Source organism: Lampris incognitus, chromosome 16 (genome assembly GCF_029633865.1).
Source record: "Lampris incognitus isolate fLamInc1 chromosome 16, fLamInc1.hap2, whole genome shotgun sequence".
In the NCBI taxonomy this organism is placed as follows: domain Eukaryota; kingdom Metazoa; phylum Chordata; class Actinopteri; order Lampriformes; family Lampridae; genus Lampris; species Lampris incognitus.
The window spans coordinates 14,198,685-14,335,576 of NC_079226.1; the positions used below are offsets into that span (position 1 = coordinate 14,198,685).

Sequence of the window (136,892 nt, forward strand, 5' to 3'; positions counted from 1 at the left end):
CAAATAATTCTTCTGTTGGCTAAGTTCCCTGTTGTAATAAATTCATTTCACTTCATATTTTTCATTTTCCATCGGTAAGAATAACAGTTGCAACTTCTATGTTTCAGATAACGTTGTTCACATGCACAGTCATTCACAATTGTTCTCAATAGAGAATGAAAATGAAACCAACAGAATGAACACTGTTATGAGCAAGCCTGTAACATATTCAGTTAAAGGTGGTCTCAAACAAAATAAGTTGGCCTAATAGGCCTATTATAGCTCCATGCTGGCCTATTAACAAGGGAAAATACAATTGGCAAGCCTAATAAAAATAATTTAGGCTAATGGCTGAACAAGAAAGATAGAAACTTAGGCCCTGCCTACACAAATACAAAGGCTGAATAATTTAATTAAAAATTAAATCCTTGGCCTACAAGTAGGCCTATGGCTGGTTTGTAGCCTAATAGGAAAAAGCAATTAAATGGCACATCATTTGGTTTGGCACATCTAATGCGGACCTCAATCATGTCGGTCCTTTGTCAAGAAGAAAGCATGTTTACTTAGTCTGGCTTCAGTTGAGAGTGTTGTGGGGTCAACCGTGGTCCCTGCTGTGCCGCATATTCCCTCAGATGCTGCACTTGAAGCTCATATACAGAGGTATTTGCGGGGCCCCCTGAACAACAACGGCAAGCGCATTTCATTTAATGTCCACCACTAAAGCGGGTTTGCCTCCATATGGATGGCGTCCTCCTGCATATACGCAACCAGCTCTGTATACCCTGGTATACCGTAACACCTTGATAATGCCCCAGCCTACAGTGGAACCATTGCTAATCATACTTTCACAATAGTAGTTGCAATTGCTAATACGTGTTGGTTTTGCAGAAGTATTTCAGACATCCAGTTATGGAGGTGCTGCATACATACGTAGCAGTACCATTAGTAACTAGGAGGGATCCTAATGCAACCAGTATGGTAGCATTATTTGTAGCTTTAGGCACTAACTAATCCAAAACCCATTGGAAAAGTAGAACAATACGAAACTGATTCTATTTTAAGTGGTTGAATAAACAGCAGCAGACAGTAGCCACGCTTGTTTCAAATTTCACTCATTCACTGTGGTTGGAATGCGGTGAGGATGAATTGCCATGACAGGTTTTTAATAGCGATCCAAACGATCTGGTGACATCTGTTTCAGTTGGCCTAAGTGCTTGTACACGATGGGCCTTATGCAACTGTTGTTTGTACACAGATCTGTGCTTAAAGCGAGTATAAGAACTATTAAAGGAATCTTGTGGCATTCACCACTGTCTTCACATTTTGCAATTGCTCACATTTTTTTCTTGCGCGTAGCACTGGAGTATCAGGTGCCCGAGGAGGAAACACCGCGGGCGATCTGACAGGATGAGGAAGCGGGGCAGGCTAAGCTAACTGCTAGCCCACGCAGACCGGCAGTTCCAACAGTCATCCTGTGTTTGTTCTCTTGGACAGTGATTTTTTTTGTTGGTAGTTTGATATACATGTTCTTGTAATTTTTGGATATGTGTTTTTGTCTTCATGTTGCACTGCTGTGGGCTGGGGAAAACGATATTTCATTTAAAAGTATCCCTGATTCCAGATTCTTATGTGATCTTTTTGAGGCATTAGCTATTCTCTTGTTAAGTTCGCCGGCAAGCACAATAAGTAACAAAACAAGTGGCATTCACCATTCAGGGTTCATGTATAAGAGCAAATTTGGGCAGTTCAGATTGTTTTGTGAATTGGACAAAAACAAATTAAGGGCAATACAAAGGAGACTTAAGAGAATGTTTTCTCAGTAGTCAACTTGGACCAAATCCCACTAGGTTGAAAAATGAAATTCCTGGGCGTCCGGGTAACACAGCGGTCTATTCCGTTGCCTTCCAACACGGGGATTGCTGGTTCGAATCCCCGTGTTACCTCCGGCTTGGTCAGGCATCCCTACAGACACAAATGGCCAAGTCTGCGGGTGGGAAGCTGGATGTGGGTATGTGTCCTGGTCACTGCACTAGCGCCTCCTCTGGTTGGTCGGGGCAGCTGCTCAGGGGGACTGGGGGGAATAGTGTGATCCTCCCACGTGCTACGTCCCCCTGGCAAAACTCCTCACTGTCAGGTGAAAAGAAGCAGCTGGCGGCTCCACATGCATCAGAGGAGGCATGTGGTAGTCTGCAGCCCTCCCCGGATTGGCAGAGGGGGTGGAGCAGTGAACGGGACAGCTCAGAGAGTGGGGTGATTGGCCGATTACAATCGGGGAGAAGAAGGGAGAAAAAATCCCAAAAAATTAAAAATTAAAATCCTTGCACCATTTACGAAATACATTTACTCTTATACCCCATCTGAATACATCAACACAACAGAGTATAACGACAATCTGCATTAACCCCCTGTTTGAGTCTGCCTTGCTGCTGTACAATACATAGCACAGCCATACATAATACGTCCATACAGGGATAAATAATGTTCATCTTATCTTATTTTATCTTATCCCCAATGCTGCTACGTCTGCCAAACGTGCATATGTACTACTGTGTAAATGTTGGATGCATTTCAATACACAAAAGTAGCATTAATTTCACAACCGAGCTGTAAAAATGTCCTTGGTAAAATGTGAGTAGATAGCGGTGGTTTCAGCTTCCTGTGGATGTAGTGGTGGGAGCACAACATGACAGCCAGACGTGGCATTTTGTAACCCTGGCTGCCATAATCACCAGAAATACCTGTCCTCAGAAGCCAACAGCAACTACTATCGTGTGTAAACCCTTGTTCGTTTGTACTTTAAGTATTTTCATGACTCCGGCATGTTTAATCTGCCTTTAAATCTCAACAGGTTTTGTGTGGATAGGTAAAGACAAGTCAAGTCAAGTCAGTTTTATTTGCATAGCCCAATATCACAAATTACAAATTTGTCTCAGTGGGCTTTACAGCAACACAACATCCTGTCCTTAGACCCTCTCATCAGATAAGGAACAACTTCCAAAAAAAAAATACCCTTTAACAGGAAGAAAAAAAAGGAAGGACCCTCAGTCCTACACTGGGTCACATTCTACTACACCGCCCAAAAGTGTTTTATTTTCACTTCCCACATGAAAAATCTAAAAAGAAGTATCATTTCCTTTTTGTATGGCGTCGCCGTAGTCATTGAGTATTTCATCTCTAAATATGTTTCTGAAAGGTCTTCATGCCCATTTGGTGTCTATCGCACACCTATCCATCCTGGAGCAGGGGTCTCTTCTCCTCCAGTGCTCTTCCTGAGGTTTCTCCTCCATGTTTTCCCAACATGTTTTTCCTGTGGAGTGTTGCATCATCTGTATCTACTTATTTGTCCGTGTGTGACTATAAAGCCAGCTGAGAATGCAAATAAACTTTTTTTTCTTCTTCTTCTTTTTTTTGTGTGGTGGAGTCTTCTCCTTTTCTCCCAGTTTGGCATGCGCACTTCCCAGTTCCTATATGTCCTCTGATGTGTTTGGAGTCGCTGACCACTTTTTTCACCTGCCATCTGGTGGCGATGAAACATATCGTGCAGAAGCGCACGCTATTTCCCCCAGATGCATCCGCAGCTGTCTAGTTGCCCCACCACCTATAGGACTTGTTAACAGCAATGTCAAGACACATTACCCCCGCCGGCTCCCAAGCCCTGGACCTGTGCCAGCAGTGTTGCCTGGGATGCTCTGCTGAGCCAGAGGCAAATCTGTGTACAGATTAACTTGACTTGACTTGACATATGCAGTATCTTGTCCTGTCGTTTGAAAAAGCAATGCTCATAGTATGCAGCTTAGGAATGCTTCTGTCACACACAAAAAAGGGACTCTGTTAAAGACACGAGCAAACATTTTGAACAAAATATGTTGCTTTAACTGGTTAAACTCAGTTTGTTTCTTTCAAAATTTGCCTTGGCCCAATTAGGAAAATGAATATATTTCTGCTTTCTGTGGCTCACGTTCATCATCAGAATCAGAATCATGTTTATTGGCCATGTAGGTTTGCACATACATGGAATTTCCATGTAGGTTTGCACATACATGGGTTTCGTGGCTCTCTCAGTGTACTTAACATAAAATAACAACACTACAGCACAACAATCTTCAGATATACACAAGGATCATCTAACTTTACCTAACTATGAAGACTAAATTTACAGATGGGTGACAAATTACCAGAAAGGCCTGAATGCTTGAACTTACAGTGAGGGGGTCCGGGGACTCTGTTATGCTATGGGGGACATTTTCCTGGCATGGTTTGGGTTCATTTGTCCCCTTAAAGGGAAGGGTCACTAGAAATCAATACAAAGTTATTCTGAGTGATCACCTTCATCCTATGATGAAACATTTCTTCTTTTTTTGAAGGGGGGGGGTTTCCCCCCTTTTTTCTCCCCAACTGTATCCGGCCAATTACCCCACTCCTCCAACCCGTCCCGGTCATTGCTCCACCTCCTCTGCTGAGCCACGGAGGGCAGCAGACTACCACATGCCTCCTCCAATACATGTGGAGTCGCCAGCCGCTTCTTTTCACCTGACAGTGAGGAGTTTCACCAGGGGGACGTAGCACGTGGGAGGATTACCCTATTCCCCCCCAGTTCCCCATCCTCTCTGAACTGGCGTCTCGACCGACCAGAGGAGGCACTAGTGCAGCAACCCGGACACATACCCACATCTGGCTTCCCACCCGCAGTCATGGCCAATTGTGTCTGTAGGGATGCCCGACCAAGGTGGAGGTAACACAGGGATTTGAACTGGCAAGCCCCGTGTTGGTAGGCATGGAATAGACTGCTACGCCACCCGGATACCCCTATGATAAACCTTTCTATCGTGATGGAAGTGGTCTCTTCCAGGATGACAATGCCTCCATCCACAGGGCACAAGAGGTCACTGAATGGTTTGATGAGGATGAAAATGATGGCCTTCACAGTCACCAGATCTCAACCCAACTGAACACCATGGGAGATTTTGGACCGACGTGTTAAACAGCGCTCTCCACCACCATCATCCAAACGCCAAATGAGGGAATATCTTTTGGAACAATGGTGTTCCTCCCTCCAATAGAGTTCAGAGACTATGATAAGGAGCACTGAAGCTGTTCTGGAGGCTCGTGGTGGCCCAACTAGAAACTAGGTTTGGGCTAATGGCAATTGTAAACAAATCTGTGTATTCATACAAGTTGGTAGAGTCCTAACTAGTCCATAGGTTTGTTGGAATGATAATGAAATTATATTCTTGAGCAGGGATAAGAATGTAAGGCAAGTATTAAAATATTATAGCTTTGGTGGGCCATGTAACATTGGTAACATTCAAATCGATCTGCAAATCAGTGACACTTTAGTGAATCACTTTGAATAAACGAGTCTGCTAACACGAGTAAACGTAAAATGTAAATGTGGAGTAAATGTTTCAAAATTGACATTAAACTACAACAGAATATAATTCACACTACACAATTCACATATGCACACTTCGTCTTTGAATTGTACGTAATGTATTGGGATCAAACTTGGACAATGACGATGATGATGATGATTGTCGTATCATGATACACAGTCTTGTTGTCTAAATTAATGAACCAGAATCCATTACACCTATAATTTCTCCCAAAATGAGGTCTGAAATGCTTGATACATATATATATGAAAACTTCCCCGTGATTGTCGTGATAATAAGATTTTCCACATCACCCAACATTAGAAGGGATGAGTACATAACAAGTTCTCAAGTCAGCCTCGATGGTTATTTACAACCCAGAGCAACACGCCTTCTATGGGAGTTCATTGGAAACAGGTTTTTTTTTCTTCCCAAGACTTCTTATAGTGTGAATTTGCTTTAGGCCAACTGTGTCACAACCTGAGTACCCCCCACCCTTGTATCTCCAGGGCCAACTTGTATAGGTATAGGAACTATAGATAAGATAGATAGACAGATGGATAGACAGATAGATAGACTGACTGCTACTCACAGGTGCACTTTCATCTTTTACTTTATCTGCCTTTACATCTTTCATCAATGCACTTGAATTGCACTCTGTTTTGTGCCTGCAAAACAGACCCACATCAATTTTTCTTCAATTTCATTCCAAAGCACCATGTCCAATTTAAGGACTGAGAGACAGTGTTTGTCAAGGGAGCCTGTAAGTTACAGTTCATGTCAGTGACCCCGGCCGGCTTTGTTGAACATGGACTGAAGAGTAAATGCGCCTTATCTTCTGATCTGTATGAAGACAGCTAAAGCTCACCGGTTTGCTGGCTAAGTGCATACCTTAAGAATGACTCTCGATCGGTAGGAGAATGGGATCAACTGGGGCACAAGTGACGCTCTCTCTGAGAAAGGAGATCTGTTGAGACCTGAACAGTGGTGAATTACTGAAATAATTTCACTCACTTAAGATTCAGTGTGTGTCTGTACACATGTGTGTGGGTTTGCCGGTATATCTTCACAAATGATGGCTAGGAATGGCGGTGGCAGAGTCTCCTTGTATACAGGCCATGTGTCTTCTATGTGGGTAGATAAGATAGATAGATAGCTGGCTAGATAGATAGATAGATAGATAGATAGATAGATAGATGGATGGATGGATGGATGGATGGATGGATGTGGCGGGTGGACATATACACACACATGCGCATGCACGCACACACACACACACACACACACACAGCAGACATCAAAGACAGGCTGAGCCTATAAATCCCGCTGTCTGTCTGGAGGATTTAGTTATCACTACTGTGATCTTTACACCTCTGCGTTCCCCGGCAAATTCATCACCAGTCCAGCAATGGATCCTCTGTCATTTCCAACTAGCCGCTGTCATAATAAGAAGCTATGATGTGTGAAATGTATGTATGTAGCTTCCTCATCATCATTATCATCATCATCAGCAGCAGCAGCAGCAGCAGCACAATACAACACCCAACAACAACGTCATGGAGTTGGTACGGAGGCTTTATAACTCGTTTGAGGCCATCACCGGCACAATTTTACATGAAGATGGCAGTGCTGAGATGACATCGATATCTGTGGAAAAATCAAAACGCAATATACTTTTATCAACATCATTCCATTATTCCTCTTGATCCCTTTAATGCGGAGGACAACAAATCCCTCTGCCACAGAATTCATCTGCCAAGTTGATATATTGGTCTGTGTCAACTCGGAGGACAAACAACCCCAGCACTGAATTGACAGGAATCCACTACGGTAACCATACGGGAAAGTATGCAATACAGAGAAGCAAATTACATCACAAACACCACGCAATTGGGCAGGTGTTGTAGGTGAGTCATGGTCAGTATACTCATAAATAAGGGCAAACTTGATAAGAACGTGAGCTATGACTTTAAGGATGCCTTAACTCCCTGCAGCACTAAGGGAAAACCACTATTGTTGTGCAAAGATACGTGACCCACACATTTCTTGGCCTCCACACTCCACACCCTCACATACCTTGGGGATAATCGGAATACTATAAGACCGGTTGTCTTCAGCTTCTGCTTAAGGGTGTGACAGGCTTATCTGACTGTTGAGTTAGGTCATGATGTGGCACAAAACAAGGCATCTAACTTGTAACTTGTATGTGACGAAATGTGAATTATGGATTTCTCAATAAACTGTATGTAGTCATGAGAGCACCGACAGGCCTAAGCGTGTGTCCCCCCCCCCGCCCCTGAACACAAACTGTCAAAGAAGTGTGATACAAAAAACCTTAAGGTTTCTCAGAAGATGCTTTTTCTTGTTATTGCTAACTGTGAATAGGCTGTTCTGGTTTCCCTGCTGCCTCGGTACAAGCCTTTAAGCACCACAGTTGGTAGAATTCCAGCAAGTTGCAGGCCTGGAAATACAAGGGCATTATGTCATAACTCAAACCAGTTAACTTGAGAAAAAAAGTTTTAAGAAAACAACCATGCTAAAATCTATCTATCTATCTATCTATCTATCTATCTATCTATCTATCTATCTATCTATCTATCTATCTATCTATCTATCTATCTATCTATCTATCTATCTATCTATCTATCTATCTATCTATCTATCTATCTATCTATAGCTATCTATATCTATATCTATATATCTATATCTATATATACTATATGTGTGTGTGTGTGTGTGTGTGTGTGTGTGTGTGTGTGTGTGTGTGTGTGTGTGTACACGTCCGTTTTGTCATCTGCACACACAGCATTTCTCCAAGGGCTCTTCCCGGTGTGGATGTTTGTTGCTCTTGTGCAAACTATTTGTAAATCCATGTAGCCCAGACAAAGAGGTTCGCTGTTTCAATGCAGATTTGTACAAGTTTCTGTTCACTTTCTTGCACTGCACTGATAAAGAAGCTGCACGCAACAAAATATAAACACTTTACTCCCAGTCAAAGTTTGGCCATCTATCCCACAAAAAGATCACTTACCACATGCGTACAAAAAAAGTTCAAGGATAACTCGCTTTGGATCATTCACATTGTTTTCTAAAAAAAAAAAAAAAACGACAACACAATGGCAAATTGCAAAGCCCTGCAACAGAAGACTTGCCAAGAGATCTGACCATTTTTGAATCACTGATACAGTAATGGTCACCACAATAGTTTACTGACAATGGTAAAAAAACAAGGAAATCAAACTGGCTTGGACACGTTTGCCAAACAGGAAGGACACTTGCAAAGGACATCCTGCAAGGCCTGTTAGAAGGGACTAGGAAGAGAGGAAGACCGAGAAAAACCTGGATAAACAACATCGGAGAATGGCTACAGATGAGCGTAGTGGAGGCAGGGAGAGCTGCGATGGATAGGGAACGGTGGAAGCGACTTGTTGAGGTATCAGCTGTGCTCCTACGAACTCCATAGGTTACGGAACTGATGATGATGATGATACAGTAAAAGCAAATCTGTTAAACATTATTGTGTAGTTGTTCACCGCTAATTATTCATTTCACTTCAAAATGTCAAGGATATTTAGCTTTCAAAATCCGTTGCATGTGATTCACGCCATACATGAATATGAAACTAAGGTTAACTCAGTAAACGCAAAATCCATCAGTAACTCTTATTAAGAAATCTTAGATTAGATTACATTAAACTATAGATTTGATTAGTAGATTATATTAGATTAGATTAGATGAGATTTGATTTGATTAAATCATATCAGGTTAGTTCAGATCAGACTATATCAGATTACAGTGAATTTAAATGATTTTTTTCAGAGGTATGGGAAAAATTATATATGCAATTAGCTGGGGAAGAGGAACAAAAAACTGAGTAAAGGAATCTTCTCTCAGTAAACACCATACGTGACTACTCTGTCAGATGGATTAGCTCTGTTTACCCCGGTCTTAGTCAGCTATCAGCAGGTGAGTTGGGCTTGGTTTTATTGGGCAGGCGGGCAAAATGTGTCAAACTGGCACAGCAGGTTTCTGAGCTCCGTATTCAAATATGTAGGCCTTGCACACGCCATGTCATTCAGTTAGATCTAGATTAACTTTGTTTATTTATTTAGATCCCCATTAGCTGTTACTCAAGGCAACGGCTACTCTTCCTGTGCAACACATACGCTCATCAACACAAATAAGACTAGCTAAGTCATACTACAAAGACCATTTTCCCAAGTCATTTTATAGAAGGACAGAAACAGAATATTATGAATCTAAATCTGTATGCATGTCCTATCATGGTAGTAATGACCTAGCTAGTACCATCAGTTCAGATGTAAGAACTGGGAAAAATTCCGGTATAACTTTCCTCACTACAAGTTGGACCAGCCATCCACTTATTTTGGCTAACCTTTAATTATTTAGTGGAGGCTGACTGAGCGTGCATGCTGTTTTTCGGGGAAATGACTGCTTCATTTTTACATGGCATTTGCCTGCTGGCAACAACAACAGAGCATTTAGTGGTCAGGTTCACCGCCACATCTACCATATGGCCAATCTGGGCACGTGCTCAAGGACCCCTAAGCGCCAAAGGGCCCTCTGTGATTGGAAGGAAAAAAAGTATACTTTTTTTTTTCAATGTCGGGCTCCACAGAAATATGACACAAAGCTTGACTCATTCTCTTGATCTTGATAATTACCCAATCAGAATTAAATAAAAGCTGTTTCCAGGAAAATTAAGTCTCATGATTGACTGTTTTATTGCTGAGATGGTTGAGCAGGTGGTGACTGGTGAGCAAACGGCAATGCACTGTATAGATTGGCTAATGGTCAAGGTGGGTGAGCATAGGGGTCAGGTGGCTTACATTGCACAGATTCAAGATCGGTTTTTCTTAAGCCAAGTCAAGGTTAGAAACAGTGGAATTAATTTCTACCTGATCCCACTATGTTAGGCTGTGTCACTGAGAAGTGTGCAGGAAAATTTGCCAGGCAGCAGAAAATGGACAGCGTTAACCAAAAGCCCAGCGAGGCCACCAAAAGAAAGGAAAAGGAAGTGAAAGAAGCGACCACAATAAAAAATGTCCCACTAATAGGTAGCTGTTTTCAAAAAAGCTAACAAAGTGAAGAAGAGGGCATTCCGACAGAGGATGCCGAGCTAGTGAGTGGTAACGATAGGCTGGAAGCGTCTACCGTCGGCTGCAGTAATCCACGGTTGGATTTTGAGGGCTGGGTCGGAGTTTGCAAAGAAAAAGTCAAGAAATAACTTCTATTTGATTATGCTGTCTGCGCATTGAGCAGTATTTTTTTTAAAATTTTGTTATACTATATTAATCCCCACGGGTGAATTTCTCTCTACATTTAACCCATCCTAGCTGTGTAGCTAAGAGCAGTGGGCAGTCTTGCCATGCCTCAGTCGGGGGCACAGACAAGAGTACTAACCCTAACATGCATGTCTTTTTAATGGTGGGGGACACAGGAGCACCCGGAGAAACCCCAGCGCAGACACGGGGGAGAACATGCAAACTCCACACAGAGGACAACCTGGGATGACCCCCGACGTTGGACAACCCTGGGGTTTGAACCCAGGACCTTCTTGCTGTGCAGTGACAGTGCTAACCACTGGGCCACCGTGCCGGCCAATATTCTTATTATTGGCGTATTAGTATTATCTGTCGTGTTTGTGTGTTGCTGCATATTTTGTGGATGAGTTTATTTGATGTGCTGTTTGCGTAACATGTGTATTGTATCATTGTGGTGTGATGCTGCTATACTGTGTTGGAGTCAGTTTGTCAAATTCATTATATGCTGGCTTTTGCAGTTCTGTGCGACGTTGCCAAGCTCATTTAGTTAGCCTTATTTTGAAACCTATATTCAGCTGTGGTGTATGATTACCTTGTAAGCCTATTCCTAGTCAGTCACATTATTATGTATCAGTAATAACTGGCGTGCTGTCTGCTTGGGTGGTTTTCAGTGAGCACAGTTGTTCCCATAGTCTAGAGTCATACACTGCCTTGGGATGATTTAACCCACTGTTTCCTTGTTTTGTGATTTGTGAGTGAAATTGCAGTACATGGTCTATTAACCTGTACAGGCATACCTGCTCAGCTGAACTGGTTATTCAGCCTTTGATCAATAGGTGTGTGATTTGACATACTAGCTTGACTGGAAGCTCAAAATAATTAAGGTTGGATTTAATGGCTGGGGTGGGTGGGCATGGTGTGGGTGGGAGGCCGGAGGGTATGAGCTTCAGTGCGCAGGGGCTCCTGGAGGTACTATTCCAACTTTGGTCAGGTGCCTTGTTGGAGAGCATCTAAAAAGCACTTTCCTCTCGCCTACACTCTCATGTTGCTTGTTTGCATGAACATGTTTGAAACTGGGGTAAATAAGTCAGTGAGTCAACCACAATCTAATATTTAAACGGGTATAGAGTAAATATGATGACTCACCTATTTGAAAGTCAAATTAGATGACTTATTTGTGAGCAATGCAACTTCAACCTGCCTCCTTTCTTAAAAATAAAAAAAAGCTCTCAGACTGCATTTCATACTTCATCACCTCTTTCAATCTACTTCAAAACATTCTGTCACTTTATCCGTCTCTTTCATCACCTTCACCTTTCAACTTTGGAATAACAAAACCATAGCATGACTGTACTAGCTCAGCAGGAACTCAACACAGCACTTGTTGGTCATCAGAAACTGCTGGGGGGGAAACAGTCACTCTACCAGGTGTTATACCACAGTGCAACCCTGCATCTCTTGCAGCAGACTGGGAAGCACTAGCAGCACAAGGACCAACACTGGTACTACTGGTGCAAGTATGGTACACCCAGTGGGCTACTCTACGGCTGAGGTGGCATCTTATATGTGAATGTGGCGTGCAATAAGTACGTCAGATATGTCGAACATGTCTTCAAATGTATAGTCATTAGGCTGAAATAGCCAGCATAATTTTGTTACACCTCACTGGGAAAAAAGCAACATATCAACCAAATGTTAACAGAAAATAAATGAGCTTAACACCGAGTTTCAAAAGAAAATCACTGTTTATGAACATGATGCATAATAAGGCTACAAGCCTATAACTCGCATTTAGAGCAACTTGGTGCGCTTTGGCCCAAATCTGGGGGGGGGGCACTTGAGAATAACATGAGTTTATTGAGACTTACGTTTGGTTGTTGAAGCTGTCCAGCTCATCGGTGTCTTGGAAGAAGAAATCACCCCCGTCTTTGTGCTTGGATTTCTTCTTGTGCTTCAGCTTGAAGGAGAGCAGCCGTCTTTTTTTCTTGTCTTTCGGGGTGGCGGGTAAAATGTGAGCCGGGGTGGTGGCAGCGTCCTGCGGGCTGAGGGCTCCGGGGCTCGCCGGGGAAGCCAGGGACCTGTCCCGGGGGCTGGTCGACGGCTCGTCTCGTAGAGAACCAGCGCGCGTCAACTTGTTCCCCGATGCAAACTCTTTGTTTTCTTTGTCCACCGATTTTGATTTAAACAGCCCCTTCACTCGCAGCGTGCTGGACTTACTCATGGTGTCTCGCTCGGCGCGGGACAACAGCCGCCCCGATGTTCCTGAGCGGCGGGGAAACGGACACTGGAGTCAGACGGAGACACGCGTCGGATTGGGAACCGTCGTAGCGCTCGATAAGCCGCAGCGGGCGCACGGCACCGGTGTAACCAGCGGAGCGGCTGGGATGACGATGTCGTGCCCGCGCACCGGTGACGCGCGTCAGGTGAGTTAAAAAAGAAAAAAAAAGTATCAGCCCTCCACTTCCGGGTCCCACAGAGCTCGGCGTGGTTTGAAATCCTGGTGTTCTGTAAATGTTACACGTTTTGTTTTTTTAGGCTTAATAATGCATAATAACAAACTTTGCAAACTTTTTTTTAGTAAAGTTAACTTGCGTATGAAAAGCGCTAGTATATATATATATATTGTAACATGCATGGATAAGAAGACACGCTGGCTCGCGGGTCTGACCCTTTAGTCTAGCGATGTCTCCTGCGGTGCGGGCGATACGGGTTCGCTTCCCGGCTGCGGCAGCTCCTGTGGTTGCGTTGTCCCCCGAATTCGCTACAATATAGTTCAAAGTGCTTTTTTTGAAAGAAGCGGACGAATTTAAACAAACACAAGCGAAGATCAGCAAACAAAAGGCCATTTAAAAGTGCAACAACAGGAAATGAAAGGAGGGGGGGGAAATCGAGAGCGTGCATCATGATAAATATGAAATATTAAAACAGAGATAGAGGTTAAAAGTGAAGGAAAGTTAAAAAGGTCGTTTGTTTGTGTCTGTTGGAGCAACTGCATGTGCAGTTTGCCCAAGACAGGCAGCCTGATATGTGGGATTCTGCAGGTGATGGTTATTCAAATAACGGTGTTTTCCCAGATTTTTTTATATATTGTAGCGAATTCGGGGGGGCAACCACAGGAGTTGCCGCGGCCGGGACGCGAACCTGTATCGCCCGCACCGCAGGAGACATCGCTAACCGCTCGACTAAAGGGCTAAACCCGCCAGCCAGCGGCCAGCGTGTCTTCTTATCCATGCCCGTTACAATATGATATAAACTGACCCATCATATGATATTCGGCAGTGGGCTGCACTCATAAGAGAAAGGGAGAAAATAGCAGGGTCGTCCTAGCCTGTGTTTTAGTGGGGGGGGGGGGGTCGCACTAACTACAACGTAATTCAAGTCAACTGGTAATATTACCTTATCAGCAGTGTGACGCCACTTCTCTCAGACTCAGTCCAAAATCAAATTACCACGGGCCCACACAGAAGGAAACATTAACTATGCCTTATAGCTCCATCTACTGGTCATCTGGAGGACAGGCAGGACCTAGAGCCCTATTTACCAACTCCCGTGTCTCAAGAGCCACTGATGGTTAAACCAGCTGGGGAAGCTTCAGAGATACCATGGTCAAGAATCATAATCAGGATTTAAACACAACTCTAATTTTAAGTTATTGTACAGAGGAGGTTTTGATCATTACTGGCCGTTCATTTGAATTATGTTCCATTTTTGTGGGATCTCTTTTTGTGCTAAACAACAGCTGTGATGCCATTTGACACCATTGGAAATAAGTGGTAATTTCTCTCCAGTAATGTGTTGTACTATCACAATTTTCAATAGACAAGTAAGCAACACTTATTTATACAGCACATTTCACAGACAGGGTCACAAAGAGCTTCATGATGAAAGACAAGAAAAAAGATTACTACTACTACTACTACTACTACCACTTTTGGCTGTTCCTGTTAGGGGTCGCCACAGTGGCTCATCCATTTCCATTTCTTCCTGTCCTCTGCATCTTCCCTCTGTCACGCCAGCCACCTGTGTGTCCTCACTTACCACATCCATAAACCTCCTCTTTGGCCTTCCTCTTTTCCTCTTCCCTGGCAGCTCCATATTCAGCATCCTTCTCCCAATATACCCAGCATCTCTCGTCCACACATGTCCAAACCATCTCAATCTTGCCTCTCTTGCTTTGTCTCCAAATCGTCCAACCTGAGCTGTCCCTCTAATATAATCGTTCCTAATCCTGTCCTTCTTCGTCACTCCCAGTGAAAATCTTACCATCTTCAACTCTGCCACCTCCAGCTCCACCTCCTGTCTTTTTGTCAGTGCCACTGTCTCCAAACCATATAACATAGCTGGTCTCACTACCATCTTGTACACCTTCCCTTTGACTCCTGCCGGTACCCTTCTGTCGCAAATCACTCCTGACACTCTTCTCCACCCACTCCAGCCTGCCTGCACTTTCTTCTTCACCTCTCTTCCACACTCCCCGTTACTTTGAACAGTTGACCCCAAGTATTTAAACTCACCCATCTTTGTCACCAATATTCCTTGCATCCTCACCATTCTGCTGTCCTCCCTCTCATTCACACATATGTATCCTGTCTTGCTCCAACTGGCTTTAATTCCTCTTCTCTCCAGTGCATACCTCCACCTCTCCAGGCTCTCCTCAACCTGCTGCCTACTCTCACTACAGATCACCATGTCATCCGCAAACATCATAGTCCACGAAGACTCCTGCCTGACCTCGTCCGTCAACCTGTCCATCACCATTCCAAACGAGAAAGGGCTCCGAGCCGATCCTTGATGTAATCCCACCTCCACCTTGAACCCATTTGTCATTCCTACCATGCACCTCACCACTGTCACACTGCTCTCATACATATCCTGCACCAATACTACACACTTCTCTGCCACACCTGACTTCCTCATACAATACCACACCTCCTCTCTCGGCATCCTGTCATATGTTTTCTCTGAATACACAAAAACACAATGTAACTCCTTCTGGCCTTCTCTATACTTCTCCATCAACATCCCAAAGCAAACATCGCATCTGTGGTGCTCTTTCCTGACATGAAACCATACTGCTGCTCACTAATCATCACCTCTCCTCTTAACCTAGCTTCTATTATTACTCTTTCCCATATCGTCATGCTGTGGCTGATCAACTTTACACCTCTGTAGTTGCTACAGCTCTGCACATCACCCTTATTCTTGAAGATCAGTACCAGTATGCTTCTTCTCCACTCCTCAGGCATCCTCTCACCTTCCAAGATTGTGTTAAACAATCTAGTTAAAAACTCCACTGCCATCTCTAATAAAAACACCTCCATGCCTCCACAGGTATGTCATCTGGACCAACCGCCTTTCCACTCTTCATCCTCTTCATAGCTGCCCTCACTTCCTCCTCTAATCGACTGCACTTCCTGATTCACTATCCCCACATCATCTAACCTTTGCTCTCTCTCATTTTCTTCATTCATCAGCCCCTCATAGTACTCCTCCCACCTTGTCAACACACTCTCCTCGCTTGTCAGCACATTTCAATCTCTATCCTTCATCACCCTAACCTGCTGCACATCCTTCCCAGCTCGGTCCCTCTGTCTAGCCAATCACAAGTTCTTTTCTCCTTCCTCAGTGTCCAACCTCTCATACAACTCACCATGCGCCCTTTCCTTTGCCTTCACCGCTTCTCTCTTTGCTTTACGCCGCATCTCCTTGTACTCCTGTCAACTTTCCTCATCTCTCTGACTATCCCGCTTCTTCTTTTCCCATCTCTCTCTCTTATACTTCCTCATTCCACCACCAAGTCTCCTTGTCTTCCTTCCCCTGTCCAGATGACACCAAGTACCTTCCTAGCTGTCTCTGTCACTATTTCTCCAGCCATCCGGCAACTCTTCACTGCCACCTAGTGTCTGTCTTTTATTCTTCCCCTTTTTCTTCCCTATTTTACTTGGCCAACTAGCCCACTCTCTGCTCCACCCCCTCTGCCGAGCCGGGGAGGGCTGCAGACTACCACATGCCTCCTCCGATACATGTGGAGTCGCCAGCCGCTTCTTTTCCCCTGACAGTGAGGAGTTTCACCAGGGGACGTAACGCATGGGAGGATCACGCTATTCCCCCCAGTTCTCCCTCCCCCCAACCGACCAGAGGAGGTGCTAGTGCAGTGACCAAGGACACATACCCACATCCAGTTTCCCACCCGCAGACACGGCCAATTGTGTCTTTAGGGGCGCCCGACTGAGCCAGAGGCAACACGGGGATTCGAACCGGCGATCCTAGTGTTGGTAGGCAACAGAACAGACCGCTACGCCACCTGGATGCTCCTCCCAGGGCCTGTCTTAACTCCTCCCTGAACTCCACACAACAGTCTTCCTTCTTCAGCTTCCACCATTTGAGCCTTGGCTCTGCCTTCACTCTCTTCCTCTTCCTGGTCTCCAAAGTCATCCTACAGACCACCATCCGATGCTGCCTAGCTACGATCTCCCCTGTCACCACCTTGCAGTCTCCAATCTCTTTCAGGTCGCACCTCCTACATGAGATATAGTCCACCTGTGTGCACTTTCCTCCACTCTTACACGTCACCCTGTGTTCCCCCCTCTTCTTGAAATATGTATGCACCACGGCCATTTCCATCCTTTTCACAAAGTCCACCACCATCTGTCCTTCCACATTCCTCTCCTTGACACCATCACCTCCTCATCACCTCTGTTCCCTTCACCAGCATGCCCACTGAAGCCCACTCCAATCACCACTCTCTCCTCCTTGGCTACCCTCTCCACCACTTCATCCCACTCACTCCAAAATTCTTCTTTCTCTTCCATCTCACACCCGACTTGCGGGGCATATGCGCTGATGTCATTCATCAATACACCCTCGATTTCCAGCTTCGTACCCATCCCTCTGTGCGACACTCTCCTCACCTCCAGCACACTCTTCTTCGGTGCCACCATTATCATCACTGGAAAACGATCAGTACTTGTTTGTACAGTAATTCATCTTCTCGGTATTCTTGCAGAAAGGAAATTATTTTCATAGTGCAAACCTATCAACCGAGTTATGTCCAGTTATGATAGAAGAGATGGTGATATTTCTTACAGCAAACTGCCGTGGTGCGTGGCTGGATTACCTGATCAGCTGCTCTTCGGTTGCGTTTGCGCGAAGGCGAAGGCCTTACACAGCCTCGTAATGCACGCTGTCGCGCTCCCTGAAGCCACAACTGTTGCTACACCGGGGCCCAAAAGTTCAGGGCTCCTCCCCACATAGAGTCTGTCTTTATGACAGGGCCAAAGCTAATGTCTCCATGAATGTGGGTAGCGGATACGAAGTTTAAAACTCTGTTGTTCGTGTTAAGGTGAACAATGACATTTCCATCCCCCATGGTGCCATATGAAATCTTCATTTCCTCCCAGATGTTTGTTTATCCTATCTGGCTGTTTTCCGCATGTGAACTAAACATAAATAATTTTCCTATGCTTAGAAAATAACACTGAGCTGGAAAGTGTTAATTTATCTATCCGTCTGTCTTATTTAACAAATATTTGACCAAGCACGTCACTTAAGAACGATATTCTTACTCGCGAGGACAGCTCGCCAAGAGTATGTCACCCATCCATTCATCCGTCCATTCATCCGTCCATCCATCCATCCATTCATCCGTCCATCCATCCATCCATCCACCCATCCATCCATCCATCCATTATCCAAGCCACTTATCCGAAGTCAGGTCGTGGGATGCTGGAGCCTATCCCAGCAGTCATTGGGCGGCAGGCGGGGAAACACCCTGGACAGGCCGCCGGGCCATCACAGGGCCCACACACACACACACACACACACACACACACACCCACACACACACACACCCACACACACACACACACACACACACACACACACACACACACCTAGGGACAATTTAGTACGGTCGATTCACCGGACCTACATGTCTTTGGACTGTGGGAGGAAACCGGAGCCCCCGGAGGAAACCCACACAGACACGGGGGAGAACATGCAAACTCCACACAGAGGACGACCCGGGATGACCCCCAACGTTGGACGACCCCGGGGGTTTGAACCCAGGACCTTCTTGCTGTGAGGCTATGTAACCCATAAAAGCTCAAATTTGAAATAACTAGCTGAGATTTTTTGTTTTGTTTCACAAATCTGTTGAGTGTGTCAAAAACCACAAATCATTTCAGTGCATTAAAAAAAAAAACGAAAGGAAAGAAAAGGTGAAAAGGGGAAGGATACTTCCTGAGGGCACTGGTTGTGCACAGAAAGGGGCTGCCCGAGTGCAGAATGAAACCTATCGGGTAAGAGTTATTGCTCTAAACAGGTGGCGAGGCGGAAAGCAGGATAATCGTTCAAGTGCACCACGCCGCAGCAGATCCTGTCACAGCATTTGCAAGTGAGTGGTTCATAGTGATTCTGCAGTGTGTGTGTGTGTGTGCGTGTGCGAAACCTGAGCAAAGTCATAACACCTTTTAACGTTTCTTTCCTTTGACTTGTCTGTCAGACTGAGGTGATCGAGAACCGGCCCTTTTCCTTTCGAGGAGGCATGCTCTGAGGATCACAATCTAGGCAGCTCTGAGTTCTCGGCAGGACTTGTTTCTCACCGGTAAGTAAGTGCACACGATATATTTTGGTCACGGCAAATTGTCTGAAAACTTCCTTGTAAAACCCGTAGGAGCACTATTTATCTTCACGAGCCTCCGCACATCGACGCTCCTTTGACAAGACGAGTCTGTGGCAGTTTCTGAAAGCTCTTGAGCGGATCGACATCTTCACAGATAATGTCATCAGGAGCCAGAGAGAACGCTGTGGCGGCACGGCTGTAGAATTCAGAAAATAGCCCTCACTTACATCATCTTTTAAGCATGGACCTGAGGCCAATCAGTTTGTGCTCTGTTCCAAACCCATTTCAGCATCTTCCCCAACTGGTAAACACAATACTTCCCTTAATGAAGAATGTGTGACATTTCCACTTAATAGGCCTTGCCACTATCGAGAAGTGAAACTGCTTTTGACAAACAAAAGAGAGAGAGAGAGAGAGAGATCTTATTCTCGAGCGCTCAGCAACAGGAAAGCTTGGCTTGTTTCTTAAAATCAATCAAAGATGCGCTTGAAAAATGACGGTTGCACATTTTCTTTGCGCGCAACCCTCACCATAAATTGCAAAGTGCAAATTCAAATTCATGAAATCCCTTTTCATGCAATTGTTTTTCCTTTTAATGCACGTTTGATTTTTTTTTTTTTTGTGCCACTGACATTAACTAAACCCGACGAATCTCCTTTTCTCTTCTTTTTTCCTTTTTTGGCATTTTGGTGCAAAAGGATTCCGCTGTTATCACTGGATGTACATCCTCAAGTTGTCTTTTGTTTGTCTTTCTCCAACATCTTGGCTGTAACTCAGCCTGTTACTTCGCTGTCATTTTAATGACCTGGTTAGCATTCCCACCACCACATCTGAGCGTCTATGCGAAAGTTAAATCGTTCAGACGTCGGTTTGAAGCAGCGAATGGAGCACTGTTGTGATGCTGATAAGAATCTCATCAGTTGCAGAGATCAGACCGTGAACGCTCAACCACCTACAATGACCTGATGTGTGCATTGGCTGGTTGTAGAAGTAGAGCTGAAAATAGGGCAGTCACAACCAGAGGAACGGTTGAACTTGCACGTCGAATTTTTTGCTTTCTTCTTCTTCTTGCTGAAAAGACGTTTTAACATTATCATAGCTCTCAGCCATGGCGTTATCTTTTTCTCGAGCTGGGATGATATGTATTTTGTATTTTGCATGAACAGGCGCCCTTCGATTACTATTTTTTTCCAACGTCAATCTGTTTTCCTCACACCGAGTGTACAATAAAGATACCCCGTTTTGTTCTAATGATTTTCTTTTCCTTCTACAGAATTAAAACATGACAACAGAATATCCAGACTATGAGGGAGAGCCAGATGTTGAATTTTGCAACCTTGACCCTGCTCCAATGCAAACCGTTATACAAAGCTACATTCATTCCATCATCTGTGCCGTCGGCCTAATTGGCAACGTGCTTGTTATTGTCACATACGCATTCTACAAGAGAACCAAGACAATGACTGACATCTATCTCTTTAACATGGCTCTGTCAGACCTGCTCTTTGTGGTAGCTCTCCCTCTGATTGTACACAATGAGTCCCACGGGTGGTCGATGGGCTCCATGGCTTGCAAAATGCTACAGGGGGCCTACAGCATCAATCTCTACAGTGGCATGCTGCTGCTAGCCTGTGTCAGCGGCGACCGGTATGTTGCTATAGTCCAGGCTAGACGCTCCTTCGGGGCTCGCTCAAAGGCCTTGATCTACTCCCGCCTTATCTGCTTGGCCATTTGGGTGCTAGCCACAGCTTTATCTCTCCCTACGGTCATCTACAGTGAAGGCTTTGAAGAGCTGGACTTGGGGACCGGGGCTGTGACTGTCAACTGTCAACTGCATTTCAATGGAAACAAAACTGCGAAGCTGATGAAGGTGCTGCTGCCCAGCCTTCAAGTTTCCATTGGGTTCGCCCTGCCTCTTTTGGTCATGATGCTGTGCTACTCAAGCATTGTATACACCCTGCTGGGGACACAGAGTGGCCACAAGCATAAGGCAATCCGTGTTATTTTGGTGGTGGTGGTGGTCTTCATCATCTGCCACCTGCCGTACAACACAGCCCTGCTGACCCACACGCTCTCCCTGTTTAAGGAGAGGGGTTGTAGGGCCGAGAAGATAAAACTCCGAGTCCTGGCCGTCACCAAGAGTGTGGCCTACCTCCATTGCTGTCTCAATCCATTCCTCTATGCTTTCATCGGGGCAAAGTTCAGGAACCACTTCCAGAAAGCACTGAATGATCTGTGGTGTCTCGGAAGGAGGTACATCTACTCTGGTCGCACATCATGCGGGACATCTGATATGTACGTCTCGGCCCACAAGTCCTCGGATGGAGCCAGCAATGACAACGGGTCATCATTCACTGCATGAAGATGCCGAGGGTCACAGCTCACAAGCCAATACATAGCTAGGGGGAGTTCTTCTGTTTAACCAGCCTTTAATCTTAAACATAGCCTCTCATACACACAAACAATACAAAACGGAAAAATGTTTGAGTCAAAAGATGACATATAAATGATAAAGGCGTTAAACTGTCTGCAAGAATGATAAAATACTGCAGTTCACCTGAGGTTTTATGTGCTTACAGCTTGATCTTAATGCTTGAACTGCTCTTTTTAGGTTTCCTGTGATATATGAGCTTATCATAAATTTAATGGGAATAAAATGCAACTATAGGGTTACATATGCACACTAAGGCAAGGTTTATGAAAATATCGTGTTTCCACAAAAAATGTTCAATGGAACATGTTCAAAGCAAGACGCAGTTTTGTTTTTTGTTTTTTTTGTTTTTTTTACATTTTGGGGGGATTTTTTCTTCTTTGAACTGCAAGAGGTTACAGTAGAAATGTAATACTATGAATAAAAATGCTACAAGTTGTGCCTAAATTACAAAAGTGACCTTTGAATTAACCTTTTTCTGTACGATTTAGACGTCACTTAACCCCCATAAACAATACCAAAGAACTGACTGTGGCTTAATTTGCATATATATCTTGTAGCAAAATATCAGCGGGGCAGCCCGGGAGACCGTCGCCGCAGACGGGACGCGAACCCGCGTCTCCCGCTCCGCAGGCGACAACGTTAACCAGTCGACTAAAGGTTCCCATTTGTTAGCTTAGGACCAACGTGTCTACTTATCCATGCACGTTACAATATATATGAAACTTAACGATTTTGTTTTCTAAAACAATGCACTTTATCATAGTCAAGATTTCGGTATACGTGCATTTTTTTCCCTGTTCTTAATATTGCAATGTTGCTGTAATGTTGTTGGGTTTTTTTGTTGGGGGGGGGGTATAGTCTCCTGTCCTTCTGTTAAAACGTTGAGTCTAGTGTTCCTCAACACACAGGGGCCTCGGTAGAGGTGAAGATGGGCGTTATCGTGACGTCAACGTTGATTCTCTCAACAACTGTTTCTGTTAGTTACGTAACCGGTTATTTTCTTGCCCGGTGCGGGATTCGATATGGGGTGTACTGCACCGCAAGGCGACATCACTAACCGCTCGGCTAAAGGGTCAGACCCGTTAACAAGGGGCTAACGTGTCTTATTAGTAGTTTACAGTCGTCACCCTCTCCCGGAAGCGCGCCCTCACGCTTTGTTCTTCCCGCGCTCCGAAGAGACTTCTGAGGATCTGCACACTTCCGGATCCCACCGCTGCCACCGGTTATTTTTTCGCCCGGTGCGGGATTGGATACGGGGTGTACTGCGCCACAAGGCGACATCACTAACCGCTCGGCTAAAGGATCAGACCCGTTAGCTAGGGACTAACGTGTCTTATTAGTAGTTTACAGTTATAAAGATGTTTTTCTTCCCCCCAACAACTAATAAATGTGACTAAATGTTGGTTTGCTTTTCATACCACAATGGACTGGAAACCAATGGCTGCGTGGAAGGTGGGAAAGACGAATTCAACAAGTCTACGGTGGGGTGTGTGCGTGTGTGTGTGTGTGTGTGTGTGTGTGTGTAGGTGGGGGGCGCACTGGCAAATGCAGAGGTATTTTTTTCCCCAACATAAGAAAAGCAACGGTTATACGCAAACCTACCTAGAAGCCTTTATTAGCAGGTAATAACACAACCGATCACTCGTTACTTCCTCACTTGAAGACAATTATGGCTTTACCGAGCAAAAAAACCCCACACAATTCATTTCCCATCCACCAGGGGTCCTCAGCGAGCTTTGTGCTCCGTTGTCCGAGTTTTAATCGCAGGTTCTCTTTATTATTGTTGCCTCGTATTTTGGGTTTTTTTTCAAGTCACCTGGGTTCGGGCTGAGTCTCGTTCTGGCCGTGCTGGCTGCTGCTGTCGGGCTTGTTCCCCGTTTCCCCGGGGACGCCGCGCGCCGTCTCGTTCTGTCCGCGCAATTCAGGTATAAATTCAAGTTTATTCGTCGCATGAATTTATATATATATATATATATATATATATATATATATATATATATATATATATATAAAATAGGTGCATTTCAGTGCAATGTAACGCGCGTGCCCCTGGCTGTTCTACATATCTAACATGCAGTTTATAGGCATGTCCACGATAACCACCTATCAACATAGCAGGCGGCTATACGCTTGAAAACAACTTGAATGCGTAAAGTAAAAACACATATGCACGCCATGGGCAGCTCCCTGGACGGGGACGACCTGCTGGACGACTCACAGCAGGTGCAGCACAAATGATACAGCCTTTGGGTTTAGGGTTGCATTGAAGATGGGCAGTAATAAAAGGAAGTGGGGGGGTTTTAGTGTGCAAAAATCTTTTTTTTTTAACGCATTCCTCTCTTAATTCGTCTATGTGACTTGCAAAAATATGGCATTTTTAACAGATGAACGTAGGCGTCTCTTGTTTCGAAACACGAATCACTTTTGTGTCGTCATCACTGAAGGCATCTCCGCTGTACCACACGGTGTAATGTTGAGCGTCGTAGGCAACGTGGGAGGCAGAGAGAGAGAGAGAGAGGGGGGACAATATGAGACAAAATGGCCAGCACCTTGCCCGCCTCATGGCGAAGACCGTTCCTGTCCTCCTCTGTCTCTCCGGCAACCAACAGGAAAAGATCAGTTTTCACACCACTGACAGCCCCCATGCACCCATAGTTCTTGGGTACCCGTGATTGAGACCCCACAATCCATACTTCAACTGGACCACAGGTAAGATTGACGCATTTTGCCACCGTAACTGTTTGCACTCAGCATCTGCCCCCACTCTCTCCAGTGCGCAGTCCCTTCCTGAGCCCCCAGACCTCTCCACGGTTCCCTCAGTATATCATGGTCTATCCTGTTTTCAGCAAACACCAGGCCTTGTCTCTCCCGCCCCACCGACCGACCCTATGACTGTGCCATAAGACTTGCAACCAAGCACGCCTCAACCTCTCCCGGCCGGGACATGAGGCCATGGAAACGTACAATCGTGACTCCCTGGCTGCAGGTACTATGCGCCCTTCTTCTTCTTCTTCTTCTCAGGTGGGTGCAGGGTTTTTCTTTGTGAGTAAGAAATACAGCTCACTTAGACCAGTGTTTCTCAACCGGGGGTCCGCGGACCCCTAGCGGTCCGTGGTGTAATTGCAAGGGGTCCGTGAAAATAAAATATCTTTAAAAAAAAGATCCTATGACGTTTATAGAAATAGGATTATTTTACTCAAATGTGACTGAGACCTTTATCTACCTAAACTATAAAGGGTAACAGGACTTTTTTCTCTAATTACATCTGTTTCACAAGTGTAATTTATTGTATTTTAATAAGAGATCTCGCTCCCGTTTGCATTGTTAAAAGTTACTGCATAAAAATTCTGTTGTTACATATATCTGAAAGTCACTGAATACATATTCTGTTTTGTTACATATATCTGAAAGTTACTGCATAAGAATTCTGTTTTGTTAACTATATCTAAGTTACAACTGAAAGCTCTTATTTTTGCCCCAAAGAGTGAATAAATGCTATAATGCAATTTAAAATGCAGTTTCTACTGTTTCTATCAAATTGCAACCCCCCCTCCCCCAAGATCAGGTGGAGGGGTCCTCAGGGTAGATCAAAAATACGCAGGGGGTCCAGGACCCCAAAAAGGTTGAGAACCACTGACTTAGACCATGCATTGACTATCGCGGCCTTAATACCGTTAAGAACAAATATCTCTTGTGTGGATAAGTAGACACGTTGGTCCTTGGCTAACGGGTCGGACCCTTTAGTCGACTGGTCAACGTTGTCGCTTGCGGAGCGGGAGACACGGGTTCGCGTCCCGGCTGTGGCGGTTCCCGGGCTGCCCCCCTAATTCATTACAATATCTTGACGATATTGTTGTGTACACAATGTTTTGGAGTATGACAGTATGGTAGCTGTTCCACGCTATCAGGTAGTGTAGGTTGTCATGACCACAACTGCTGGGGCTTGGGGGGTGCGCATGCGTTGTGAGAATGTGTGGCAGAAGTGAGTAAAAAGTACAGAAAAAACTCGCTTCCGTGTCGACTGGATTATTTCTTCTTGTTTAAACATAAATACATACTGGCGACGAGGATGTCCGAGTTCAGTCTACCCACACCCTTTCCTCCTCCGATTCCGTGGGCAACTGGGCTGGATAGCTTCACGGTGTACATGGACGCTTGGCACTATGACGATATTCCTGACATGTGGAACATGGCATAAAAAGGTAAAAATATATATAAAAAAACCATTAAAGAAACATTGCTTACCTGTCAAACTCCCCCACCTGCCGGCTGTTTGACGCCAGAAACGAGGGGAAAAAAAGGACAAGGGCATTTCGCCTCTCTCTAAACGCTTTGTTATTTCCACTTTCGTATCAGTGTGGCCGTTTTCCTTTTCTTCGATGCATCACCATCACTTGCATCAGATTTACGCTTTGAAGCCATGATTCCCCCCCCCTCGCTTCCGGTGTGGGAAGATGGCGGCGCAAATTCACCTTTGCGGCGGCCTCACCCAGTACCGTCCATGCCGCGTCTTTGTCCACGTCTAAGTTTTGTCTTCGTTTGATGGCCGGGAAAGCTTGGTCTGCTGCACTGCGGGCCCAGGGACCACGGCCTTGCCCGGAGTTGCGCCCGAGGAGGTAACACCGAGGGCGGTCTGACAGGACGCCGAAGCGGGGCAGGCTAAGCTAACTGCTAGCCCATGCAGACCGGCAGTTCTGATAACACCGAGGGCGGTCTGGCGGTGGCGTCACCTGGCGTTGACTGTGGTGTTTTTGATGTCGTAGTGTGGAGTGCGGGGTGGTGTGTCGAGGGTTTCTGGCAGGGAGAGTTGGCGCTGGACTGGCTGGCAGAGCTTAGGCTGCTTCATCCGGTGGGCCCAGGGACCACGGCCCCTGCCTGGAGCTGCGCCTGAAGAGGAAACACTGAGGGCGGTCTGATAGGATGCGGAAGCGGGGCAGGCTAAGCTAACTGCTAGCCCATGCAAACCGGCAGTTCCAAGTTGACAGTCATCCTGGCTGGCATTCGTTCCCTTAGACAGTGATTTTTATTTATTTATTTATTTTAGTTGGATATAGTATGTGTTAGTTTGGATATGTGTGGTCTTGTAGTTCTTGTAGTTTTTGGATGTGTTTTTGTCTTTATGTTGCACTGCTGTGGGCTGGTGGAAATAGCATTTTGTTTCATTTCATGTACGCAAGTACTTGAAATGAAATGACAAAGTGTTCCTGATTCCTGATTACAAGGGTAAACACATGAAAAATTTAAGTCAAAACACAACGCACGTAATGTTTACTGGATCTGACTTAAAATGCCGATGACAGCTTGGCGTTGTTCTCCCTCTGACCAACTAACCGCCTAAAACGCGCAGTGTTTTGGGTGTCGCGCAAAGTAGTCCGTCCGTTCGTTAATACGAACCATTGTGTGTAACTCGATTTGTTAAAATAATAGGCTTTACGGAGGTCGGTTCGTAAGTACGGGTGATCGTAAATCGGGCGTTCGTACCCCGGGACCATCTGTAATTCGAGACCAGTTTATTGAGGGAACATTGTGTGAGAAGACTGTACTGATAACAGTGACTGTCGTAAAAAGGTTGGATTGACTGATGATTGACAGCTGTCATAAAGTGGGTTGTAATATGATGAAACTAAGAGTAAAAGCTGCACAGCTGATTGTGAGACTATTATTTACATATTATATAATATTACATGGTACCAGGATTTATAGAACACACAATAAGGACATACTGCTATGAGAGAGGGAATAAAAACCCCCCGGTAAACTGCAACTAGAAGGAAATGTGGATGAAAACTGGCATGCATTCAAGAAGGCTTACGACTGTGTACCCCGGGGCACTCTGTGGGGGTACTGCGGGAGTATGGGGTACCGGGGTAGTTGCTACAAGCCATCTGGTCCTTGTGTAACCAAAGTGAGGGCTGTGTCTGCATTCTCAGCACAAAATCAAACACGTTTTCAGCGGGTGTTGGACTCCGCCAAGGTTGTCCCTTGTCTCCGATTCTGTTTGTGATATTCATGGACATGATCTCAGGGCGCAGCCAAGGTGAGGAGTGTGTCCATTTTGGGAACCTCAGAATTGCATCTCTGCTCTTCACAGATGATGTGGTTTTGTTGGCTTCATCACAACGCGACCTCCGGCGTGCACTGGGGCGGTTTGCAGCTGAGTGTGAAATGGTCGGGATGAGAGTCAGCAAGTCTGAGGCCATGGTTCTCTACCGGAAAATAGTGGATTGCTCCCTCCGGGTTGGGGATGAGTTGTTTCCTGAAGTGAAGGAGTTCAAGTATCTCGGGGTTTTGTTCACGAGTGAGGGTAGGATGGAGCGGGAGATTGACAGGCAGATTGGTGCAGCATCAGCAGTAATGTGGACCGTTGTGGTGAAGAGGGAGCTCAGCCAGAAGGCAAAGCTCTTAATTTACCAGTCAATCTTTGTTCCAACCTTCACCTATGGTCATGAGTTTTGGGTAGTGACCGAAAGGGTGAGATCACGAATACAAGCAGCTGAAATTAGTTTCCTCTGTAGGGTGTCTGGGCTCAGCCTTAGTGATATGGTGGGGAGCTTGGACATCCGGGGGGAGCTCGGAGTAGAGCCGCTGCTCCTTCGCGATGAAAGGAGCCAGTTAAGGTGGTTTGGGCATCTGATTAGGATGCCTCCTGGGCGCCTTCCTTTGGGGATTTTCCAGGCACTTCCAACTGGGAGGAGACCCCGGGGTAGGCCCAGAACTCGCTGGAGGGACCACATGTCTAATCTGGCCTGGGAACGCCTTGGGATTCTCCAGGAGGAGCTGGAGGGTGTTGCTGGGGAGAGGGACGTCTGGAGTGCCCTACTTAGCTTGCTGCCACCGCGACCCGACCCCAGAGAAGGGGCTGATGATGAGATGAGATGAAGATGAGATGAAAGATGTTGTTTGGATGTTCGACTCAGACTGGGTAGATGACTATGTTACCGACTGACTGACTGTTGGACCTTGACCAAGACTGATGTGTTCAAGAGTGACCTCGTCAGGAGTCACTCTTGAACACATCAATCCCCGTTGTTCAGCAACCATTGGGGAGGGGAAGAATAAAGGAGCACACCTGGGGTTTTGCAGTGTATGGGACACAGGAGTCGCCATTCTAACCGAATCCTTGCCTCTTGCATCTCCTTTCCCGTCAGTTCCGTTCGGTTCTGATAGTGTGTTACATTTAAACAGCACTCTCGGGGTCGTGCGGTGTATGGGACACGAGAGTTGGGAGGTACTAGCTGGCCTGACATTTGCTAAAATGATGATTTGCATTGCGATGGAAGCCTCCTCACTCCCTCACCACGAACACTGGATCCTCACATTTTTTGGAAGCTATATATCTAGAGATGTCAACTGCCAGAATTAATGGGGCTAGTGTGACTAGCCTAAAAAACTGGCGCTCTGCAGCAGACTCACTAAAAGATCTTTTAAGGTGAATCCTTCCCCTTAATTAGTGCCTTTCAAAGTGACTTCATAGAACCTCTCTGTTTTCCTGTGTGTGTTGGGGATGTATGGTTTTTCTGATCGCACTGATTGAGTGTTGGTAATCAACAGCAAACACCTTTAGTGTAACGGTGTGTTAATGTGCCTGGGGCATGGGTGAGGGTGGTGCTTTCCCCCCTTTTTTGGTAATTATTGTTAAAAAAAAATGACTGCAGTCCTATCAGTAAACCACACCAGTCACTGGACGTGTGTGTGCTTTTGTAACCCCAATGATGTCCAACTGAAGATGAAAAGGGATCATTTTGGGAATTGTGGCGACATTATCATTCACATGAACTGAGCTTATAGGGAAGACAGTGAGTGTAATAATGACATTTACATGTCCTTCATTCCCATAGCCTCTGCCTGATATAGAATCACACAGAATGTGGTAGTAACATATATTGCATCTGTTAATATACATTGGCTCTAGGTTATAAACAAGATTTGTAAACCATATATTCACAGTATCGACTACAAGTTCAGGATGGAGCAGCTCTACATTGTTCACGATTGCATATTTTAAAGTGTACTGCTGCAAAATTACTGGTTTTTCACCAAATGAACCTCAAAGCAGCAGGTATTGCCTAAAGATATATAGGTATTGCCTAGACAGACAACAACACATGAATGAGGTCTTGCTTAGATGAAAATAAATGTTTCCCAAAAGTAAACAACTTATTTAGTGTTCAGCTTTTTTCATTTGCCGTCTGAATCTGAAGTAAAAGAATACATAACAAAATAGACAATGTCAGTGCCAATAGTACTCATAAACAGGTTGGAACACTTATTTCACCAGAAAGTTATGTGCACCATTGGAACGCTTTAGAATAGTGCGATTTATTTTGCTTGCCCAGACAGTGATCAGAAAACAGTGTGGCTGTATGCAGCTTCCTGCAGGTACTGCCCAGTGTTAACTGTCCTGGACACCTTGAGGACTTTGTCACACTTTCCTCTCCTGAGAAGGTATACAGAATATCTGAGGGAGAGACAAAATAGAGCTTTACAGCACATTTGTTAAAGAGGGAAACAGCATTCTGTTTCAGGTATCTGCAGCATGCAGTGGATACTCAGCGTGCTGAAACAGTCGGGAGGTTTTTCACTTTTCCCTCATTGATGAAACTGCAGAAGCTCATTAACTCAGATTTCGGCAAATGGGGAGAAACTAGCAACTGTAGCAGGGAGGGGTGATATGGATAAAATCGTCAATCAAGGTTTATGTAGTTTTACATTGCGATATATATATTGTGTTACATGGTACTATTTCTGAAAGGGGAAAAAAATGATACAAAAACGGTTTATGGATAGAATAGCCAGATGGGCATGTCTGTTTTTGGCTAATCCAGCAAATTAAATACTTTACAGATTACTTCATCACATTGGTGCAAAAATCCTATTAAAATCAAATACTGCCACAAAGTAGTCCTGTTTATTGGTTTGCAATAGTTCCTACAATTGGCTTATACAACCAGGAAACTGTATTAAAAAGAGAGGTAACCCAGTATAAATGGCATGGGACATTTTCTCACAATTGGGAAAATTTATAGTCAAGTATATATACAATACATTACATACATTTTTGTCCCCCCCGCCCCCTTTTTTTCTCCCCCCCCCCCCCCCAATTGTACTTGGCCAATTACACCACTCTTCCGAGCCGTCCCGGTCCCTGCTGCACCCCCTCTGCCGATCCCGGGAGGGCTGCAGACAACCACATGTCTCCTCCGATACACGTGGAGTCGCCAGCCGCTTCTTTTCACCTGACAGTGAGGAGTTTCGCCAGGGAGACATAGCACGTGGGAGGATCACGCTATTCACCCCAGTTCCCCCTTCCCCCCAAAGGAGGCGCTAGTGCGGCGACCAGGATACACACCCACATCCGGCTTCCCACCTGCAGACACGGCCAGTTGCGTCTGTAGGGATGCCTGGCCAAGCCAGAGGTAACACGGGGATTCGATCCGGCGATCCCCGTGTTGATAGGCAACGGAATAGACCGCGACGCTACCCAGACGCCCTTATTTTTAGTTTTATCCATAATCAGTGAAATGACAGAAGCAAAGTACTTTTCCAAGATGGATGCCTCGCATGTATTCTGACAGCTGAGGATTGATGAAGAGAGTGCTAAGCTGTACTCATATCAGAGTTTACCCTTTCACAATTACAATTACAATTTCATTTAGCAGACACTTCTGTCAAAAGCGATGTACATCTGAGAGTTAATACAACACAAGCAAGGATCTAGTCAGGAGGCGACAACGCAAGCAAGTGCCAGGTACTTTTAGCTCCGCTCCTGAAATCTTCCACCGTGCAAGGGAGTGAATTATTGAGGGGGCTGGATGGTATGCGGGTGTACGTGGATGATCTGGTCGTATGGGGCTCTACTCAGAAGAAGCATGACACCAGACCAGACTGGAGAAAACACGAGGGAGAATACAGAAATATGGACTCAAGCTAAACGGGGAGAAATCTCAGTTCAGTGTCAGCGAGATCAAGTTCCTCGGGGACAAGATCTCCACAGAAGGGGTCCGACCAGACAAAGCAAAAGTAAAAGCCATATACGACATGGAAAACCAAAGGACAGGCAAGGGGGGCAGCAGACCTTTGATATGTTTAACTATTTGGGAAAATCCATACCGAATTTAGCAGTGAAAACTGCTAATCTAAGAAAGCTGTGACATCAAGAGACAAGTTCCAATGGGGACATCAACATGAGTTAGAATGGAAGGGGCTGCTACATGTTCTAACAAGCGAACCCGTACTGAAGTTTTTCTGCCCCAAAAAGAACAAGTGTCTACAGATACCCCGAAGGAAGGTTTAGGGGCAGTCCTTCTCAGGAAGATGAAGGATCATGGTGACCAGTGGCATATGCATCACGTCCATAATGGCTACAGAGCGCAGATATGCACAAATCGAAAAGGAGTGCCTTGGTTTGGCTTTTGGGTGTGGAAAATTTCATACCTATATCTAAGGACTGCTTACAGTTATCCTAGAAACAGACCATAAATCACTGCTCGTGATTGCAAAAAAAAAAGCACTGTGACATGTCACCCCGGATACAGCGCCTATTGAAGAGACTACAGTGTTATGATTATGGACTCACATATGTGCCTGGAACACAGATGTTCATAGTGGATAAACTGTCCAGGGCTGCAGCATGTGTCACACACAACCACGAGTCAGAAGAGGATGTGGCTGTTCATGTGAACATGGTCTATGCAGCGTTGCCTGCCACACAGGAACAGCAATCAAAGATAGCCACAGAGACATCAAAGCACCCTGTTCTGAAGAAAGTGATGAGGAGTTTCCATGAGCGATGAAAGAAGGGGTCATGTAAACAATATTATCACATTTAATCAGAACTCTCTGTGGTGGACGAACTTCTGCTTAAGTGTGACAGGTTTGTGGTGCCCACATCTATGTGTTGAGAAATGCTCCCCAGGATACACACCTGGGTGCAGACAAGTCAAAAAGAAGAGCGCGTGAGGCTCTCTACTGGCCAAATATGAACTCTGATATTGACCAGCTGATCAGTGAGTGTGCTAGATGTCAGGAGTATCACTATAAGCAAACAAAGGAACCCCTCATCACCACAGAGCTCCCATCACAGCCTTGGGAAAAGGTAGGAACTGATACATTTCACTATGAGGGCAAAGGCTATTTGTTAGTTATAGATTACTATTCCAATTATCCGGAAACATATCTCTTGTCCAGTACCACATCAAGAGCAGTGATAACTCAATTGAAGTCAATCTCTTCCAGGCAGAGTGGCAAGTCTCCAGCCGAGCTATTGCTGGGTCGCAAGATCCATACTCAGTTGCCCAGTCATGGCTCACGCATGCCTGGACACAGAGATGAGGTGTGGGCAGATAAAGCCAGAAGACTACAGCAGACAAAAGACGTGTCATGATCGCACAGCCACTGCTCTTGTGTCGCTACAGGAGAAGGATGTAGTTGGCATAGAGGGGCCTGGGTCATGGGCTAAAAGAGCCACCGTTTGGCAACAGGTTACTCCCAGGTCATACAGTGTCATGACAGAGAATGGCAATGTCTTTCACAGAAACAGTAAGCACCTATTGAAAACCACAGTCATTCCAACCACAGGTGGACAGAGAGGGTGACCTGATAATGGAGATGAGACCGAGTGATGATGAGATAAGAGCAGTGACACAAAATGACCAAGGACAAAATAGTGACAATGTGACAGAGGTATTGCCTAAAGATGTAGTTATTGCCTAGACAGACGACACATGAATGAGGTCTTGCTTAGATGATCTGATGCTTAGACAATGTGGTGGTCGACAAGAAACACAAGACAGTAGTAGTGATCGATGTAGCAATCCTGAGTGACAGCAACGAGAAATATCAAGAACTGAGGGAAGAGCTAGATTGGATCGGACGTGGAGGGTGAAATCCACAGTCGTCTCAGTGGTAATCAGTACAGAGTCTACGTACAGCGCACTAGGGGCTGTGACCCCCAAACTGGGAGAGTGGCCCCAGCAGAATCCAGGGACAACATCTGAGGTCTCTGTCCAGAAGAGTGCAGTCCTAAGATACTGCGCAGAACCCTCAAACTCCCAGGCCTCTGGTAGAGGACCCGAGCTTGAGGAAGACATACACCACCCGAAAGAGGGAGATTTATATATATATGTGTATATATATGTGTGTGTGCGTGTGTGCGCGCGCGCCGCATATAGGCTATATTTACATGTGAGTTTGAGGGCCTCTGTTTATTGTGCCGCCTGGCCACAAAGACATGCATGTAACCTACATAATGCGTTCCTTACAAGATGGTGGACAGCAACTGCACAGTCTAATTGTACAACTTGGCCCAACTCCCAGACCATACGCTAAAGAAGAAAACATCCCAGAGCTGTAGAGAACAATGTTTTCAGAGGCAACATTTACACAACACTGCTGCCTGCTTGATTTAAAGCGGTAGTTCCCTTCTCTGGGGTTTTTTACCGTGTCCTGAGTTCAACATAGTATTCATGGATACCTCTTTTATGTCTGTGTGTAGTTTGGAGGTACATTGAACAGCGACTTTAGCCTAGCTTAGCTCAGTTGCTGGATGTCTACCGGGATCATTAGCAGCTCCTGTCAAAAGAAGAGGAATACGCATTTTCTGATGCGTTTCGTTAATACTTTTTAGCCTACAGTTAGCAAAGTGCAAAATCTCAAAAATCAGGTTATAGTTTTGAACCACCTAATACACAACTCCGTCGTCTTCCACTGAACATAGAAGAAAATGGATATGCATCATCTTCAGCCATAGAAGAAGACGGATGTGCATATTACAGAAAAAAAATAGTTCAAAAGTATAAAACAAATTTGAAGGATTTTGCATGTACTTGCGAAAAAGTTGGTTTAGAAAATTGTTAAAGTTGGGCTAACAAGTAAGAATTATTAATAATCTTCTTCAGAGAAGGTGCATTTCCCTTCTTTTGAGGGGAGCTGTTAATGATCCCTGTAGACGTCCAGATATTGATGTAAGATAGGCTAATCTAACAGTACAGTGTAACTTCAAACTACACGCACAGACACCAAAAGGGGTCCCGGAGTTCATCTGCCTCTATGTAAGTAGGACACACAATAAAACTCTGGAAACTGGAGAGGGCATAACACAGAGGCTCCCATGTAGTTTGTTTGGCAGAGATGAATGAATTTGCATGGGAGCAGAGAGGCTTGCCATGAGCAAGTTTCACACAAGTTTGAAAAATAACGTGATAAGCCCCCTTCTCAGAAGACTATTAAGGGAAAATCTGATGCGACGGGAGCTATAGTGTGGTCTGCGAGGTTGGGTGATGTTGGAGAATTAGAGCGCTTAATATTTCACAAAAAAATTTTAATTGGGAGTGGGGCTAAAGAGCAATGACCTGTGAAACCTGGAATTGAGTGTAATTGGTTGAGTGTGTGTGCACATAGGTTTGTGAGCATGTGTATGTGTGTGTGTGTGTGTGTGTCGCTTTTTTAATGTCATACCCTGGAGGTCTGTTCCCCTAGTTGGCACAGTTTGACACTTCAAACTTTTATTCCTAATCCTATCTACTGACACCATCTTCAACCCCTGTTCATTATATGGTGACCCAGAGCTATTGAGATCGCTGAAGGACTTTGTGAAGTTATGAATTCCCTGCATTGATGCCCTGTTAAAGTGTTAAGATTCATGATTCATGGGATACAATCTATGGGTATGCAAAATGCTATCATGATGATTTTCACCAAATAAAGGCCAAAAAAAAAAAAGGTAATCGTTGTGTAAGCACATTGTGGTCCAAATACCTTTACCACAGGAGGCTCATTTAGGCAAAATAGACCAATTTATATAATTTCCACAATATTTAAGTGTCAACAATGGAAGTTGCTCAGGATGCCGCCGTGGTGTGTTACTTAATATAATAAGAAGAAAATGTCCTTGTTTCTTTTTCTCACAAAAATGACAGCATGGCATAAGTACATTTATGCTTTCAGCCGAATAAATATATGAGTTAAAAGTAAGGATAGTGGCGAGGGGAATAAAATAATACTGAGAATAATATCACCTGCATCTGTGTGTCATGCGTGTGCATCAATGCAAATTGCAAAATATGAAGGATAAACTGTCTGATATCTTTTAAGAGGATCATAGGTTGGATGTTCAGCCTCAGCGACAGAGAGAAATCCCACTTCTGAATTATGTAAATGCATTGAGAATTCCCACGTTATTGGATGAAATTATTCACAATAACGCGAGTGTCATGTGCATGTAAATGCACCTAGCAAAAGAGATAAGGATTCTGGGTAGAGAAAGGGAATTGAGGCCTGAACAATATTATTTCTAAGAATCCACAAAAATACAGCATTAAAGATAAACTATATAACAAATCCGCCTTGATCTATCCCACAAGCCTTTCATTAATGCCTGGATATGGTAGAGGGATAAACTTCTCGTCTATTCATTTCCTATTTGATATGCTGTTGTCCCCTGAATTCAGCTCAAAGTATTTTTTTCTGGGTTGCAAAGACGCTCCTCCCCTCTCGCTCGAGTCCATCCCGCTCATTAAAAGTTTTCAGGCTCAGCCGCACATTTTCTAAGGATGGGTGCCAGCATCGCTTCTCTGGGAGCTAGCCAGATATATCTCTCACAGGTCTACACGGAACCTGCAATAAAGCCCTTGCTGCTAGGCGTCAGTGAGTCGGGGAGTGCAGATTCACTCAGAATGACTGGGAATCTAATGGGCTAAAATGATAAAAAAAAAAAAAATTATTACGGAGAACTTAAACATTCCCACGTAATCCAATACTGGTTTATTTGTCAGTGTGACCTATAACAGCCTCATGTGCACAAGCGTGTTAGCGCTAGCTAGCATCACTGCTAGCTGACACTGACTGGTTGTGATGCTCATGAATATCGAAGTATACAGCCAGTCTGCACGGCAATGCATAAAAGGTGAAATGCAAAGTAGTTTCCATCAGCTGTTTAAGCTGATGAAACCTTGAACGTAGTTCTAAGTGTCCTATATTTCCATACTGCAACACCCACAAGAAGGATGGACCAGCTAAGATGGAGAAACTTAACATGATCCCTTTTATAGGCCTTTAAATTCAGCTTCATACTGAGATCAGTCGTCCAGTTTACGGAAAGAATCTTTTTCCCCCCAATTTTTTGTACCTTTTTATCTTACACGTGTTCAGGAGTCAACATTCAAATTTAGTTTGGTGTTTAAGTAGCACCTTGTCTGTGGGAAAAGAATCAAAATCACCTTATAACAGCAAATTCAGCCAATCCAACGCTAGCTCTCCCAGCCAGACACCAGACACCTGCACTCTACACAGTGACACTAAAAACACAGTCAAGGCTAGGCAAGGCCGCTGCTAGACCGCCCTCGGTGTTATCAGAACTGCATGGGCTAGCAGTTAGCTTAGCCTGCCCCGCTTCTGCATCCTGAGCCATGCTGTCCCCAAGTAAGTAAGTAAACAAGTGAAATGAAGAGAGAAAGTTAGGAAATAGTGGCTATCTTTTATCAACGATCCCTCTTAAGTGTCTTAAGTGCACTGGTAGGATAGAGATGTATTAAGAGAGCCCTGAAGGAGAGGGCCAACACAGGGAAGTGCATACGGTGGCCACCTCACTTGTTGATCTTTCATCATTAGGGCTTCCTATCACCGGGAGTCAGAATTCACCAAGTTTTGGTTCAGAGAACGTGAGCTGTTATTAGACTATTGTGAGACAGGTTAGTTCTACCTAACCGACGATTTGTTGTGGCAGCAGTAGTAATCGTAATATGTCTGATATAAACCTCACATTTTGACATGAGTTGGCGCACAGCCGGAAGCTTGGCTTTCTCTTGTGCCGACATATATATTTTCACATTAAGCACACCCCCTTTAATAAACCTGCAGGTCTGTGTTCTGTTCAACTGTGTACTCAAAGTATCCAAATGTGTTTTGGCAAGTTCTCACAAATTCAGGCACTTTCCCACATCTCAGACAAAGTATTCCCAACTTCTTGGAGGAAAACAGCGGTGAAGTTAATCTTTCAGTCCAATGTTATCTCGCATTTTGAAAGATGGTGAACAAATAGGGATCCAGGGGGCTGCAGCAGATTCGTTGCCTCTTACACCAGTCATAGGGGTGGATGTGTGTGAAACGGAGAGATGATAGAGAGAGTTAACGAGAGAAAGGAAAGTAGATTAAAAAGAGAGAAAGCGTACACACACTCCTATAAAAAGTCAGTGTCTGAGTTTTGAACGCTGGAGGAGAGCTGATTAGGGTTTCTGGCAGGGAGGGGATTATCACCGGGTCAGACTGGACCCTGCTGGAGTCTATTGAAGTATTCAGGCGGATCAGCAAAAAGGTCAGTCAGCCAGTCGGCCAGTCAGTCCTTCAGCGACTCCACCCTGTCTGTCAGTTGTACCGCCGTCAGTCAGTAAGACAGCCAGCCCGTCATCTACCGGCCGGTCAACAAGTCCTCATAGGAGATTAGTCTCGCTATCTAATGGCAGACGATTACTTCATGACATTTGCCTGCTTTCTCCTCCAACTGAGTAACTTTCCACGTCTCACGCATGCACACACCCGTTTGCCAAAATCATATCTATGTGAAGACTAAAAACAACTTCCCTCCCGTTGAACCTCTGACCTATCTTCCTTTATTGCAGTGTCAGGACGTATTCTGTCAAGGCAATTACAATCCATTAGGAGAGATAGTCTGCATTTTCATATGGGGGAGAAAACCCCAAGGGGCTAAAGGGGGTCCAGTGTAGCAGTCTATTTGGTGTTATGTTACAGCCATAAATCTAATGAGTGTAACTTAAATGGAGGGAGTGACCGAAAAAGGCTGGGAATCAGATCAGGGACTGAAGTGGAAAGAGAACGGCTCTCTGGACGTCTAGCAAATGTTCTCCTACCACAAGCAGCAGTTTCTTAAGCCCTTGCACAGATCCAGCTGTAGATACAGATGCAGATACAGATACAGTCATTCTTGTTGATATGTGTAGTTATTGACTAAATCTTAAAAGGGATAATTCATGATTTTTTTGGGCTCTATCCCTGTTTTAAACTATCCGCTGATGCAGTAAATAGGTAGATTTCATTTTCACAGTCATCCATTCTTTCCTTCATAGTGGACGTGCAGCTCCAGCTTGCCATCTGCTAGTCAGTGCAACCAATGGAGGAAAAAAATCCACAATCCTTGTTCTGTATAAAAAACCAAACCAAGAACACTCAATGGTTCAGCCAAAGCTAACGTGATGCTAAAGCAGTCCATCAAACCAAATTTGAGCAGTCGTTTTAAAACTTTACAATTGAGTTTATCGCTAATTTCCCTCTTAGTGTCTCTTTGCTGTGCTGCAGCGGAGTGACTGCAGTTGGTAATCCCCTGCAGGTTGACTTGCAGGGAGAAAGACAGCATGAAATGACTGTAACAACCGTAAAAAAACAAAACAAAAACAAAAAAACCTTGAAATATTTACAGTGAGCACTTGAATTTACTATGATAGACTGCTGTGGCATCATGTTAGCTTTGGTTGAACTGTGGAGAGCTTTTTTTTAAGACTGAACGAGGATTGCAGATTTGTCCTCCACGAATTGCATCAAATTCTACATAACAAGCTGAAGCTACATCTCCCATATGAAGAAAAGGATGGATGACTGTGGAAATGCAAACCTGCATATGCACTACAGGAGCGGCGAGTACAAAATGGACTCCAAAAAACTCCAATCTAGTCCTTTAAGTCCATACATCAAATATATCGTCGGTTAAATGGTAGATGTACGCTTTATCTATGCAGACATCTTAATGTGTTCAGTGAATTCAAAATTCAACTTAACCCCAAGCAACTGCTAGTAATCAGGTTACATTCTCCCTCTGGGGATTACATCGCTGATCATCTCTAAGCAGGTAATAGGTAACACATGACATTTTATAAAGTAGCTAACTTTCCCATCTACAGCCTTACCCACACTGTAACCATGCGTGTGTGCACCTGCGCTGTAAACTCAGCAGGCATGCGATTTGGAGCCAACAACACTAGCGGGAAGCCATCTTATGACATTTCCCACCTACTGGGGGTGACAAGGCATCCCTTCAGCCCTTTGTATCTCGGGATGCATAACCTATTTTTCCCCAGCAGGATGCCACTTCTCTCCCTTTCATCCTGCTCTCTCTGGAAATGAGAATGACGTTCCATTAGCGAAGGGAAAGAATTCCCCCAGCTTGGCGAGTGCGAGGTGCGATGCAGAGAGCCAATTGCCTAAATGAAATTCCAGTACGTGATGAGAGGGAAGTGAGGGGCGTGTTGGGTAGCCAGACATATGCAGCTGCAGGCTTGGGTCCTGTCCAAAACCTTATAACCCGCAATCCTCACCTTTTTATATGGTGGTCACCATCTTGATCTGCAGTTTACTGGATTTGTGTAGGCCTCGTGTACTCTCAGTTGCATATATAGTATCAAATCTCATGGGATGAGAGGTAGTTTCTGGGCGTTTGAGTGTGTGTGTGTGTGTGTGTGTGTGTGTGTGTGTGTGTGTGTGTGTGTGTGTGTGTGTGTGTGTGTGTGTGTGTGTGTGTGTGTGTGCGTTTCTCAGTGTCTGGCTATGTCTGGCCCCTACAATTGAACACCTCCAGCATTTCCTCAGTTACATAATCAAGTCATCCACCTCTCTCCAAAGGAAGCAGTGGGGGTTTCATTGAGAAAACAGTCAGCGACTCCGGCCGGGATGAAGCTGGATGCAGGCTACACAAACAGGCAAAAGACGTCTGGAAAAAACTCTTAACAATAAATGTATATATGTGCGGTTGTATTTTGTGTATGGGTGCACATGTGCATGCATGTGTACTCGAGCATTGGTATTTATGCGCCCCTATAGTACTGATGTAATGTCTTTTTTTAATATCAATTATCTGTTATTGCAACACCAACACATTACAGACTGTGCAACAGATTGCCGAATACATTTTGATAGTTTAGCCCAACTACCCTTCCACCCCATCCCCTCAACCAGCCAAAAGGATAACGTTACCTACACAGACAGAGCCTCTGTTTGGTCGTGCATCATTGACTGTTGCTGACGATCGTCCCAGGTAAGATTTGTCCAAGAAGCTCCGAAGCCAGTGAGTACTTGAAATATCATGAGGTTTCCAACGCTGGACTCCTCTCTTCTTAGCTGCAGTCGGGCCAGCCAGCCAGCCAGACTAGACTTTACATGCTTTTCCACAAGGGAAAGGTGGGGCTCATCGAAGATGTACACCAGGGTCCATTGGTAGTTGTAGTACCCCCATTAATTCTGCAAAGGTACTAATAACCTTCCCCCAAAAACCAAAGACCCCCGGACACCCCCACACAACATGTATAAAAGAGCCAACAGGTCTGTGGGAGCAGAATGAACAGTATGGGTCAGGTACCAGTCCCATTTGATGTCTAATTTTCAGTATTAGATCGATCTGATGTCTTTTATCTCCCCGGAATAAACACATTACTTTAAGTTCCCTTCCTGTCAGGGTGATAATGTCTTTTCCTGCCCGGGTAGAGGAAGGCCCTTATCTGTGCAGCCACTGGAAACCTCATTTCCTGGTCCAGAATTTCCATCCAGGCCCTCTGTTCGCTCGCTCCCCCGGCTGCCAAGGGAAGACTACTGGGAGAAGTATGGAAGGGACACAGGTTGAATGGGGAAAGGAAGCAGCAGCGCACAGGAGCGTGGACATGGTGAAGGATGGACGGGGGGGGGGGGGCGGAATGAGAAAAAAAATAGAGGGACCACCCTTTCGGACATTTCGATGAGAAGAGCCAGTAACGCATGCACACCAATGTTTCCTTTCTGCATTCCAAGTTTTCAATGCAAGACGTTTTAATTGATCTATAACCAGGGGCGGCTCCATTACATTAAACGCTCTCCATTTGTTCATGTCTCAGGAATCCCAAAGAGATAACTGACTGACCCGAGTGCGGCTCGCGGGCGTGGACGCATGAGGACACCTCTCGAGGACACACTGGACAGGCAAACCTAATGATGTCTTTTCTTCTTTTTTTTTTATAGTTCATGTTCACGAGGCACCACGACGTTACTAAAACTCTACACAGCTGCTTCCTGTTTGGCTACACTCGGATTTGGATTCCGCGTTGTCTCACGTCTGCGTCACTATCCAGCGCTGCACAACCCTCTGAGAACAATCGACAACCGAGGAACAAACACGAGCAACGGGCCGGAAACACACCCAGCACCACGTGACACCAAGGGCACCGTGACTTCCCGTGGAACCACAGTTAATCTGCCAATACGTGAACGTCAGATTCTAATCAAGCATTGGATGGAGGTGTGGGCAGATTAAAGGCGGCAGGTGATTTTGGGCAATTTAGAAATACTTTCACATCCTTAAACCGAACTCTACACCGCCCTTCCCAATCGGAAAGCGTCGGGATGCCTCAAAAGCCACGCCCCCGAAAACACACGCGCGCGCCGGACACACCAGCTGATCGAAGCGCAAGCGCGTCGCCTGAGACTAGCGTCACTCTGGGCGGAGCCGAATTAGCTGCAACCGAATGGATGTCACACACGTCAGAGAAAACTAACTTTATTATTATAATGAACATAAACAACGAACATGTCTATAGGACTCACAGCTGTCAAGCTAGCGTGTTATTACGGAACATTTTGTCGAAAACTGACTGCTGCAGTAACGACCGATTTATATCTAACGTTAGCTAACAAGCGCGCGTGTCGCTGAGGGTTTGATAGACAGCTCGCTCGTTCCAATCATTTGACTTGGTCGTTCGTTTGATTGGATGTCGGTGTTGTAGCGCCTGCCCCTTACAGAAACGACGGATGTTTTTCATTTCGGTGTCAAACGTCTTATTTTTTTGAGTACTATCGATTACTGTCAAGGTGTAAGAAATTTAAAATTTTGCCAAAAATCGGCGGCTGCCTATAGCTCCTTTAAAAGTTGCCATAAAAAAGGAATTAAAAATGTACAATCCATAATAGCGTGCTATTATGCTAGCTATACCGCAACAAGCACTAACGAAAAGAAACACGATATTTCTTGCCATCGAGTTGTGTATTTGTTTGAGAAATGGAGGCAAATGAAAAGCAATGCAGCGTTGGCTGGTTTTAAATTCACAGGTAGTAAAGCGACCCGTGGTTACGAAGTTTGATTAAAACAAAGGCAGGAGTGGGGCAGACAGCTGCTGTGCGTGTCCATCAATTGGGGCTTGTACCTTCAAGTCTTGATTTATAAGCCCTGCACCACTGCAAGAGGATGCAAGTAAGGATGAAGCAGCATGATTTATGGTAGACTTGATTTCTCGGGCAACACGCAGCCATTCCAGTTGAAAAGCATAAGAACAGGCGTGAGTGATTGATGTTTCAAATGTGGCCTAATTTTTTTTTTATTATCATTATCAAGAGGCATACATTACAGTGCAAACAATTCTTTGGCAAACGTACAATACAACTGTCAGATAGGTACTACATCCACATTGACCACTCATTAAAGGACAGTGTAGTTAAGCATGTCCAGTCTTGCAGAGCAGTGCATTCTATTGGCTGTTGGGAGTGTTACGGGTGGCAATATAAAAACGGGAGGACCACACTGACAAAGAATAAACATGACAACATGTAACACAAAATACAAGAATGTGAATGTGATGACCGGTAATGCAGGTGGGAGGAGAGGTCACAGTGCTTTGGTAGACAATAGTTGGGTCATCTGCCCACATAATACAAGCATTTACAGGCATAGTAGACCTGGAGGACAAACACACAAACACGCACACGCTTATGTAAAGCATTTGCATAAACGTTCAGTAACACTTGCGTGTTTGTACACTTATGGGAATAGCAGTTCCAAATGGTAATGCAAGGAACTGAACTAATGACAAAGAACCAGAGAACAGGAACATGACGGAGATGAGAAAAGCACACACAGAGTAAAACATGGTCCGCCACACTGAAATGAGTGCTGTGATACAAATTAGACAGCATGGCTGCTACCTCCATGATCCAATGGACTCTCTTTTTGACATCCTCAGTGATGCCCTACATGGGAAAAATCAGGGAGCCTACGACTTCATCTTTGCGACAGACAGTCATTCTCGGGACGCTACCACATTGAGTAAACAAAAAGAAAGGGACACTGCAGGCACTATACAACAATTAAAAGCAAAGGAATACAGAAAAAAAACAAAACAACATAACCTACTGCATGTTAGACTTATAGCGAGCCAGTGCATGGGATTGGATGAGTGGAGTTTTTTATTTTCTATGTACAACACACGAATGAAGCCAGTCAGTGGGAGGCAATGTAATATATCTACCCCTTCACTGAAAATAGCAAGGCTGCCGAGACTCATTTGTTTTGACTGACATTGTATACCAATCACACACAGCCCCCCTCCCACCCCCCCTTCCCTTCTCATATGGCTTCCATTATGGTGGAATTAGGGTCAGAGGGCAGGAGAAGCCTGCGCTTCACACACGGCTGGCCGAATGACGTCACCTCGGTCTTGATAGTGAAGGAACAGGAGACGGGTGGGTGAGCATTTTAACTCAAATCAACAATACAGACAAGTCCTCCGCTGGAACTGTCAAAAACGGAACCAGCGGCCAAATACACGAGCAAACGCCGTACAAACAGTTCTGACGGAATAGCACGAGTCTGTGTGAAAGCTTGACAAAGGAATGCATGTTAGCGTGCCATTGTGTAATCTGAAGTTTGGGGGGCTGTGGTTGCAGAGCAGCTGAGAAAAAAAAAATAAAAAAGGAGAATCATGAGATAATGTAGCAGTCCTTCAATTATGTGTAGTCTGTGGACTAAAGGCTATACAAGTTTAAAAAAAAAATCTGTGAGCAGGTACAAGGCCAGAAGGAGAATACTGCCTCGGTAGATTTAGCAGTACCAAATGCTAGATCCTGACCTCCTTACACACATCCATACATATTTCCATGGATAAACGCATGCTATTATGCAATCCTCGAAGATATCAAGTGATACGTTTGGCTTTAGAAGAATGAAAACGAGGAGGCATATTTTTTACAGGGGTTGAAAAGGGTTTTTTTCTCCCCCCATTGCTTTTTGAAAGCAAAATGAAAGTTTGAGAGGAGCACAGCATTGCAAGAGCTGGTTCTGGTGTCTTCCGATACAGAGTCCATGTGGGTCCACCTCGCTCAAGTTCAGCAACAGGCCAGCAAACCCGTCGAGCCCAGATGTCTGTGAATTAACAAGTTGTCCATGTAGAGAGAGAGGCGGTATTCAGTAGACATTATTTTGCATTACAAAAGTTTTCGTAGGGCTTCACATTATCTTCATAAGTAAGCATCCTTATACAAAATGGGGAGGGAAAAAAATAATATTCATAACATGATATAAAGCACCTTGGATTAAAAGATGAAGTAACTCTATTCATAAAATGTCTTTCAGAGTGAATAAAAAACAATTCTCTCGATTGTGATTTTACCATAAAAAGTCATATAATGAGTGTATATAAGTTGCTTTGCATATTGTTACACACACGAAAAAAACAAACAAATAATAATAAAAGACAATACTTTGAAGGTTTGTATTTAGTGACTAAAAGAGGGGAAAATAGCACCAGTTTTTTCGGCATCTCTAACCTGAGAAAGTTTTATGACACAACAAAATGGCTGTGGTCTTTCACTGTTACTTCCCTTTCCTGCTTGGCGGCAGCAAGCAGCCCTGCGTTTCGTCGCCATGTGTTAGTCACAGGGGCGCATACACAGCGGCTGTTGGTCAACACTTCATAAGCCTCAACCAGCCCCCTTATTTGAAGGCCCCGAGCAAGAAGAGGTTTGTCCATCTGCTTTTCCAACCCATCCATCCATCCGTCCGTCCATCCACCCATCAGTTCAGAAATCAATCCATGTTGTGATCTCTGGCTCGCTGCCAGAAGATTTCAAACAAAGCCACAGACCATTGGCCTTGGAGGGGGCAAGAATCAAAAATCATCACTCACCCCACATTGGAAAAAAACAAAAAAAAAAAACAAAAAAACAAAATAAAGAAATGCAAAAAAAAAAAAAAAAAGGCAACAAAATAAAACAAAACAAAAACGAGGCAATTAGGTGCAAGTGGCTGTGACTTAGCACACCTTTTAAGAGTCTCATCCTCTGGATCTCTGCATGTTTGAGTGTGTGTATCAGACACTAGGGCATGATGGTGGTGGTTGGGGGGAGGGGGAGAGGTGGGGGGGGGGTCCTGAGGGTTATGCATGGTGGGCGTCCGCTCGATGCCTGCTCTCCGTGCCTGTTTGTTTGAGGCACACCGGGCAGCAGTTGCCTTTTAGCTTGACGGGTCTCTGGCACTCGGCTGGCGGACACGACTCCACGAAGCATGTCACTTGAGCGTCCTGGGGGAAAAAAACAAAAGGATCATGAGAAACAGGCCAGTTACCCTATTGTTATTATTATAATTATTATTATAATTATTGGTATTGGTATTATCACCTTATTTATTTTGCCATTTTGGTTGGCAGAGAGACAAAAAGGCTGCGTGGCAAGCCTTGGCGAAGCTGCTAGATGACAAGAACAATAAATAATACTATTTTACTGGAATGACAAAGTGGTGTTTTGAGCCAAATCATCCTCTTTCCCAGGCGCTGTATTCACTTACCAAATTTGATTATCACAAAAATGTCCAATTATAGAGAGGAAAAAGAACAGAATAATAGGCCTTGTAGGAGTGGGTGTTGGTTAAAAACACTTTGGGCGGAAAGAAGATACTGAGGACAGGTGACGGTGAGGAAGACGGGACGATCAAAGAGTGCCAGTTTTGGGTCACCATCACCTCTGCCAGCAGCTGGCACAGAGTGTCAGAGAGATAAAGAGTGGAGAGCCAGAAAATCGACAGGCACAAACAAACACACTGGACCCGGACGCTGATGCCAAGAGGTGGGGCACTGCCAAAAAAGCACCAGAGGAGGTGAAACATTGGCAAGTGAGACGGGCAGGGAGAAAAATGGGGCATTTAACTCGGTCAGCCTGCCGGCCTAGACACAGTACATGCAATTCCAGTGACCATCTCATCTACAGTGAGGAAAAAGGTGTGAAGCAGACACTATTAAAGTGAGAGATTGGCATAGTGAGCTTTTAAGAAGGTGGAGAGGTGAGTAAGAGCACTCTGTGGATGTGAGTCTACGCGATTTGGGGAGGTTTTGTAAACTGTGTATCCGTGTGTGTGTGGTCATTTATGGGGAGTCAATTATAGTGTCAGCAAGTGTGGTTCGCATAAAGAGAGTTTTGGCTAAGAAGGTTATATTTAACATACTTTGCATTCGCATGTGGTGCAGGGGTCGTTTTTCCACTTCTCCCCGTCGGTTCGCTCGCGACCCTCGGTATCAGTGCAGTCTGTCTTGCTCAGACGGGCTTCAAGTCTTTTAATCTGCACAGAGAGGGGGGGGGGAGAAAGAAAAGAAACCGTCAAATGGACTCTTGGGACCACATATTATTTTCCTCACAACAGCTATGCTACACAACAGCTATGCTACAATCTCTCCCAAGATGGAAACTTTTTCCATAAAAAAATTGCAGTGTCATACAAAAACAGCATAACACAAAGGAATGACTGGCACTGCAGCTGGAAAACACAGAGCAAACATTAGAGTCAAGACCCCATCTACAGAAATTAACTACACCCCTAATTAGTTAATGAAAAACCAGTGTGTGTACTGCCTCAGTGATCAGACTCACAAAGTCAACGAGTTAGCCGTGACTGTGTTTTCTATGTGCAGAGACAGTATACAAACATGTAGCATGTTGAGAAAGTCCCCTAGAGCAAAGGCCTGTTTAGGAGGAGGAAGCAATGAAAAACAGCAAGCAATTATGCACCAACAGCAAGTGCATTGTGGTTGGTAGATATTTTTAGATGTATTTCATGTTCATAGACACCATCAACAACATGCTAGAAAGACAAGGAACAAATTTCTTTTGCTATCTTTTCATAGTGTACATATGCATGTTATGTGTGCGCACACGGTGACGTATTGAAGACACGAACCTGTTTTCGTAAACTGGTGATTGTCTTCTGCATGTCAGAGACAAAGTCCTGGAAGTCGTTGATTGAGGATTCAGTGCTTGGTTTGGAGGTCACAGTGACATTTGCAAGTTTTTCTCTGGCTTGATCCATTGGGCTACAATGTCACAATTAAACAAGATTTACTATTATTACTCTAACTCATTTATTATTATCCTAGTGGTAATAGTATAATTAGTATTAGTAGCTATTATAATAACAATAGTAAATCATTGTTGTAGCACTTTTCATACATGAAATGCAGCTCAGTGCGTTACATCAGAGAGAAGCAGATACATTAAAACAGGAAACAAAAACACACAAAATGCATTTTAAAAGTCCTTTGGGATAAAAAAAACACGAGCCAAAAAAAAGAGATAAAGCAACTTGGCAGTTTAGTAAAAGTCATATTTGTAGTAGTAGTAGTAGTAGTAGTAGGAGGAGGCGGAGGAATGTTGTTATCATAATTGTATTTAGCATTTGTGTTACAATTAAAGGAAAATAACCTTTAAGGAATTTGTCAAACTATTACAGACTCATAGTCTCCGATAACTCCCCAAGTCTGACGTTTTGTGTTACCTGGTCTCCTGGATGCTATCAGCAGGCTTGTCCTCGGCGTAGCTGTGGTCAGCTGACCTGCGTCCTCTGAAGTGATAGGACAGAGCGTTGAACTGACCTTTGGTTCGGCAGTCTGATGGGGTCAAGCACAACACCACAATACACTGCTGTTAGCTAACAGAGACAACAACAATCACAGCAATATCCCAGAGAGCGACACTTTGGACGTATACAGTACCAGAGATGTCGTGCAAGTTGTATTTTGGTTGGTCTAAGGGATGGCTGATATAAAGCGGTATGAGTTATCAATAGTAGTGATATCAAAGCGTGGACATTACTTTGGTCTCTGACTCCCATGGTCAGAGATTTGGCTGCTGGTCCCAGCAAGCAGGCACAAAAATGAACAACAGCAAACTGGTACATCTAATCAAAACCTTTTCAGCCATAATAAAACCCGCAAAAAAACAAAAACAAAACACCAACTATCTACAAAACACTGCCTGTGGCATCTTTCGCATATTTCCAATGCTCAATTGCCCAACTACACACTGGAGCCTGTTTGCATTTCTCAGGTTATCAGTTGTAGATTCATTCTCTTTGAACAGGCTGATGGGCTGCATGATATGCAAACAGGTCAATAAATCCAAACTATCCCTTTAACATCATGCAATGGTCAAGATGGCCATCCAAGATTAGCGATCATGCTTGTAGCAGGAAATGCGGCTCAGTTTCAATAAATGAACCAGAGAATAACCAACATGTGAATAAACACATGCCAACACCCCTTTGCACAGACACACACACACTGCATGAATTGCTCAATGGGCGGATCACACTGCCGCCTTCCTTTTCTGCCTCTCCAAAGTGTTTACTTGATCCTGGTTCTGCAATAATACTTGATCCTGGTTCTGCAATAATGTGTCTGACAGGGCCGCCACGCATCATACCACGATTAGTGACGGCGAAAGACACGAAACACGCACACACTATACCGTCTCTACCTCCAATGTGGTATGCAGCTTGACAGTGAGAGCGTCAAAAGACTATTTTATTAACCCTCTAAAAGCATTCGTTATATGGGACCAGACCCTGCAGTTAGGTGGGGTGCACCTTTAAGTATAAAAAACCCTTACGTCTGCTGCTTGACCTCTGGAAGCCGTCGATTTAACCAGGCAATTGGCTGCAAATAACAACGAGTGACTAAAAACAACAATGAATCTCAAGCTGATAGACATGCACGAGTTGACAGAACATAGCTAACGGACTGCTATGCTTTCAGGCACACACACACACGCACGCACGCACACACGCACGCATGCACAAACACACACACACACACACCAATTCTCAAAGGTATCCTCACTCTCATTCTTTTTCTTTATTGAGCCAAATAAAACTGTGAATCTGTCTACAGTTTGGCTTGCCTGACAGACACATGTAACCCCCACCCCCACCCCAACCTTCTTCTTCCCCCACCTCTCTCTGGTCTGGCAGGATATTCACTGTTTATTAGCTTAGCTCGTCCCTCGTTCATTTTGCAAGGAAGGAGAACACTGGGGTCAGAATCCAGGATGAAAGGAGAAGCATTAAGAGACACCATGTGCTGGCTGTTACACCACTGCTTGTTTTGTCACACAATACTGTGTGTAGCGCTGAGGCCAGGCGAACGACAACTCCGTGTGCAGGCCCCCAGTCAACAATTTGTGGGTGAATTGTTGGTGGAAAAAAACAAAAACAAAACACCTAGGTGTCAAGAATAAAATCGAGCATTATTTGGGTGAAAATTCAGGAATCAGGAACAATGTATTTGTCATCTCATCTTATGTACTACGTACACAAAAGAAACGGATTTCTGTTTACCCCCAGCCCACACAGCAGTGCAACACAAAAGACAAAAACACAGATCCAAAAACATCCAAAAACAACACCACCAAAAACATACAAAAACAGAGAGACCAAAGCAAAATAAATAAATGAATAAACAATCCGAACAGCCAACAACACAGTTCACCCGGTGCAACACAATCCAAAAACTCCACCGTCCAGAGAACAAATGTCAGCCAGGATGACTGTCACAACTGCCGGTCTGCATGGGCTAGCAGTTAGCCTAGCCTGCCCCGCCTCTGCGTCCCGTCAGACCGCCCTCGGTGTTTCCCTCTCAGTGGCAGTTCCAGGCAGTGCCGTGGTCCCTGGGCCCATCGGATGCAGCAGACCAGGCTCCCTCAGTCGATCCAACGCCAGCTCTCCAGCCAGACACCTTCGACACACCTCCCCCGCATGCCACATGACGACACAAATGCATACAAAAACACTGTACAGTCGACGCTAGGTGAGGCCGCCGCCAGACTGCCTTGGTGTTTCCTCTCGGGCAGGGCTGTGGGCTAGCAGTTAGCTTAGCCTGCCATGCTTCCACGTCCTGTCAGACCGCTCTCTGTGTTTCCTCTTCGGGCCCACAGGACGCAGCAGACCAAGCTCTCTCAGCCGGTCTTGCGCCAGCTCTCTCAGCCAAGCAAAAGCAATGATCAAAATAAAAACTTCACACAACGATACAAACTTATACGCAGACGTGGACAAAGACACTGCATAGTCTGTACTGGGTGAGGCCGCTGCAAACACGAGTCCGCGCTGCCATCTTCCTACACCGGAAGCGGTGAATTGAAAAACAAATTGAATTGCAAGTTTACCAGATGTCTACGGCAGCATGCTTTCTGGTCATGGTGTGTATAACGCTCAGTGTTATATCCCGACTGGTGCACACATATTTAGTAAAATGCATCTGTTTAATGTTAAATATGGTAGCAGGTAGAAGAATCAATATTAAATTCAAGTGCTTGGTGATCAAAAAGACTGGGGATATTCAAGCTCACCCAACGTCTGGATGAGAGGTGTGCACTGGGCCTCTAGTTTTTAAAAATGGAGGTCTGCTACAGTCTTTCATTACCGGCTTAATTGCAAGCCACATTCTGATATGTAACAGAAACAACTGAAAACAGTGAGACCATTCAGCCCGCAACATAGTGTTGCCACATCATGCTGACTGGTTGGACCACCCAAACCGCTATGAAATGTACATGGATTGGCCTGTTTCCTTCGCTTGGTTTATTCTGTCATGCAAAATGAATATGGATTTTCTTTGATGTGGCCAGATATAAGCCCCGTATCAGCAAACAGGACCTGCTATGAATGGAAAAAAAGGAGTGATGGCCTGGCGGTCTGTCCAGGGTGTCTCCCCGCCTGCCGCCCAATGACTGCTGGGATAGTATCCAGCATCCCTGTGACCCTGAGAGCAGGATAAGCGGTTCCCATAATGGATGGATGGCGGGATGATTTTTTTTTTTAAATTCATACCCATGACATTTTGAAGCCACATGATGGCACTCACACAGGATTCGAAGGCCGAAATGGTCATGAAAACCAACTGACACAACAACGTCCGTGTGAGCCTTCAACTCAAAGCGAACGAGGAAACACGGACACCGCAATTGCAAAAGAGCAGCAAAGCATGGATCAAAAAGACCCAAGTACGCCGTGCACCCAAAACGCTACCCCCCCCCAACCAACACCAAATGAATAACTTCAAGTCAACCAATGGAAAACGTCAATAAAGGGCCATATTATGTCTAATGAAAAGGCCTTGTATTTTCTGTTACCCCCTTTCACCCCACCATGAAGAGGGTGGAACAGCAGGAGGGTTCAAAGGCTGGGGGCCGGAGTGGGAGGGGTGAGGTTGCGTAGGTAGCTGTGTGTGAGTGGTGGGGGGCGTTAAGTGGCTGTAAAAACAGAACAAAATGCATAAGCATCCCTTGTTCAAGGTCTGCATTCCAACTCGGGGGTATGCTGTGAGTGCAACCACACAAACCAATTACAAACATAGTAAGCTGAATTTGAATCGCCTCTCAAAAAAAAAAAAGAAGTCATTCCACAACGTACACCTCTGTAGCCGCTAACGACGCGTGGGTCGCCCGACCCGTTATGAGAGCCAATCCGCACATCCCGACCCGCTCAAATATGCGTTAATTAACCACCCGAATCCGATCCGTCCCGCAAACCTCCAAATTTAGCCCAGGCTACAGCAAAGTGAGCAGTGTTGCATTATATTGTTTTTGGGCCGTTTGCCCAGCATAATACACTGATTGCGAAGCATCATAGCCTGTTGTATCTCAGCCTCACAGCATCTGGGTCCAGGCTGCTAAATAAACAGACTAATTGTTCCAAACTGTGTTCTTTATTGTTGAATAGCAGCAAAACACGTAACCTATCATTAAAGACATGAGCTCTGTCTCTCTCTTCCTTTCTCTCTCACACACACACACACACACGCCTCTACTTTCTGACCAAAAAAATAAGTGTTCTAGCGGTATAAACAAAAGCTACGGATACCACTAAGGGAAAAAACTCGTAGGTGAAGCCTCAACACTCGAAAACACATGCGCTGACCAAAACCCCAATTTCAAACTGATAACACTGCTTGCGTGTGTGTGTGTGTGTGTGTGTGTGTGTTTGGGGGGGGGGGGGTTGGAGCAGTAATAAACAGCCTAGCCTATTGCATGCAATGTTTTATTTAAGTTATTTAAAGCTTACTTGGATCACCGTTTTGTCACTTTTTGCCCCGCCTGCCCGAACCCGTGATATTTTCTAGTAAGCTTACTCGAACCCACCCGACCCGCGGGTCAACCTGCTGGACCCTCGGGTTGTGGGTCGACCCACGCATTACTATTAGCTGTGCAGTTCAAGGTAATTCATTATAGTGCAACTTGTGATTAAGGCCATTTGCCTCCCACCCAACATCACATGCACAGTCGGTCATATCTCCAAATCAGCATTTCAATAGAAACAGTCACTGGAGACACTCACGCCAGAACAGTACTGCGGGGGGGATGCTCAAACGTCCAGGCCTTGACTCGAAATACCATCTCTAACCCCCACAATTCCAGGGAGATGTCCCTGACAAGTACAGTACAACACTGATTATATCATAACTGCTTAAAGTCAGATGAAAGAGGTTCCTTGTACTTTAACAGAATAAGGATCCAACAGGAAGTGCCGGCTTTATGAAGCTCTCAGTCCTGCTCGAGATGTAATTTGTTCACAACATCTCAAGATGTGTAGCAGTAACCTGAAACCCACAAATGTGCCATTTGTATTAAGATATTTGACTCTAAACTTTATGCAACGAAAATGATATTCAACAGGGGGGAAATCAGGGAAAAAAGGAAACTAGAGCTTTTGTTCCTCAGCCAGTCAAACCTGCCATTCACCGCGAGGAGCTGAGGGATGGAGAAATGGTTGTTCTGATGTCTTTTCCTATCTAGTAGTCTGTTCTTCCAAGTTTCATACATAGGCAAGTAGCTCTTAGTCTGAGTGATGGCTGGCACAGGCACCGGTGTTAAAATAACCCTGTTCCCTGCAACAGTAGCAACTGTAAATTGTAGATGTTATCAAAGGGAAACAGTTATTGAGGATATTGTTTGGCTCTGAAAAAACAATCTCCATACAACATCTGTGTTAGCCAGCAGATAAGTCATCTAAGTAACCCAGTGTCCCCCAAGCATGCATACCTGCCAGAGTATGCCTTGCCAAGTGTCCAAATATCCAAATATTACAAAGTAGTTTTTCTTTTTTGAGAAAAAAAAGTATATATATATATATATATATAAAACTAAAGATTGGATAAGATGAACACAGAAATGACTAAATAAGAATCATGCATAAACAGTGCACCCATGTCTTTTTGCTCCCTATATCATCACACCAGCATCTGATATGCAATACCCAAATACCTAAACAGTCTGGCAGACTTTCAGTTGACATTACAAATAGATTAAATTGAAAAATATGTATTCATATTAACAAATGACTGTGGCGTACTTCAGCAGAAGATGAAAAACAAAGGCGAGACATTCTGTTTAGGATAGACTTGGAAAAACGTGTTTAAGTAAAACTGGTATTTTTTTTTTTACCTAAACTGAAATAACGTGCTAGAGCTCTTTTTTTGGCACCAACAGGCTCTGAATGTTACGAGAAGAGTCCAATGAGCCATAGCCACAATATCAGTCATGGAATTATATACAATCAATCCACTTCTAACCTGGAGCAGAAGTCTCAAGCAGTTGAGTTATTGCAGGAAGACAACAGTGAAAGCGTGAGAGAGTTGGAGAGAAGTGCAAAAACGAAAATACAAAAAACAGGTTTATCACTGTCCTGTCTGACTGTACTGGGAGTGTCAAAACATTTTGAGCCCGTTAGTGCCAAAAAAGAGCTCTTTTACTGGATGCTATTTGGCAAGCACTATTAACCCAGAGGATTACATTGCAGTTTGGTACGCAAAGGTCAACTGATGCTAACTTGCACAATGCTGAATTGATTTAAAAGATTACGCTTGGTTTACCTCCTTACAATAACAAAACAGGGCTTCGGTTAACAAACAGCGAAGTTTTTCTTTAAATGCTAAAAAAAAAAAAAAAAAAGGGGGTAAATGCTGAATTGCATTTGCGATATTTCTCCATCCCACCCCTACCTTCGCAGCAGTCCTGCCACATGCGCAAGTCAATCTTGGGGACGTCGTCACAGCTGCCATAGCCATGGGGCAGCTCGGCCACAGTAAACACGTCCTGCTGGATGCGCGTGATGTTGTCCCCGTTGTCGCACAGTGCGCGTGTGAGGGAGGCCTGCTTCAGCTGGGTCAGCTGGGCCGGGGTAAACACACCCGGGTTCTCATACCAGAATCTGGAGGTGACGGGAAGGAGGAGGAGATGGAAAGGTTTAATACAGTAATCTCGTCTTCTTTTTTTGGGGGGGGGGGGGGGTTTACTCCCTTTTCTCCCCAATTGTACTTGGCCAATTACTCCACTCTTCAAAGCCATCCTGGTCGCTGCCCCACCCCCTCCGCCAATCCAGGGAGGGCTGCAGACTACCACATGCCTCCGCTGATACATGTGGAGTCGCCAGCCGCTTCTTTTCACCTGACAGTGAGGAGTTTCGCCAGGGGGACGTAGCGCATGGGAGGGTCACGTTATTCCCCCCAGTCCCACCCCCGAGCAGGCGCCCCGACCGACCAGAGGAGGCGCTAGTGCAGCGACCAGGACAGATACTCACATCCGGCTTCCCACCCGCAGACACGGCCGATTGTGTCTGCAGGGACGCCCGACTAAGCTGGAGGTAACACGGGGATTCGAACTGGCGATCCCCGTGTTGGTAGGCAACGGAATAGACCACTACGCTACCTGGACGCATGTCTTCTTAATGGCTGTCGCACTCACAAGACGTCCGGTGATATTCAAAATACTGCTTAGGACTTCCAGTCCTTATCGTGCTGGGGCAGAAAACCCAAACTAACCCTAGTTTGGGTTTTCTGACACAAGATGGGATCAAGATGGCATGGACATTAGCAAACATTTTAAGTGATGGCACGACACAAAAAAGTTTAACCATCCACAGCAAAATACAACAACATTTCTGCATTTCTGCAGAACTCTCCTAACGGAGTAAAGCTATGTCTTGAAACTGTTCTGTTAGTTGAAGAACGCCACTGTGCCGGTACGCACTGGAGCTTGTTTACTTACTGTCACAGCTGACAGGTGAATAGGAAAAAGAAAAAAAAAGGTTACAAGTTAAAGCGTCCATCTGTGAAGAGAAAGAACATCAGTAACACATGACAGATGATGTATTCTGTTGTGGATTGTTAATTCTTTATTTATTTATTTTTTGTGTGACGTGTTGCTTAAAATGTTTTATTTGCTGATCCTGTTTAGCTGCCGTTTATTTTCCTCCGACAAGCTGCCGAGTAAACTCTCCAGACGCGGGACTCGTCATCATGTGCACGCATCGACATACCTACTTAGGAGTAACTCATACCACCTTGCGTCAAAATTCCCTAACTAACATTTTAAGTTTCCCCCCCCGAGGATAAAAACCTTGACATTGACATATCAGCATTCCTCGCATTTCAAAGGGGCTGGGGAAAGAAAGTAACACTCATAAAAGAGAGAAAGCCTGCTGGCATTCTTTGATCCCATCACGGAGCATGTTTGTGAATGTGGAAGTGGTGTGTGTCGGGATCCTACCTGTCGCCGTCTCGCAGACGTTTAAACTGGGCCGCCAGCAGACACATGAGGGTGGGCCCCAGCCGGCTGCCAGGGACCAGCTCCTCAGCCATCAGCGCCGGGAAGAGGTCGATGTTCAAAGGAGTGCCATACAACCTGAAGACAGGAAAGGAAGCGGCAAAGTCACGACTCTGCTCTGCCAAAAGCCTCACACTATTGCTAGGGGACATGGAAAATACTATTCTCACGATAATCCTACATCATTTTACACTATATACATATGTATATACACACACACACACGAAATCTGTTTACATATGCAAAGATACTATAAGCTGAAGAATCCAGCCGAGGTTCATTCGTTATCAGTGATACAGATACAAAGCTGTGTTACGATATGACAATATCCAAGTTTAATCTTGATAATACCAACGAAAGATGATAAATGATTGAATTATTGCCAAGCCCTACCTCACAATGATATCCAGAATAATCAACCCCCCCACCACCATCACCAGAGGCTACCATGTGTTAAAACACTGCTGTAAGATTTTTGCAATTTTTTTTTTTGATTCACAAGGATGACTTGAACCCAAGACAAATGTTAAGCTTTCTAAAATTATTGCAGAGTTAAGATCATTTGTATTACAGGCAGGAAAACCCATGTATCTGGAAAACTTAAGTTTTATTCAATGAATGCAGCTGAATTTATGAGTGCACTGTATGTGCCAAAAACACACACATTGTTCCATTCAGTACATGGAAGGGAACTCAGATAGGTGGCACAGGTGTGGTGGAGATCGCTGAACAGCAACCAAACAAGCACAACAGCAGTAGAGGAGTTAAAGACCAGCGCAAACTGGTGGAGCTCCAGTTAAAATTCCACCTTTTAGTGGGTTTGTGGTTTGTGTGTAGTGGTGTATACGTGACTGAAGCCAGTTCCCTCAGCTCTCAGCAAGTGTTAATCTACTGAAAATGTTCTGCCCATTCTAATCAAAGTAAGAGCAAGTGTTCTAGTCAGTGAGGCTGAATGATCTACTACTGCTACTTTCGGCTGCTCCCAGGTCGCCACAGCGGATCATCCGTTTCCATCTCTTCCTGTCTTCTGCATCTTCCTCTGTCACACCAGCCACCTGTATGGCCTCCCTCACCACATCCACAAACCTCCTCTTTGGCCTTCCTCTTTTCTTCTTCCCTGGCACCTCCATATTCAGCATCCTTCTCCCAATATACCCAGCATCCCTCCTCCACACATGTCCAAGCCATCTCAATCTTGCTTCTCTTGCTTTGTCTCCAAACCGTCCAACCTGAGCAGTCCCTCTAATACACTCATTCCTAATCCTGTCCTTCTTCATCACTCCCAGTGAAAATCTTACCATCGTCAACTCTGCCACCTCCAGTTCCACCTCCTGTCTTTTCGTCAGTGCCACTGTCTCCAAACCATATAACATAGCTGGTCTCACAATCATCTTGTAAACCTTTCCTTTAACTCTTGCTGGTACCCTTCTGTCGCAAATCACTCCTGACACTCTTCTCCACCCACTCCACCCTGCCTGCACTCTCTTCTGCACTCCCCGTTACTTTGGACAGCTGACCCCAAGTATTTAAACTCATACACCTTCATCACCTCTACTCCTTGCATCCTCACCATTCCACTGTCCTCCCTCTCATTCACGCATATGTATTCCATCTTGCTCCTATGGACTTTCATTCTCTTCTCTCCAGTGCATACCTCCACCTCCCCAGGCTCTCCTCAACCTGCACCCTACTCTCGCTACAGATCACAATGTCATCCGCAAATATCATAGTCCATGGAGACTCCAGCCTGATCTCGTCCATCAACCTGTCCATCACCATTGCAAATAAGAAAGGGCTCAAAGCCGATCGTTGATGTAATCCCCCCTCCACCTTGAACCCATCTGTCATTCCTACTGCACACCTCACCATTGTCACACCGCCCTCATACATATCCTGCACCACTCCTGCATACTTCTCTGCAACTCTCGACTTCCTCATACAATACCACACCTCCTCCCTCGGCACCCTGTCATACGCGTTCTCTAAATCCACAAAGACACAATGTAACTCCTTCTGGCCTTCTCTATACTTCTCCATCAACATTCTCAAAGCAAACATCGCATCTGTAGTGCTGTTTTATGGCATGAAACCATACTGCTGCTGCTCACTGAATGATACTGGGAAAAAAAATCAACAATGTGACAGTTTTTCTTTTTGAAATATGCAATATTGCATATGAAATATGCAATATGTAAGAACATAATTTCATCAGCTATAAACAGCTTTTAACTTTCAAATTTGTAAAGAATTTATCACTTACTGTTGATCGATTTTGCAGGGCAGAAAAAGGCAGTTGTCCAAGAAGTGATTAAACCACACTAAATTATATTGTCAGCTGTGCTAGAATATTTTTTTCAGGAGCAGTTATAAAAAATGGACCTTGTTAGATTTCTTTTTCAACCAAGCAATAACAGTTTTAGCTTAACACGACTGATGGGATCAATTCGCCTTACATCGAATCCTTTGCAGTGTGACTACTGCATATTTGTACATTGTGATGTTGATTCTAAAATGATATATTGCCCAGTCTCTCTGGCTTTGTGACTGTATTTCAAGGAAGTTGACCCCCAACTTCCCCTTTCGTGAAGTTTGCAATGGCAAATGCTTAAAAGTTGGTAACAATGTTTCAACCACCAACATTTAGTTTCAAAGCTTCTCTTACCTCTGCAGTTTCTCCCTGACACTGGGATTCTTAATTTCATTCCTCAGATCATCAAAAGTCTGCGCCAAGGTCAAGTTACAGAAGGTCCTGTAATCATTATATGGTGGTATCCCATGATCCCTTCCTCTCTGTATGTTCATGGCTGCCAGATCCAGTGCCACCGCATGAGCCATAGAGAACAACCGCTCGGTCAGCTCCGTGTTCAGCAGCTGTGTTGAAACGCGCATTTTCCCAGCGACGCCAAAGAGACCGCGGAGGAGCGGGTCGATGCCCCCCTCGTTGACAATGCGAAAGGGGGAGAAAAACGCTCGGTGCAGGGAGATGTGCCCCTGGGGGATGGGCTGGAAGTCCTGATCCAATCTGTACAGGATGGGGTTGATGAGAGTGTGTCCGAAACGGAAGGCTGCGGTGGCGAAGGCGTTGAGAATTCCGGGGTTTATGTTGGGGTTATAGCCAGTGTAGGGCCCCATCATCTTCATTCCTGCTTCACCTAGGATCTAGTGGGTGGCAGATGAAATATGAACATAATTATCATTACCATTATCATAATCATCATTGACTCATCCATTATGAACTTCTCAATTATCTTTGGCAGGTTTATTTAATAACCATCATTGTGATGATCATAATGGTCATCTTTCCTCTCTTCACATCATCCATAATTCTCCAACCTAACATTGTCATCATTGTTATCGCTAATGATTTGTCTTAATGTTCATCATCATCATCATCATTAGATTAGCAACAGAGAAAGAAAGGTAGTAGAGTCTGACTGTGTTACCTTAGGCAGCCAGTGACTGTAAGTGATGTGCTGCATCTGAGCCCCAACTATCTTCCTGGCCTCATGGTAGATGGTGTCCCCATCCCAGTGGGGGTTCAGCCTCAGCAACTCCGTGGCTATGCGGTTGTGTTCTCTGAACCATACGGTGTGCATGGCAGTCAGACCCAGCTGCTCATTGGCACGGTGGTCACCAGCCAAAAAGCAGGGAATCGGACTCTCGTTCTCATCCCGCATGCATTCCGTGGGCGGTCCGGTGGCGAAAGGTAGAAGTGGTTTCCCTGTCCGCTGGATGATGCCCTGCCGTAACAGCCCACGCTGGCTGGCCAGGTCGCGAATCTCGTCGGACTCGTGCCGTGAGCTGCCATAGACATTGGAGGCGTCAATGTAGGAGGTCAACTGGTTGATCTGTTCCCGTGGATACACGCTGTTCATGAGCAGTGATGTCATCCCGCTGCCACACACTGGGCTGGACCTCACGAAGAACATGCAGCGAGCGCCGCTCCGGAGCTGGCGCTGGTCATTTGCTGGGAACTGGATTGGGAAGCAAGGCGGGTCGTTGGTGCAGACCTGTGTGCACAGCTGTCCGTCAGAAAACCGCGACTGGCTGAGGGCTGCCACCGTCGAGTCCAGGTCGTGATCCAAGAACTGACCCCACTGCATGAGCATGTGCGTGTAGCGGTCGTCGGGGGTGATGGTCTCTGAGCCAATCATGGTGGTGGACACAAGCCTCGGCAGCGGCAGCCTGAATCCGTTGTGCAGCCTGTCAGTGGCACCTCTTGGCAGGTTAAATCCATTATCGTAGACTGATTTCAGCAGCCGCTCAAAGGCCGTGAGTGAGGCGCCCCACATGGGGTGCTGCAGGTTGTTGCAGGTGCCGTCGTGGCTGCGGTACTTTTGGTGAAAGCAGATGTCAGAGCAGTTGTTGTAGCGGCGGTGGGCGGTACAGCCAGACAGGTTGGCGATCACATCCAGGAAGTGGGGCGAGACCAGGTCGTTGTAGCGGAATGCTGCAGGGGAACGCAAAATAAACAAGTAATGCAGATACAACAAACTCCAACCCTTAACTTGGTCCATTGCCAATTTTCAAAATGATATATTTATCACTATAGCAATGTATAGGAATATATCTTTGAAAAAGAAAGTCAAACATATTAGCATCAATTTGAAGTAAATCAAAATAATTTTTGACAAAGTTATGGCCTAATAAATGATTTTGATCTTTTCTGTGGGCTTAATATAATTATCTCAAATAACTTCATCAGATCAACTAGGGTCCAAATCATTCAGTCTAGATAAATAATATTTAGTTAGTTTTTTTTACTGACTTACTCATTTTTTCACTAGATGCACTGTAACCTACCAATAAGCTATCACACTACATCACCCATACAGTTCACAGAAGCTGATCCGAGCAAGTGATAGATGGGCTGGTGGTAGGTGGGCAACGGTAGCAGGACCATAACGCTGAGCTGTGCAGACCATCTAACATCCAAGTTTAAACAAACTGCCCTCTTAATAAGATGGACTGTGATCAGTGTTATGGTGAATACATGACAGAGGGCAACCATAGCCAGCTGTCAGCAAACGTTTCCTGACTGAACTTGCTGTGTTCCTATCCAAGCCAACTAAACTTAGCGTTTGTTTATATGTTGCAGGTATCAAATATTCCTATTGCACATACCATCATGCATTGCTGCTGGCTCAGAGAGTGGAAAGAAACTTGGTTCCTCGGGGCACACGCTGCAGTATTTCACTGACCTGCCCTGACTTGCTTTGATACGTGAGAGCCCTTGTACGGGAGCCCCAGTGTGCAGCAGTGAATGTGTATAGCAGGTGTTCGTCTGTGCGTACTTGTGAAGTGTTAGTGGAGTGGTGTGCGGGTTATGTATGAGAACAAGTTATGTAGATGTGGCCAACCTCAATCGCGGTAAAGTGAGACTTCCTGTCTACAAATGAAATGTTACCACCTGCTATAAGCCCTCTCTCTCTCTCTCTCTCTTTTCTCAGTTTCCCTGAACACTTAACCATATTTTGTCATTTTCTCACCAAATCATTCACAAAACAGCCCCATCTAAACTTAACCTGGGTCTTGTTTTATGTTTGTGATGGACCTGTTTGTGTTTGTGTGTGTTTGTATATGTTTGTATGTGTGTGTGTGTGTGTGTGTGTGCATGTGTGGACGGGGGAACTGGTGTGTCACCCTCCCAGATCAAATAGAGATACAATGAAAACAGGCACGTTTGTTTTTGCTGACGGGCAGAAATCCCTCTGAGAGCTTGGTTTGGGGCCAACACAACAATGAACACTTGGCTGTTGGCATAACTAATGAAAACATTGTCGCTCTTTCTCTGTCTCTCGCATGTTTTCGCTCTCTATTTTTTTGCTCTTCACTACTTCTCTTTCCATTTCTCTGTCTGTCTCTTTATTAACTCTCCGACTCATTTGCATTTTCAGCTCATTCTTAGTCCGATCCGTTTCACCTTTAACTGCCCACACTTTCTTGCCGTCTTTTCCCTCCTCTTTCTTGTCTGTGTTCGTCTCTCAGCCTCCGTTCTTATCACCCTTAAATTGGGGCCCGATTATCCCAATGTCTCAAGGGGCTCAACAGCCGTGTTGGCCAATACATCTCCCCGTACAAGTAGACTTTTTAGTCTTTTGTACCTGTTAAATCTAATCCCCATTAGCATGAGGGCCATTGTGCGCTATAAAGCCCAAGCACGAGCGCTTACATTTTTCTCTCTTAGACAGCTCTCCACGCAAAAACACACACATGCATGCATATGCAACACACACACACAATCACAAAATTTGTCCTGCCAAATCTCCACTCGACAGTGATTTTGGGTGAAGTGTTCTGCGGCGTGACATGGGGCTAGTAAACCTGTTAACGGCGCCTTGTCAAACGCTCCACCATTATGTCTCAAGCCCTCGGGTCATACTGTAAAGCAAACGGCCAACAGACGAAGACCTGCCCACAGCCAAACACGCTCACACTCGCGCTACAGCATTTTATTCAAGTGTTTTGAGACTTTGCGGAAAATCTTGGCATGACTTTGGCACAACTTAACGTATGTCACAAGTTGAGTGATTGGTTTGATTGATTGATCAATCAATTTGACTGATTCAGTAAAAATAAGAATCATGCCCCAACAACACTCACAGCCTTATGATAACCAGGGATTCATAGTCACCCTCTTTATCTATCTATCTATCTATCTATCTATCTATCTATCTATCTATCTATCTATCTATCTATCTATCTATCTATCTATCTATCTATCTATCTATCTATCTATCTATCTATCCAACCATCTACAGATACAGTATATCTTGTTTTTTATACGTATACTCTGCACATTTCATATTCTATGTATATTTTCTATATGACTGAAGACTGTTTTAACTATATATGTCAAAAATAACAAGTAATTAGTAAAATAACCCGCCATCCTGTAAGCATGCATACGTGTGCATATAATGGAATATGTCATACTGTGTGATATTGCTTGATATTGTGTGTGGGTGTGTGTGTGTGTGTGTGTACCTGTGTGTGTGTGTGTGTACCTGTATGCATGTGCGTAAGGTAGCAGGTATAACACTGAGAACACAGTCTGTGCCCAACAATGTCATTATTACTGGTTTATGCTGTTCCCCACTATTGTTAGGACCATCAACCTTGACCTGCGGGTGGTGGTGTACAAGAGGTTATCAGTAAACAGCAATGACGTGTGGATGGCCTTGACCAGAAACAACCGGAATAACATAGAACTGACTCCCATGGGTTTGCCTGTCTGTTCACACCCTAACTAGAAGCAGAGCCGCCTGGCTTTCCCTGACCTCCGCCTGGCTTGCCCCAACCTCCCAGGGGAGCTATCAGAGACAGGAAATTTGTTGTACGCTTGAAGTTCAATTGGAGTGTATGGTCGGGTACAAAGCTACAGGAAGTAGACCTGATGGGAAAGGGTTTCTTTTTTTCTCTTTCCTCTGATGGCTTCTCACTCGGGTTCCCTCAACAGCATATGGGTGTCAGCCTCACCGGTGCCATTGGTGTCGACCATGAGGCCCTGGTTGACATGGTTCTGGATGAGGAGCAGGGTCTGCTCGAAGATCTCCCCGGCGCGTGCCTGCTCCACCGTGTACGGGTCTCGTGGATAACGGAATAGGGCCAGCAACTCGCCTGGGGTACGCGGCTGACTGGAGGGATTGATGGAAAGGAAGGAGTTAGCGACTAGCGAGCGGAGGGGAGAGAGAAAAAAAATGAAGTGAGAAGAGAGAGAAAGCCAGCAGATAGGAAACAAGGAGGTGGAGAAAGAGCAAGAGCGACGAGAACCAGAAAAAGAAATGGGCAAGATTGACAGAAATGGAAGTAAAGCAAAAGAAACAGAAAAGACTGATTTCAGATGTCATGGCGAATATCAGGAATGAACTGAGACGTTCTAAAACATCCCTTCACTGGAGCCAGAGGAGATGAGAGAGTTCAGAACCAGCATAAAGACCCTTTAAAACATGCACACAGGTTCGTCATTTCAAGTTGGATCTGATCTATCACACGTTGAGCTTTGAGTATGTGTGTGTGTTTGTTTGTTGTGTTGCACACGTTTTCACTTCTCATCTGAAGCTCTCACACTGCTTTACTACCACCTCAAGGCTGTGTTTTAAACATGGCCTCTCAAGTGCAGCCTTTGAAGCCAAGCCAAGGCTGGACTTAAGGGTGTGGCCAACAATGCAGCCACGTGCCAGATCCACAGGTTTCCTACCAGCCCATGATGAAAACAAACGGTCTACCATTTTACAAGCATGCTTCAATGACATAATGCATCCACACACCAAGTGGCTATCCAGTCATGCAAACTGCATCTGATGTGTTAATGTGTTTGAAACACAGAAAGGTTGGCTAAAAAATCTCAAAAGCTTAGTCACAATTATTAGATTTTTAGTATGGCAGGCATAAGCCCCACTATGTTATTTCTTAAATAAAATTTATTACAGTTCAGTATAATAAAGTTTATTGTACTGCACTTTATTAACATGTGTAGTCATTTTCAGTACATAAGTACACAGACAATAAATCTTTCTCTCCTTGCTTATTTTTCCTCCTACAGCTGAAAAGCAAGGGGTGTGGCCCAGGCCACGAGGTGCTGTTGCCAAGACCAATTTAGGTGTGAAAAGGTTTCTTTTGAATGCATATTAGTCTATAAATGGGATTCTTGATCACGAAACAAGGCAGTGGAAACAAGGAAGGGTGACGAAGATGAAGAGTAGGGCTCATATAAAAGCATTTTGTGCTACTTCTCATTGTTCTATATAAACAGATTTCCAAAGGATGTGCAAAGACTCTTTGGCTGTCTGTGATTGTCATTAAAAGACAGCTGGAAATCCCCTACAACCACACTATTTGTGTTACAGTACCTGTGTGTGTGTGTGTGTGTGTGTGTGTGTGTGTGTGTGTGTGTGTGTGTGTGTGTGTGTGTCTGCTATTTGTTCATGCATGTGTGGGCAGTGTGTACATCTTCGCACGCCAAGAAAAACAGCTCTGCTAGCCACATCATTCAACAGGATGGAAACACTTAGAACTCACATTGCAACCACCTACACTATTTACTGTGGCAGCGGTAAAAGAGTTCTTGGGGTGAACTTTAAAACAGATTTACCTTGATTTATCTCAACCAGGACAACAGCCATGAACTAGATTAATTTAAGATAAGGAACATTAGCAGGGAAAAAAAAAGTTTGTATCTGTGAGAGTGTGTGCATACCCGCATGCATCTCTCACATCTTACCCATCAAAGAGACGTCTCCTGGTGGACTCAATGGCACTGTCCACATTTCGGATGGCCTGCTCTATTGAAGTGCTCACAAAGGTGTCGCCCTCTCGGCTTACTGGAGGTACTGTTGACAGGTAAAGAGAAGACAGGTTAAGAAAACAGCAAATGCACTCTCATAGAGCACATCCAAAGCATTTTTATGCAAGTTATAATGCATTTATTACAGTAAGAAGTGTTCACTCCATTGCTGTATCAAGTTGAAATTTGTGTTTTTAGAGCCTCACTTCTACCAAGACTACAAGGACCGTCCCAAAACATATCAAATATATATACCCCAGGAAATCCATAGACTCATTTTGCTCATGACTAGTTGAAAGTTGTAGTTTTATACAAGTTTCACTAAATTTTCTCTTGAATGGATATCTGTTGTTTCATCTTGAATTAGATTGTCGACGTTACTGGGAACAAAACCCTCGCTAGTTTCTCCTCAAAAGAAAAAAGTACTCCTGAAATAGAAAATAAAGGCTGTAAAATGCACCTTTTAGTGTCAGATGACAATTTCCAGCACCGCTGTTGTGAAGGTACCCCTCCGTTCAAAAATATGTTTTGTTTTTATGTTTGTGTCCCCTAAAATGTCTTGCCTTGACTATACTGATTTGTATCTGTGCAAAGTTTGTCACTACAGTGGACTACTGAGCATGCATCAAGTCACTAGAACGGTGTTTTTTTTCCACTTCCCTAAAATCTGAGATTCAAACGTACCCCGGGAAACCTAGATTTGGTACGTCACAAATCCAAAAGCCAATCGCTGTCTAACACGCAAATCAAGGGCGGGCAAAGAAACCGGAAACCTCCTGCGCAGAGCCGACTTGTCAGCACAGAGCGAGTTTTGCGTTAGCGGCGAAAGTTTGGACGGCAAACTCGGTAGAGTGCAGTTTTTGGATGTCAGCTGGACCCTGGAGTTTTCCTCCACTATATACCAAAAAAAAAAAAAAATCCCACCATACTGCTGAAACGGTTAGAATTTATTTACAGACATCGGGCTCACATGCCTACAAACCTGGAGGGACCGCTTATCCGCAATGCTCATTTCAGTGAGGAGTGTTTCCGGTTTCCATCGCCTGACGCAATAGTCACTGGGGGGTTCACAAGGGATTAGTTTGAAGTCTGATGCTGCGCCGACTGTCTGTCCTGGGACTGCAACAGCGAGCGGGGGGTCAGTATTGTAACGTGCATGGATAAGAAGACACGCTGGCCGCTGACTCACATGTCTGACCCTTTAGTCGAGCGGTTAGCGATGCCTCCCGCGGTGCGGGCGATACGGGTTCGCGTCCCGACCGCGGCAACTCCTGTGGTTACGTTGTCCCCCGAATTCTCTACAGCATGTTATCCATTTCTTTTACTCAACCGTCAAATTAAGAGTTTTCTGCATGTAACTTATTTCAAGAAGTAGCATTAACTACGTTAGCTTTTTGCTAGCTGCTACTAGTTTGGTAATAATAAAACTAAAGGTCAAAGGTCAGCCATATGAAATGATGGCAGAGGCCAAACGTACATCGTTTTTCACCCGATAAATAGTGTGGTGTGCCATGTAAACCTCTTTTCTAGTCTGGACTTCGATCGGATTCGCCAGGGTCCCCCCCTGCTCCGGCGGCGCCACTAAAGACGTCCGTCATCGTGTCCTCCAAGGGCTGACAGAGCGACGGCAGTGGCGTGGAGCCCTTGGCGGTGTGGGGGGTTTCACCCCGCCGGCGCAGACCACCTCGCCCTGACGTCCCTGAATTTTAGACTACTGCCAATGAGCCAGGTCCCAGGCAACCTCAACCAGCAGTCAAATGAAAGCTATCTGCATGTAACATAATTCCTTTGTGACTTATAAGTAGCATTGACCAAGTTAGCTATTTGTTAGCTGCAGCTGCTTGTTTGGTAATAGTAAAATTACTGTAGCGAATTCGGGGGACAACGCAACCCCAGGAACTGCCGCGGCCGGGAAGCGAACCCGTATCACCCGCACCGCAGGAGACATCGCTAACCGCTCGGCTAACGGGTCAGACCCGCCAGTCAGCGTGTCTACTTATCCATGGACTTTACATTATAAACTGTTTCGCTAACGTTTCAAAGTTCAGCGAGATGCAACGATGACGGTGGCCCCCGAGGTGCGTAGTGTAACCGGTTATTTTCTTGCCCGGTGTTGGATTCGATACGAGGTGTGCTGCACCACAAGGCGACATCACTAACCGCTCGGCTAAAGAGTCGGACCCGTTAGCTAGGGACTAGCGTGTCTTATAGTTTACAGTAGTTTAGTTTTTCACTCGAAAAACGGCGCGATGTGCAACGTAAACCTCTTTTCTAGACTGGACTTCAATCCCGACCGGGCTCCCGAGGGTTCCCCCCTGCTCCGGCGGCGCCACTTAGGGCGTCCGTCGTCGTGTCCTCTGCGGGCTGGAGCGGTGTCGGAAGCCGGCGGCGGCGGCGGCGGCGGCGGGGGGGGGGGGGTTCCCCCCTGCGGTGGTTTCCAGGCTTGGTCCCAAACAAAAACTCTCGGAACCATGAACTTGAGCGCCTCAGCCTGACGTCCCGGCGGGTTTTGAATTTCAGAGTACTGCCAATGAGCCAGTTCCCAGGCAAATTTGGTTGGCTATCAAGATAAACAGATATTACATGTAATGTAAAAACCTCAGCCAGATGGAATATATCTTCTTGCAAACTTTGATTAGACCTCTAGTGTATAATTACGTAATAACAGTATTGTACGTTTCACAACCACTGCTGTGTCAGCCACTGCCTGTTACAAGCGAAGACGCAACATGAATAAATAGAAGATGCTACCTGCACTTACCATTCTGATACGTCTGCTAGTCGCTGAGTTTGGCGCACAAGAGTCTGATTCTGGGTCTGACTGAGCCTCGAACACTTGCTGCTGAATCTCGGTTTGCTCTAACGCTAGGCGCCTTGATGCCGCCGCTCTCTCACCGGAAGCAGCGGTGGTGGGCGGGGCATGAGGCCTGTGACGTTTGCGTGTTCATAGATCCTGAATTTCCCAATGAGGGAGAAAGTGTAGATGAACTTCCAGCCCCTTTTCAGTTTTTTTTTACTTTTTATGTGGGAAAGCCATGTTAAACAATATATTAATAATCTCAGAGTATATTTAAACTTTAAAACGTGTCTGGAGGGGTACTTTAAGTGATGCTTAGGCCTTCTTGAGATTTAAGGGTTGAAACGAAACAAAGGCTACAAAACACAGTTTAGGTGTGGAAGTGTGTCATTTACTTCAAAAGCAACGGCTTAGTGCACCTTTTAAGGTGGCTGCGCTTCTGCTTCCCTCACTCCACTGGAATGAGCACATTTTTGGCACCCTCCTAAATCTTTGGTGTGCCATTGAAAACAGTGAGATTATGATGTGAGAGCCGAGAGAGTGTCCAACAACAACGGAGCACACTGAGACGGGGCATGGTTCACCAGCAGAGCGCTGTGGTCAGACCTGAGAGGTCTCAGTGGGAAACATCAACACACACAGGGAGCAGCTGACGGGAATCTGATAGCATTACAGCACTGCCTGACAAATAAAGGTGGGTCGATGAGAAAAAGTTTGGTGAAAAAGCCTCTCACCTCAGGGATTGTAAAATGTGTGTTACAGCCAATGTATTGGTTTTAGTTTGCTGAAAGTGATGGCTCTCATTTTTATGGGATGCTTAATAAACCAATGTTATATGAGTTATTATATATAGTGAATAACAGAGCAATAGATTTTGAGAGTTTATTACTGAATGTTACGTGGCTGCAGCATTTAAGCTAATCATTTATAAATTATTGCAACACCTCGCTATCAGCATTTCAGTTAGAGCATCTTCTCATTTGGAAAAATGAATTTTATATTAAATTAGAATAGCATCATGGTTTTATTTGGCTATGCAATGAATGAATGTGCTACATGTACTGATTGCACCACAATTAGTGCAGCAGAGGCAAGACAATAAATAACACAGACTGTTATTGTCTCAGTTAAGTAGCCCACTCTTGGGGCATCTGGGTGGTGTGGCGGTCTATTCAGTTGTCTACCAGCACAGGGCTCGCCGGATCAAATCCCTGTGTTACCTTCGGCTTGGTTGGGTGTCCCTACAGACACAATTTGCCATGTCTGCAGGTGGGAAACCGGATGTGGGTATGTTGTCCTGGTCGCTGCACTAGCACCTCCTCTGGTCAGTCGGAGGGCCTTTTCAGGAGGGGGGGGGGACTGGGGGAAATAGTGTGATCCTCCCCCGTGATACGTCCCCCCGGTGAAACTCCTCACTGTCAGGTGAAAAGAAGCGACTGGCAACTCCACATGTATCGGAGGAGGCATGTGGTAGTCTGCAGCCCTCCCCAGATTGGCAGAGGGGGTGGAGCAGTGACCAGGACGGCTTGGAAAATAGGCCAAGTACAATTGGGGAGAAAAAGGGGGGAATCCCAAAAAAAAGAAAAAAGAAGTTCTTTAACAAGGTTCTTTAACACTCTTTAACAAGGGCCACTGTCATTTTTTAATGTTGAATACGTGGCTGAGGTCGACACTGCCCATACTACTCATACAAACAGTTGTTTTCAATGAGTATCTAGTGCGTTTAATACTGTGTCGTATACTGAGGTTGCATACATGGAAGTGCCCAGATGTAAACTGCATTTTCAAGTTTCATTTCTCAATATGCAGCCAATGTTGGTGGATAGACACAGATGTGTAATGCATTGAAGATACTTTATACTTTACTGTCACTGTACATACATACAATTAAATTCATTCCCTCCATTTAACCTATCCTCTATACACACACTAGAAATAATGGGCAGCCGTGTACAGTAAGAGCGGTGGGCAGCTGCAGTGCAGCACCCAGGGACCAACTCCAGTTCTTTTGTCGTCACTGGTCAGGGGCGCAGGCACAAGTATTAACCTGAACACACGTCTTTGATGGTGAGAGGAAACCCCAGCACCTGGAGGAAACCCGTGCAGACACGAGGAGAACATGCAAATTCTACACAGAAAGGACCTGGAACGGCCTGGGGTTCAAACCCAGGACCTTCTTACTGTGAGGCAACAGTGCATGTTGTAGTGTGCAGTACGCACTCCTTGAGTTTGGACACAGCCCTCGAGTTTCATGACTAAACTTGCTTTGCCTGTTGGCTACATCTTACCTGTGACAGATAGCACCATACTAGCGGCTTGATAGCCGATGGGATTGCGGGCGACACACTCGTAGCGGCCGGCATCAGCCAAGCCCACGTCCTTGACCTCCAGATAGCCTTCTGGGCTGATGTGGAACTTCCCACTCTCCGTCACCTGCACACCATCCTATGGAAGAGCGAGAGGGCAATCGGCAAAAATCAAAGGTCGTGACCCAGCAAGCTAGTATGTGGCGACATAAAGGGGCGATTGATAGCTTGAAAAGTTGGTCTGGATGAGTAAGCGGGCTACAGTGCTGCTTATCTGCCAAAGATCGGCTCTTAAATTTGAATTTTTCCATAACGCGATTTTAGTGGGAGGTTCTGCCTTCATCTGATTAAGCCTTTATTTTTTTAATTTAACCAGGTCTGCTTATTTTATTTTTTCAAAATATTTTTTTCATTCTTTTGATATCCTTGTTGTTATTAAAATCACTTTATCTTGTTCTGTATCTCTTATCAATGTCTTTTTATGCCTTTATGTAAAGCAGTTTGAATCCCCTTTGTGTATGAAACTTATTATATGAATAAACTTGCCTTTGGATGGAGATTGAAATTTACAATAATTCAATCAATGAGTCACCCAATTATCTTGTTGAATAATACTAACCATATAAAGGTCATTAAAAATATGAACTGGCTGTCAATCATTTCCCATCCCCTCCATGTCCTTTAACACACTCCACAGACGTCCCGCCGCAACACTAACACAACCCCCCTTATCGCTGGGCTGGCAGGGTGACTGACATCTGTAGCTGCCGACAGCGGGTGGTCTGGCTTCTAACCTTGTTCCAGGTGAGGGCAGGCTGGGGCTGGCCCTGAGCGCTGCAGGGAATCTGGACGTCCTGGCCAGACTCCACCGTCAGGTCCCTTGGAGCATTTGTGAAAACAGGCGTTACTGAATGAGTTAAAACATACAAAACACACATGCACACATGTTAATGATTATGCACCAGTACACAATGTACAGTGCTTTGCAATCAATCACAGCGCAGTAAGCCTGTCTCATTCCATGATTACAATGGCTTGTGCGGTGGAATTTTCCTCTTTAGCCATAAAGGTAATATGACAGAGTATCCCCGGGGAACTCGACTCTTCTTCTAACCTGGGGGCGGCTGGGTCCAGGCCTGTCTCTGACTGGTTCATATCGCTCTGTCTGCTAGGGTTTCCCTGCAAAGCGGCGGTCCTGATAAGACCGAGCTGTCTGCTACGGAAACCGAGGTTGCAGAGGATGTGATGCTCCGTTCCAGACGGTCAGGCGGACTCCTCTTAGATATGTATTGCGTGTGACCAGAACGCAGACAACATGACGTTGGTTAACGTAAATTAACCGGGGGGGTCTAAGGGAAGGTTTGAAATACTCCCTGCCAGGAAGCAACCTTCAGAATTGGGTGGCAGTACACAGTGTCTACACTTGTACTGCTGCTCTCTGTTCTCCTCGACTCGCGCTTCAATAAATGCTCCTGCGTAAGATATCCAGGTCTCCTGAACCCTCCTTAGTTGCAAGTTGGCCAGTTCTCAAATATTCTCCTTCACAGCTTGGAGACGCGGCGCTATAATACCAGCCTGCTCTTCTGTGTGTTTCCTTTGCATTCATTCAATTGCGGAGTACCCCCGCCCCCCCTCAACCCCCCCCCACAGACAAGAAATGTAAAAAGGAAAATAACATTTTCACTTACACAACTTGTGTCTGTACATCATGATTTAAATGACCAAATTCACGGCTATCCTATAAATCAGGACTAACATTACTCCCTAAAAAAAATCTGCAATATTTCATAAACCTACAGATAACATACACACAAACTCAGAGGGAACTGTATTTGTGTTAGCCGGGACCTGTCATTTCCCCCTCTTTCGCAGGGCTGCAGAACACATTTTAGCCAGACTGCCGCCTCTGAGCGAGACGAGGAGTTATTTTAAAGCGTGTAATGCAGTGCTGTGGATTAACTGTGCATTACAAGTCATAGACGACATATCGTTCTTTATCCCCTTTGACTGTGTGAGTGATGCCTACATCAGCTTTGACTCGCAAGCTGTGAACTCTTACTGACACCGCCCCCCCCACCACACACACACGCACAAACGCACACACGCACACACACCAAGTCTTGTTATAATTACATTAAGTGAGAACAGCTGATGTTTTTCATTCATGGAGCGAAATACTGTAGGTCAGCAGTCATTAACTGTAGCTCCACTACAGCCACAGACTCAGATACACAGACATGTGCTGACACACACACAGACACACACACACACCAACATATAGATACACATGTAAATGATACACATGCATGTGCTAATACACAAACATACACATACTAACGTACAAACATACACATACTAACACACAAAGATACACATACTAACACACAAAGATACACATACTAACACACGAAGATACACATACTAATATGAACATACACATACTAACACACAAAGATACACATACTAACACACGAAGATACACATACATATACTAACACACAAATATACACATACTAACACACGAAGATACACATACACATACTAACATAAAAACATACACATACTAACACACAAAGATACACATACTAACACACAAAGATACACATACTAACACATGAAGATACACATACTAACACATGAAGAGACATACTAACACACGAAGATACACATACATATACTAACGCACAAAGATACACATACTAACACACAAAGATACACATACTAACACATGAAGAGACACATACTAACACACGAAGATACACATTAACACATGAAGAGACACATACTAACATGAAGATACACATACTACCACACAAAGATACACATTAATACATGAAGAGACACATACTAACACACAAAGATACACATTAATACATGAAGAGACATATACTAACACAGGAAGATACACATACATATACTAACACAGGAAGATACACATACTAAGACACAAAGAGACGCATACACATACTAACACAAACATACACATGCTAACACACGAAGATACACACACATACAAACACGAAAACATACGTATACTAACACACAAACATTCTATACATAGTAACACACAAAGCTACACATACTAATATGCACAGACACACATGCTAACACACACAGAGCTGAGATTAGACACAGTGTGAGTCACTGGGTTACACTGCGAACAGGGATCGTGACACAGCCCTTTCACAGCTGGGGTGGGTGGAGGGAGGGGGGGGGTGCTTTGGTCCACCCCTCCATCAAAATCCCTCCAAAGTTCCCTTTTTTTTTCACTCGACAGCGAGCCACCTGGCCATGTGGGGAAAAAAAATGAAATCCTGGAGATCTTGAAACCCAAAGGGCCGGACAATAATTTATGAACGCTAACGTAAGCGCGGTATTTACATACAATTTTCCCACCCTTAAATCATGTGACGGACGTAGCCTCCGAAAGTTCAGACACCGATCATGTGCCTTAAAATTCGGAGCTAAACTTTTGGAAAAAGAGGTTTTCACCACATTGCGGACAGACAACTCTAAATCTCATGAAAAGATGATAACATGTTGGCTCGTACACGTTGTCACTGTGTACGTTGTGATTTAGTGCCGCGATCCCAGGAAAACACAAAAGTCGGGATACAATAACAGGGGGAGGGAAGTGGAAATCTCTCCCAGAAACGAGTGGAAGTTTTGGATAGAAAAATTCAGCATTCCCGTTTAAATATGATTAAAAGAAGAGAATCGCAAGGCTCCTCTTTCTCTCTCTTATTACCCCCCCGAAACCCCACGAAGCATAAAGTACACACTGACAGCCTGGTTGTGGGCTTGTGAGGAACTTTACAGTGCGGGGCCATTATGTAACGTGTACTTTGGGCCATGTTAACAGTCATTACTACATGGAAAAACATGGTGTCATCTAGGGATTACAGACTGCCATGCTTTCCTGGGCTGTGTCAAGCCTATAATTTCAGCTGCACTCGTGCACACACACACACATACACACACACACACACACACACACAGTAAAACAAACAAAAGAATAAAGTTTTCTGCATGCAGGAAAGAGGCATGTTGAGTGACACACTTGCTCGTGTCCATTTCCCCATAAAATGACAAATGTATGCACACATATATACACTAAATCAAACATTCACTCAAAACACACACACACACACACACACACACCTGGACAAGGACATAGTGTCATAGATGCAAAGCACTACTGATATTGAGTCCAAACAAGAACTTGGTGAGTTTGCATTCAGCAGAATTATTCTATAGGTGGCGACATGTGTTCAGTGACACGAGGCTCGTAAAAGGCCTATTTCACTAAAGAGTTGTAGGCTGCTCGAATAGGAGGGAAAATGGTGTGATGAATCTGTGGAGAACTTGCAGGGAACTGAATACCAAGTTGGTCATTTTTTTTATTGCACTTGAAATTATTGTTAAACGTTTTTCGTAAAAAAAAATTTTTTTACATTTTTTTGGATCCCCCTTTTCCTCTACAATTGTACTTAGCTAATTACCCCACTGTTCCAAGCCGCCCCGGTCGCTGCTCCACCCCATCTGCCGATCCGGGGAGGGCTGCAGACTACCACATGCCTCCTCCCATACATGTGGAGTCGCCAGCCGCTTCTTTTCACCTGACAGTGAGGAGTTTCACAGGGGGACGTAGTGCGTGGGAGGATCACGCTATTCCCCCCAGTTCCCCCTCCCATCTGAACAGGCACCCCGACCGACCAGAGCAGGCGCTAGTGCAGCGACCAGGACACACCTACATCCGGCTTCCCACCCGCAGACATGGCCAATTGTGTGTGTAGGGACGTCCAACCAAGTCGGAGGTGACACAGGGATTCGAACCGGCGATCCCCGTGTTGATAGGCAACGGGATAGACTGCTGCGCTACCCGGACGCACTGCGTTTTTTGTAATTTCTTTGTTTTTATTTCCTAGCCTCGCTGAAAACTTAACTTTAAAGCCAAGCCATTGACCCCCTTACTCTAGCTAATTGTGAGTTTATGAATGGGTGAGTGAGTGATTTGTAAGTTTATATGAGTTGCTTCACATCAAATAAATTCACATATGTACACAAACATACACGCATACATACACTATATGGACAAAAGTATTGGGACACCTGGCCATTACACCTCCAGGAGCTTTTATGACATCCCATTCTAAATCCATAGTCATTAATATGGAGTTGGTCCCCCCTTTGCAACTTTAACAGCTTCCACTCTTCTGGGAAGGCTTTCCACAAGATTTTGGAGTGTCTGTGGGAATTCTTGCCCATTCATCCAGAAGAGCATTTATGAGGTCAGGCACTGATGTTGAACGAGAAGACCTGGCTTGCAATCTCCGTTTCTAGTTCATCCCAAAGGTGTTCGATGGGGTTGAGGTCAGAGCTCTGTGTGGGCCAATCAAGTTCTTCCACACCAAACTCACCCAACCATGTCTTAATGAACCTTGCTTTGTGCATTGGGGCACAGTCATGCTGGAACAGAAAAGGGCCCTCCCCAAACTGTTCCCACAAAGTTGGAAGCATAGAATTGTCCAAATTGTCTTGGTATGCTGAAGCATTAAGATTTCCCTTCACTGGAACTAAGGGGCCTAGCCCAACCCCTGAAAAACAACCCCATACCATTATCCCTCCTCCACCAAACTTTACAGTTGGCACAATGCAGTCAGGCAGGTAACGTTCTCCTGGCATCGGCCAAACCCAGATTCGTCCATCAGACTGCCAGACAGAGAAGCGTGATTCGTCACTCCACAGAACACGTTTCCACTGTTCCAGAGTCCAGTGGCAGTGTGCTTTACACCACTCCATCGGATGCTTGGCATTGTGGTTGGTGATGTAAGGCTTGCATGCAGCTGCTCGGCCATGGAAACCCATTCCATGAAGCTCCCGGCACACAGTTTTTGTGCCGATGTTAATGCCAGAGGAAGTTTGGAACTCTGCAGTTATTGAGTCAACAGGGCGTTGGTGACTTTTACGCACTATGCGCCTCAGCACTCGTTGACCCCGCTGTGTGACTTTACGTGGTCTGCCACTTCATGGCTGAGTTGCTGTTGTTCCTAAACGCTTCCACTTTTCAATAATACCACTTACGGTTGACCGTGGAATATCCAGCAGGGAAAAAATTTCACGAACTGACTTATTGCAAAGGCGGCATCCTATGACAGTACCACGCTTGAATTCACTGAGCTCTTCAGAATGACCCATTCCTCACAAATGTTTGTAAATGCAGACTGCATGGCTAGCTGCTTGATTTTATACACCTGTGGCAATGGGTCTGAATGAAACACATTTGAAAAGAGCCTTACTGTGTCCACACTAAGACCGCTAACCCATTTTCGATCAGAAATATCTTGCAGCATTAAGTAATAAATGGATGTTATTTTTGAAAATTGGGAAGCTAATTCCTTGAAAGCTTGATTGAGTCTGAGCTCAAAGTGTTTTGAATAACAAACAAATTTCAGAACCAACTGCTTCCAATCCTGCCTTAGCACCCACTGTACAGAATTTGCAGTTAAAATATAATCAATATTATCGATATGTGTCCCCTGACGTAGAAAATATCAAATCAAAATCAATCTCAATTGACACTCTCAAGGTCACATCCTATTTATCTTACCCTAAAACCAATTCTTAGCGTCCCCCATACGCCTCTCACCTCTCTGCTGGATGTTGAGCTGCACAGCGGTGCGCACAGTACCGACGGGGCTGACTGCCTGACACTCATACTGGCCCTCGTCATGGGCCGCCACCCGGGAGATACGGAGCGTTCCCGTAGAGAGGACCAAGTGGCGACGGTCCAGGGGCAGTGGGCTCCCCCCACGCGTCCAGGCGATGACCGGCTGGGGGTAGCCGCTGGCCTCGCAGGGAAAGTCTACCGTGTGACCCTCCAGGACCGACTGGTCCTGCGGTGTGACCGTGAACTGCGGGATAGCTAGTCGGACAAGACAGGAAAAAGTTGGTTACTTTACGCCTGAATAGTATCTTTCACCTGAGGATCATATTTTCACCTCAGTTGGTTTTGCTAAGGCATGGAGGCGTGCAGCAAAAAAGGAGCATGGAAAAGCACAAGCTGGGCAACGGAGGAATTCGATGCAAAACACAGGAAGCTATCAATACCGTCTAGTGCAATGGAACTTAATATCTGTTTTCTTTACACACAAATCCAAGGTCCCTCATACCTCATCACCGCAAGGCCAGTGAGGGAATATCTATTACCATTCTCACCTTGTACAATTATATAAGCTGTGGCATGGATAGTGTCAACGTTATTGGAGGCGAAGCAGGTATACTGGCCCCCATCGGCCTGCACCACGTTCTGGATGTAAAGCCCCCCCGAGGGCGTGATATTGATGCGGGCATCATTGGGCAGAGGGGTCCGGTCCCCTTTGGTCCAGGAGACCCTGGGCTGCGGCTGGCCTGTGGCGCTGCACTCCAACGTCACGCTCTCTCCAACCAGCACCTCCGTGTTCTGCGGCTGGATCACAAAACTGGGCCGTGCTGGGCGGAGGGAAGGGGGGAGGGTAGAAAGAGCGAGGGAGGAAAAATGCACAGAGGAGAGAAAGTGGTTTTGTTCATTTAGAGGAGGCGAGTACTTTGCTTTGAGAGAAATTTACTGGTACAATAAGACTACCCTTATAGAGGATTTATAAATGGCTTATAATTAGGTTATTAATTAGGTTTTAAACACTTTATAAATCATTAATAAACAATTATAAACAAGTTATGACAGTTTTCATACATCAATGCAGGCTCACTATTTGGCAAGATCAACTTACTGCTGGACTTTTTAATCAATCTTTTCTGTTAAATCTCAGATCTTGCTAGTTGCTAAGTAACAAATGAGAGCTGAGGCTTAATAGTACAAATAAATGTGGGATCACAATTTGGCAAGCAACAGGCCAAAGTTGCCCATTTAATGTAATGTGTTATAACAGCTTGTTAATGATTTATAAACCTTTCACAACCTAATTAATAAACTAATTATAAACCATTCATAAACCCATTTTAAGGGTAGTCTTATTGTAAAGTGATACAAATCTATTTTAAATTAAGTTAATCAATTTGAGGTGGAGGCGAGTGAAATGTTTAAAGGGAAGGCCCGCGCTTCATTTGAGAGCGCTGTGCATGAAAAAGCGAACCTCTTCGTGTGCGACAAACTGATGAACGACGATTTCCGATGGGCAATCCAAACTTGGAAGGGCCCCGTCCATTTAAGGCCGATGATTACAGTTGGGTCAAAGGAAATATGTACACAGCAAGGGGCCTGGCGTTTACAATCGCACAGACACAGGAAACGCACAACATCTGCTCACAGATACAGTTCCTTTATGAGGAGGGTCGCCGCCTAAAGCCATCCGTTACTCAGGCGATGACCCTAGGGTCATCTAGAGACAGCCACGCTAATCTCCTACGGCGACAGCTATCAGCATGCTGATGGATGTGTGTGAACTGCATGTGTGTGTACGTATGTGTTTAAGTGACAGAGAGAAAAAAGAAACGGAGACAGGACATGAAAGAATGTTTATGTGTTTGTGTGTGTGTGTGTGTGTGTGTGTGTTCGGTTGAGTGTGTGTGTTCGAGCAGACACATGAAAGCCAGCAAGCTATGCTCACAGCTCAGTGGGGTATCCCAGTTATTTGACCTGCTGAACTCCGGTGTGACCTCAGTGGCTGTCACAACATACACATCAAGCACTGACCTGTGCACCTTGCTCTACTGACTTCCCTCTTAACACCGGCACACTTTAAAGGCACATACCTGTTTTTTTGGGGAATTTTTTGTTGCATGTTTTAGTCTTTTTACTACCAACAGGGTATGGTTAACTTTGCTCTTGACCATTTTCAAAGCATGTCGTAATAATATTTTTAGAGTTCTGAATGTGTTTTTTTTTACCCCCCCCCCTCTTTTTTCCCGCCTCAATTGTACTTGGCCAATCACCCCACTCTTCTGAGCCGTCCCAGTCGCTGCTCCACCCCCCCTGCCGATCCGGGGAGGGCTGCAGACTACCGCATCCCTCCCCCGATACATGTGGAGTCGCAAGCCGCTTCTTTTCACCTGACAGTGAGGAGTTTCGCCAGAGGGGACGCAGCGCATGGGAGGTTCACGCTATTCTCTCCCCCCCGAACAGGCGTCCTGACACCGACCAGAGGAGGCGCTAGTGTAGCAACCGGGACACACACCCACATCCGACTCCCCACCCACAGACACAGCCGATTGTGTCTGTAGGGACGCCTGACCAAGCCGGAGGTGACATGGGGATTCGAACCGGCGAGCCCCGTGTTGCTAGGCAACGGACGAGACCACTACGCCACCCGGACGCCCCCTGAATGTGTTTTTTTTAAAGAAAATTGAGATAACAGTGTACACATCCAACCCAAGTTGGGCACAGTTGCGGGACGGACAAAGAACAACCACTGCTAGTGGTCAGGCAGTGAAGTGCAATGACAGTCAAAACGTCGCAAATATAAAACTCAGTAATTATACATGGAAGCTTTTGAATCAGTGTGTGGACGCCTTTCCCTTTTTTGGACTGTGTTCCTCCTGTCTTCCAGGCAGCCAGTGGTCTCCATGCATTTCAGTACGGTATGACATCAACTTGCAGAGACTTGAGATGTGTGCCTGACGTAGGTCATCCTCCACAGTAAACATTGTGTTAACTTCATTCTGTTTTTGTGTCAACGCTAAGCTATTGTAGCAGAATAATGGCAGTTATATGGGCAGATCGTTTGGAGAAATCTTCTGGGTCTATGTATTCTGGTGCGGGAGGGAAGCTCCAACAGCCGAGATTTGAGAGTCCATTGCCGAACAGCAACCTTTTTAATGGTTGAGGCAATAAAGTCCAAATGACCCTTTTCACCGCATCAGTGTTTGATAATTCTTCATCTTCTGGATTTGATTTTATGACAACATAGCTTTGGAACGCAATGCTCTCAAATCTTGGCTGTTTGATCCTCCCACCAGCACTACAACACACCAAAATACTGGTTCTTAATCTTTCTGGATCAGCTGGGGGGGGGGGGTCTCTTTTCCCTCCCCTCAAGTACCCCTATCTCTCTGACATGACTGAGAAGTTGGAAATGGGTTCACCACTGCAATGAAGCTTGGGTAGAGATCCTCACAGCCTATCTGTCTAGATCAGGTTTCTTGCTCAGACTCGGATCCCGGAGGAACGACTCTGGCACTGGATGGGTCCCTCGGGGAAACCTCATCTGCACCTATGTCATGGTCATGTCAAATTCAAAAATATCCTCTTCATCCATCTTAACAGTTATGCAATCTAAGACCGTAAAATTCGTTGTAGACTGGCTTAATGATAGATAGGGTGATAGTGGTAATTGCACAGGAAGTTGCTTGGTGCGTTTGAAATGAAATAGTCACCAAGGCTGCAGGGAAACATCTTGGCTGAATCTGAGATGTAGCTACTGAACCTCTATAAGCATGGGTTGTCATAACTGCTAGATAGCCACGACATCAGTTCTTCTTAAAACCTAACAGTAATTGCTTTATTCCTCCACATTTGAACGCAATGCACCGCATCATTTTTTCCAGGTAAAGTCCTAAACTGAGTATTTACAAATGCGTTCGTGATTTGGATATTTGTTTTTTTTGTTGTTGTTTTTTTTTTTAAATTTTTGCCTCCCCCTTTACTCCCCAGTTGTACCTGGCCAATCACCCCGCTCTCTGAGCTGTCTCGGTCGTTGCTCCACCCCCCTCTGCCAATCCGGTGAGGGCTGCAGACTACCACGTCTCCTCCGATACATGTGGAGTCGCCAGCTGCTTCTTTTCACCTGACAGTGAGGAGTTTCGCCAGGGGGACGTAGCGCGTGGGAGGCTCACACTATTCCCCCCAGTTCCCCCTCCCCCCTGAACAGGCGCCCCAACCGACCAGAGGAGGCACTAGTGCAGCGACCAGGACACATACCTACATCTGGCTTCCCACCCACAGACACGGCCAATTAAGTTTGTAGGGACGTCCGACCAAGCTGGAGGTAACACGGGGATTCGAACGTACGATCCCTGTTGTGGTAGGCAACGGACACCCCCACGATTTGGATATTTGCGATTCAGCTTTTGTCTTGAACACATCAGCGAAATGAAGTTTCAAAAAGGACATTTGCTTGCGTGTAAATCTTCAGTATTGTAACTTCAAACGCTGTAGTTAATATATTTCCTACAGTCTGTAGCAGGTGTGATGCAAAAAGGCAACTGCTTACAGGGGGCTCCAAAATATCGCAGCGTGACCTGTGAGGTCTTGACCTCGCCGGCCACGTTCTTGGCCATACACTGGTAGACGCCCTGGTCTGTCTCTCTGGTGTCCTGGATCATCAGCGTCCCGTCCTCCAGGAGGTTCAGACGGCTGTCGTCACGCATGTTCAGTGCATTGCTACCAAGAGGAGATACATACACGCACTCTTAAACTGGTATTCAGGAAACACATGTCAGAATAGCCACAGGTCGTTGAGCTGTACTTTAAACAAGATTCAACAATTAACGACTGTCCACATTCATAAAACTAATCGGCAGGGTCAGCGACGCGGTAGTGGGTTAACACTGTGGCAGTAGGCGTTTTCCCCGTTCATAAACAGGGATTAGGGCCTCACTCTTCCCGCTTGTGCTTTTTTGACCAGACTGATGGTTTGCATGTCCCGTAAAATATTCATTACAGTATAAATACTGCCTGCTCTGGCAAGGTGGTGTGGTTTCAAACGTATGATTATCTGCATTAAAAAAGTTCCCATTAATAAACAAGACCTCTCTAGAAGTAAGGGTTTTGTCAGTCTATGTCAGTGCTGATGATAGAAACAGGGCTTAGTGGCCAAATTAAGAGGCTATATTTGGCCCTACCTTTCAATTGCCGATTACGGACCATATTTAAGGCCTGTTCTCAGTGGTGTAGTGGAGGGTTTACCCAGGTATACAGAGTACACCCCCCTCTTTTTCTGTAAGTTTACAGTGTAATCACCCATCAGCAAAAAAGCCATTGAAAAATATAGGAGAGTATACCCACTTTCTCCTCGGTGATCTACCCATCTAGGTCACATCATGCCTACCTCCTCAACGATCACTACAACCACTGTCCAGTCTCCATCTCATTAAGGTTCATGTCGTGGTTATAACGTTGGAATGAGGAAGAGGGGGATGTGTTAGAGGAGGACTACCCAGCAATTAGATGACAAAGACGTTTGAGAATCAGACAACCTCCTCTCTTAACGTTCCCCTGCTGGGAGTGTTCTTTGCCTATGTGACCCACCTAAGTGGCAACCCACCGGGTTTGCACATGACCATGGATGATGGTGGGGCGGGGTTTAAACATTAGTCAACACTTCATTCACATATGGATTTTAATTGGCCACTGCTGACAATAATGTCATGGTAGAGTGTCTCTGCAGAGGCAACCACCGCCAAGCTATTTTATTTTTATGAATGAGTGATGGAATGATTTTACGGCTGAGTTTTAAGCTTTATGAATACGGGCCAATACACACACACACACACACACACACACACACACACACACACACACACACACACACACACACACACACACACACACACACACAAGTCCACTGAATTGTGTGTCGCCTTACTTGTTCCTGAGCCAGATGATCTGGGGTTTGGGGTTTCCTTCAGCTCTGCAGGTGAAGTAGACGGTGTTCCCTGATGTCACGTCCACATCCTGGGGCTCCGAGGTGATCCTGGGCACCTCTGAATTACAGGGAAAGACGAGAAGAAAAAAAAAGCCGATGTGTATCTGAGTCTGTGTGTGTCTGTGTTTCTGTCTGTCCCACCAAGCTCTTGGCCAGCTGGAGGCCACCCCTGTCCGGTCTCTCCCAGGATGCTGGGTGACAGGGCCAGGCCAGCAATAATGCCTGGGCTCTGGGCCAGACACACAGCCACAGTCAGGCGGCAGACTAACCCCACCCCCTGGCCTTTTCCCCTGGGACACCCCACCCAAAGATCATGCCCCCCGCCCCCCCTCATCCCAACCCACACAAAAGACCTTGGCATAAATAAAACCTAAATAGGGTTATTTCAAACACTGATGTGAGGGGTCTTTCATCTGGGTGCAGATCTAAAAAGCCCTCAAAGTGGCTCATAATGTACAAGACAAGATAAAACAAGCAAATACATTTTTTTCCAACACACGGCTTTTGTGTCCACACGAATAACACCTCAAGTTTGGATCAGACTTGTATTTAACTAAATTTTATGGCCAGGTAATCAACAGTCTGTTGGTATAAACAATAGATGAGCCCACAGCCATTCATCAAGTGAAACTGCATGTCAGCGTGATAGGGGGGGGGCAGATAAGTATAAATAAAAGAATAAAGACCGTTCCTTAGCAATGACTTTGTTTTTGATAAGTACACACAAATACAGCACACACACAATGTGTCAGCACACACACAAAACAAGCCTGACACACACAAAAGGCACAAATTATGAGTTGCAGTGCACAAGCTGGAAACCCATCCCACGGGATACAGACCTTAGGCCCCCCCACATGGAGCCAATTTGGGGGGCTCTCAGGTTAGGATGGGTGGGGGGGTGGGGGGGGCACCGCTTGCAAACACAAATTACCCGTAAGACTTTCTTTTTTCTTAAGGATTTCTCCCCAATTGTTCTTGGCCAATTACCTCACTCTTCTGAGCCATTCCGGTCGCTGCTCCACCCCCTCTGCCGATCCGGGGAGGGCTGCAGACCCTCTTCCGAGACATGTGGAGTCACCAGCCGCTTCTTTTCACCTGACAGTGAGGAGTTCTGCCAGGGGGATGTAGCGCGTGGGAGGATCACGCTATTCCCTCCAGTTCCCCCTCCCCCTGAACAGGCGCCTCGACCAACCAGAGGAGGCGCTAGTGCAGCGACCAGGACACATACCCCACATCCGGCTTCCTGCCCACAGACACGGCCAATTGTGTCTGTAGGGATGCCCAACCAAGCTGGGATTTGAACCGGCGATCCCTGTGTTGGTATGCAACGGAACAGACCGCTACACTACCCGGACGCCCTTCTTAAGATTTTTTATCGGCATTTTCTGCCTTTATTGGATAGTGACAGTAGAGCGAGAGACAGGGAAGGGAGGGGAAAGAGAGGGGATGACATGCTGCAAAGGGCCCGGGCCGGATTCGAACCCAGGCTGCTGCGGTAAGGACTCAGCCTTGTGTGGTACAGGCTCTACCAGGTGAGCCACTGGGGCGCCCCCTGTAAGACATTGTTAAAGTGCTTAAGGTGCGAGCCACTGACTTGATTTGTGCCAGCCTTTGTCATATCTGGCTACACATCTCTCATGCAAAAGGTTCACGGGCAAGTGACTATGAGCACACACAAACACACACTCATCTCACACACACAGGCATGTAACATGAACACAAAGTCACACCTGCATCACATTTTGTACACATCAACTTACCTTTCTGACTTACCCTATGCTCTTATGCTCTTGCACTATGCTCTTATGCTCTATTACCCACCCCACACCCACACACGGGAGTCCATGTGGCAGACACATTTCAGCAGAAACTGTACAAGTAGTCTTTCAAACGGTTCTCTTCCCTCTTTTTCGAACGTATAAACCATGCGCCGGGGACGGCTCATAAATTCTGCCTGTACGACACCGTTTGCCAGACGCTGAACCGAAAACCAAACCATCAAAACGCTTCTGCAGTGCAGGCTGGGAACGGGAGACCCATCCCGCCACCACATTACCCAGCGTTAGCACCGGGGAGGAGCGGTTACATTAGCGCGTGTGAAACTCCTCCATCGCGGGGAGCATACCGGGTCTTTCCGGGCCTCTCCGCACGGGGGAGGTGAACAGGACGGCGGCCGTGTAAGGGAGGTGGCACCTCTTAAGGCGGGTCGCTGTTTGGACAGCTGCTCGTGCTCAACCTGCCGCACACTGTTCCGCCCCCTTTATGGGGGGGGGGGGGCTTCACCGCATCATCATGCACACATTCTTCCACTTGTGCTTTGCAGACAGACAAGGGTAGCGGAGGGTAGTATGGGGTGGGGTGGGGGGGTTGGGTTCATTGAGCAAGACTGGGCAAGTTTGGGCTTTTAAATTAGCTGCTGAGGTTGGGTTACCGTCAGCTGCCAACCGCTGCTATGCCTGCCCGGCTGGCCCAGACGATGGCTTCCAGTAGGAGATGGAGGAAACAGAGAGAGCCAGGCCGGCTGGATCCATGAACGGCTACGCAGCAAGGAGTGTCATGCGTCTCTCCACTACATACAGTTTGTAATCCTGTGAATGAACGCCACCGTAGGACTCACAATCATGGGGCGTCCGGGTGGCGTGGCGGTCTATTCCGTTGCCTACCAACACGGGGATCACCAGTTCGAATCCCCGTGTTACCTCCGGCTTGGTCGGGCGTCCCTACAGACACAATTGGCCGTGTCTGCGGGTGGGAAGCCAGGCGGATGTAGGTGTTTCCTGGTAGCTGCACTAGTGCCTCCTCTGGTCGGTCGGGGCACTTGTCCAGGGGGGAATAGTGCGATCCTCCCACGTGCTACGTCCCCCTGGTGAAACTCCTCACTGTCAGGTGAAGAGAAGCGGCTGGTGACTCCACATGTATCGGAGGAGGCATGTGGCAGTCTGCAGCCCTCGCCGGATCGGCAGAGGGGGTGGAGCAGCTACCGGGGCGGCTCGGACGAGTGGGGTAATGGGCCGGATACAATTGGGGGGAAAAAGGGGGAAAAATCCACACAAAAAAAAAAGGAACCACAATCACGTTCTGACGTAGTTCAATATCTCAGCTTACAACAACTACAACACATCCAAGTGCACTTCCCACGTTCAAACAGCACACTGCTAAATAACATGTGTTACAGGCCCATCTATCATCAACCCCCCCCCACACCCACACACACACACACAAACACACACACAAAATATCCTTTCTTAAATGGAATCCAAACTGAGGGAGTACCCAAGCAAGCGATCCAGCTGATGTTGATGGGGAAATATGATGTGTGCGCGTGTGTGTTTGTGTTTGACAAAACAGCTCATCGTCAGCTGGAAAGCTCTCAACAGTGTTGTGTGTTTGTTTCAGTGAGGAGTGTGTATAGGTATAAGTGCAGGTGGCGTGAACGCTATGTTTGTAAACCCAGTCTGGACAGTAGAGCCTTTTCCCATGAGAGAGAAATGTGTGTGTGTGTGTGTGTGTGTGTGTGTGTGTGTGTGTGTGTGTGTGTGTGTGTGTGTGTGTGCGTGTGTGTGTGTGCGTGAGTGCATGTATTCATGTGTGTCTGTGTGTGTGTGTGTTCCGTACCACAGTTGAGCTCTTCGGCGGTGAGCGTGGCCACTGAGCGGCCTTGCAGGCGGCTGGGGTAGTCGCAGGTGGCGGCGGCCTGGGCGTTGCCTGACTCGGCGTACTGCTTCAGCAGGTCGGCCAGCCACAGCAGCTCGCAATCACAGCTTAACGTGTTGGAGTCCAGACGCCTGAACACACACACACACACACACACACACACACACGCAAACACACATAAACCAACACATTATTACCAGACATACGTGCATGCATGGAAGACCCATATGCAGCCACACACACACACACGCACACACACACACCAGCTGAATTAACCAGGAATTCCAGCGTTTAGCCTGTCACATTAATGAGATAAGCACATGTAAAATGTGGGGCGGCATATGGAGCGGTGATGTGTAAATCTTCTGGCAGTCTCCGTGGTGCGGACTAAAATTGGCTGAGCCCCGCTCGGTCCAAACATTAGGACTCACCAGGGCCATGTTGGAAGGCACTCCCGTCCTGCTGTGGGAAACTGTCTCTCCACTTGGCCTCATCTTTCATTACTGATCCAGCTTATAATTCCCCCACAATGGGTCTATTATCCATGACAAGCCTTTTAGAAAGTTTAATTGGCAACAAGAGGATGTTTTGGAGGGGTGAGGTTCTTGGGGGTATTCATGAATTGCTCTGTGACAAACGTGTTTGGTGAAAAAGAGCATTTCTTATGAATAAATAATGCCTTAAACCACTTTCTGGTTGCCCGTCATGTTCACAGAAAACCTCGTCTGTGTCAACAAAAGTGAGCATCAAACCGGTACGCGAGTCTGTGGTTCCCATCTCTGCTGATATACCTTTAAATACAGGCTCGTCGTCCTGCAGCGATGTGCATCTGCAGCCTTCGGGAAAGTACAGTAGGTTACGTCGTTCCTCCGAGTGCCATATAGCCAAAATGAGGTTAATGTCAGTACGCCGCAGTTCATCTCATTTTAAGCAAGCTGGCTTGGGATCTAACGGATCCTGGAAGCCATCGTTTATGAGAGAGACAAGAAGGGGAGAAAACAATGGGACGAAGCCAAACCGCTGATTGTTCTCTGCTGTCTGTTGGCCGGGGCGAGACGGAGCTCCTCGTGTATTAGAGACGGCTGGTTTCATGTCGCCGTGCCCGGGAATTGTCATACGCAGTACCAAGCCTGTAAAGATAAGGCCTCTGATTCGGTGAGATGGGCCACAGAATGATGTTTACTCTGAGCTTGTCGTTACACTTCGGCGTGCACGGTCCTGCCCAACCCGAGCCGCAGCGGGGTCAGACATAGTTAGTAAGGAACTATGGAAAATACTGGACCGATAGAAGTCCTTTTGTATCCAGAGAAGCATGAGAATGTTGATGAGCAGTTACGTGGCACTTCACCACACACACACACACACACACATACACACACACACACTCTGCTCAGTAGTAATGGGTGTCATGAGGGTGCGCTAATGGCCATGGACACACATTCTCACACAACAGCCCCAGCTGTTTGCCCCCCCCTGACCGCCTGTTTAAGGACCGCCCCACTTACAGTCGCTTCATAGACTGGAGATGGGAGAAGGTCCCAAGCACTAGATGGGTGATTCTGTTGTTATGCAAAAACCTGCAGGAAGAGACAAAGATGTTAAAAACAATGAATGGGAGAAGACACACACACACACACACACACACACACACACACACACACACACACACACACACACACTCACAGAAAGAAGAGAGAGAGAGAGCAAGAGAGGAGAGAGAGCGAGAGAGAAGGCGAGGGATTATTAGATGATGTAATCAGTGTTCACAACTTAATACTCAACCAACTGTGTCGGAGGCCAAGATTACATATTTGAAAGAGTATCCAGAGAAATGGGGTTTACGAAAGTCGAACCTTGTGAGACTTAAGTCCCATCTGTAATTCCGTTAGCAACCAAACAGAAACGGTTACTGAAGGGAGAGGAATGCGTGTATTCTGAGGAGACTAACATTTGTCAGGGATGAAAACAAGAAGGTTTTGATAGCAGTCATCCTGGCTAATAATAACGGGTATGCAACTTTTGTCAACCTATTTTGAGGAGAGAGCCTTCGGTGGTATCATCTTCTCGTTTTTCATGTGGGACACGAAACACGATCAGGTTCCCAGACGCGTCACCAGACGACCTTCGGGGATACACACCGGGATTCCTTATTTGGAGGGCGGACGCCAAGTAAATAGTCCCGTTTACGCCGCAAAACATCTCCCTTAAACTTTCACTCTTTCCACTCATGTATTTATCTTTGTTTACTTGTTTTTGCGGGTTCCCATGAAGCAAAACCAGCCGCGGGGGCGTTCTTCGACCTCCATCTCTGCACGCCGGTATCTGAACGCATAACCAGACGCGCTCTCGCCGGCCGGGTCGCCGGAATGACTGCTTTGTCCGTCGTCATGGTGACATTCCCTAACAAACGGGAGCGCGCGCACCTGGGAATTCCTCTCCGTTTGTCCGCAGGTGTCTCCCCTTCCCTCCTCCTCGCCCTCTCAGAGGAGTGGGGCGGGTTGAGTACGGCGGGCCACGTAAACACGGGATCACCAAGGAGGAATTTAACAGGGCGGTCTACTGCAAGATGACAGCTGGATCAGGGTCCGTTTACGTTCAGGACTTCAGGTTCACATGTGGAGCCGGGGAGTGACAGATTAATCGCAAAATAATTACAGTAATTGTAAAAGTGGTGGTTAAGTAGGAGACGTAATCCCCAACAGAGTAACAAGATGACACATTTACTGGGGGGGGGAGGGGGATTATAGGGGGTTTTTATTAACCAGAACTTCATCTGTGATAAACAACATTTTCATTCATTCACAGATGGGGCCAAAATGTTGGTTGTCAATCTTCAATTCAGTCCTCCGCTTTGTTCCCGTTGCAGTGGAAGAGCGTTAAATTCCCCCCATTTCCTCTGAGTCAATGGCTCAGTGTGATTCTTTTGGAAGGCCATAGCAAATATATCAGAGAAACACACACAGGAAGCGTTCTCTGTGATATTTCCTGTCAAAGTTGAACACAACTTGGGGCATCCGGATGGCGTGGCAGTCTATTCCGTTGCCTTCCAACATGGGGATCGCAGGTTCGAATCCCCGTGTTACCTCGAGCTTGGTTGGGTGTCCCTACAGACACAATTGGGCGTGGGTGCATGTCCTGGTTGTTGCACTAGCGCCTCCTCTGGTCGGTCAGGGCGCCTGGTCAAGGGGGAGGGGGAACTGGGGGGAATAGCGTGATCCTCCCACATGCTACGTCCCCCTGGCGAAACTCCTCACTGTCAGGTGAAAAGAAGCGGCTGGTGACTCCACATGTATCAGAGGAGGCATGTGGTAGTCTGCAGCCCTCCCTGGATCGGCAGAGGGGGAGGAGCAACGACTGGGACGGCTCAGAAGAGTGGAGTAATTGGCCACGTACAACTGGGGAGAAAAAAGTTTTATACAACTGAACTCCAGTTGTGACTTATTAATGCATATCTCCCCAAACTTCCCGAATGGCGAACTATGGCGAACGAATTCAATGGCAGGCTAGGCCGAAATCCGAGATAGATCTCAAAGATCAACTCATTTTTGGTAGCATGCCCAGTGACATGCCCCGAGTTGCCCTCACCATTTACCCCAATGAGAACAAACTTTCCATCACACCCATAAAGAACAAGTCCATATGTAGATGCTGTCCTAAGTCGCTGCTGCGTCTCTTTCTACGCATCACTTGTAATAAGTTAACGTTAATATGGAAGACAAATACTACAACAAGAATTATCTAAAAATAAGATGACCGCAGAGCTTTTAAGTATTGCTTTTGCCCAAGTACAAAGGTGCTTAATGACAACAATGTTGGAGTATCTAACAGATTCCCTGAAAGAAATATTTTTACACGCATTGAAGAACAACTGTGATACGTTTACTCTCTGTGGCATAAGGATGATGGACAGATAATGTCATATACTGTGCTGGTGCTTTACACATAACGCTATCCGCCCCAGTTCCCCCCCCCCCCCGAACAGGCACCCCAACCGCCCAGAGGAGGCGCTAGTGCAGCGACCAGGACATATACCCACATCCGACTTCCCACCAACAGACAAGCCCAATTGTGTCTGTACGGATCCCTGACCAAGCCAGAGGTGACACAGGGATTCGTACCGGCGATCCCCGTGTTGGTAGGCAGCGAAATAGACTGCTACGCTACCTGGATGCCCATATCGCCAGATTCTTGCCCATACGCAGCCCTACTCATGGTGGGCTAAGGCACTTTATGCTGGTTTTTCTTTTAATTTGTCACCTGTCTGTCTATCTGGTAACGAGAGAATACCACTTGGTCATTCAGAACATACCATATATTTGCCCAAGGACGTTTATCTACAGTCAGCAAACTCCTTCTGCGTTTGATGTAAAATATAAAAAACAATAGCCATATCTCGGGATGATTAGTAAGACGGTATGAACTTACAGCCGCTCCAGCTTTGGTAGATGAGTGAAGGATTCTGGTTCCAATGACTCAATGTTGTTGAAGTGCAGGTACCTGTAGGAGAACAGAGCACCGAAACAGCACAATACAAGTGGATTAGAGTGCTCCTGTCCAACTAAACCCCTGAGATACCATTTCAGTTCACCCGGTGAGTACGATGTCTCTAAGTGGTGGGTTGACAAGGACCGCTAAAGAGTAAGACACTTTCCTCTCAAAGGCATGTTCCCCTGTCCATCCCTGGCACCCTTATAGTGGATTTTTAGATGTGGTGGGGGGGTTTTTCTTTTTAGCTGTAACTGAATGCTGTCAGGCAAAAGGAATTTGCAGTCCAGACCTTCATCCTCAACAGTTAATACACGGGTGTTGCAAAATCCTACATTTGGAGACTGCCTTTAAAATGAAATTGCCCACTGGTGAGACGCACATACATGGACTATTTTGTGGAATGCAACCACAATTTATACCGCTTAAAAAAAAAAACCCCCCGTTTGAGCTGAGAAAACATAAATCACACCATATGATAACGTTTAAAAAGGTTAGGGGAATGAAATCCAACTGATGTCTACATGGTGGCTGTACGGATTTGTCTGGGTATGTGCTTGTTTAGACAAGGAACACAACAGTCGAAGCGGTGAGGTATACACACAACTGTATAAAACAGAGAACACAACATGCCTCCAGCTATGTTTGTAACAAGGGTAACGTATCAACAAAAATCCATTTTACTTTTGTCCACTAACACTTTTTAACGTTGGACGCTGTGCTGTGTTTTTATGGAGATTGTGCTGGAAAACAAATTTTATGTCTTGGATTGGAGAGGTCCTATTGAGGGTGTTGGCTAAAATGCGCTGCAGCGCCAGCGGATGTCCCAGCGCAAGACAACACAATCCAGACAGCCATGTTACATAGCAGAGGGAGGCAGTCAGTAGATAGCTTTAGCGCCAAGGATACATTTTATGATCTCTTCATTATTCAGGATTAAAAATGTCACCGTTGAGATAGTACGTCGTTCTTTCAAGACTATTTATTGCACCTTTTTCAGGTTTAGACATAACTCTGAGATGAGATGGACTCACTTGGGCATTGTTCTAAGTGTGCTGAAGAGGACTGGAAACGCAGCCAACTGTGCACATATCACTTAGTCACTTCAGCGCGCATTTGGCCAAAAGTTGTGATGTGTGATCTTTATATGCTCAACAACAAATCTGCTCATACAATCGTGAAACACCAATGGTTGACTAGTGGAGGACTGCATATGTATTTAGGTCTTGGCAGCTACATCTGTTTATCCCCCCCCCCCCCACAAAACCAGCGTGTGTATATAGAAGCTCTGGGAGCTGTTGCCCTATGGAGATGTCGGGAGAACATTAAAGTGTGTGCAATCTGGCTAAGAACTTGTCACCCACATATAAAACCCTTCATTACTGTAGCAAAACTCAAAACAGCTGCAAGGCATGAAGCCTGGAGTTGGAATTGGTTTCGCTTGGTGAATTAGCCATTTGTTCTTTGTTGATGTGGTCAAAGAGAGGCCCAGTAAGTTGCAATCTCCTTCAAGGGTTAAGCAAGCCTAATTTTCTAAGGAAAAGTTGCATGTCAGCCATATTGGTTATGGTAACCACACTTACTGGCCCGAGGGGCCATAGCTGCAGTTTTGCCTAAAGTCATACCCCACTGTGGCAGCTTCTCTAGTTTAACAATGGTCGAAGAATTTCGATTCTTTAGATACGGTTTCTGTTCAAATGAGGCACAATTCACACCTTTGAAAACATCAACAGGTCATCGCTGAATGATTATGACTCTCGAACATGCAATTTGAAAAAAGACGCAACAAATGGACGGCAGCATTTTCTCATTGAAGCAACGGGGAACTTACAATTGCCTGCCAGGGTAGCATGCCTCCCAGATAGCATGTCAACAACAGATAAAAAGTTGAATTTCATTACATGAATTACAAATAAATAAATGAAAAATAAAAACACACACACTGGAAGGTTCATGAGAAGTAAAGAGCCACAACGCTCGGCCACAATGTAGGCGCTTGTAGCTCCAGCTTAAGCATGTGAGAAGCCAAGCTTTGCTGCTGCAGGTTGAGTTCACTATGCTAGCACATGGCTAGACATCATGCTTTAGCTTTAAAAGGGGGGGGGGGGGCGGTGCTCATCTGTCATTGCGGCCACGAGGCATGCGACTCATGCAAAAGGGGGTCAAGGGGGGGTCAGCGGTCAGCGTGACACACAAGGGTGGGTGCACATAGGGCATGCATAGTGGTGGGTAGAGGGGTATTTGGAGGGTTGGGGTGGGGGTGGGGGGTCTGGAGTACTGGTGTCACTTTTCATGAGGAATAACTGAACAGTGATATCATGATACCTCTGTAAGGCCTACATAGTCATGTCATACTGCATTCATATAAGAAATAATTTAGAGTCCTGTTACATCTGGCAGCATTTTAGATGGTCTTGATTCGGGAATACTGTCCTAAAAAAAAAAAAAAAAAATCCTGATCTATGAATAACTGATTTAGGACCAGGCAGGTCTTACCAGGCTTCATGAATCCTTTTTTTTAAAGTTGTCCTTTAAAGCAAAGGGGAATAGAGGTATTTCACAGAAGGGCAGGTGATAACAGTAGATGGGAAGAGGGACAGCAGCGCGAGCGAGCGAGCGAGCAGAGGGAAGAGGAGGACGAGGGAGTTGGTCACTTACAGTTGCTCAAGAGAAACAAGCCCCTTAAATGCTTGTCTGTCAATTGATTGGATTTCATTCTTGTACAAATAGCTGAAAGGAGAGATAATCAGTAACATTAGTAACACACACACACACACACACACACACACACACACACACACACACACACACACACACACACACGCATGTACAAAAGTGCATACAAATGCACATGTGCACACAGGATCATCTGACTTATCTCTGGTTACAAAGAGAGAGAATGCATAAAGGGGTCAGGTTGAGATCTTAAGGCCGTCATTTTAACATGGCCAATATTTTGGGGTGCATCTAACTGTCGCCATAAATGTTGACGGCATCGCAATAACGCCTTCTGCACGAGCACGCCACACAGATATCACTAGACATAAGAGGGACACCAGAGACCTTTCCACAAGTGTCCGATCCAATTTTTTATTTATTGGATTGCCCCTCTTTTTCTCCCCAAGTGTACCCGTCCAATTGCCCCACTCTTCCGAGCCGTCCCGGTCGCTGCTCCACCCCGTCTGCTGATCGGGGGAGGGCTGCAGGACTACCACATGCCTCTTCCAACACATGTGGAGTCGCCACCTGCTTCTTTTCACCTGACAGTGAGGAGTTTCACCAGGGGGGACGTAGCGCATGGGAGGATCACGCTATTCCCCCCAGTTCCCCCTCCCCCCTGAACAGACGCCCTGACCGACCAGAGGAGGCGCCAGTGCAGCGACCAGGACACATACCCACATCCGGCTGCCCACCCGCAGACATGGCAAATTGTGTCCGTAGGGACGCCCGACCAAGCCAGGGGTAACATGGGGATTCGAACCGGCGATCCCCGTGTTGGTAGGCAACGGAATAGGAATAGACCACTATGCTACCCGGATGCCCCGGTCAGATCCAATTTTACATCCAAACACACATTGATAGGATTTAAGGCGGGGCCAAAATTGTATGGCGTTCACATAGAGGTTGGGGTATTTTGGAAAAACTAACCCGGTCACATTTTGACAACTCGGTTCATATGGCGCGCTCTACACTCGACCACGGTCTAAAGAATGAAGTGCTCCATGGTACGCCATAGTGTTTATGATTCCTGTAAAATTGTACCAACCAAACATCCCATTTACTCATGTAAACAATCACCTGGCTGTGCACTCCAGGCCACAGCGTAAACCGTGCATAGTAATGGCATCCATATGGGCCCGGGCCTCGCAAAGCAGTTTTCATAAACCATTAAGACTTGACCAGGAAAGTAAGTTAGTCCGTATCACTCCCTGGGATATTTGTTAAATCAAGTATTCCAGGAGTGGTGCAGAGTAACCGCAGTGAAATCTGCAGTTAATTAGGCCAATTAGGATAGGACAGTTTTTGCACAATTCAACAAACATCCATTATCATAACAGGGAAACAGAAGAGGTCATTTCTGTTAAATTGGTCAGTGCATCAAATTCAAAAACAAAAAGAAAAACAAATCAGCTCATTATTGGGTACAAGGACATCAAGATCATCACAGAATCATTACAGTTGACATCACACAAAGGAAAACATCACTTTGAACAAGTTTTTCGTTAACAGTCATCTTTTCTAAATGACTTCCATATTGCCACTTGAGGCAAAGTGGAGCAGCATGAGGCCTGTACAGCATCACCGCAGTGACCAGCCCCACCGGCACGCACACGCGTGTTTCCCTTCCCATGTACACGATAAAGAAATACGACACTAAGACAACATGACTTACAGCCATCTGCCCTTTCATCTCTCATCCCACACTCCCCCGCCCCCCGCCCCACCTCACTATTCACGGACGTGATGAGAGATGCTGACGTCTGCTTGGCAGATATGGCTCAACGTATGGAAAAATAAACACCGTCCCCGGTTTTCTTTTATGGCACTCTGTGCACGACACATCGCTACCGCTTTGTGTGTGTGTGTGTGTGTGTGTGTGTGTGTGTGTGTGTGGAGGCTATTACAGATAAGATGTCATTGGTGAGCACAAAAAAAAAGAAGCATTCAATCACACCCGACTTGGTTGACAAACTGGGCAGAAAGTCATAATTTCGGTTGGTCACAGCCTCGGGGGAAACGAGAGGAAACTAGTCATTGATGACCCTCTGCGAAAGGACAGAGTCAAATTTTCCACTTAAGACAAATTACCGCTTTTTACATTTCCGTTCAGGGCAAATCCGTAAGAAGTGATCCAAACAATCAGTGCAACAATGGAAAAAAAAAATCTTCCTTTGTGAATTTCCAATTTACACAGCTTGTCTATGCGGTCATATGGATGATGAATAATTTGATGATGGAAGGTTAATCTAAGCACTGAAGAGTCAAGTGTGTGTGCATGCATATGTGTAGGTGTGTGTGTGTGTGTGTGTGTGTGCATGCATGCACGTGCACTTGGGGTGCTTTTGCGTGGGAAACCGGATTCGGAAGCTGCGGGGTCAGATCTCAAGAGGCGCTGCAGAACGCTTCAATAACCCGAAAACCTCTTGCGGCCCGTCTATTTGAATTCCTGTAAATTCAGGGCAAGAACTTAAAAGCTGCAGTCGTCAACATCCTTGATTTAGTTTGTTTTACCAGCATCTGTGGTGATACTGGCCATTGTATTGCTGGTGTTTGACCGCTCTGAGCCCCATAGAGATCCATGTGAAGTGAGAGAGAAATGACATGGCGGCTGCGGTGCCATTCTGTCAGCGCCTTCCCCACCATCTGACAGAAATAACAGTGGCTGAACCTGAATTTAGTTATTGATGCTACATCACATCTATGACTGGTGAGTGATAAATGGACCAATGGCAGGGGAGACACACCTCTCTCTCTCTCTCTCTCTTTCTGCAAGACACTATAATATACTTTTGCTTGAGAAATAGCAATTAATGTCCTACTATAATTTTCGATTGGAACAAACCCCACTCTTCCGAGCAGTCCCGGTCGCTGCTCCACCCCCTCTGCCGATCCGGGGGGAGGGCTGCAGACTACCACATGCCTCCTCCCATACATGTGGAGTCGCCAGCCGCTTCTTTTCACCTGACAGTGAGGGGTTTCACCGGTTGTAGCGTGTGGGAGGATGACGCTATTCCCCCCAGTTCCCTTCCCCCCTGAAGGGTGCCCCGACCGACCAGAGGAGGCGCTAGTGTAGCGACCAGGACACATACCCACCTCCAGCTTCCCACCTGCAGACACGGCCAATTGTGTCTGTAGGAATGCCCGAACAAGCCGGAGGTAACACGGGAATTCAAACTGGCGATCCCCATGTTGGTAGGCAATGGAAAAGACCACTACCCGGACGCCCAAGTAATGGTTTTAAACTAGGAGAAAAATACTTTTTTTTTCACATTTTGGGAAATTTTGTGGCGCTCATTTTGTTTCTCGTGTCGAAAATGAAATCGAAAATGAGTATTGTTTCCAAGTTCAGAATTTTGGTACACAACTCGCCACAATAACTTCAATTCTTCTTCAGATTTACCACTGCAGTATGTGTCCTTGTCCTTCCCCATAGATAGCTGCAATGGGGAAGACATAAAAAGCTATGTGTCATACCCGTCCCCCCGCCCTCCCCCCGGAAAGCCTTATCAGACAGTAAGCATGAAAACGAACAACTACAAAAGCGCTCATGATTAATAAATATCTGATTTATATAATCCTGTTTAGCTATTACACCAGCGATAGAGAGCATGAAAAAGGACTCCTGTTTGCATGTAAATCTTTAGGAGTCTCGCTCCAAATGACGTTGCCATTAACCGGGGAAGAAAAAAAAACCTGTTATCAACACCACATGAGACATGGAACAGTGCCGTCCCTTAAAGTCTGCTGCATTCTTGGACAGGACACAAGAAGAGACTCCCTGAATGAACTGGATTAACTAATCAAATCTGAGCCCGTGCTGTGGTGAACATCAACTTCAAATCCCCCAAAAAACAGCATTCACAAAATAAAAAAGAACTATCAAAAAAACTGACCAAAACAACAACAACAAAAAAAAGGGGGGAATTCACACCTTTTGACCCCAATATCTCATCCCTTTAACATGATAAACCTCCTGAGTCTGGCTAAAACGCAGTGAAGCTGTCCGATGGCTATGAAACTTCCGAGTCGCCGTCGTTAGACTCTTTGACCATTATCTGACCCTTTAACGAGGGGTTTCCAGTAGCCTGCTGACTGGTCCGTACAGTCGGGAGCACATGAAACACCCCCGGGGAGAGAGCTTTACTGGGGTTCAGAGGAAGGGAAAAGGTGAGATGGGAGACCCCTGTCTGCCCTCCCCAGGCTACAGCACACTGGAGGGAGGGAGGGAGGGGGGGAGGAGGAGGTAGGGGGCTGGCCTTAATCACAAGGGCTTGGGCTGCGGTGCTGGCTTCAGATTAACTCCGCTTTAAAGTGAGAGGGGCCCTGTAATTAAAATAGCCCCTATATGACCACAGGACTCCTGCGGGCTCCAATTACAACAAATTGAAAAGTGAGATAAGGGGCAGAAAGTGTGTGTGTGTGTGTGTGTGTGTGTGTGTGTGTGTGTGTGTGTGTGTGTGTGTGTGTGTGTGTGTGTGTGTGTGTGTGTGTGTGTGTGTGTGTGTGTGTGTGTGTGTTTTCATGTATGTTCTCATAGGGATAGTAAAATCATGAACCACCTACCTAGTGGGGAATTTCTTTTTTGGTCCCAGCAAGTCAAAAGGTTATTTCTGGGCTGCTGGCTGGGTTTACGGGTTATAGTTGGGCTTAGGTCCAGTATTATAGTTAGGCATTAGAATGGGTTTAAGGTTTAAGGTTCAGGGTTTAGGTTAGGTTTAAAAAAGAAAGAAAGCCACTTCATTTTCTCATTGTACATGTTACAATGAAACATTTTCTCCACATTTAACCCATCCTATTGTAAAGGAGCAGTGGGCTGCTGCAGCGCCCGGGGACCAACTCCTGTTCTTCTTTCCATTGCCTTGCTCAGGGGCACAGACAGTTATATTAACCTTGACACGCAAGTCTTTTTGATGGTGGGAGGAAACCGGAGCGCACGGAGGAAACCCCATGCAGACACGGGGAGAACATGCAAACTCCACACAGAAAGGACCTGGGACAGCTTGGGGTTCAAACCCAGGACCTTCTTGCTGTAGGGCAACAGCGCTAACCACTGGGCCACCGTGCCGCCTAAATATGGGTTACTTTTTGGTTCACCCTAAGAGCTAATGTCAGAATTATGTTTGGGGTTAGGGTTCGGTTTATGGAAAGGATTATGGTTATGGTTAATTCTAGGGTTCGGGGTAAGGAAAATGGGATTTTGACTCTTACAAATTTTTGTCCCCATGAGGCTACATAAACAAATGTGGGTGTGTGTGTGTGTGTACGGTGTGCGTGTGAAAGACAACAATAGAGGAAGAGTCCAGCACACACCCCGCTGCCCTGCTGGGCAGAAACCTATTCCCAGAACTGGCACGTTGGTCTGTGAAGCAATACTTGTCCAAGATACAGACGTCAGCGCTGATGTAACCTCACTGTGCGTCAGGATAATGCGATCACAGACACTTTGGGCCTTTCTCCGTGGTTCTTCTAGCTATTTAATGTTTTAACAGTACCAGACAGTGTTAACTCTTCCCGACATCATCTAATCAGACAGACGACACAACAGGATATCACCATCTTTGGGCTCGGTCAACACAAACCAAACATCGACGGTGTCTGTAACGTCAGGGTCAAGGGTCAAGTAAATAAAGGGAATGCAAGAAACTGGGCGAGGTAGAGGGCTGATTTTAGACATACTCAGACGTAAGTAATCGCATAAAACAGTCTGTGCACCCACCACAACTGAGGCTGGAGGGTTTGCAGACGAGACGGTTAGGATGACTAACAAAGTATAGGGGGAAACTAGCAGTGGCACAGCAGCACCCCAGGCTGTAGCCACCTCAGACTCAAACCCATCTCCGTTCTCAACACTGCCGCAAACTCAAGACATCTGGACAGAAAAATACAGAGGATCAGACAGATGGTGGCTTTTCATGGATACATTTTCTCTGACTAAGCAGTCTGGCAATGTCCAGTGTCAGCCCCTCTTGCAGTCAGCTGGTGTGTTTTTGTTGTTGCGACGCAAGTCGTTTTAACATGTTCCATCACGCTTTATCTTCAGCTGACCAAGCATAGCTTAGCATAGCTCAGCATAGCTTAGCATAGCGGGGACAACTTCAACAGCGACCTTCTTTTTTTCTTTCTTTCTTGCATGTTAAGTCTGATGGCACAAAAACGCAGCAATGTTGTTTTAAAATCCATCTCAATTGACCAACTCACAGATATTTGAGGTTTTCCAGGTCTTCAAATGCCCCTCTCGGGATTCTTCGTATATGATTATTGTTGAGGAGACTGTCAAGGAAAGAGAAATGATGATTAGACGGTGGTTCAGACATGTTTAATAAGTAGTACTGAGTGCAGTTCAACATAAGTGGCAGGGCCAAGACCAGTGTTAATTTTGTTGAGGGAAACCATATGGGAAAATATTCATCCATGACCCCGTTTGGATGACGAAAACAAGTCGATCCACTGAGCATTAGAATTGATTAAAACATGGCTGCTGTGCATTGGCTCTCATCTTGCTCAGAATATATCCGGTTGAATGAAGCCCACGTTGGGACCAAACTGTTTAGTTCCCCCCCAATTGTACCTGGCCAATTACCCCACTCTTCCCAGCTGTCCCGCTCGCTGCTCCACTCCCTCTGCCGATCCGGGGAGGGCTGCAGACTACCACATGTCTCCCCCGATACATGTGGAGTCACCAGCCGCTTCTTTTCACCTGACAGTGAAGAGTTTCACCAGCGGGATGTAGCGTGTGGGAGGATCACGCTATTCCCCCCAGTGTCTCCTCTCCCCTGAACAGGCGCCCCTACTGACCAGAGGAGGCGCTAGTGCAGCAACCAGGACACATACCCACATCCGGCTTCCCACCTGCAGACGCGGCAAATTGTGTCTGTGGGGACGCCCGACCAAGCCGGAGGCAACACGGGGATTCGAACTGCCGATGCCCGTGTTGGTAGGCAACAGAATAGACCGCTATGCTACCCAGACGCCCTGTTGATAAACATTTTTGTCAATGAAATTGACATTAGTCAAGACTTGTCAAAGTTGATCTCTGAACCCTGGCGCAGTAATAACCTGGGGGGGGGGTTGTTGGTGGTATGTGGTTCATTAGCTTTACACAAGTTAAAGTTGTTCTGCAGTATCAAACCACAATCATTTCACACGGTTGTCATTGTCTTCTCTGCAGCACTGTGCAGTCTAGCTCATTAAACATTGTTATGTTTCTTCCACAGGACACCACAGGATCCAGGGCAACCAAGAAGCCGGGGTTTCTGCAAATTATGGGAGATCTGGGGGGGCTAACCACCCATGAATGACCTTTGAGCCCCCCTTAAGAAGCAAAAATGTGCCATGGGGGGGGTTAATCATTGTGCAAGAGAGGTTTTTTTTTATAATGTTGCAGATGTTTGGTGCCTTCTTTTTTTCCCAGTTTATTTCAAATGAGTTCACAGTTGTATGTTGTGTACAGGGCACCCATGTAAAGGAGGGAGCTGGCACCCCCTTTGGTTTCCCCTGTATAAATAAGGGTCGCATGTACATGTATATAGGCTGACAGACATAGTGTGTCAAAGGCTGAACTCAGAAAAGACAAACCGATTTTCCTTTAAACACCTATTTTCCTGTCTGCAAGACACTAAAATTGGAAATGTCTCCGTGGTTTAGAGACGGCTGGGCTTTAGGATGTGTTATTCTATCCCAAAGCCCGGCGGTGGGACCAGAGGTTGAAAGGATATAAGGTCCCTCAATAGTCTGCACGGCTGGCCGTCTGATAGGAAAAGCTGGTCTCTTCTGCTGCCTTGGGGGAATTTTATCCACTTTGAACCAAAGTGTAGAACAGCTTGTTCATGGCTTGCACATGTCCTCTCAAACACCAGCACGTCTTCCAAAAAAATATGATCGGATCTAGATTTACACATTCATATTCCACTGCAGCATAAATCCACAAAACTGTTAGGATTTATGTTTTCGGGTGTGCGGTAGCTGTTAATTGACCTGTACAGTGTACAGTTCTCTACCATACTCTGTGCACAGCGGGCAGGGGTGAGAGTAAATGTTTGAAATGTTTTGAATATTTCAAGCAGTCAAAGTAGGATGGATTTATTATCCCCGTCAGTCAAACAGCCTTACAGTGGACATATTACTTGCAGGATATTACTTGCAGGATAAGCACAGCTCATGTTTCTTTAATTACTCAGAAATGTAACAGAACTAATATTTTACCCTAATGGTTGTGTAATGCAAAGGCGATGCCCCATCTAGCAGGCCGGACATATGATAAATGACCCAGTGAGTGAAGTGGAAAAATAAATTCCTGACAGAGTATGAGCTGACCTACATGTGTGAAACCACAGCAGAACAGAGAGCAAGAACTTGCAAACAGGACTCTCTAGGGATGAAATGGCAATCAATACCCAGTATGTGATTTTTTTTTCTTACACAATTGCATTACTATGCAATTCAGTGGGGTCTCAATGGGGTCTTCTTAGGGCTGTGAGTTGTCTCATTAACTATTTAACAACCCTTTTCCAACTGAGGGTACATTTACTCTTTTAACATGGGATATAGTTCATGTAAAAGACCTAAACAATGATAGAGGTTCCAGATCGGCAGGCAGATCTTGGATTCCAGCAGTAAGCAAAGACAAAGACTTACAGTGTGTTGAGGTTTTTCAGTCGTCTGAAGGAACCGGGTTGTAAATCCTTGATTTTATTAAACCTCAGGTCTCTGCAGAAAAGAAGGAACACACACACACACACAAAAAAAAACAGTTAATTATCAACACACCAGTTTCAGCGAGAAGACAACTAAAGTAAGGGCTTTAGGGTATCATTTATCTAACTCGCCTATTGCACCTTTTACCTATTTGTGAGGAAACGTCAATCCCCGCGGCAGTCTTGGGGGGGGGGGGGATACGTCATGCTTAAGGTGTGCACAGATTGCATTTGGTAACTGATACTTAAAGTAAAACCTTTTTCGTTGATGCACAGTAACTAGGCCTGCACATTTTTTGTGCAAGAACATCCAAAGTCCAAAGCACAGCCATCGTGAGGTAATAATTATGAGGGATGATAATTGCACGTATTACTCATGTCATAAGAATGTCATTCATCAAGCCTTAATTGTGAGGGTGAATTTATAAAACATTTGCCCTGAAGATAACAATTATGAGGCTAGCCATGGCGGTGAGCAGGTCCAAGTATAATTCTTCATGAACTTCCTTATTTGAAGATAATACGGCTTGACATGACACTAATCACTCCGGGTCGAATAACAAATGGCTGAGCGTGGTCACGACAGGCCTGTGGGGCTCAAATGACAAGTTAACCAGCTTGGTCTGAAATAATACCGAGATAAGCCCAGTCAAGGTTAAATCATTCTTAACACCATGTGGCTTTATGGGCCGCAGTGAGGCACACTGTTTTGTCATGAGGATATTTCTGAAGTTATGTTTTTAGAAGCCTTAAGTGATTCAACCTTCAAACGGGTCATTTTCTCGAGGTACTTTCAAAGGTGTGTGGGGGGGGGGTGTAAGTGAAACCAGCTATTCATGACAGATGTGAGGACAATGATCAGAATCAGAAACCCTTTATTTGTCGTTTCATTTCATGCCCTTGCGCACATGAAACGAAACGAAACATCGCCTCCCCCAGCCAACAGCAGTGCAACGCAAAGACAAAAACACATCCAAAAACTACAAGAACACATATATCCAAACTAACACATATATCTAAACGAAACCAATCACCAACTAATCTAGACTAAAAGTAAAACCCCTGTCCAGGAGAACGAACGCCAGCCAGGACGCAACTGGAGGTCTGCGTGGGCTAGCAGTTAGCTTAGTCTGCCCCGCTTCCGCGTCCTGTCAGACCGCCCACGGTGGAGTTACTGTAGTCAAAAGCGTTATCTTCACTGGTGCTCTGCAAATTCCCACAAAGCCACCGCCACCTAAACATCTGCAGTTGTTTTTCTTCTCTAATAAACAGACCCGTGCTACAACAACAGCCGTAACAAGATGAGCTGCGCTACGTGAGTCTGCAAGGTTCCCCGATAACACAGTGTGGAGGAATCCTCCATCCACAGACAGCCACGAAGCAGATAGCTTTACTGAGGAAAGGGAGGACTGTAGCAGATCCTCTAGACAGCATGACCCCCCCCCCCGCCCCCGATGACAACTAATACTGTCTATACCGACATTTTTTCTCAGCACATTGCTGTTAAATGAAGTTAAGGAGACAGACTGCCACAACAGACACGCTACCACTGAGCAATGTACTTTCTTCTTCTTGTGTTTTTACTCATTGGGTTTTCGTTATTTATATGACCTTTTTATCGCAGCTTTTAAGTTATTTTATGACTGGTATGGTAAGGCACTTTTTATGAGGCCTGTAAACAAGATATGTGGCATCAGTTTGTTTGCATCAAATTTGCGCTTTGTAGTTTTTAACCTGGAATGCTTCCTGGAGAACAAATTGACCTGCACATGCTAGTAAAAAAAACCAACAAAAAAAAACCCCCAACAACTTTGAACCTTGAGAATGAGTCACTAAATGTATGCATACTTCACTCATAACGCAAAGTCCTGTTGATGCTAAGCAACTCCAGTTGGGAGCAAAACGACTGGTTTGTGGCTTGAGCTGGCAGGTGAAGAGTAACGGCAAAGAAAATTGGTCTTCTTTTAGTTTCGAAGCAAAGACAAAGGTTTTGCTCATCTTATATTTCTTTTCTTCCATGCCATGACGTCGATCTCTAGCATCCAGACTAAACTCGCCTCCTTTCGCATGAGCTTTGGTTCATGTTGCATGCATGTGCATTCGGCACTGGGACGACAATTGTGAGAATCATAAGATTCCTGAGCTTTCACTTTCTCGTGTTTCTGTGAAAATGTGGGCCACATAACAAACTAGTTCAACGCCAGTGAAACGTTTATAGGTCACCCGCTCTATAAAAGCCGTTGCATATGGATTCAATCACAGAGAGCCCAACATTTCATATACTCGCTTTCTTTCATATAGGCTGTGAGCTGATGTGAACTGAGTGTCTATCGGAGAGACCCTTCTTGTATGTGGCATACTTTGTGCAGAGCCTTCTTGAATTTTAAATAAAATTAAAATATTGCCCCTGGCAACCCGTTAAATCTGTGACGACGGGTTTTGGAGTTTTGCTGATTTTTGCGCGCCCCTGTGGAGAAAAGCAGTGTTGTGAGGACGAACAGCTTAATTCCACAGAAGCGTTGCCTGTTGTCCCAAACATCTACTTTCACCCTTTAGTAGCTTGTGCATTTGTTTTGCGGAGAAGAAGGAGACATGTTATGGTGCTTTTGGAAAAACAGGCATATGCAAGATATACAGCAATAAGGGGAATCTCTAATTGTGGATGTGTATTCTGTTTGTGTGTGCTGTAAAGTTTATTTTGTCAGATTTTGTGAGGAATCCAACCCAGAGACAAGCATTCACATTCATTATATAGTAATAGCTAGTCATGTCGCTGGTGGTCTCATTTGCTTATGTCGAATTGCATCCGGCCAATTACCCCACTCTTCCGAGCCGTCCCGGTCCGCCCCCTTGTGCTGATCTGGGGAGGGCTGCAGACTACTGCATGCCTCCTATAATACATGTAGATTCGCCAGCCGCTTCTTTTCACCTGACAGCGAGTGAGTTGTTTCACCAAGGGGACGTGGCGTGTGGGAGGATCACGCTAGTCCCCCCAGTTCCCCCTCCCCCCCTGAACAGGCGCCCCAACCGACCACAGGAGGCGCTAGTGCAGCGACCAGGAAACATACCCACATCCGGCTTCCCATCCGTTGACACGGCCAGTTGTGTCTGTAGGGACACCCGGCCAAGCCGGAGGTAACACGGGGATTTGAACAGGCGAGCGCCTTGTTGGTAGGCAATGGAATAGACTGCTACGCTACCTGGACGCCGAGACATCAAAATTAAATTGAAATCAATAAGTTATCGGTTAAGAATTCCCCAAAACAGCTTCAGAAAGGGTAGAATTTAATTCCATTATCTTCTCAATAGCAAGGTCACAATTCAAGAGGAAATGGCCACGCGTAGCCAATCATAAATCTGAATTAATCAGCTTCTGAAGCTCATTTCGGCCACTTTCAACCCAACGACAAAAAAATGACCTCCTAAAGGGAGATTAGAGGGAAAGGCTGGGCAAGAGCACTTTATGTGATCAAGTTTCACGCATTTGGATTACTTGGGAAATAGAGGTGGAGGTACTTGGGAAAGTGATTGTCCCAAATCCTGATGGGGAGGGGGTGGGGGGGCAGGATGGCAGGGAGGGGGCTGGTACCACAGCTCGCTGAAGAGGTGTACTGCTCTCAGGAAGTCACCTTTCCTCTCCTCTCAAGCCCGTGGAGCAGGGTAAAGCGGAGAGGCATGCTGAGGCACAGGCTGTTGTACGTGCCTGCCTTTGGGACCAGGGAGGATAATGGACAAGGAGGAGGAGGTGGAGGGGGAGGTGGAGGAGTCCAGATACATGCTGGTTCAAGCAGCACCCATCTGAAGTTCAGACATGAAAACATATGTGTGTGTGTGTGTGTGTGTGTGTGTGTGTGTATGTGCTCTTGTTCGACTACATTTATGAGGACCGATTTCAGTGTTTAACTAGAAGGGTGAGGATACTGGTCGGTCCTCACTTCTTCAAGGGGCTATTTTAGGCTTAGGGTTAGGCACCTAGTTCTGATGGTGAAGGTGGGCAGGGTTAGTTAGGGGCTTGGGAATGAATAAAGTCAGTGAGGGGATCCTCACAAGTATAGAAAAACACTGTGTGTTTCTGTGTGCACACGTGCACCAGATTTCTGTTGTGATCCAAGAGAAGAGATGAAGGTGCACACTCTTTTAGTATTCCCCTGCGGATCCGCAGGGCTGCAGACTACCACATGCCTCCTCTGACACATGTGGAGTCGCCAGCCGCTTCTTTTCACCTGACAGTGAGGAGTTTCGCCAGGGGGACGTAGCGCGTGGGAGGATCACGCTATTCCCCCCAGTTCCCCCTCCCCCCCGAACAGGCGCCCTGACCGACCGGAGGAGGCGCTAGTGCAATGACTGGGACATATACCCACATCCGGCTTCCCACCCGCAGACATGGCCAATTGTGTCTGTAGGGATGCCCGACCAAGCTGGAGGTAACATGGGGATTCGAACCGGCGATCCCTGTGTTGCTAGGCAACGGAATAGACCGCTACGCTACCCGGACACCCTTGACATTAACCCCCTCCTAAGAAACGGTCGCTGGTGTAACTAGGCCCACTATTGATTCTGTGCATGGCACAACTTGACATTGTTGGTGGATGTATTGTCTGCTTTGGTTGTTTGGTTCTACGCCGTGTGTGTATGTGTGTGTGTGTGTGTGTGTGTGTGTGTGTGCGTGCGCGTGCGCGGTCATTTGAAGTACATCTGTTCTTGCTGTTCTGAGATGACTGCATGGTTCTTAAGGATGGGAAACATAAAAATAAAGGGCCTTTTGTTATTAAAAATGAGATGATTCCACCACGTGGCCCCCTCGGTCTTTAAATCGACATAGATGACACTAATTCCAAAAATCCCACATGAGAAGAAGCTGTTTTCTTTCACAAACGCTGGGGTAACCGTTGCTTTACCCCACAGTAAACATGGGGCTAATGATAATATCATGAGAGAGGAGGGATCCTGCCTCCGAAGCCAGCTGCTGCATGGTGGCTTATGGTCAGGGAGCGAGTGAGAAATGCTGGGGAGGAAAATGAGTCACCCAATAGGAAAGAAAAAAAACAGGAAAATACTATGGCAGGCCTCCAATAAACAAACTTGCATGCACCAGAGCTGTAGTCAAGAAGTTCTCAGCATAGACTTTCCTCCGCAACCAGAATCTGCTGTGTAGCTGTTAAAACGCTATCTGGTATTTATTTGTTCCAGGCTTAATTTCAAATTGATCTGATTAGGCACATTAATGTGTTTTTATTAATCGCACAACGCCACAGCTACTCTCAGACAACAAAGCCAAACCCTCTCGGGAGCGCTATTCGCGTTGACCTTTGGTGAGCGACAACGCCAAAAGCCAACCGGCTTCGCTACGCTTGTCAAGGGAGGGCCGATAGAAATCTGTGAGGGCAGATGAAAAGGTCATCGGACTTCTTTTTGAAAACAAGTGATGTTGCCAATCACACACACATTGAAGGGAAGCCCCCCCCCTCCCCCCCAAAAAAAGCTGCTTGTCAACTTTTATAGACACACTACAGAGAGCATCCTGACAAACTGCATGACAGCCTGGTACAGCAGCTGCAGCAAAGCTGACAAAAAAGCCCTCCGGCACGTTGGGAAAGACAGCACAGGACGTCGCTGGCAAGGAGCTGCCATCGCTAGAACATCTTCACATCGCTCACCGTGTGAAGGGGGCTAAACACATCATAACAGACATGACACGCCCAGGACACCATCTGTTTCAGCTCCTACCCATCAGGTAGGCGCTCCAGAACAAGCCGCACATGCACAGATAGACTGAAAAAACAGCTTCCTTCCAAAAGCTGTGGCACTAATGAACTCAAACGTCCCCTCAGTCTGATGAGGCTGATGTGCTGCCCCCACTGGGCATGTGCAGAATCTGCAATATTTACTCATGTCACTTTAAGCCACTTCATATCTGTCCACCGCAGCACCTTTAATGCCTTTTTGCTGCTGTTTTTGCACCTCATTAAATGTATTACATCATTAACTGCATTGTATTTTATACTTTATACTGCTTATATTTTGTACTTATATCGTTTAGACTCTGTACCCCCCCCCTTTTTTTTCTTCCCAATTGTATCCGGCCAATTATGCCCCTCTTCCGAGCCGTCCCGGGCGCTGCTCCACCTCTTCTTCTGATCCGGGGAGGGCTGCAGACTACCACATACCTCCTCCGACACAGGCGGAGTCACCAGCCACTTTTTTTCACCTGACAGTGAGGAGCTTTGCAAGGGGGACGTAGCGCGTTGGAGGAGCATGCTATTGCCCCCCAGTTCCCCCTTCCCCCCGAACAGGCGCCCCGACCGGCCTGAGGAGGCACTAGTACAGCGACTGGGACACATACCCACATCCGGTGTCCCACCTGCAGACAAGACTCTGTACTTTTTACTGCTGATATTTTAGATTTCTTATCTCTCTCATGCCTTATTTATTCTTTGTACGCACATCTGAGGTTGACCCAACTGCAGTTTCACTGTGCTTGCGCAATGACAACAAAATTCTTGAACCTGACTTTGCATTGGGTGGACATATGATGAGTATATGAGAGAAAATGGAAAGTTAGCCTTCAAAATGAAGCAGGAGACGGAGATAAGAAATAACTTCTACAGGGACTGAATGGTTTTACTGTTAAGTCGCCTTTTGGCCGCAGTGATAAATATCCTCTCTCAGAAGGATAATTAGAATGACCTATTTAGGACAGGACAATGTATTTTGGATTCGGTGCATCTGGGGTGAAAGCACCAACCCAGTTAAAGGACTGGGGTAATTTAGGGACACTGGGACTGGGCGGTGCTGCCTACAGGCCCTTCACACCACTGCTAGCTTATGTGTCACCAAATACATGTGCCAAGGCGAGCGACCCATCCCTGCTGAGGTATTTAACCTACCTATTGAGGTCTTCAGCCCTCGTGGAATATGACTGTTTAAATGTTTGTTTTATAGTCTGGTATCAGGCAGCGGTTGAGCTCAAGTTAAAATATCTTGGCATGGATGCCATACTCTTCAAAAATGTCTGCCAAATGGAATGATGGGAAATGTATCAGAGGAAGTTGAAGCTTCCACTAATGTACTATCTCATGTTAGATATATCGTCTTTGATAGCTGAGGGACAGGAAAGGCCTGCTGACATCTTCAACTGGGCTCACAAGTGAAAGGATGGAATTCAAATATCCCTTTTCACATTTGTGTGTGTGTGTGTGTGTGTGTGTGTGTGTGTGTGTGTGTGTGTGTGTGTGTATTCAATAGCCCTACTAAACTACAGCACCATCGATACGGAGCATACAACTGACACTGGCATGCGACCATGTTGCTTTTGAACCTGCCGCCAGAGTGCAACTTCAACATGTTCGATGTCACGTGAGGGATCGAACATGCTGGGCAGCATGGTGGCCCAGTGCTTAGCACAGTCGCCTCACAGCAAGAAGCTCCTGGATTCGAACCCCAGGCCCTTTCTGTTCTCCCCGTGTCTGTGGGGGTTTCCTCCGGGGTGCTCCGGTTTCCTCCCACCATCAAAAAGACACGCATGTTAGGGTTAATACTCCTGTCTGTGCCCCTGAGCAAGGCAGTGGAAAGAAGAACTGGAGTTGGTCCCCAGGTGCTGCACGGAGGCTGCCCGCTGCTCCTAGCTATAGGGTGTGGATGGGTTAAATGCAGAGGATGAATTTCCCCACGGGGATTAATAAAGTACATCTTAATCTTCGTCGATGATGTGAGTTTCTGTGAGTGCTCACAAGTTCACAAGTCTTCCTCTGTGTTAACATAGTACGACAGCTTTCAGATGCAAAACAAACAAACAAACAAACAAAATGGTTTAGCAGTTCATGGCTGTGCTAAATATATGACACTACAAAATACAAAGACAGGAACTAAACAGAATAAGCACGACAGAAGGGCACAGACAAGAATTTCCAGGTAGGTTTCGTTATAAAAAGCGAATCTACATTTCTTTACGGTGTCTTGCTGCTGATCCAAACCACTAACTGGATCAACGGCTCTGTCGCCTGATTTATAAAGCTGGAAGTCTGCGGTCCAGCACTACAATAGGAGGGCGAATTCAGGACACACGCAACGATCTTGATACGTAACAATGTCAGAGACGATCTTTGGGAACTGGAAGCGATGCTGCTCCAGGTCTGCTGCCAACCCGGTCTCAACTTTCCTGCAAAGGAAATTCCAGGGAGTGAATGGTCGGGCGATAATGCCCCCATGTCTGATATCCGCATCAGCTGTGATTACAAGATGACACATGACTCCGCATCTCTTCCGCTAGAACCTCAGCCCATCAGGGTGAAGATGACTGCTGTAGATAGCAGTTGGCAGTTATGTAAAAGGAGTACAGTTCAAGTCTGCTGTCGCAAGCGTGCATCAGTATGCATTGAAAACAGGTGAAACGCGTGAGGCTGAAAGCGGACACACAAACCCCACCAACAGCCACAGTGGTGTTTGCTGCACAGAGCAAAATCAGAATAGCTCTATTCACACACTACAAGTAAAAAAAACCAAAAAACATCCAGTTACAACATATGATGCTTAACTGTGCAAATGTGGACTGGAGCTGCAGAGGTTTCTGTGAATTCTTGCCCGAGTCACTACGAGGAGCGGACCTGGCTGCCGTCCAGTTTCAGCAAGCATCTGAATGCCATGTGTGGACCGCTCTCTCCTCTCTCTTTCCCTCTCTCAAGTCGGGGGAACTGCTTGGCCGTGTGACACATGCCCAACTGGGCTTGCCAAGGACTCTCAGGCGTGCGTGAGTCATTCTTAGTTAAACAAGAACATGGCAGGCTACCCGCTTGGTTTCCAGGAGAAAGAAATAGCGAATCTGAATCTCCAAACATGGCCGCGGCAGCTTTCTGCAGACGGCATCCTACATAAAATGGACATGGAGGATTTGTTTCACGTTGGGGGGGAATAACTCGCCCAGTGAGGGTGTGTCGAAAGCCCACGGAGTCTGAAGGAGCTGGAGTGGTAAATGACAGAGTAGCGGGCCCTCGCAACCAGATTCATATGAGAACCTATCAAAGAAGGACCGATTCTCGGAAAAAAAAGGGAAGCGGCTACAGCACTTGAGGAGGAATTTAGAGAGGGATCTGGGCTGTCAGCAAAAGGAAAGGTTGGCCAAAGAAACGGTTCAACATAGAAAACTAGCTAGCATCCTCTTCTCTCTTTTTTTTTGCATGGGTCTTTAAAGTGTTTTACTGTATTCAGCGCCGCTAAACTGTCTTGTGATATTTCCATCTCTGTACTACTCATAGTCAGAGATGCACCGGTATCACTTTTGCACTGCCGATACCGAGTCCGAATCTGAGTCTTCAAGTATCAGCTGATACCCAGTACCAATCCCATCCACCACTTTTGCTGAACAACGCAGACCTCGACCATTAGTTTGGGGTCAATGAGCAGAACGACTGACACAGAGTTTTTTTTCCACCCTTAATGGAATAAACTTTCATGTGCCAAAAATGAAGCAAATCAAGCCATTTTGCTCTTGTGTATGACATGTTACTCATGGATTTCACTGGGGTAAAATTCTCCAAACCGACACTCCGTTTTAGCCTGATGTCAACTCAATTTCCACAGTCAGACATTGGTGCATCCCTAGCCATGATTATAACAATCGTATGTGTGATTATAAAGGGTTGTTACATGATCCCTTCTGGCTAATTCATGGTTAGGTTCAAGGATTTCCTTATTTCCCGCTCAGTAGCGCTGAATAAGTGTTTAGCAGCTGTATATTGTTATGTCTGTTCGAGCATCAGTCCAACCTCTCAAACATCCAACAAGCTGTGGGTATCGCCATATGTCAGTAACACAGCATAGATTAATCTGCCGACCAATAAAATCACAGAAATCGCACATTTTTTTCAGAATAGTGTTGACAAATATTTATCTAACTAATTTTAGCACACGGAACGATGCGTTGCCGAACTCACTGGCTGTCCTGCATTGGATGGGCACAGGAAGAGAGGGACCAATAGGGATCCTTTCAATAACTATCTTAGGCCCAATCTCCTGTGCAAATGAGCAAAGCTTTGGGGATTTCTGGCTTTGCATTCCATAATGCTGCAGAGACTGAGCGCCTCACAAAGCCTGACTGCAGCAAATTCCACACAATGGAACCTGTCTTCCCCTGCCTGACTCACACACACACACACACACACACACACACACACACACACACACACACACACACACACACACACACACACACACACACACACACACACACAACACACACACAACACACAACAATCGGTCAGTCAAACCCAGGGCCACTGCTGGGAGCTGCCAGCAACGCAAACAGACAGACCAGGGGAGAAAATTACAAGCAAGAGCGAGAGAAGGATGACCTGAGGTTGACCAGCAGGTAATTAACCACACAGGCCTCAAAGAACACACTTGAGAAAAGGATGGAGGATGGGTGGGTTGGTGCTTGTAAATTTCATCCGCAAATCATGGCCATTACCAGGCAAAGCCATGCCTTGAAGTCAGCGCCGCTCCCATGTTACACATCCATCCCAACCCCCCACCCCCACCACTGCTGAACCCTCAGAAGACCCTCTGCACCCACAGTCTCCAAATTCCACTTATCATCTGGACACCCCCTGCCAAACTTAACAAGGTGTGATTCATTTCACTCAAAGGCGGAGGCTGTTGAGCTTAATTTAGTGTTCTGTAGGTCTACGGCTGCACCATAAACAGATTATCTACTGCATATATGATACGGGTTCTCCATTTAAATGTGACCTTGGGAGTATTCTTGTAAACGGATGCAATATGAATGCAATTTGACTTGAGTTTTAGAACTACACTTGCATCCGAGTGTGCAAGAAACCATGCGAATAAAAGCACACTGGCACACAAAAGGCATTTGTGTGCTAGCGTTCACCTAGGATAACATTAAGTAACTAAAAAATTGTTTATACCAAGCCGTTTTATGTGCTAGTACACTGACACATTTACATCTGGCAAACTCCATTTTCCATGGAGTTATTCATGTGTTTGCAATAAGGCCTCGTTTTCACAATGTCGAAACATATTTCTGCCTGGTGTGCCAAGCACATGCATGAAAGGTGAACTAATATAATTAGTAAACAGTAAACAGCCACAAGCTGAAGACTGTTATGAGTATGGGTAAATACGGCAGATAGCTGGACCGACTTACGAAACAATAATAGCCTCTGTTGTACTTAAGAGCTGTAGTGAGCAGCAACCCTTTCAACATTACACCAAGACTTGTCGTGCTGAGACTTTCTGAGCTTTTATGGTGTCAGTATTCATTGCCAAGAATAGGAAGTTTTTAGCGTCACAGGCTGAGGATTCATATCTGATGTTGGCAAAACAGAGCTAACAAAGTGAAAGTCATTCATCCAACTTAGGAAATCCCTGAGAAGGGATTCAGCAGCGCCTTTACAGTAAAGGAGGGTAATTTACTGTCATGCCTCAAACAGAGCCCTTGGAGGGAACAGCTGAAAAACAAATGTAGGCCGGCTACATCTGAAAAAAAAAAAAGAGAAAAGTCCTTGTTTCTTGGTCCAAGTGCCATGAAGAAAATCTCGTGGAGAAATGCCAAACTGCATTAGAAATTCTGGGATAAGATGGCTTTTGGATTTCACAACTGGTCCGGAGGAGAGCGAGAGAGACAAGTCTTGAGTTTGGGGGATCTGAAGTTACTAATATTCACAGTTTGAAACTATTCGCGTAAGACTTTGGTCGTCTGGACGGTGTTTCTCAGGTCTTTTGTTGACAATCTTCAAAAACGCGTCACTCACACTTACACACACTCTCTCTCAAATTAAACTCACCCCGCTGCCTGATGAGGAGAGGTGGTGAGGAGGAGCGTTGTATACAGCTGCACAAAACTCCTTCAAACGTACGACTCAGTACACTTCATCACGTGTGGGATTTGGTCAGCTGAGCGAGGATGGAGACTGACAGGTAACAGAGAGGTGAGGAGACACTACTCGGGGGTGGGGGGGGGGCGCGGCTGACCGAAACAAAAGCACATCACTGGCATATGCTTCCCATCACGTTTCCACTAAACACAAAACAACCCCACACAGCACCGAGGGCTCACGTACACGCTCCTATGGAGCGGTCGGTCAAGAAGGAAATTCCTCGTCAGAATGTGGCACGCGGCCAGATGGCGGGAGGAATGCAAGGCCTATACAGCACAACCTCTAGGGCCCAGCGAGGTAGGTATCCCCCCCCCCCCCAAGTGAACCCGGTGACTTCTGATAAAAAAAAAAAAAACTACACTCACAAATCTGCTCGTCCCGAATCCTAATCTGAGCTAATATCACTCAACCGGTCATGATTTTGGTGGAAAAAAAAAAAAAAAGAGCCAATGGACGGTGGCTGCTTGCGAGGCTGGTTCTGTAACTCAAGACCGGGAAAGCTTCTCAAAGCCGAAGTCTGTTATTTCCTGAATCTGTCTGTCCCTCTGGCTACGAAAACTACCAAGAAGGTGTAGCAGCCAGTATCGATGGTGTGCCGTCTGCTCAGCAGTAAACAGTTCCCACTCTCTTGTAAAAAAAAAAAAAAGTCAGATGAAAGCTCACAGAGGTATCCTAATGTATTACAAAGGACACCGAAGTATACGGGAAGACTGTTACACTGTAATAGTGAAAATAGCTAGAATGGCTGCCCAACAGAAGCATCGCCACATCATCATCATCATCATCACGTTTCTTTCCTGTTTGAGTAGGAATGTATTCGCCGCTGCACCAGCGTTGTCCCTACCCGTTAAACTATTTCAACAGCGGTATATGGGGAATGTCTCCAACCGTGGTGAAGATGCCAGCTAGTATTATGTAACCCACTCCATTGTCCAGACGGATAAAATAACTCTTTATTAATGGAGGAAAAAAATATATCAGGGTTTCAGCTTTAAGGAAGCCTAGATAAACTGCACGCTCTTCTGCACCAGCCCGTGCCCACACACCCACATTCTCGCTCTCTAACGCAGGTGCTTATAATCAGCTCTGACTACTGTGTAAAGGGGCTTAATGCGATCAGCCGCTGCAGACAGACCACATACTGCAGGGAGACAACTCCTTCCTAACACTCAGACATTCCTGCACAGAACAACCTGGGTGAGTTGGAGTTCAGTTCAGAGGAGTCTCGCTGCTGTGCTGCTGCTGCTGCTGCCCGCGACGTGAGGGTTGTATGCAGGAGAAATGAGTTCGGCAGAGCTGGGAACCGCATTCATGTCCTGACAAGACACCGGAGTGAAGGGGGAAAGGCAACGGGGCGGCTGCAGCCTCAGACCCCTGCCAGCAATGAAAGCTTGGTGGAACCAAAGCAAGCTTGCCTGTTTTGTGCGCTCCCCTATTTTTGTTTGTGCAATAGATTTGAATGACACGGGAGAGGGTTTCTGTGAGGTTGACAATCCGGGGCTGACTTAAAAACCTGCGTTGCATGTCATCACCACTTTCACCCTCCAATCTTGCCTTCCACTGTCTACTGGACAATGAAGCGTGAACCGTTAAAATCTTTCCTCAACTAGCCTAAAAACCTTCCTCTGCAAGGTCTACCTGCAGTCACTATCAACTGGCTGTTAGTATTGTGCCCTTACTCGCACAAAATTACTGCTGGCGTCTACTATTGAGCCCCAGATTATTGTTACACAAGCCATTTTTATACTCTCATGACACAATTGTAAAAAGAGTGATGAGGTTATACTGTTATAATGACAGCATCCACATTCTCAACAGGTTTTTACTGTTGGGGGCATTATTAATCTATTTTGTACTTTGATTCTCATAATCTCTGCATCTCGGCGAGACACGCCAACACTAAATGCACTTGAATTGATGTGCACTCTTGGTTATACGATTACTGTATAGAGCTCTATGATGTCAGACGATAACATCTGAATTTAGCTGCAGACTGTGGACTCTCCTGCAAATCAGTTCAGATAAAAGCGTCTGCCGAATGAATACACCTAAACGTAAAACCATTTGAAAATGTTTAATCAGAAAATAGTACAACATTTGACTTATTTACGGCCAAAATTATGGGAGAAAATGCTTTGCAAGACCGCATAGTGGTAAATATTTCTTGATTTAGCAAGCATGCTGGTATTTTTCAGGGGTTGTGGGTCGGCTGATAAGATGACTAAATATTTTAACTTTCTCTAATAAAGTCAACAGCACATCCCTGAAATAAAGAAGTCAGCCAAAGACAATGCTAAAAAACTATTATGCACCCTAAATTGCAAGTCATTCCTACTCTTAAGACATTTGTCTCATAAGCTTACTAACCTGGGCCTGCCGTTTGAATTGTTTCTGCTACTATCTCTTCCTGCAAATACACTAATGTGATAAAAGAGGCAATCCTTCACTGCATTTGATAATCGAGAGACATCCTACAGACAAGGTAAAAAAAAAAAGGGGGGGGGGTGAAAGGCAGAAACGGGAAGCTGGGCATGTGTTGGGTCAAGGCCGGACAGATGAGGGCCTTACCTTCAGATGCACACCTTTTAATGCGAGGCGCTCCATACTGCTTTACTTCCCCAACATCCCAGATCCCCATCACACTGGATGTGTTTCTGGCAGTGAGAGGCATCTTTATGTTGCTAGGCAGCCACAGAATCACCTGTCAATCGCTTGTGTGCCAGCATTAGCAATAAGTGAATTAGCTGCACAACTCTACCCATCTGAACTCTAAAAACTTCTTTTGACTGTTAAACAATGTCTCTTCTTATTACCTACACAACTAATACTTATATTAATTACCAATACTTATATTGTATTTTAAGCTTGTGCAGCACTTTGGTTCAACTGTGCTTGTTTCAGATGTGCTATATAAATAAACTTGACTTGACTATTTACTTGTTACCATTTGTTTCTCTAAGACATGCAGCACTTGAGCTCTTTTTGAAGGCCCGCCCCTTTGTTCCTCTGATTGGGACAGCAGAGAAAAAAATGACATTGGGCGTTTTTCCCGCTCAGAGTTGAACATTTTTCAACTTCACAGCGTTTTACCAGAAACACAAGGCGCAACGGCCAGACACAAAGCGAGGCGCCCAGAGCGCATAAACAGTGAGCAAAACACTTCAAACCCATTGAAAAAGATCTGAAAACGGCGCCTCTCACAGCCACAAACGCCTCCAGTGTGATGGCGGCCCTGGAGGAGGAGGCTAATTCTGAGCACACTGCTGCAGCTGAAGTGGTTAGGGCTGGCTGACTCACCCCTTTGTGCCCCTGCCCAACAACTGAATTAAACTCTTTATCTGAGTCCACATGTTTTAGTCATGCTCATTTTCCAGGACTTCTGGCAACCCTTCTTTGAGACCTTCCCAAAGATAGGTGAAGAACCAGTCGATCCTATCCCCTTTTAACGGACTATCTGGCCCGCCGAGGTGCCCGTCTGGATGGCTAAAAAAGCCCCAACAAGCGGGACTTCTGCTCTGTCCTGGCCCAAAGATTCATCATATTGGTCAAATGGAAAACTCCTCTCCCTCCAATATACAGACACTCTATCAGAGAGGTCATGCGTCATCTTTAATTAGACAGGTTCAATATCCTGTCCCAGGGTCCATTATGAGGTTTTATACTATGTGCAACCTTTGCTAACCTTTATTGAGAATATGGAAGCTAACAGCACACCACCCCATGACCCTTTTTGCATTATGTTTACTCATTTGGCAGATGCTTTAATGCAAAGCGACTCACAAGAGAAGCAGCAAACAGCACATAAATTCAAACGTTACCAACTGGCATCATAGAGCTCTGCATGGTCATCGCATCAGCCAAGACGGCATGTCGAGTCAAGTGCATTTAGCATAGGTGCACTTTTAGTCATCAAGAGGCGGAGAACAGGAAAATAAAAGTTAAAAAAAAAATCACTGCAAAACACTAAAACAGGCAAATCGTGCCATGGGAGCATTGCACGTGCAATGGCAAGTGCAAAACAAAAGCGCTCAATGGCAGATGCCAATAGTGATGGCGTTTAATAACATCCAGGTGCCCATTCACAGTCACTGCAAAGTGTTACCAGAGACCACTGAAGCATCGAGGGAGCCCTTGCTTGTTGGCCTACTTAATTTGTTTTTACTTATGCATTCATTAATTTGTTTAACTTTTTTCTTGTGCTATACTGTGTATGATGTTCATCACTCTATCTTGTGTACTTGACATCTGTGTGACAGTCTGGCTTGACAGGATATTGGTAATTGTTGAATATTTCAGTGGGGAGGGGTACCTGTTGTCCTTGGATTTGTCTGTTTGTTGTGTACACACAATAAAAAAAAAGATTTTCATCAAAACTCTTAATCTGAGTGGGTCCATTATTCATTTGTCATAACCCGCGATAATCTGTAATCTGTGTATCACCATAGCTCATTATTTCCTCTTCCGCCTTAAAAAAGAGCAATGAATCTAATCATGAACTTTTTTTTTTTGCAGTGATTTGAAACAGATTTATGTTTCAGTAGTGAGGCAATGGTTTCTTTGCATTAATCGAACATGGTGAGTCAAACACAGCTTTTTAACAACCAAGCCAAACCGGGTCAGACACCATGATGCCGGCTAGGAAAAGGGCTCAACAGACGGGATCATTTCTGAATGATGTCTGTTTCTCTGTACCTCAGTATAACTCAAAGTGGTGTAATGGCCCATTGGTGCAACTGCAGTCATTTATTTGCACTGGTTACAACCTGGCAAAGGTTATCCAAACCATTACAGGCACCTTAAATGCGGATTTCCGATGGCAATAAACACAGCGTTTCCCCAACACAACATGAAAATATACAATTAATTACAGGTCATTAAATCGCCACTGTATGAGGAAGTTACCAGCTGTTGCTGATCCACATACAAGGATCCCACGTGGAGAAATTGTGTGAACAGCCTTTCCCACCCAATTACGGTTGGCTGACACCCAGCTTTGTGACCCTAAAACCTGATCCCTAACCTCCACACATCCCTGCGTGAAGCAGCTAAATTCACCAACAGGTGTCAACTTTCTAAAAATGGAAAAAGCAAAGCAAGAAAAAGAAGACTCGGCGGGTATCAACTTTTGAAAGAGTAATATAAACGCATGAGAGATCAAATCCAGTTATTTGGGGGGAAAATACATGTGGCTCAGTGGACTGTATTCCACCATACAGCTACAAGCAGCATACTTGTGCACAGCTTCACTCTACTGTATAATTGACTTTATCTGTACTAATTAGTATTCCCCCCCCACTGCTTTATCATGTCAGCACTGTACTATGTTTGTGTTTCTCTACCATAGTGCAATGCTTAACCAGTACATGATAGTGTAATGCCTAGCAACTTCTATTAGTGTTGTTCAGCCCCCCCCCCCCGACCTCCAGCCTTTTTGCTGTTGTTGTTTGTGTATTGTCTAATGTTGGTCCATGGGAGCCAAACCCAGACAAGTTCCCTCTATGTGGAAACAAACTTGGCCAATAAATCTGATTCTGATCAACTTATTTACCACGTCCCCCCCAAAACTTTCATCGGCTTGGTTGTCGTTGTCCGGACAAATGTATACAGCAGGTCCATCCACGCCTCCATATAGCATCCATTGCATCCATGATGTGTGTGTATCATTGTGGGTTTTTTTTGGGGGTTTTTTGTGTTGGATTTATGTGATCGGTCTACTTACAGAATGGTGGTCTGAGGAGAAACTGCTGGCACGGTTTCCAGATTCAGATGCATACATCTCACGGTGGTTCGGAAACACAAACAGCGGCTCGGGCACGACAGCACAGCCTGTGGTCCGCCGGCGATCAAAACCAGAGACACCCCGAGAAGAAAGGGAGAAAAGAGTCGGCCGGTCCGCAGCGCCATTGCTAGGAGTGAGCCGGGAGGAGCGCACACACACCGCCAGCTTCCCCCTCTCTCTCTCTCTCCGACTAACACCGAGCCCGCTTATTGTCAAGTGGAAGAATTCAGCTCCTCCCGCAGAGGGGGGGGGGGGGGAGAGACAGAGAGAGAGAGAGACAGAGAGAGAGAGACAGAGAAAGAGAGAGAGAGACATAGAGAGAGAGAGAGAGAGAGAGAGAGAGAGAGAGAGAGAGACAGACAGACAGACAGAGAGAGAGGGAGAGAGAGAGAGCGAGAGAGACAGAGAGAGAGAGAGAGAGAGAGAGAGAGAGAGAGAGAGAGAGAGCGAGAGAGCGAGAGAGACACACAGAGAGAGAGAGAGAGAGAGAGAGAGAGAGAGAGAGAGAGAGAGAGAGAGAGAGAGAGAGAGAGAGAGACAGACAGACAGACAGACAGAGAGAGAGAGAGAGAGAGAGAGAGACAGAAAGAGAGAGAGAGAAGTGGGGCAGTATGCTAAAGTAGGAACACCAGGGCGTATGTGTCAGATGTTGTATCCCCAGGAGAATACGTATCCCGTGCGATCCCGCGGGAACGCGCGCGGGCACTAACTTTAAAGTGAAACCTGATCGTCTACGTTTCTGTTTCACGTACAGAAATGGACACAGCAGCGTGTGGGCTGTTTAATTGACCCCCCCCCAACACACACACACGCTTTTGGATTATTTACACGGTTTTACAAACAACGGGTCATAACAAAAGCCAAATGGTCCCCCCCTCCCCAACTTGAAAATTCGCCTGCTTTCGGTGTGCTACTTTCTTGTAAAACTGTGTGGACGGTCAAAAAATAGTGAAACAAAAATAAAGGTAAGTTAGAAAAAGTTGAAACATGTCGTTCCCCACCCGTATATCGCGTTCCTGCCACGCCACGGAGCCACTGCGGGGGGGGTACACCATTCGTCGTCACACGCACATAAAGAAACCGCGTCTTCTGCTGTTTCTCCAGCAACTGTTTATTTATCTGCGGTTAAGCAATTACGGGTCCGTTCTGTGCGAATTTATTTGGCCCACGTCGTTCAATTTGATTATTCTGTCATATCTTTTTCCACTTTATTTTATTAAGGTTTAAATCCACCCACCCACCCATCCATCCATCCATCCATCCATCAATCCATCCATCCATCATCCATCCATCCATCCATCGCGGGGATGCTGGAGCCTATCCCAGCAGTCATTGGGCGGCAGGCGGGGAGACACCCTGGACAGGCCGCCAGACCATCACTCACTCACACACACACACACACACACACACACACACACACACACACACACACACACTTAGGGAGTTTGAATATACCAATTAATACCAAGGTTTAAATCTTGCATTGTTTATCAATTTAAAATTTTGTTCTTTGTGCCATCAGGCCATCCGCGCGCTTTCACGTGATGTGTAGAGCACATTGCATTGCATTTTGATATACCAAAATGTGCTGTATTAATACAATTTGCTTGTTTGATTGATTGGCATATCTCGGTATGTAACCTACTGTACACTGAATTGTCAAGTTTATTCGCCCATTTAACTGGTAAAATGACATTTAAAGGCATTTTAACTGGCGTTTGCCGAGTTTAACTGACTTGTTTTCATTCAGCTACTTATTCAGTTATTTAATATCTGGTTAAAACCAAACACCCTGCATCTTACCGAGCCGTGGCCATAACACTAGCGAAGATACGAGCGTTGGTTTAAAGAGAAGAACGCGGTAACATCTCGCTCTCGGTTACAGTCAGCCTAATCCACGGGAAGTTTTTACCAACCTTCACCTCCAGCAGCGCACCGGCGCAGCGCATGCCCAGAAAGAGGACCGGTACAACAGCTGGTGTTTGGCGACACCTACTGGTGAATACAAACATCACAGTGTGCTCTTCGTCACACCACGAACACAAAAGCAGAGAACACCAATTTTACAGGCCTGTGGCAACACATTTTTTTTTCTTTATTCAGAGTAAGATGTGCCAACATCCAGCATGACAAAAATTGTACAAAGTTCACAATTTATAAATGAAATATCACAGCAACTTGTGATCTCACACATTTATAGCAAAATTAAAATGTCAACAAATCCATGCTGTGTAGTACAAAAATAAATCAAACTTCAGTTCCACAGAGAGCACAATAGTTTATACAAAATCCTGTCTTTGTTAATGATCACTGAAATCAATCTCAAAATGAACCAGTTCAAATAAAATTATAAACTCTGATGAATTCACAATAATTTGTTATGAAAAGTCAGCATTCTAAATATGTGACAACCTTGTTGTGTTCCCTATAGATAGTCACAGATAACTCTTTTTTCAAATTTATTATTTATGTACCAACATTAGATGAGCAGCCGGTTTGTGCTTTAAAACCCCGTTTCCATTTTTACTGATAATGAGAATTAATTTAAAAACTGGTACTAGCTATTTACTCTACTGAAAGCATTACTATATTGGCAAAAAGCTGCAGACACGATGCTGTGGAAAAAGGCGTATGCAGTCATGGATGATGGACAGTAGAGTCCTGAAAGAGGACAGTTAAGTACAATAGATGAGTTTTCAATCAGGTGAACAACAAGCACCTTTTGCATTAGCTCTCAAAAAGGCAAAATTCCGAACATGATCGCTAACAACTAGCACAACAGAATGGAGGGGTGCATACAGTCAGGCATACAGGCATGACGCTGCATGTAGCACCCCTAGAAGGGCTTTTTTCCATACCTCAAGAAAACAAGCCTTCATTTTCTTCTGCTTTTTTAAAACCTTGAATTGATTGACTATTTAATCCTTTGTACAGTGATTAGATATAAAGTGCTGCTGGGGGATAACTTCATCATCCTAAAACATAGCAAAAATGAAAGAACATAATTTTTTTGTTTTGTTTTTTAATTATTATTTTTTTACAGTTGATAATAGCCTACAGTATAACTGCTATGGTTATAATCATCCTCATCTTGGATTTAAAGTCCCTGTTCTTCCTCTTTCAGTGGTACTAAGTCAACACCTACAGTGGCTACTAGCAGATAGTTGCTCCAATCGTGTGCCAAAGAGGTCACCTGGAAAATTGCACGCCGCCACACATAAGGATAATATTTTCAAGGACAAGTGCAAATAGTCTACTGGCACATAAGTGGGGACAGTGACCCTGTAAGTCCTGCTGTCTTGCTCTATAAATACTCTTTACAAAACCCTCTGCGACCCAACACCTCAGGTACTGCGTTTAGTTTCTGTAAGAACATCAAAACATGGAAACGAAGGTGTCCCTGTGCAAAACTGTACAGAAAGAAAGTGGAACTCAATATACTTTTGCTTCAAAAACTGAACGTCCGAGTTTCCTCCTCATCTTTTTGATTTTTTAAAAAGACTTTTTGTATTAAAAGATTTGTATAAAAATCAATATTTTACATAGGCTTTATTAAAAAGATTCATGTTACCCCGCTATGCTTATAAACAAGAAGTTGCATATACCCAAAACTTTCTTTCCTTTTGCATCCCATACCTACTCATAATAAACACATGATTTAGTCACGATATTGCCGAGACAACTCTTGATTCTTGCAACAGAAGTCTCAAAATTGAAAGGAATTCATACTAAAATGGCTCGAACGCCGTCTCTATAGGTTATCATCATTACACATTACTTTGAATTTTAGATTATGTCGTGATGAGCGTGGCGAATATGCGTCCACCAACACAGACGTGGTGTTTTTTTTTCTTCCTCTAGGACGGAGAAAACATCTCTCCTAGATATTGGGACTTCCACCATCGGGTTTCCGTGTAATGATGTTTACAATAAAACTGTTCATACATACATTCATACATACATCAGGTCAGTTTCCTCCTCGGCCTCGTTTACAGCACCAATTTTAAATGCCCCCACCTACAGCTGCAAATCTGTTTTTTATTTTTATTTTCTGTCTCTCTCGCCATACAAATAAACATTTCCCAAACCAATGTCTTAAAATAAAGCATTTCGCAAACCAGTTCTGGCTATTGAACAATCTACACGCAAGAAAAAAAGAAGAAGAGAAAAACACCTAAAGTCGTCCAAGTCCAAAATCGACCGTTAAGGAGACAAAAAAAAACAAAAACAAAAAAACAAAAACAAAAACAAAAAAAACAAGTAGCATCCTCCTTGTTTGTAGTTTTTCATTTGTTTTTCACTGTCCAGTTCAGCTTTTTCATCTAAAATGCTTTGCCGTCGAGCAATAAAAAGAACTTACGTCCTATAATTGTAGCTTACTGTTCAGAAATATACACTAAAAATGTGCATACACGAGCAGCTAGAAACCTTACATGACACTATGTCAGCTCTTATGAAAACGTACAAAATGTGAATGTCCTCAAAAACTATTTTGCTGTTCGCTCGTTTTTTGTTTTTTTGTTTTTCCTTCCTCGAAGCAAGGCCCAAAAGAAAAGAAAAAAAGAATTCCTCATAAGGTCTTTCTAAGCATAACCCCTCTTTTTTTAAAAGAACAGAATTTAGGGTATATAATACTGTATGATTACTTCACCAAACCACGGAGATATAACCATCACTGCGTTCTCTGTCCGTCAGTAGATCATGAACAGCCATACCTGTCTGAGGAAGAAAAAAAATCTCTCATGACCGCTGGATGGCTACACTTGAATGCCTTGCACAGCTTGCTTGATGTTTTCCAGGAGGGCTTTGTTTTCGGGGCTCTGGTACTGGTCTTGGTTGGTATACATATCCGTTAGCGTGGTCACGTACGCGTCAAAGTTTTGCTCACTTATTGGCTCCTGCGGGACATTTTGAGAAGAAGGAGAAAGAAACGAGAGTTAGGGCGGCGGGAGATGAAAGGGTAAACGGCGAGAAATCCCATCAAACCTCCCTGTCATCAGATGTTTGAGCTTTTAAAGATAAAGACTCGATCAGAAAGTCCACCGACTTGTCATAAGCAATTAAATTGACGCCGGCCATGATGATGACAGTGACAAATCTAACCGGCTATGAAGTTTGCTTTGAGTAAAAGTTTCTTCTGATGAGATAGTCCTCTGAGGTATTCATCCAAACGTATGTGTACTGTGGTTTTATAGTTATGAATGTTGATCTAAATGGAGGCAGGCAGGGTAGATCATATACTAGATAGTGATGGATTTGCATATTGAGAGTGAACTAAGGAAATATATTGCCATGACAGTTAAGGAGGACCGAGAATTGTTTTGGGTGAACTATTATGGACACGCTAGCTTTATTTTCCTTACAACACCGATCAACTCCAAGCATTTTCATCCTGCAAGGTGGAAAATGACGAGGCTCCATAGACATGCTTTGGACATGTCTGGCTTGCATTTGGCATATTACACCACTTCATTGGTTGATGTCAGCAACACATGTTAATGGAGCTGGGCAGTATATCAATATAATATCAGTACTGTGAGACTGTATGTATATGAGACTAGATGTAATTCAGGATTTTGGTTGTGGTAATATGATGATATGAGTTAAATGTTGTCATTCTCTGGTCTTCAAGGCTGCATTACAGGAAACTGAGTCAATTCTCTGAACTTATCAGACTCTTTCAGCTGACTGAAATGAATAATGAATGCCTTTATTTGCTTGGTCATCATATCCACATTGATAACGACCCTTTCTCAAAATGTCTTATGTGTATATACTATGTGTGTACATTATATACAGTACATAATATGGGTGTAAGGTTATGGGAATTGAAACATGAGATGCCAACAACAGAGTGTTAATATAATCCACCATCCAAGCCGCTTATCCGAATTCACGTCGCGGGACGCTGGAGTCATCGGGTCAACGAGTCATTGTCCCAGCAGTCATTGGGCGGCAGGTGGGGAGACACCCTGGACAGGCCACCTGGCCATCACAGGGCCGACACATTCACAACTAGGGACAATTTAGCATGGCCGATTCACCTGACCTACATGTCTTTGGACTGTGGGAGGAAACCGGAGCACCCAGAGGAAACCCACGCAGACACGGGGAGAACATGCAAACTCCCCACAGAGGACGACCCAAGATGGATGGTTGGACTACCCTGGGGTTCGAACCCAGGACCTTCTTGCTGGGAGGCGACCGCATTAACCACCACGCCACTGTGCTGCATTAATTAATATTTTATAATAATAATAATGATATGGCATTCCAAAAATAATCAAAATCCCCGGACCGAGACTGAAATGTGGAAAACAAAAACAACACAATGACCAGAGAGAATTTCTGAAGTTATTATCTTACTTGCTGGTGCATCTGTAAGCAGCTGTTATTTCTGATGGGAGCCTCCTTGTGTTGCAGCGGTTTCTATGGAGGGAAAGTGGTTGGACACAGTCCCATTAGCTTGCTGTGAGCAACCGTCCCCTAAACTTCCATCACAAACACAATGTTGTTATTCTCTTACACAAACAGTAGTTGGCAGTCTTTGATATGCAGCCACAGAGGACCTGCAATACATCTGTAAAAGAGGCAGCCGAACAAAGTATACTGCCAAGATGAAGACACCAGAGATATTAAAAATGTACTTTAGAGAGCTAACAGCTAAAAGGGCCTCAGACAGCGCCCAGCTCACCGCATCAGAATAGCCTGCTGGTACTAGCGTGCTGGTTTCTGTAGCGCTTCATCCACTTAACATTCAAACCTGTAAACCATGTCGTTTTCCTTACAACGTTAAATATTATACTCCAGCTTCAAAAATGCACGAAGCATATAAGAGGAGGACATGGTTAAAAGTGGTCTGGTGACTGAACAAAGGATGCTTGATTCTGGAGATAATCTACTTCCTGTTAAATTATCAGCTCTGCCAGAGAATGAGATACGTGGGTATCACCAAGAAACAGCATCATGCTCATTAAAACAGGAGTGACCAGACTGATTCAGTGAAAGTCATGAAACAATCCTGGGATCTGTTCACGTTTCCTTATCTTAAACAGACAGCTGGAAATGTATTTCCCTGCTCAAGATACAGTAATGCTTTGTTGATAATACTGATTATACATCACAGTTGGGTTTTTTTTGTTTGTTTTTTTACAAAATCCTTACATGGTTACAGTCAGAGAACTGAAATGGTGATGAGAGGACAATTAATTTTTTTATTTTTTTTTTGGACAACAAAATTATTTTTCTAACTTTTATCATATAAAACCGGGGCTAAATCATAATTGAGGTGAACGGTCTTCTACTACGTTTCAGCGTTTGGGTTCAAGCGGAAGCCATTCAGTATCCTCTGTAACATCTGGATAGTTCTTTGACTGAGCTGTTGTCTCTTCACCACGGTGGGGAAAAAAAATGTCCAATCAAGCCTTGTTTCACAACTCCCCCTTACAGCTCGGAAAGACGAGCAACGCTCTACAGTTTAGCCCAGGCATGCACTGTAAACTGTGGCTGAACACACAGGCAAATGAACGAGCTCTTATAGTGTTAGGCTTAGCTAAATTCTGCAACTTGCCGGCTTGCCGTTCCTGGTGGCCCTTACCATATGAGGGAGCTGGACATTAGCTAAACTGTTTATCAGTGACTGGCTGAGGTTGGCCAGCTCATGCAGGAGAGATTCATTTTGCTGTTCAATCACCTTGTTTTCCTCCTCTATGGACTTCAGGTTGGACTCCATTGTCGTAATCTAAAGAGTGTGTGGGGAGGGGGTGGGGGTGATAAATTAAAATAAAGGTTTATAATGACCGACAACCATATGCCGTGGCACATTCACTACTGACACATGTATGCACACACACCCACACACACACACACCCACACACACACATGTGCATACCGTTAAATGGGTTTAATACACAGAAGTGTGTCAGCCTTGCCTTTACTTACCTGCGTTCTAAGTTTGATCATGTCCGCTTCCACCTGTGAATTTGATTCACTTAAATCTTTGATTTCTTCATCCAGCTGTTTAATCTCTTCTTCATGCTCTAGTCCTGATGGGGGAAAAAACATAATTATGGAGATGTTAGTAACAAACTCTTACAAAACACAAGATTGATATATTAGATACAGTTCATACAGAAGAAATCAGTAATAAATCACATATTATATTTAGATTTTGAGATACTTGATTGACCCCCATGGGGAAATTACACTGTGCATTTAACCCATCCTAGCTGTGTAGCTAGGGGGCAGCCGCCATGCAGCACCCGGGGACCAACTCCAGTCCCTCTTGCCATGCCTCGGTCAAGGGCACAGACAGGAGCATTAACCCTAACATGCAAGTCTTTTTTTTTTATGGTGGGGGAAACCAGAGCACCCGGAGAAATCCACCGCAGACACGGGGAGAACACGCAAACACCAGAAAGAGGACAACCTGGGATGACCCTCAAGGTTGGACTACCGCGGGGTTTGAACCTAAGACCTTCTTGCTGGGAGGCGACGGCGCTAACTACTGCACCACCCATTATAGCTTTACGGAGTAGTACATTTGGTAGAATTTGGTAGAAGTTTTGAGCTACATTCATTATGATTATAGCTGGTCTGCAATGTATTGATGATATTCCAGTTGAAAAAGTTTTTAATAAGATAAATTTATGATCATTTCACATCTCTTCATTATTCTTTGACAGACAGGCTGGGGTGGAGTGTAACCTAAAATGAAATATCTAAAGACACGGTCAGTTGAAGACCAATCTCTATACCCTAATTATTACTAGCCAGCTGAGACACTACATGTCTGATTACTACCAGAAATTCTCCATCTATGCTTTTACATTCAGGGCACACTCAGGGAGTCACTATTCCCAGCACACCCCTGATTGGTTGTTGATAACAACTGTGGGCAGACACTCAGGAGCTTCTGATTATGCATCTGCACTCCTGATTGGCTCATTGTGCCAAACTGGAATTCCACCCAGTAGGTCTTGCCACATACCCATTGTGTGGATGAGTGGTAGTTGTGGTTACCGTACCGTTGCTGGGGCATTGCTGTTTTATCGTCATCATTTCCACCCCGGACAGCCTGGCTTTCCTCATGGCGGAGGTGGCACGCGGACAGCCTGACAGACTGACGGCACAGATAAGGAGAGGAGAGGGTTTAATGGTGTTTGGGTTTCACACAATAAAACAAAGACTTATTTGACTACTGTGGATTGGTATCAGGGTATTGGGGCAAAAAAAGAAAACAGATTAAAAGTGCTGGATCGTGCAAATCCAAATGCTTGGGACGTCGACCGAGCAGGGGGAAAAAGAATAAGCAAAGGAAAAAGAAAATGAAGTCCGCACATTTGTGTGTACATTCCCATCCATCCATCCACTCATCCATCCATTATCCAAGCTGCTTATCCTAATTAGGGTCGCGGGATGCTGGAGCCTATCCCAGCAGTCATTGGGCGGCAGGTGGGGGAACATCCTGGACAGGCCGCCAGTCCATCACAGGGCCAACACACACACACACACACACACACACACACACACACACACACACACACACACACACACACACACACACACACACACACACAACACACATTCACAACTAGGGACAATTTAGTACAGCCGATTCATGTGAGATACGTGTGAGAGAAGAGAACAGTTTGCAACAGTCATCAGTCATAATCAATTAAGTCATCAATTAATCATAATCTATACGCTATAATCTAGTCGGCAGAACAGTGGTTGGTAAAGTCACTGAGACAAAAACCAACCCGCCATGCAGGACAGGTTGTGAAGCACTTAAAGGTAACTAATTGTAGGCTAAGGCAAAAAGATGAGTTTTAAGTTTGGATTTAAAGGAATCGACAGACTCTGATTGTCTGACGGCAGCAGGCAGGTTATTCCACAAGAACGGGGCCCGATAGGAAAAGGCCCTGCCACCAGCTGACTTCTTTTTAACTTTGGGTACACACAGGAGCCCTGTGTTTTGAGAGTGAAGAGCTCGAGATGGACTGTACGGTTTGAAGAGATCAGACAGGCAAGATGGGGCAAGCCCATTTAGGATTTTATAAATCAGCAGAAGCACCTTGTATTCTGATCTAACATGGATAGGAAGCCAAAGAAGGGAGGCAAGAATTGGTGTAATATGGTCAAATTTCCTAGATTTAGTTAGGATTCTAACAGCCGCGTCCTGAACCATCTGAGGACTTTTAGGACTAGACTGTGGCAGATCTGAAAACACAACATTACAGTAATCAAGCCCCAGGTGAGGAGAGAAGGTGTTTTGATGTGTTTGGGTTTCGCACAACAAAACAAAGATTTATTTGTCTACTGTGGATTGATAGTAGGGTACTGTGGCAAAAAAAAAAGAAAACAGAAAATGTTGCATCAGTGCATCAGGTAGTCGATACTGCTCTCCAACTTGTCATCTAAAACTCATTCAATTCACAAACAGGTGTAAGACAGTTGATGGAGAATAGATGCAGACCTTCATACCAACATGAAGACTGCATTCATCATCCAAACCGCTTATCCTGCTCGCAGGGCCGCGGGGATGCTGGAGTCTATCACAGCAGTCACTGGGCGGCAGGCGGGGAGACACCCTGGACAGACCGCCAGGCCATCACAGGGCCGACACATTCACACCTAGGGACAATTTAGCACGGTCGAGTCACCTGACCTACATGTCTTTTGACTGTGGGAGGAAACCCACACAGACACGGGGAGAACATGCAAACTCCACACAGAGGATGACCTGGGATGACCCCCAAGGTTGGACAACCCTGCAGTTCAAACCCTGGACCTTCTTGCTGTGAGATGACCGTGCTAACTACTGCGCCACCATGCCGCCCATGAAGACTGCGATTACTCAATTTTCCAAGTTCTGAGTCAAATCTGAAAACAGGAAATTGCCCTGCTCAAGAAGCAAAGACCTACCTTCGATGTGTCAGAAAGCTGCCACTGACGTGACCCGAGCCATCGCACCCCGGTGTCGGGCAGGACATCCCGTCCGTCTTCCCCGCCTTCCATGTGAACTGAATGCCGTTCAGGTAGCCGTCTTTCTGTCGTTTGGCTGCAATGGGACACCCCGATGCACTGCGGTGAGAGGCGTACTTCCCCGTCACGTGACCCTGCCCATCACAGCCGGGCACCGGACACCTGGACGGACAGAACGAGACGGTCTAAAAGGAAGACTCAATGAAAAGTGTATGGTGTTTGACTTTCATCCATTCATTCACTCAATCACCCATTCCTTTCATTTATTTATTTTTAGGGGGATTTTTTTCTCTCCCTTTTTCTCCCCAATTGTACTTGGCCAATTACCCCACTCTTCCAAGTCATCGTGGTCGCTGCTCCACCCCCTCTGCCGATCCGGGGAGGGCTGCAGACTACCACATGCCTCCTCTGATACATGTGGAGTCGCCAGCCGCTTCTTTTCACCTGACAGTGAGGAGTTTCACCAGGGGGACGTAGTGCGTGGGAGGATCACGCTATTCCCCCCGGTTCCCCCTCCCCCCTGAACAGGCACCCTGACCGACCAGAGGAGGCACTAGTGCAGTGACCGGGACACATACCCACATCCGGCTTCCCACCCGCAGACACGGCCAATTGTGTCCATAGGGACACCCAACCAAGCCAGAGGTAACACGGGGAGTCGAACCGGCGATCCCCGTGTTGGTAGGCAACGGAATAGACCGCAACGCCACCTGGACGCTGCTACTCATACCTTTTAAAACTATAAATTGAATCTTTTGGGACGTATGGAAACGTATGACCTACTAAAGTCAAATGAAAGTAGCTGTACACAAAAATATTTCCATATTGCACTTTAAGTGTAATAATATATAAATGCTAATCAATATTAGAAAATTAACATGTAATAAATGGACACCATTAAATTTTAATCACAATAAAAATTCAATAACATTGTCTGCCAACAATTAGTGAATAATATATGCGTAATATTGCCAGTGAATTCAAATGCAATTCAAATGCAAATTGGATAAATGCATTCAAATGTCCACATTCAGAGAAATAATACACGCATGCTCTGGAAATAAAAATGCTGTTGTGGTGTTTGACGTTAGTTACACAATACTTTTTTTGGATTACCCCCCAATTATACTCGGCCAATTACCCCACTCTTCCAAGCTGTCCCGGTCGCTGCTCCACCCCCTCTGCCGATCCGGGGAGGGCTGCAGACTACCACATGCCTCCTCCGATACATGTGGAGTTGCCAGCCGCTTCTTTTCACCTGACAGTGAAGAGTTTCATCAGGGAGACATAGCGCGTGGGAGGATCACGCTATTCCCCCCAGTTCCCCCTACCCCCTGAACAGGCACCCCGACTGACCAGAGGAGGCGCTAGTGCAGCCACCGGGACACACACCCACATCTGGCTTCCCACCCGCAGACACGGCCGATTGTGTCTGTAGGGACGCCCGACCAAGCCGGAGGTAACACGGGGATTTGAACTGGCGATCCCCGTGTTGGTAGGCAACGGAATAGACCGCCACGCTATCCGGACGCCCCCAGTTAGATAACATTCTTTTTGAGGTAACTACTGTATATACACTACCGTTCAAAAGTTTGGGATCACCCAAACAATTTTGTGTTTTCCATGAAAAGTCACACTTATTCACCACCATATGTTGTGAAATGAATAGAAAATAGAGTCAAGACATTGACAAGGTTAGAAATAATGATTTGTATTTGAAATAAGATTTTTTTTACATCAAACTTTGCTTTCGTCAAAGAATCCTCCATTTGCAGCAATTACAGCATTGCAGACCTTTGGCATTCTAGCTGTTAATTTGTTGAGGTAATCTGGAGAAATTGCACCCCACGCTTCCAGAAGCAGCTCCCACAAGTTGGATTGGTTGGATGGGCACTTCTTTGAGCAGATTGAGTTTCTGGAGCATCACATTTGTGGGGTCAATTAAACGCTCAAAATGGCCAGAAAAAGAGAACTTTCATCTGAAACTCGACAGTCTATTCTTGTTCTTAGAAATGAAGGCTATTCCATGCGAGAAATTGCTAAGAAATTGAAGATTTCCTACACCGGTGTGTACTACTCCCTTCAGAGGACAGCACAAACAGGCTCTAACAGGTACTATTTAATGAAGATGCCAGTTGGGGACCTGTGAGGCGTCTGTTTCTCAAACTAGAGACTCTAATGTACTTATCTTCTTGCTCAGTTGTGCAACGCGGCCTCCCACTTCTTTTTCTACTCTGGTTAGAGCCTGTTTGTGCTGTCCTCTGAAGGGAGTAGTACACACCGGTGTAGGAAATCTTCAATTTCTTAGCAATTTCTCGCATGGAATAACCTTCATTTCTAAGAACAAGAATAGACTGTCGAGTTTCAGATGAAAGTTCTCTTTTTCTGGCCATTTTGAGCGTTTAATTGACCCCACAAATGTGATGCTCCAGAAACTCAATCTGCTCAAAGAAGTGCCCATCCAACCAATCCAACTTGTGGGAGCTGCTTCTGGAAGCGTGGGGTGCAATTTCTCCAGATTACCTCAACAAATTAACAGCTAGAATGCCAAAGGTCTGCAATGCTGTAATTGCTGCAAATGGAGGATTCTTTGACGAAAGCAAAGTTTGATGTAAAAAAAATCTTATTTCAAATACAAATCATTATTTCTAACCTTGTCAATGTCTTGACTCTATTTTCTATTCATTTCACAACATATGGTGGTGAATAAGTGTGACTTTTCATGGAAAACACAAAATTGTTTGGGTGATCCCAAACTTTTGAACGGTAGTGTATGTCCACACCACCTGTAATAATCTCCAACATTGTTGTCTTGAATATTTTATTACTAATTGACACCTCAATCATCATCAACTTTATTAGAAATCTAATCATCTGGATCGGCCCTCGCTACTTTTTCTCGAATTAGATGCCAAAGTTCTCAGCAAAATCTCACCTTTTCAGCAAAATTCTGAGGCGAAAGAGTGATTTTGAGACCGTTCGGCTCAGGGTGTAATAACCACGGGTAATCTTTTCACACGCAGAGTGACCCGCTGTCTCGGCCTGGAGACTTTCTGACACACATTTGACCTCCGCGTACCACAACTGATATACCGTGCATGTGTAAATGCAGGATCTCTCTGTCCTCCAGCCTGGCAGCGACCGTATCACACAGATTTGCAGTCTGCGTCGACACCGGCTCTGAACAGAGGCAACGAGGCAGCAAATGATTCCCCATGTTCCATCTCCAAAAATGGATTATTGTTAAAGCTAGCTTCAGGCTGTGAACATCAGTCATGTTCAGGAAGCAGCTACATGGCTTTAGTGTTTGAATAAATTGAAAACGGGGCTTAACTTAATTGCTTCTGACTGCGAGAAGTTACAGGGGTGGTCTGGATGTAAGTCACAATTTTTTTTTTGTATTGTGTAGAATATCATTTTGACACCTTATGTAGTTTATATATATATATTTCTATATATCTATATATCTATATATATATATACATATATATATATATACATATACACACAGTTAATTTCATATATACATACATACATATATATGTACATAACTAAAAAAATTAAATATATATATATATATATATATATATATATATATATATATATATATATACAGTTAATTTCACATATATATATGAAATTAATTGTTAATGTGAGTTATCTTGTCATGGAGGGTTGTGACCAAATTGATGTGAAGTTTAAAAAGACAACGCTCTACAACTTAAAAATGTTTGTATGTCGCAGACCTGCATTGCTCGTCCGTGTGTCATTTTGTGGACCAATCAAAACCCATTTTCTCCTATCAGAATGACATCTCAAGAAGCTCGATGCTCAACTCCTCCAAATCTTTATTGTTTGCCCAAACACAAACGGTAACTGGAAGTAATGGTAACTGGAAGTGTTTCTGAGTTAATTTAAACGTCCGTGGAGGGGAGGAAATGATAAGGAGACCGAGGGAAACTGTGGTAAACTGGCCTCTTTCCACAGAACTTGGTGAACTGACAAGACAGAGCGGCAAAAACGTGTTGTTTGTGCTCTGCACCACAGGAGAAATCAATGCATCTGCAGGGCTAGGGCCCAGAAAAGCCCATTGAGGGATTTAGGTGGAGCCCAAATCAATCTCTCTCTCTCTCTCTCTCTCTCGCTGCCTTGTTCTCTCACTCGCGCTCCCTACCTCTGTGTCTATGGGATTTAACCAGAGACTGCAAGATCTTCCCTCACTAAACCACAATAGCCTTGCATTTCACAAGTTTCCCCTGCACCTTTCAATTTGGCTGAAACTTTCTGCACTTCAGCAGTTTTGATTTGGCCTCTCCAAGACAATGTTTGGGTCATTTCTCCCTACATCATGTTGTACCGAGGAGCAACTTATTTACCTATTTACCTGGAAAGTTGGAGAACTCTTGAAACATGAGATTATAATTTACCCTACAGGTAACAACTTGAACCACATATCTATAATGAGCACCATCAGCAGCAGTCGGAACACATTTGTGTATCGACGTGTGGAGTTGGAGGCAGAAGCAGACGCGAGAGGTCCCACTGTACCTGATGGGCTCCTGATCCTCCTTGTTCTCCTTACTGTGAATGATCTTGATCCCGCTCTTCCTCGCCCTCGGACACCCTGAGAGACTGCAGATAAATGACAGCGTTAGAAAGTTGGGGAATGAATGTCTGTATGAGAGCGAGAGTGAGAGAGAGAGAGAGAGGCGAGAGAGAGAGACAGAGAGCGAGAGACAGACAGAGAGGCAGGTGAATGTACGTGTGCACCGTATGTGACAAACAGATATATATATGAGGGAAATGAAATATATATATATATATATATATATACACGTGTGTGTGTGTGTGTGTGTGTGTGTGTGAGAGAGAGAGAGAGAGAGGAGAGAGAGAGAGAGAGAGAGAGAGAGAGAGGAGAGAGAGAGAGAGAGAGAGAGAGAGAGAGAGAGAGAGAGAGAGAGAGAGAGAGAGAGAGAAAGAGAACAGGACGAGCTTGTTTATGGGTGCCGAGGTATCTTTGATTTACCTTCTGTGTGAGGCGTAGTTGCCAGTGATATGCCCCGAACCATCGCACCCCGGTGTCGGGCACCTGGACAGAAAACGCACAAACGACTCAGGGTCTACATACACAACAAGAAATAAACAAGTACATGCAGTCTGTTGCTCTTTCTGTCTGCTTTTGTTTTTTTTTTTTAACCTCCATTACCTCCTTTTCTACTTGCTTTTATATTTCATTAAGCAACAGACTTGCTAGCATTAGCATTAGCCCCACTACGGTTATTTGGAACAACTGCACTCCAG

General features: G+C 45.4%; 2 protein-coding genes across 2 annotated transcripts; one reads left to right on the top strand and one right to left on the bottom strand.

Moving 5' to 3' along the window:
• The first annotated feature begins 20,541 nt into the window (after positions 1 to 20,541).
• ccr6b (chemokine (C-C motif) receptor 6b) lies at positions 20,542 to 21,621 on the top strand. The gene has a single exon (XM_056295352.1). The coding sequence runs from the start codon at positions 20,542 to 20,544 to the stop codon at positions 21,619 to 21,621; it is 1,080 nt and encodes a 359-aa protein (XP_056151327.1).
• A 24,082-nt stretch (positions 21,622 to 45,703) lies between these two features.
• Positions 45,704 to 120,772, bottom strand: LOC130126397 (peroxidasin). The gene is made up of 23 exons (XM_056295891.1): positions 120,546 to 120,772; positions 102,874 to 102,945; positions 100,438 to 100,509; positions 94,177 to 94,248; positions 91,459 to 91,530; positions 88,539 to 88,610; positions 86,995 to 87,164; positions 83,317 to 83,434; positions 81,943 to 82,112; positions 77,954 to 78,226; positions 77,385 to 77,660; positions 71,530 to 71,642; positions 70,718 to 70,874; positions 65,570 to 65,678; positions 63,826 to 63,983; positions 59,790 to 60,796; positions 59,009 to 59,505; positions 56,290 to 56,424; positions 54,744 to 54,952; positions 48,248 to 48,359; positions 47,654 to 47,786; positions 46,925 to 47,038; positions 45,704 to 46,007 (listed from the first exon to the last, which is right to left on the bottom strand). The coding sequence occupies exons 1-23, from the start codon at positions 120,728 to 120,730 to the stop codon at positions 45,864 to 45,866; spliced, it is 4,440 nt and encodes a 1,479-aa protein (XP_056151866.1). The 5' UTR covers positions 120,731 to 120,772; the 3' UTR covers positions 45,704 to 45,863.
• Positions 120,773 to 136,892: the final 16,120 nt, after the last annotated feature.

What these genes read in the sequence shown, in the direction of transcription:
- LOC130126397 (XM_056295891.1), bottom strand. Translation starts at nt 120,730, where the DNA reads ATGGCGCTGCGGACCGGCCGACTCTTTTCTCCCTTTCTTCTCGGGGTG. An exon ending in TATGGTGCTATCTGTCACAG is followed by an intron (nt 65,679 to 70,717) that starts GTAAGATGTAGC and finishes ACCTGTCAACAG; the next exon opens with TACCTCCAGTAAGCCGAGAG. An exon ending in GATAGCATCCAGGAGACCAG is followed by an intron (nt 47,787 to 48,247) that starts GTAACACAAAAC and finishes GTGACATTGTAG; the next exon opens with CCCAATGGATCAAGCCAGAG.
- ccr6b (XM_056295352.1), top strand. Translation starts at nt 20,542, where the DNA reads ATGACAACAGAATATCCAGACTATGAGGGAGAGCCAGATGTTGAATTT.